This window comes from Henckelia pumila, chromosome 3, assembly GCF_033568475.1.
Source record: "Henckelia pumila isolate YLH828 chromosome 3, ASM3356847v2, whole genome shotgun sequence".
NCBI classification, from domain to species: domain Eukaryota; kingdom Viridiplantae; phylum Streptophyta; class Magnoliopsida; order Lamiales; family Gesneriaceae; genus Henckelia; species Henckelia pumila.
Window position 1 is genome coordinate 52,458,355 of NC_133122.1, and position 114,942 is coordinate 52,573,296.

Below are 114,942 nucleotides of genomic sequence, written 5' to 3' on the forward strand. Positions count from 1 at the left end.
TAAAATAATTATTTTTTGTTGAACTCGGTAAAATTAATTCTATAAATAAATTATAAAAAATTATAATATTTCGTTAAAAAGTTTTTTGAGCAAGAAAAAGAATTGTAGATTGAAAAGAAAGAAATTTTTAACAAATTTTGAGATAATTTTTTAATTTAATAGAAGGTGTAATCATTTATGCATTGTCATTTAAAAATTATAAGAGTCGTCGGTCAAACCCTAGTGGGATCCATTGCATTCGCAAGATTGATGAAATATTAATATAAAGATGGTATACATTTACATCAAACCCAATAGTCTAATTTTAATTTAAATACAAATGGTCTATATACTTTTATAAATTCCACATGTTCAAAATTTATTTTCCTTGATTAATAAATTAAAAATCAGAACAAATACATTTATATTTGTATGGACTCAACGCTAGAGTCATATAAAGTTCAAAGCGAGGAAAATTCAATAAGCATATTCATACTTTAGCTATAATTAAAACTCTTGAGAAAGATAGTGTGTGTTTGATTTTCTAGAAATAAAGAGCCCGATCATACAACAATTCAATAAAACATATTTAGATAGCATACCAAAAGTTAACAACGTTGAATTTTCATGTAATATAAAAATAAAATATATATAATAGTAAAGAAATTATTAAAACAAAACACTTTTTTAACTTTTTTTAAAAAAAAAATTGTATTCGTTTGTGCTGGATATAAAAACACAAAAATGACATGTGAACACAAAGAACAAGTAAATCGGAGATCCTAATAATATTTATATTTTACAATCTAAAATTAGTTTATTTAATAGATTCTCCCACACGTATCTATAACCCATTAGAATTATAAGTAAATCATATATATATATATATCTCTACATCACAAAGTCAAGAAGAAGATCAATCGATCCAAACTCCCAAATGGATGATAATTCCTCTAGCAGCGAAATCGTGGGAAAAGAAGAGGAATCGGTGGAGAAGATATTCGAGAGCAAAGAGGTTCCGCCATGGCAGAAGCAGCTGACCTTGAGAGCTTTCTTGGTGAGCTTTGTACTGAGTATTCTCTTCACTTTCATAGTGATGAAGCTGAATCTGACGACTGGCATCATCCCGTCGCTGAATGTGTCTGCGGGGCTTTTGGGCTTCTTCTTCTTGAAAATTTGGAGCAAGTTTATGGAGAAATCTGGGATTCTCAGGCAGCCATTTACGAGGCAGGAGAATACTGTCGTTCAGACATGTGTTGTGGCTTCCTCCGGCATAGCCTTCAGTGGTGCGTAATCATTTTTATTAATTATTTTATCATATTTTTATTTTTTACTTTTCTTTCTTGATTAATTATGATTAATGTCATACTAGTGAAAAATTATAGGTAGAGAGCTATTTAATTAATGATCGAATAAAATATAGACATGATTGTGTTTGATATATTTACACTCTGTGGAAAAAAAAAAAAAAAGGCTTTGTGGGACGATCAATGATTAAAGCGAATGCGTGTTCTAATTAAGTACTTTATTAAAAACAAAATCCTTTTCATTAGGAAAATAAATTTGGTGTATCCAAAAGAAAGTTGTCTATAATCTTTATTATGATTTTTGTTGTTTTAGATAACTACACAGACAATTAATATGCGAGTAGTCCTCTTTGCTTCTTTGGGACGGCAGCATATCTCGGTCTCTGTCTTGAGTATCCAAAACTAATATTTTTTTATATTTAATATTTTTACATGGATTAGATCGGATAAGCGATCTATATATGGTCCGCTTATAACGAGGTTTTGGGATCTTATGGCTATCAAGATTTAGTCAAAAAGAGAGAAACAAATGCTAGATTCTTTATATTAAAAAAAAAATTAGGATGTTGTGTGCATGTGTATTTTTTTTTTTTTTTGGCACATAGTGTTTGCATGTGTAACTCTTGCTAAAAAAAAATAGAAATGGAATTTAAAAAATTAAAAATCAAATATTGTTATATATATAGATGTAATATAATTGATTGATTTGATTGTAATAACCTTTTCTATACTAATCCTTCTACCCTATAAATAGAGGTGTTTAGTCCATATATTAAACACTCATATTCTTCTATTATATTCTCTCTTGTCTTTTATTCTCTCATCTTTCTCTACTAAATTTATAACACGTTATCAGCACGATTGCTCTAGCTTCAAGGTAGAACTCATAAATAATTTTCATTCGTAATCTTTGTGTAGATGCTCTCGATAAAGCACAATATGTAGCTTTCATATTGATGCTCTCGGAATAGCACAAATATTATTATTATTATTATTATTTTTTGCCAATAGTTTCAATGATCCGGTAGAAGCACAATATTAAAAGTTAATATTGATGCTCTCAAAGTATCTCATATTTTATGTTCATATTATGCTCCTAAAGAAGCATTAATTTTAATTTTATGTTGATGTTCTTGAAGTAACACAACATATTTTTATTGAAAATCTCGATAGATCTATGGATACAATATAAATATATAAGATTTTCAATATTCCTGAAAAATATTATCCAAAATCTTAAGTTTATCAATATTCCCGAAGAATATTGACTTTTATATACTTTTATGCTTGTGTCTTATATTGGGATATTATATTTATTTTATGCATTTATTTTTATTCGATATTAATTGATATTTGTTCATGTGAAGATTTATCATTCTTAGGAAAGTTAATAAATATGATTCTATAATTGTGATTAGATGCTTGTTAACATAATTATATATATATATTGCACGTATATATAATTATTTGTTAACTAATTTTATAACATTGTTCAATAAATTAGTAAATAACATAATTATTTATTTTGTATATTTTTCTACACGTATATATTCAATCTATTATATATATATATATATATATATATATAATTCGTTTGTTTGTTTTTTTTTTTTTTTAACAGTCGCAATGGCAAACATTACAAAACTTGAATTTGACGCTCTTGACATCAGTGGAAAAAACTATTTGTCATGGATTTTGGATGCTGAGGTTCATCTTGTTTCTAAGGATCTTGGAAACACAATAAAAGAAGAAAATAATGAATCCCCGCAGGATCTTGCAAAATCTCTTATTTTTCTTCGCCACCATCTCGATGATGGATTGAAAGCCGAGTATCTCACTGTGAAGAACCCACAAGAACTTTGGAAAAATCTTAAAGAAAGGTTTGACCATCAGAGGAGTGTAGTTCTCCCAAGAGCTCGTTATGAGTGGATCCATCTTCGCCTACAAGATTTCAAATCTGTAAGCGATTATAATTCCGCATTATTCAAGATTTGTTCAAAGCTCAAACTTTGTGGAGAAAATATTTCTGATCAAGATCTACTTGAAAAAACTTTCTCCACTTTTCATGCTTCAAATGTGCTCCTGCAGCAGCAATATCGTGAGCGTGGATTTAAAAAGTACTCTGAGCTTATTTCCTGTCTACTAGTTGATGAACAGAACAATGAATTACTATTGAAAAATCATCAATTACGCCCAACTGGCTCTATACCATTTCCTGAAGCAAATGAAATATCATTTCCTGAAGTGAATGCCAACTCAACTCAAAATCCCCATATTAGAAGAGGACGTGGGCGTGGTCATGAGCGTGGCCATGGTCAAAACAAAAATTACCAGCAACATGATGAAAAGAGACAGAAAACAAACCACCAGCAGTGGAAACCGAATAATGAAAAAGAAAAAGGGAGAAACATGAAAGAGTATGAAGATAAGTGTTTCAAATGCGGAACGGAAGGGCATTGGTCTCGTACCTGTCGTACTCCAATGCATCTTGTGGATCTCTACCAAAATTCGATCAAAGGAAAGGGAAAAATATAGACAAATTTTGCTGATGATGATGACCCTGTTGATATAACTCACTTGAATGTCTCTGATTTCTTTGCACAACCAGACGGGAATATTGATCATTTGATTGGAGGTGGTGTGCTAGAAAATATAGAGTGATCAAGTTCTGCCTTTAATGCTTTCGTGTCCCTAAGATTAGTGCTTTTGGATATCTATGTTTTTTTTTTCTATAATAGTCAGATTTATCTTTTTGGTATTGATTTTATTCAGTACAATTTTATTTTCAGTTGTAATGGTGGTTAATGTTTTGAAAACTTTATTTAATATAATTTTCTTCTTATGAATATTGAAGTTGTAACTTAATCTATTATGCATTTCTTTTAGATTTATGGGAGAATACCAAGACATATGTCTAGCCGATAGTGGTACAACTCACACCATCCTTCAAAGTAAAAGGTATTTTTTGGAAATAACATTAGCTGAAAATAATGTTATAACAATATCGGGTGCATCAAAAATTATTGAAGGTCATGGAAAGGCAAAAAATCATTCTGCCAAATGAGACAATTCTATATATTGAAAATGCACTCTACGCTAGCAAATTCAGTAGAAATTTGCTTAGCTTTAAAGATATCCGCAGAAATGGATATCATATTGAAACATTGAATGTAAACAAGGTTGAATACCTTTGTATTACATCTATGATATGTGGTAAAAAAACATATAAAAGAAAAATTACGTGCACTCTCTTCTGGGATATATTGCACAATAATAAAGGCAATTGAGGCAAATACAGTCACAAACAAGAAGTTTGTTGACAAGAAAACTTTCATATTATGGCACGACCAACTTGGTCACCCTGGGAGTTCAATGATGCGAAGAATAATAGATAATTCGCGTGGACATCCCTTAAAGAATCAAAAGGTTCTCCTAAATGGTGACTTTTCATGTGTGGCTTGTTCACAAGGTAAACTAATTATAAGGCCTTCTCCAACAAAGATTGATGTTGAAATTCCAACATTCTTGGAAAGAATTCATGGGGATATTTGAGGGTCTATACACCCATCATGTGGTCCATTTCGATACTTTATGGTATTGATTGATGCATCAACTAGGTGGTCACATGTTAGTTTGCTTGCAACTCGAAATATAGCTTTTGCAAAGCTACTTGGGCAAATGATTAAACTACGAGCTCAATTCCCTGACCACTCAATTAAGGCAATTCGCCTTGATAATGCTGCTGAATTTAAATCACAAGCATTTGATGACTTTTGTATGTCAATAGGGACTTCGATCGAGCATTCAGTAGCCCATGTCCATACACAAAATGGTTTTGCAGAATCTTTTATTAAGCGACTGCAATTAATTGCAAGACCGCTACTCATGAAAACAAAACTGCCATCTTCAGCCTGGGGTCATGCTATCATACACGATGCATCGTTAATTCGTGTAAGACCAACTAATTACCACCAATATTCACCATTGCAATTGCATATGGTCAAGAACCTGAAGTTTCTCACATTAGAGTATTTGGTTGTGCGGTACAATACCTATCCTACCTACACAACGAACCAAAATGAGTCCCCAACGTAGACTTGGAATTTATGTGGGGTATGAGTCACCGTCTATCATTAGATATTTGGAACCCTTAACAGGCGACTTGTTTAATGTAAGATTTGCAGATTGCCATTTTGATGAAACAAATTTTCCAACATTGGGTGGAGAAAAATTGTATCCTGAAGAACAACGAAAAATTTTTTGGAATGAGAAAACATTATCTCATTACGATCCCAGAAACAATCAATGTGAGCAAGAAGTTGAAAGAATCATTCACTTGCAAAGAATTGCAAATCAATTACCTGATGCCTTTGTTAATACAAAAAATGTAACAAAGTCACACATACAAGTAAAAAATACCCCAGTGAAGATCGATGTCCCTGCAGGACCATATAATACTTTACCCGCAAATGAATCTAAAATACGCCAGAAGCGTGGCCGACCGATTGGTTCAAAGGATACAGTACCCAGAAAAAGAAAGGTACAAGAAAAACAAGGTTTGAAAACTCTAGAAGAAGAAACCTTACATCAAAATGAAACAGATGTGGATAACGTGATCCATGAAGAATCACAACCACATGAAAATATATGGGATCGCAGAAATACGAACATCGATAATGTGTTCGCACTTAACATGGCTCTTGATATCATACAAGGTATTGATGATCCCGAACCACAATCTGTTAAAGATTGTCAACAAAGAAATGATTGGCCAAAATGGAAGGAAGCTATACAAGCTGAATTAGATTCTCTAGAAAAACGTAAAGTGTTTGGACCCGTAGTTTAAACACCCAAAAATGTAATCCCCGTAGGATACAAATGGGTGTTTGTGCGAAAAAGAAATGAAAATGGCGAAATTGTAAGATACAAAGCCAGACTTGTAGCCCAAGGTTTATCTCAAATACCTGAAATCGATTACGAGGAAACATATTCACCTGTGATGGATACCACCACTTTTCGATTCTTGATTAGTTTGGCTGTATCAGAAAATTTGAATATGCGACTTATGGTTGTGGTCACTGCATATTTATATGGTTTACTTGATAGCGACATATACATGAAAATCCCTGAAGGATTTAAACCATCAGAATCAAGTGATACAAATCCCAAGATCATGTTCTCAATTAAATTGCAAATATCGTTATATGATTAAAACAATCTGGGCGAATATGGTACAATCGCCTTAGCAAATATTTACTACAAGAAGGTTACACAAATAATGCTATTTGCCCATGCGTTTTTACAAAAAAGACGGATGAGGGTTTTGCAATCGTGGCAGTATATGTAGATGATCTAAATCTTATAGGAACTCCCGAAGAGCTCACTAAAACTGCCAATTATTTAAAAAGTAAATTTGAGATGAAAGATTTGGGAAAAACAAAGTTTTGTCTCGGATTGCAAATCGAACATTTATCAGAAGGAATATTTGTTCATCAATCTTCATACACAAAGAAAATATTAAAACGTTTTTACATGGACAAATCACATCCATTAGCATTACCAATGGTCGTACGATCACTTGACACTAATAAAGATCTTTTTCGTCCACTTGAAGATGGAGAAAATATCATTGGTCCTGAAGTACCATATCTTAGTGCAATTGGTGCATTGTCATACCTTGCAAATTGTGCTCGACCAGATATAGCATTTTCTGTCAACCTTCTAGCAAGATATAGTTCTTCTCCAACCCGAAGACATTGGAATGTTGTAAAACATATATTTCGTTACCTTCGTGGTACAACTGACATGGGATTATTTTATTCGAAAAAATCAAATTTCTCTTTAATAGGATATGCAGATGCAGTCTATCTTTCAGATCCGCATAAAGCCAAATCCCAAACGGGTTATGTGTTTACACGAGGGGACACCGCTATTTCATGGAAGTCAACAAAGCAAACTTTGACAGCTACATCATCAAATCACTCTGAAATCATTGCAATGCATGAAGCAAGTCGAGAATGCATATGGTTGAGATCTATAACTCAACATATTCAAGAATCATGCGGATTACCAACAACGAAAGATAGCCCGACGACTATTTTTGAAGATAATACTGCTTGCATTGCACAACTAAAAGGAGGGTATATCAAAGGCGATCGAACGAAACACATTTCACCAAAGTTTTTCTACACGCTCGAACTTCAACAAAAAGGTGATATTGATGTCCAACAAATCCGTTCAAGTGACAATGTAGCTGATTTATTCACAAAGGCATTACCGACATCAACATTCAAGAAATTGGTGCAAAAGATAGGGATGCATCAATTAAAAGATATTCGGTGATTGAAATCAGGGGGAGTATCAATTGTTGTACTCTTTTTCCTTCGTTCAGGTTTTTTCCACTAGGTTTTACTGACAAGATTTTAACGAGGCAACATTGGACTCTCTATCAATCATCTAAGGGGGAGTGTTATATATAGATGTAATATAGTTGATTGATTTGATTATAATTTACCTTTTCTACATTAATCTCTCTACCCTATAAATAGAGGTGTTTAGTCCATATATTAAACACTCATCTTCTTCTATTATATTCTCTCTTGTCTTTCATTCTCTCATCTTTCTCTACTAAATTTATAACAAATATAAATTTTTATAATTTTTAACAGTATGTTTTAAATACACTAAATATATAAATTATTAAAATTTGAATTTAAAATTCATTAAATATATAAAAAGTGAAAATTAAAAGTTGGCTTTTAAAAGAGATGTTTCGGATATTATTAATCTAATTGAAAATAGAGATATTAAAATTATTTAAAAAACATATCATGACTCTTCTAATATAAACCGAGTTCAACCTAGCACATGAGTATTACCTCAATGATAGATCTAATGTCTCGTGATTTGCAACGTCAATAATATATAATTAATTACGACTATGTGTAAAAATACGAGCTATTGGATACATGATTTGATTATTATCCATGTGCTAGGATCTCATTAACCAATATAAAAATAATAAAAGAGATTCCATCCACTCAAAATGACTTGACTTGGTTTGGGGGGGTTGTTTTATCATCAATTCATCATTAAATTCAATTTGGAATATTTCAGAAGAATACAATTAATCCGAATAATTGTGAAGCAGTACGTACTTGTAAGTTGCATTTGGTGATCACTGATCAATTGGCTTCCACAAAAAAAATAATAAATAAATTTCTCTGTACTAAAAATGTGTATAGGTAATAGGATCACGCCGAGGCCACATTATCAACTGAATTTTGGGGAAGCTGACATTGATTCAGACATAGCATAATCATTATATCATACATCATGCAGAATGTCCATTGGTTTGCATCTTCATGGAATAATAATGTAGTTATTAGATCAATCAAATTTGTACAGAAGGTTTTGGAAGCTATATATTTGGTATGAGTGAAGCAATTGCCAAAACATCTACTGAAGCTAATGACGCACAAAATATCAAGAACCCAGCCCTCACATGGATGATTGGATTCCTTTTTGTGGTTAGCTTTTTGGGACTCCTTTCTGTGGTGCCTCTCCGTAAGGTCTGTACATTCTCTCCGACTCCATACTTCCATCTATTTGTAGAGATGTTACTTGCCTTCACAGCTGCAACATGTCCAATGTCATTCGACAACAAACCGTGAGGGATTCTTCAAACTGAGACAAGTTTTTTGGGACAAACTCTTCTTAATTTCCAACTCAGAATCCGAATCTGTGTTTTAAACTGTTTTCAGATAATGATCATAGACTTCAGACTGATGTACCCGAGTGGGACGGCTACGGCTCACTTAATCAATAGCTTCCACACCCCTCAGGGAGCCAAGTTAGCAAAGTGAGTTCTCCTATACTCGTGCTATAAGTCCTTTTTCAGAAACAGTATATGAATGCATTCTAAATATATTATCCGCTGCTCGCCTCCAGGAAAAAAGTTAGAACCTTGGGGAAATTCTTCTCTTTCAGCTTCTTGTGGGGCTTCTTTCAATGGTTTTTCACTGCAGGAGATGGCTGCGGATTCGTTGAATTTCCAACCTTCGGTCTTAAAGCCTACCAAAACAAGTAAAAACAGCCAATATATGTTAACTAACTTCTTGTAGTTAACTTTGCAATCTTGTTATTCTTGGTAGTCTTATATTTGTCGATCAAACATCAGGTTCTTCTTCGATTTCTCAGCGACATATGTTGGTGTGGGTATGATATGCCCGTATCTGATCAATGTATCTTTACTAGTCGGAGCCATTCTCTCGTGGGGTATAATGTGGCCGCTCATAGAGAAGAGGAAAGGTGATTGGTACTCGGCAACGTTGTCCCCAAGTAGTCTCCATGGCATTCAAGGTTACCGGGTATATTAAGATACACTAAACCAAATCTTGAAACGTTTGGATGGCCTGTTTATAACCTTTCCTGATTCTTTGACAGGTCTTCATTGCCATAGCCATGATCCTAGGTGATGGCCTATACAACTTCATCAAGGTCCTAGGAAGCACTTTACTTGGGTTGTACCAACAATTCCGCAATAGAAATACAGGCTCAGGCCTCCCAATCGGTTCCAGTTCATCTCCTTCAAATACCCCTACAGTATCCTTATCCTATGACGATGAACGTCGGACCCGACTTTTCCTCAAGGACAAAATCCCGACATGGGTCGCCATTTCTGGATACACTGTACTAGCCATAATCTCTGCGGCAACTCTTCCGCATATTTTCCATCCACTCAAATGGTACTATATAGTTGTCATGTATATATTTGCACCAATACTGGCTTTTTGCAATGCGTACGGATGTGGACTCACCGATTGGTCTCTAGTATCGACCTATGGAAAGTTGGCCATATTCATTATTGGGGCATGGGCTGGATCCTCCCATGGGGGAGTTCTTGCCGGACTAGCTGCTTGTGGAGTCATGATGAATATAGTCTCCACTGCATCTGACCTCTCACAAGATTTTAAGACCGGATACATGACTCTAGCGTCTCCTCGGTCCATGTTTGTGAGCCAGGTGATTGGGACTGCTATTGGTTGTGTCGTTTCACCATGCGTGTTCTGGATATTCTACAAGGCGTTCCCCGATCTGGGTACCATTGGCTCACAATATCCGGCACCAAATGCGACTATCTTCCGTGGCATTGCTATCATGGGAGTCGAGGGGTTTTCATCTCTTCCGAAGCACTGTCTCACGCTATGCTACGTTTTCTTTATAGCAGCAGCCGCTATCAATGGGTTAAGAGACATAGTGGGGCCTAAATGGGCCAAGTTCATTCCTATCCCAATGGCTATGGCAATTCCTTTCTATCTTGGAGCATATTTCACCATTGATATGTGTGTGGGGAGCTTGATTCTTTTCGTCTGGGAAACTCTGGATAAGGCTAAGGCCGATGCGTTTGGACCGGCAGTGGCTTCAGGATTGATATGTGGAGATGGGATTTGGACATTGCCCAGTTCGATATTGGCTTTGGCTGGTATAAAGCCTCCTATTTGTATGAAGTTTCTGTCGAGAAAAACTAATGCAAGGGTCGACACTTTCTTGGGTAGTTAGTTTGCTATCTTGGGAGTTGTGAAAGGAAGCTGGTTGAATTAGTTCCCTATGCTTCGGCATCCATATATTTATTTTGTATCCACAGGTTTCCCCGGCAATTTCACGGTTTCATAAATATATATTTATAGTTGTACTACTACTAGATATTTAAGTTGTCCTACTATAAATGTAAATTTTATGTAGTGGTTTTTTGTGCACCAAAATTGCTAGGACGTGATAAAACCACGGTACAATGAAATGCGCAAATTGTGTTAAAGGTACAGATTTCTTGTGGGTGTACTTAATGGGTGCTAGCTATTCCGCCTATTTGATATACCAACACTCACAAGGTTCCAATTCATATATGACCAGATTGAAGTAATAGATCTTATCGTTCATATTTAGTTTCCAAAGCAAAATGGTCTCTCCAACATTGTCTTGAAAAGAGACCAATGACAGAAACCTCAAATGTTGAAATGTTGCAATATTAATACGAAAATACCTAAAGTTTGGAGTGTTAAAACCTTAGGGACCGAACTAGAAATGATATTCGTTAGCGCAAGAATACTTGGTACTTGAGAACGACACAAGTGAATTTTTTAACAGTTTCAGATTCAAGTTGCAGTTGTATGTGCAGTTGTATGTGTGGCTTTCTGAAAATGCTGGTTAGTTGTGGCTGAACGGTGCACTCCCAAACTGCATTTCTGAGATACGAGCATTAATGCTGTGGCACATCTTTTGACAAAATTGGAGTATAATGATCAATGAAAACCCTAGGATATAAAACACATACACACACACAGAGGGGAGTGAAGTTAAGTAATAACATTTGCCTCGGAAATATGCTTTTAAAAAAGATATGGGTAATAGTGTGTGTGAGAACATCCTGAAATGCAACACATTGCAGCAATGGGGATTTGTAAAGCAAAGAACAGAGCAGTGAAGAGCTGCAGAAAGAGTAAGAGATCATCAGATAACAACAATGAAATATACAATAGGTCTGCAATAAAAGGAGAACCAATGTTGATGGAGTTCTTACGAGAGCACAATAATGTCTCGGGAAGATTCAAAATTTCAAAATCAGTTTATGATTCGAACAAAAAATAAGATGGTTTGCATAAGATCTCGGCAAAAATTATCCAAAATGTGGACCTCAAGGGATCGATTGTCCTAAACTGTGCGAATCACCAACTTTAAGCTACTCAAATATAGAAAAAGGTGGGTTGAAACATCGAATCGGTGAATGATGATATGTGATCACACATTACAATCAAATCAAGTAAAGAGATCTCTCTTTGCCATTCGTGATTAATGGAATAACTTTCTTGATTTTGGAATCTCAACAAAGAGAGCAACTAATAAAAAATATAGCTACTGCTATTTGGGATATGTTGAACAAAGGTGTATCATATTACAATTTGGCTCCTCTCATATTGTTCTCCTATCATCTTTTTTTTTTTTTTTTTTTGTTGTTGCAAAGAATCATCCATACTTCAATAAAAAGACTAACTTGATCAGGAAAGTGAAATAAGTAGAGTCATAGTTACCTCTTGCGTCAACTCAGCACAAATGTTAAGCCACTGCTGAAATCATAACCTGCAAGAAACACGAGACATGTTCTCCCAGATTGATAACTCGTGCATTCCCAATTTCTTGCTAATTTCAGCACACAATTTTGCTCTCTGGTAATGTTTCGCAAAAGATTCAGCTTCTATATAACAAAATCAATTTCTTGCTAAGTTTGCTTCCTTTTATCACCGTGAAGCATTGTTCAATTCTTCCACTCCGGCCACTTTTCCAATTTCCACATTGTTTGACTGATGACCATCTTCATTCCATCCACGGCGCCCCCGAGCAACAAGATCAAGAAGTTTCCTTCGAATATCATAAACAGGGTTTGGCTCGATTAGGCATCCTCTCTCATATGCCTCCCTCAAGAAAACTGTGTGCCTTTTACCTTTGGTCGATAGATAGAAAATCCCGGGATGGTCAAGGAACAAATCCCTCATATTCAAATCAATTCCAAACCACTTCCTGAAATGGCTGATCTTCTCCACTTCCACCATCTTCTCCAAAGTCAAGCTCAAGAATTCATGCACAATTCCCACAGCCCTCTTTTCCATTTTCATCCGACTACTATTGGTAACTCTCTTCTGCATTTCTTGGACCCTCATTTCCTCATAAGGACCTATATAAGGCAATCTCTGCCATTCCTTAACTTTGGCCTTAAAATCCTTCTTCAATCGCATCCCGGGCGGAAACCCATGGTTGAAACTGTACTTCAACTCAGTCCTATCCAGACGACAGTCCTCTTTACAGCACTCCACAAGCCTCCAGTTCTCAACAGCAGGAACTAGACATTCATCAAGCACCTTATGCTCATTAAGCACCAAAACATGGGTGTTCGTCTCATTACCATCTTGAAGCGAAAAAAGGTCAGAATTTTTCGAAATGATGGAGTCCTCAAAGTCATCGGGGAGACCCAATTCCCTCCAGACCTTAAAAATCGCTCGAAGCGGCAGCCTTTTGGTCAATGACATGGAGAGAAGCTTAACCAACCGGGTGACAGCAAGCGGCATTGATTTATCGATGGAATCGGATTCCAGACGAACGAGGTGGAACGCAGCAGGCGTGAGAGTGCAGAAAGGTTGGAGCTTTGTGGGGTGATTGAAAATGCGGAAGATGCGGGGATATTTTCGGAGGAAAGCGGCAGGGCCGCGGTTGAGATGGAGGGTTTGGGAGAGACGGTGGAGGAAGTCGAGGGAGACGGAGGGTGGGGTAGAGTTTGAGGAGAGAATGAGGTCTTGTATGGAGACTACTTTGAGTAGATTCTTGTAATCGTCCATGAGCTTCTCGAAGGTGGGGTCTCGGTGTCTCGAGGCTACATACTGAGCTGAGGTGGTTTTGGCGCGGCAGAAGACGAGGAAATTGGCGGCGGTGGCGGTTTTGCGGCCGGACGTTCTGATGATTTGAGCGGCCATATTTTTGACCCATTACAAGAATCACTGCCGACCTTTATAAGTTATGAGAAACTAACCAAGTTTTTTTTTCCTTCGTTTTTTGAGAGGAACTAACCAAGATTTGTTAAGTTATTTGGAGGTTAATTTTATCGAGTCAAGTTCGAATTTAATTTCGAGTTTCATAATTTAATAGAATCGAGATTAAAGAAAAGGATATTCTGTTTGTGAGATTAAGAGGTTCGCGAGTTTGGCATAGTTCATTTAGATGACTCGTAGACTCGCTTGTAATTGTATTGTAAAATATTTGATAAAAGATTTTATGATAAGTAGAAATTTGAGATGTTTTTTTTTTTTACGGGAGAATTTTGAGATGTTAAATGATGTGATGCTTATTTTTGTGTGAGTTTAAAATTAATTTATAGATATGTCTTTTGATTGTTTGTTCGACCTCAGTTCTATCTTTAACGAGTTTGAATGAATTTAAATTTAAACTTAATTGTATGCTTGACGAACTCATTTAGCGAGCCCGCTTAACAAGTCTTCGAACTCCTTTAACGAGGCAAAATCAAATCAAAATTTGTTAAATATGACAAATAAACTATTAATGAACTAAGATGAGTCGAACTCGAGCCTTTATGAGTCGAGTTCAAACCTCATGACAATAGCTTGAGCTCGTGCCTACATTAACTATATATATATATATATATATATATTTAATTATATATATTTTAAATTAAATGACAGAAATAATAATTTCTAATGAAATGAAAGAAATAAAAAATATAAAAACTTTTGTGAGGCATCTGGATCAATTTTGGCCCCGTTTGATATAAAAAGTCAGGCCAAAAAAGTATATTTTTTTAAAAAAAGTATTTTTTTGGCTAATAAGGTGTTTGGATGACCAAATAAGTGCAAAAAGTTTGTTATTCAAACGTATCATTTATCATAATAAATATTTAACCAACTTTTTCGTGAGACATCTCAAGAGATGATCCTCTCAAGAGATATATCAAGAAAAATAATTTTAAAAAAAACAAACAAAGTTACCATTGTTGTGAAAAATAAAATTTATAAAACTCAAAAACTCAAAATATTATCAAACTCCACACTTTAAATTTATTCTCTCAAATTGTGTTTTTCTACACAAATGAAAAGACCTATTTATAGATCTCAATGGGAGATTAGTCCAAAAATTAAATCATCATCATCTATATCATCACACACTAATTTTCAAAATAATACAACTCAATTTTCAACAATTCTAATATACTATAATATATTTTCAACACTCCCCCTTATGATGATGATCGTCATATGATGATTGTCTTTATTACGTGTTTTATGCTGTCTCGTTAAAAACCTTACTAGGAAAAACCCAGTTGGATAAAAACCATAGCAAGAAAAAAAGAGTGCAGCCACGTAAACTTCCCCTCATGTTAATATGAGTGATTCTTCACATATTCCGTAGATTGCGCATCCCAATGTTGTATATATGCTTTCTGAATATCGTCGTGGGAAATGCCTTTGTGAAGAGATCCGATGAGTTCTCACTTGATTGAATGTAACAGATATCAATATCTTTATTCTTCTCAAGTTCTTGAGTGTAGGCAAAGAACTTTGGAGGGATATGTTTGGTTCTGTCACTTTTGATGTATCCTTCTTTCATTTGAGAAATACATGCAGCATTGTCTTCATACAACGTCACAGGCTTCTTGTCTACTGATAATCCACAAGAAGTTTGGATATGTTGTGTCATTGATTTTAACCACACACATTCATGACTTGCTTCATGTAATGCAATAATCTCGGCGTGATTTGATGAAGTTGTTACGAGTGTTTGTTTCTGTGAACGCCAAGAAATTGCGGTGCCTCCACGAGTAAATATATATCCGGTTTGGGAACGTGCCTTATGTGGATCAGATAAATATTCAGCATCAGCATAACCAATGATACTTTGATTGGTGTCTTTTGAGTACAAAAGTCCCAAATCTGTCGTTCCTCGTAGATAACGGAATATATGTTTAATTCCGTTTCAGTGCCTCTTTGTTGGATATGAACTGAATCTTGCCAATAAATTTACAGCAAAAGATATATCAGGTCTAGTGCAATTTGCAAGATACATAAGGGCACCAATGACACTTAGATATGGTACTTCTGGACCAAGAATAACTTCATCATCCTCACATGGACGGAATAGATCTTTTTCTATGTTTAATGATCTTACAACCATTGGAGTACTTAATGAATTTGATTTATCCATATTAAAACGTTTAAGGATCTTTTCTGTATAATTTGCCTGGTGAACAAAAATTCCACATTCTTTTTGTTCGATTTGCAAACCCAGACAGTACTTGGTTTTTCCAAGATCCTTCATTTCAAATTCTTCTTTCAAGTACATCATAACTTCTTGAATTTCTTTATTCGTTCCAATGATGTTTAAATCATCAACATATACAGCAATAATTACACATTCGGATGTTGTTTTCTTGATGAAAACACAATGGCATATTGGATCATTTACATATCCCTTTTTCATCAAGTGATCACTTAGCCGATTATACCACATTCGGCCTGATTGCTTCAACCCATATAATGATCTTTGCAATTTTACAGAATAAAATTCTCTGGGTTTTGAACTTTGTGCTTCAGGCATCTTAAATCCTTCAGGGATCTTCATGTATATATCACTATCAAGTGATCCGTATAAGTAAGCCGTAACAACATCCATCAGACACATTTCCAAATTTTCATACACTGCCAAACTAATCAAATATCGAAACGTAATTGCAATCATAACAGGAGAATACGTTTCTTCATAATCAATTCCAGGCCTTTGAGAAAAACCTTGTGCAACAAGTCTAGCTTTATATCTGACTATTTCATTTTTCTCATTTCGCTTTCGAATAAAAACCCATTTGTATCCAAAAGGTTTTACACCTTCAGGTGTGAGGTCTATAGGTCCAAAAACATTACGTTTATTCAGCGAATCCAATTCAACCTGGATGACATCTTTTCATTTGGCCCAATCATGACAAGTTTTACATTCACCAAAAGATTTTGGTTAATGATCCTCATTTTCATTTATGATGTCACAAGCCACATTATAAGAAAATATCTCATCAATATCTTCTATGTCTTTTCGATTCCATATTTTTCCAGTATTAATATAATTGATAGAGATTTCACGATTCTTGTCAGTTTGTGGTTCTGACAGAATATTTTCATCATCAGGTGTTTCTTCTGGAACACCATTTTCTATTTTATGATCATCGTGCTTCTCTATGCCTTTTCTTTTCCGAGGATTTTTATCCTTGGAACCGACTGACCTTCCACGCTTCAGGAGTTTAATGACATCATGAGTGTCTTCAATCTGTTTCTTTGGAATTTCAATTCGAGCTGGGGCATTTACAGCATGTATATATGATTTTGTCACCCCTTTTGTGTCTGCAAATGCATCTGGCATTTGATTTGCTATTCTTTGCAAATGTACAATTTGCTGTACATCTTTTTCACATTGTTGGTCCTTGGATCCAAATGTAACAATGATGGTACATACCATGTGATTTATTTTTCGATGTGTTTCTTTTCTCCTCCTAACATTGGGAATATTTCTTCATTAAAATGACAATCAGCAAAGCGTGCTGTAAACACATCGCCTGTCTGAGGCTCAAGATATCGAATGATTGATGGACTATCATAACCGATATAAATATCGATTTTTCTTTGAGAACCCATTTTTGATCGTTGAGGTGGTGCAATAGGCACATACACCATACATCCAAAAATTCTTAGATGAGAGATATTTGGTTCTTTACCAAATGCAAGTTGCAATGGGGAGAATTTATGATATGCACTTGGTCTGATGCGAATTAATGCCGCAGCATGTAAAATTGCATGTCCCCATATAGAAATAAGGAGTTTTGTTTTCATAATCATTGGTCTAGCAATCAGTTGTAGACGTTTAATCAATGATTCAGCTAATCCATTTTGCGTATGAACGTGAGCTACAGGATGTTCAATAGTGATTCCCATTGACATACAATAATCATTGAAAGTCTGGGATGTAAATTCTCCAGCATTATCAAGTCTTATTTTCTTGATTGTATAATCGGGAAATTGATTTCGCAATTTTATTATTTGAGCCATCAATCTTTCAAATGCCACATTCCGAGTTGACAATAAGCATACATGTGACCATCTGCTAGAGGCATCGATCAATACCATAAAGTATCGAAATGGTCCACATGATGGATGAATTGGCCCACAAATATCACCCTGAATACGTTCAAGAAATATGGGTGATTCAGTTTGGATTTTAGCTGGTGATGGTTTTATAATAAGTTTTCCAAGTGAACATGCTTTACATTGAAACTTATTATTCTGAAATATCTTCTGGTCTTTCAGTGGATGACCATGTGTATTTTCAATAATTCTTCGCATCATTGTTGAACCAGGATGTCCCAATCGATCATGCCAATTTGTTAATATTGATGAATTATCCATCACCATATTTGATTCAATTGAACTTATATGTGTATAATGCAATCCAGTATGGAGCATTGGTAGTTTCTCAACTACAAATTTCTTTCCTGACTTATATGTGGTAAGACACATATATTTCTGATTTCCATCAGTCATTGTCTCAGTATCATATCCATGAGAATATATGTCATTAAAACTCAACAAATTTTTTTTCGATCGTGGTTAATATAAAGCATTATTTATCAAAAATTTTGTACCATTAGGTAACAAAAATTTCGCTTTACCAAAGCCTTCAATCAAGTCTACAGGACCTGATATTGTATTCACCATTTTTTTTGTTGGTTTTAGTTCCAAGAAATATCTTTCATCTCGCAGAATAGTGTGCGTTGTACCGCTATCCGGTATGCAAATTTTCATGATATTATTTTCATGTTTGCTCATAGCATTTTCCATATCAAACTTCACAAAAATGTAATAAAGAAAAATTAAGTACAATACAAATGTAAAATATAACATGCTTTATAATACAAAAATGCATGAAAAATACAAATTTGTTACAATCTAGTCCCACCAATCTTTTAATCAATGTTTTCGAAATCATTCAAAAAATCTGTAGCACTGAAACTAGTTGAACCAATTAAATGGTCATTATTTTCAACAAAATTGGTCTCTTTTCCTTTCCCCTTTATCGATTCTTTATAGAGCTTACAAAGGTGCTCGGGGGCTCGACAAGTTCGTGACCAATGTCCCGGAGTGCCACATCTATAACAAACACTCTCGGTTATTTTTGAGTGATTTTCATTTTCACTCATGTTTTCATGCTGCCTTTTTAGTGGGTGGTGCGTGACGCTCTTTTGAGATGAGTTACTGAAATAACTATCTCGATTATTTTCATATCCACGACCGCGTCCACGACCACAGTCATTTCTACGTCCACGTCCACGCCCACGTCCTCGACCTCGTCCACGACCAAAATCTGGTCTATTCCTTTGATTTTGGTTTTCATTTTTCATTACGACATTTGCTTCAGGAAATGCCGTTGATCCAGTGGGTCGGGATTGATGATTTCTTACTAACAATTCGTTGTTCTTTTCCGCCACAAGAAGACATGCGATTAGTTCGGAATATCTCGAAAATCCACGCACTCTATACTGTTGTTGTAGAGTTATATTCGATGCGTGAAAAGTGAAAAATGTTTTCTCAAGTATTTCCATTTCTGTGACTTCAAGTCCACAGAATTTTAATTGCGAGACTATTCGATACATCGCAGAATTATAATCACTGACTTTTTTAAAGTCTTGGAATCTCAACGTATTCCATTTATCACGGGCGGTCGAGAGTATCACTTCCCTTATATGCTCAAATCTTTCTTTCAGCCATTTCCATAAAGTCATTGGGTCTTTTTCTGTGAGATACTCACATTTCAACCCTTTATCAAGATGTCGGCGCAAGAAAATCATAGTTTTTGCTTTATCTTGTGAGGTTGATATATTATTTTCTTTAATGTTTTCACTTAGACCCAATGACTCAAGATGCATCTCAACATCAAGAGTCCATGACATATAATTTTTTTCAGTGATATCGAGTGCAACGAATTCAAGCTTTGCCAAGTTTGACATGGTGGTACTAGAAAAATAACAATGCATTTTATTAGTTAATTTTCATTAATATGACAATACAAAATAATTGAAAAATAAAAATTACAAGTGCGTATACAAATAGATAAAAAGTATGTGGTGGAAAATCGCTGGTGAGTACAAGACTCGTGAGCATGATGATCATAATCGTTATGAAAAATAGCCTTATAAATGCCATCATCTCCATCTTTGAAAAATCGAGTAAAAATATTTTGAGAGAAAGAGTGAATTTTGGTGTGATTAAAAATAAGTTTGAGTGAACATATTTATAGGCCAAAAACTAGCCGTTTGTGACCGTTGAGGGTAAAAAAAATCGAGTATATGTTGAATAAAAATTCGTGATAATGATGCAATGCATATAATGATAATCATAATTAAATAATTATGTATATCATATCACATTATTATAAGGTCAGTGTCGTAGACAACCTTTTATATAATATTGTGAAATTATACCAATATAGTTAGTATAAAGTTAGGTATAGTATATCATATTATTATAAGATCGGTGTCATAGACAACTTTTTATATAATAACATGACATTATACAAATATGATTATAATGTTTAAAAACCTTAAAGGCTTTTATACTTGTCGTATTCCTTACCGGAAGTGTGGGATGTCGTCTTAACATCCTCCCAGGATTTATAACAAGTTTTGAAAAAAAACTTATTTTTTCATAGCATGATATTATATATTAATATATACACAATAAAAATATATAAACAGTAAAATAAAAATTCTTACTTGTTGAATATTTTTTACTTCTTCTTGTATTTTGGAGCGTCGGAAATTATAGAGAACCTTCGAGCGATCGTGCTGATAACGTGTTGTGAAAAGTAAAATTTATAAAACTCAAAAACTCAAAATATTCTCAAACTCCACACTTTAAATTTATTCTCTCAAATTGTGTTTTTCTACACAAATGAAGAGACCTATTTATAGATCTCAATGGAAAATTAGTCCAAAAATTAAATCATCATCATCTACATCATCACACACTAATTTTCAAAATAATATAATTCAACACACTAATTTTCAAAATAATACAATTCAATTTTAACAATAGGAGTCGGACACAAACCGGAGCAACCAAAAGGCGCGACTTCTGGGTCACTCCTGATTGAAAGCGGTCACTAAGCTTTCTCAATTGTTGATTGCCATGGTTTGGGGTATCGTTCCCGTTGACCCATTACTAGGTATCCCATTAACTCACATATGTTTTTGCTTGAGGAATTTTGTCGAACACTCGCCTTTGTTGAGTAGAAACAAGCAGCTAACTTTACCTTACGTACATCGACCATATCTCCTGGAAAGGAGGAAATTAAATAATCTCATATAAATGCTTTATAACCAGTGATTTGTACAGGGTAGTTGAAGTGGGTATTTTTTGTAGCCTCTTAGTTTTGTATTTTGTTGGTTGAATGTTTCTTAAGCGAATTTCAGTTTTTGCAATTAAATAGTTTTTTAAACAAAATACATTTTTTAAGTGTTAGAATTCTAATTATACTTCAACCTTACGGTATTTGGCAGGTGAAAATCAGTATCATATTTTCAGCAAAGGAACATACAAAGTGGGTCGAAAAGGTACCTTGCATCATGATTTTGGAAAGATTATATTTTTTAGGCCCTTGAATGAGTTACTTTGATTTCTTCATTCAGAATCATCACAGTTCTAAATGACACCAATCAGCCATTAACTATGTTTCTATACTGATTCTGCTGCCAAGAACCCCCTAAAATCTTTTTGAGGAGTTCTATTGAATAATGTAAGATGATTGAGTTTTGGCGAAGTTCTTTAAGAATTGTGGATTCTGTATTTATGTGCATATCGAAAACGGACTAGAGGGGAAAAACATATAAAAAGAATTGTCTGCTCTTCAGTCTACTTTTTTGTCTACAAATTAATTTCTCTCATGAGCATCTGCAGTTGTACTTGTTAAACTATTTTATAGGATGTGATATAATCATTGATAAAGACAAAGGAGTTTCAAGGATCCATGCAGAAATTATCATTGATGAAATGATCTGCATGGATCATTCACAGAAGAAAGCTTCAAAGATTTCCTCCAAAGTTCGGGTCAGAGACTGCTCCAAGTATGGAACCTTTATTAATAAGAATCTGGATTTGAAGAAAAATGTTCATGAATTTCCCAATAAAGAAGCATCACTGAAGGATGGGGACCTGGTTTCATTTGGAACTGGCAATGCAACCTATAGGTCCCAAGTTTCCAGATTTCATCATTTCCGCATTAATCAATTTTTTTTTTAGTTTAGCACTCTTCATCTTATCATCCTTGCTGCTTGGTCTAACTTTTATGAAAGTGGCATAACAATGTTATTTGTTGTTGATCATATGGCAGGTTTTCTTTTGTTCCCCTGATATTTTTCAAGTGCTCATCCAAGCCTTCAGAGATGAAACAGTTGGAAGAAAAGATATCATCGATTGGTCAGTGATTTTTTAATCACTTTATGTTCACTGAGAAGATTGCATTGAGTTGTATATAAATATTTTGAATGGGAATTATTATTATTATCTATAATGACTTGTGGTAATATTTTGTACATGGTTTGTGTCTTTCATCTCCATTAGTCCCAGTAAAGGTTCTGTTTTACATATTTTCTAAAGGTTTGAACTCTGATCCACAAAACTCAGTGAATTAATCCCGCACCCTACTGTTACTGAGAACACCATATGCTACACATAACTCAGCTTCCATTTAGCTGTCTGCTGCTATATTTGAATATTAAATTTCATGGAAAGCTAAATGTGATTATATAAGGAATCATGAATAAAGGGTATTTCTATGCCATGAAATGAATAAATGTTTTAAAAGGGACAAGAAAATAATTCCATCACAAGGGGAGGAGTGTGACTGGAGAACTTATCGACTTTTCAGTTTTACTTCACCATTGAGAAAGAGCATCAATAACTGCTGACTGTACTGAACATTTTTGGCCGAGTGATTTTGCCAGTTTCTTTTTCTCCTCGTATAATTATCATTTTAAAAATGACATGTTATTTGGCACCATTACCATGATAAACCACCACATTTGGGCTGTGTTGGGGTGGAAAAATTTTATTTGACAAAGGATTTGGAAGAAAATGCTATAATTGGGGATTGAAATGTCTAGCTAAAATTGATTCAAAATTAAAATTAAATGATATCATCGAATTTTTAAATTATCTTAACAATTTGAGTGGTTTACTGGTTTTAGAAATTTAAATCCACTAAATTCTTCTATCGAGTGCAGCCTAGGAGAATAATGTAATCATATGCAATTGTCTGACTGTCTTAATCATCATCTAAACCATCATGCTAGCCCAAATCAAGTAATTGAGGTATTCTTCATAAGTTATTATCTCCTCTCTGTCTCTTCTATGGTGATAATATTTTGAAATGTGTTATTAATAAATTCTTCATTTAGGTGCACGTATGAGTCAAAACTGGACTTTTCAATGCACCCATGTGGTAGTCGATGATTTTATCCCTGTCACACACCAGATTATTGATGCTGTAGTGGCCAAAAAAACCATTATCCAATCTAGTTGGATAGAGGTACAATCACATCCTCCCTAGAGTTGATGTGTCATTTGCATTTCAAAATTATTATCTTCTAATTGATGAGTTTTCCGTTCAGTTAATTGCAGGAAAAACTATTTGCACCGAAATACCAAGCTCCCTCTCGTATGCTTTTCGTTTACTTTCATTCCTGTGGGACCACTGACAATAACCATACTGTGGTTGAAGATACCTTTTAGGGAATCTAACACTTCCGTGGCCCAAATTTATCAGGTATTCTCCAAGTTTGATGTTAGAAGGGATACACGTCAAAGTTACGGACCCTCGATCTCGAGAACAATGTTTGAGAGGATACACTTTTCTGCTGGAGTCTTTACAGAAGGTGGCTGCTCTGGGCGCTTCATGATTGTTTTTTCTTCTCTCATGTATCAGTTGGTTTCCATTTTCTTTTATGTTTCCATCTAATGAAAGAAAACCGGCAACACATTCATATCATCAGATGAAGAAGTGTGCATATCACTAAGTACATTAGGAGTTACCGAGTGAAAGGCAGTGCATATATATATATGGAAATTTATATGCATATGGTGAGTGATATTCTAGTGTATCTCTCTCCTTTGACACATAATGCAAGGGCTGAGGAGCCTTTTCTCAAAACTTACTTCTAACTCTTGTTTTTTTTAAAATTCTGGGCTTGTCGTATGATTTTGAATTTGAGATTCATTTCAAATATATCGTGTCAATATGTTTGTGGAAACACAAATTCATATCATCTTCTTTTTCAATTTTAGAATTTTTCTCATAATTCTCATGGAAGGACAAGCCCCGCTGGCTTTTTGCGATTACATTACCACTGCCATATATATCAGAGTTGACTGCTGTTATTATAAATTCACCAAAGTGTCTTTTATTTCTTTTCTACCCGTCTCAGCTACAAACATTTATGTTTATTTTGTGTTCAACACTTCATTACCTTCCTATATTTTCTGTTTTTTTTTTAAAAGTATAAATTCAAGGAAAAGCTGCAGTTATTATTGGATGTGGGTGGTGCAGAAGTAGTCCTCATTGAAACTTTAGATGATATCAAGGTATACATCATTGTTTTATCTTTCTTCTTTATTGATCATCAGTAAACCATGTTAAGTAGGAGTAATTTAGAGTTATACGTTTTTCTCGCGGACCTGTATCTCTGCTGAATTAAGAAAGTGATCAAATATTCTACAAAATTACCTCCTATTTTTCGAAATCTTGCTCTCTTGGTTTGCATCATTTATTGAAAACTAGAAGGTGCAGTAGTCACCTATAACCTCAACTTAATTTATGGAACTCCACTATTTTCTTTGAGAACCTTAAGTACAAGTCCAGAGAAGTATTCTTTGTGTGTAAGTGGGTGTATCGTTCTAGAAAGACTAGTTGAATTTCCTATTCATTTACTCAAGTATATGTGTTCTTTGCAGAGTTTAGGAGAAAAAACTGGCCATGTGGTATGTGTATTTCCAACTGGATCCACAAACACCACGAGTTTTCGCAACTTAAGTTCTGTGACTAGTGTGAAAGAGTTGGAACTGATTTCAGCTGTTTTTTCTGGGCATCTTGACCCCTCTATGATTGTATCAGCTCCTGGTAAGTATTTTGCGCTACTAGAATGCTAATATTTCCTTGTAATAGAATGAAACTGTTTTGTTGTTTTGGAGCTGCAAAAGTTTACAATGGGTGTCAGAGTAACTTACCCAGCTTGTACCAAAAGATACATCCACATTTATGCCTGTTTTGAGTTCAACTAGGCATGCTGCGCTGTTTCAGCTTTAATGCTTCTGTTTTCTCAAGAAAGTTTTAGCTTTGAGGAACTTGACCTTACTCAACTACCAGCTGCTTTGTCTTAGCATCTTTTAAGCTCAGCAAGGCACTGTATCTTGGTGATATGATACACCTTTAGAAAGCATGCAAGGCTTTTATTGTGGTCACCTGGTCTTTCTTTTGTCAGCATAAGGACTTGAGCCTCTCTTCTAAAGAAGCTGATAAAGTTTCAGATTAACAAACCTATGAGAACATATCATAGAGTGTTATCATTTTTTTGGGGTCAAGCATGTCCATATTTTTTTATGTGAGACAACACTGTCGAGCTTCCTTGTCCTGATTTTTTTATGCGAGACAAAGCTTTGGGATAAGTTGAAGAAAAACATGATTTTCACATTTTGAATGAGCAACTTGAATTTCACGAGATGGAGAAAATTGTTTACTAATATAATTGTATTTATGCAGTGCTGGTCACATCTTCATGCTCCACAGATGAGACAGTTGTGGCAGATTCTGACGTAGACATGGAAACTGCCACATCTATCCGCAAATCCACTGTAGTCGATTTGATAGAGTCTGCTGATAATTCAAGCGAAGAAAAGATAGCAATTCACAAGGTGGAATTGGCTGAAAGTGATTGCCAAGAAGGGCTTGTCGTTCATACTGTAGAATCTTTTGGGCGTAACATTGGTCAGAATTCGATTGTGTCCAAATCCATTGACCATGAAAAACAAGGATTTATACCTTCCACTCGTGATATTGACCATCCTGATAGTTCTTACTCAACTGCTGCCAAGTCCAATACCGTTGCTGCCACCTTTTCAAGGAGTGAAAATGATGGTGATGCTTTGAGAATTGCTAAGAGTGAGAATCTTGATATTATATTTAGCCAAGATCTAATTGCTAGAGACTATACACTTCTATCTCGTCATTCCTCAACTGATGGTGTTGCGATAAACTTCAAACGCTTCAGGAAGGTATTGGAAACAAGTTTTAAGTTTAGAATACACTTTAGATTAATGTTCAATCCTTGTTTTTGTTAATCCATATTATTTTTGGCAGTTCCCAAACCGTAGCACATCTCTTTTATTTCTTCTTTTCCCACCCCTCCTTCCCCATATTATTTTTGCGCGCACTTCCACACATAGGTGCACACAAAAACTAATAGTACTTGATCTTTTGAACTGCAGTTCAATAGGTATGTCGAAAATAATTGGTTTCTCTTTCTTATATGGGTTGTCTGGAACTTGTTTTGGCTAGCATTCGTTGTATATATTTTAATTTATTTTTTGTTTGTTTGTATCATTGCGGCCTGAAATTTAGATGGATGTTCCATCGGGTAACAGCTTCAACAACCTCGTACCATTTGCGAAGTATCCATATCAGTATGCTTCATTTCCCTGTTTCCGTTCTGCCTCTCTAGTCCTGTCTAAAGTTAAGTTCTGAATACTAAGAACTTGCAATTTTTTTAGGGAGGCTGATTATGGGAACGAGGATGTGGCAGAATCTATAAAATTCGAGAAAAAGCGCAAACAGATGGAAGCTGTTGCTGAGGACTTGTTTAACTATGAAAAGGTGCGTGGCTTTCATAAAACATCATAAAATTTTACATGTGATAAATATTTACCATCTTCGATTGATATGTGCAGGGTAGAAAGCGGGGCGCAGCTGCTGCACTTCGTGGCGTTTTTACTCATAACTAATCGAGGTATTGTATGTTAGATATTTTTCATGTGCTGGAGATCTTTCATTTTGTGCTCTGATGAGGTTAGCTCTTGTGAATGAACAGAAAAATGATGAGATTGCTTACGATTGTGGAACATCTTGTAAATTAATTTTTTGAAGGCTTTTGCTGGCAAAGGAACTCTATGGCTCTTTGTATGAAACAAATGATGTAAATTTTGACTTTTGAGAGGAAAATTGTAAAAAACATCGATTGCAATCTGAAATTTGAGAATTTGTTGATTGAGTAAATTTCTTAAAATGTAAGTATTTGATTAGTCGACCTAAATCATATCATTTTGTTTATCCAATTTATACAAAACATGGACTTTTTTTACACCAATTAGGTACGTGTACGTGTGAGCAATTGACTTGGGCTGGCTTTCTTGTTCCATTGTGCTACTGATACATGTTGGGCTAATCAACATGTGAAATGCACACTTTTTCTTTGTTATTATGTGAATTTTAAGATTCTAATCTTAAAAAAGGAAAGGTAATAATAATAATAATAATAATAATAATAATAATAATAATAATAATAATAAAAAAAAAAAAAATGGCAGTCGGGCACACGCGATGCGTGTGTAAAATATATATATATATATAATTTAATATATGATGATCATACAAATTAAAAAAAAATTAGGTATGTATTTATATATAAAAAATGAATTAAAGTTGATGGTGAAATGAATAGGAGGAAAATCACAACCACAAGAGAACATTTCTCTCTCTTTTGCAGTTAGATTCTTATAAACCTGGGTTAATAAATCAGACCCAGGAATTAATGACATATTGAAAAATAATTAGAGGGTAAAATTGAAAAGAAAGTTAGTATTTTCACATCAAATTAAAGAAAGCAGTTTGTATATGCGCTATAACTATTATAAAATAGTAGAGATAATAATAATTATAATAATAATAATAATAATACATTTAATTTTCATATGTTTGTTGAAATAAACGATCTGCGAAACCTCATCCGTCAACTTATGCTGATATAACGTGCTTTCCTTCTTTTATTTAATTTCTCTACCGGCACTTTATTAAAATAGAATTTGTTTTTTTTCACGTAGCTTTTATAAGTATTAATTATTTGATTATCTTTGTGTGTCCATATTATATACCAAGAGACTAAAATATTTTAAATATGGTGTATGATGTATAGATTAGTTATTGTGTATACGCTTCTTATATTTAATCTTACATGGAGAGCCAATAGTTGCACCATAAAAAAGGTTGTCAACTATTAACATACATATATTAGCGTAGTTGGTAAAATGATATTGATAGAATTTTTTAGATATGTTAAGCATATTCGAATACACTCAAATATACTTTAACATGAAATTCGACCAACATTATTTTTCCCGAGTTTCTCATTATTTTGAAACTTCACTTGTTATCCATGCTCAAACAGTAGCTGCACTAAAACTAGGTACGAGTGAAGAAACGAAGAATATTCGAATTTGTTTTATATATATTATATATATTTGACTATGGAGATGAAACTTCCTACAATTGCAAGGACTTTTTATTTTTATAATTATAATTATAATTATAATAATGTAACATAATAATTTGGACTTATTCAACGGGTGCCTATGAATGCTAACGATATATGTATACAAGAAAAATCAAAGATGGCGACTCTTTACCCACCCGAGAATTGTTGAAAGTCAAGATAGTGTGGCTTTGTTAACTAAACCATTACATTACATATGATATGAGTCTATCTACGCGTCAAATAAATATAATCGTCGGCATGCATTTTAAATAAAAATAATTACACAAAATTTACGGTCACGGAATTTGTTCGAATCGACGAGTGTTTGATGTTCTAGTGCATATGCGATGTTTAAAAAAAAAAGGTTATTTCTGAAATATATATTAAAAAATTCGCAATTTTCCTATTAAATTATTTTGTTTCTAGCGTTATATATAGGTTTTCTTAAAAAGAAAAACAAAAATTTACTAGAATGATTATAGTCTCTTCAAATATATATATATATAACAGAGTGACATAGTATAATTGAATACGTGTGAAAATTGAAATTAATATTATTAATATTTTTTTAAAAAAAAATATATTTTATGTGAATACACACGACCCCCCACTCGGTTTCAAACTTTATATAAACCTTTGGAGTTTGCTTGCTCTAGCTAGTTCCCCTCTCAAATACAATGGCCGATCATCAAAGAGTTCATCCGCTCCAAGATTCCGATGCGGCGGCTCCGTCAAATAGAGCCACCGCGCCGCTGGTGGGCCGAGGGTCTTTTCGCTCCGACGGTGGTGATCCCGAGAGGCAATATCCGCCGCCTCTCCCCCGAACAGTCCCCTACTTTCCTTCAAAACCACCAAGAAGGAGGAGCAGTTGCTTCAAGAAGTGCCTTTGCTGGACCATATCCCTTCTGCTGATCCTTCTCATAATCCTTGGGATTTTGGCCGCAGTTATATTCTTTGTTTTCCAGCCAAAACTACCAAAATACTCTGCAGATTCCATGAGAGTGACCCAGTTTAATCTCACCAGCAGCAATAGCTTGTCTGCTTCGTTTAACCTCAACATCACCGCGACAAATCCCAACAAAAAGATAGGCATATACTACGTGGGTGGAAGCCATTTGAGTGTCTGGTATACAGGAACGAAGCTGTGCGAAGGTTCGCTGCCGGAGTTTTACCAGGGCCACCGCAACACCACCGTACTCAGCCTGACCCTGGCGGGGCAAACTGATAATGCGATGGGCTTGCTGCAGTCGTTGCAGGCTGCGCAGCAGAGTGGAAAAGTCCCTTTGAATCTTCGGGCTAAGGTTCCCGTGAGGCTGAAGCTTGGGAGATTGAAGCTCATGAAATTGAAGTTCTTGGTCAAGTGCAGAGGGGATGTTCACACTCTCGGAGAAGGTGAAGTTATCAGAATTAGAGATAGTAGTTGCAAATTCAGATTCAGACTTTAATATTTTATATTTTACCATTTGATTTTATTATTATACTGTATTTATCATACGTCTAATAATACTCGATTATTCGATCTCGAGGCTCTTTTTTATGTTCATAAAGTTATTTGTTCTTATGTTACAGTTTTATTGGCGAAATTTTGATACAATCTTGATATAATATTTGGGAACTAGTATTTCGTTACACATGATATTTCAAAAGTTACTTTATTTTCAAACTTGATAGTTCGAAAACAGTCTTTAAATGAGAGAGACGATTATTTTTTAAAAATGATCAGACAGTACAAATTGTTTGAACTAGGCTTTTTATGCAAAGAAACAATTGGTTGAAAATGATGATGAAGTTTTAACTAGAAAACGAAATGGTGAAAACTAAACAAATAAAGCGCAGAGTTGCAAGTTTGCAACCACCACCAAATAAACACAATGACATAAAACTTCACAATGAGCAGTGAATATACCACGTTTAGGTTGCAGCTGCTGCTGCTGCCTTTTGAGCTCCTCTTGATCCGATCCTTCCACGGCCAATCCCAGGCCGTTGATTATCAAACTCCCTCTTCTTCGAGCTTGTTCCTTTTCCAGAATCAGACGCGACATGCCTCGCTTCATGCTGTCTCTTAACGGACCTTGAAGATGCGCAACGATCAGTAGAGTCAACCGAATTAGGCTCCCAACTAGAAGGAGATATCCAGTTTTGCTGACCACCCATAAAGCTGTTGCTGCCCGAGGATTCTTGCTCATCAAATTCATCGACATCTACTGCACCTCTGCCTACTGTCACATATTTATGAAATGTAGGATCCATCAAGTCATCATTAACCATCACCTCAGATTCCATGAGAGGGCTCCCTCGTGAAATAGGCTTGTTGGTTTCATTGGTTTTACCGAATCGCTCGGACGCAGGATTTTTTTGTCGATCCTCAGAGAATGTACTGGAGAAGGTGGAACTGGTGGTGGAGTTGAGATCAGCAACTGCCTCAAGAATAGAGCAGGCTTTAGTCACACAGGGAGGGAGTGAAAAGGCCACTGGAGGGGCATTCTTTTGGTGGAAATTTTGGATGTCTTCGAGCAATAGTGAAGTGTAGGATGTTACAACAGGATTTGATAGCGTTTCGGGGTTGATGTCTAGTTCTCTGGATAAACGAGACGATCTGCTTCTAATCACCGATTGGAAAGGTTGATGACCTTCAGTTGCGGAAGAAATCACATTCACCTGTGTTTCGTTTTTGGTTTTGCAGTTTGAATTCGTTTGGTTGTCAGCATTTTGCTTCCGCTGAGGAGTCTGCGGGACGGATCGAGTCATAGAAATACATCACAACATATTTCTGAAGATTTTTGTTATGTTAATTGCAATGTTTATAGTTGTAAAAATCTATTCTTGCCCAAGTCCGTTTAAAGAAACTCGCTCAAGAGACACTGGTGCTTAATAATTACTGTGAAAAAGGTTACTAGGTAAATGCAAGGCAGTTTCAAACAACTTGGTACTAAAACAAAAGCTAACCTGCGGTATGATGTTGGTGTCAATCTCACCAAGAGGATTTCTCCTGTAAGGAGATATTTCCGCCTTCCTCGAATTGCTTCTGCTGAGTGGCAATGGCTGCTGGACTTGTCCGGTATTCACATTCTGATTCTCGTTTGAAGCCTTTGTTCTTGCAGGGGATTGAGTACGAGGAGATGATGCGGTTCTCGAAGCCACAGCCCCATCCCCACAAGCATTTCTCTTCACTTGGATCCTTTTAACGGCCATAGCTAAATCCGGCTCAGCAGCACATCCATTACCACTCTTATCAGTGGCGGGCACAGAGACCATCTTGGCCGGCTTGGAACCAGAAATGGCAGGGCATGAACTAGGCCCCCCGGTAGGAGCAGGAGATTCAGATCTCCGACCAGGAGACCGGCTCACCCGCCTTTCCCTCTCCCTACTTGGTGTCCTCCGCCGGCCACTAGGCTGACGGCTCCGGTTGCGGTGGTGGCGACGTCCCTCACTCCCCGGGCCTGCCACACCATCACGCTCATCTCCATCTACAGAAGCACCATTCCCCTCAAGCCCACCACTCTCGGTGTCAAAATCAAAACTTCTCTTCGATCCAGAGTACTTCTTCCCACAGCTTTCAGAGACGGACACCGCCTTCCCCGTGGAAGAGCTCCGACTGAGCCTGCCGCACTGTATCAAAATGGCGTCCAGTTCCTCCTTCGTACAACTGGAAGTCCTCACCCCTCCTCCTCCTCCAGCAATAATCTCAACTCCATTAGCGGAACCAGAATTGCCACTCACACTACGAGAATTCTCGCCCAATTCTTCACCTTTCTCTGCATCTCGCTTCCCTTCTACCTCACTCTGCAAAGATCTATCCTGGCTTTTCCTATGTTTGATGATGAATATTTCTTTCTTCACCGTTTCTTCTTCTGCCTTGCTCTTCTCAAACTGGGTATTAGATTTGACCCTTTCAGGTTGGTTTGAATGCGCAACAGAGGAAGAAGAAGATGATGAAACACAAACGCTTTTCTTGCTTAAACAACTACCCATTTTTACACAGATGGGTGGGGTGTAATACGACGATTTTTATTCACAAAAACAGAGAGTATGCAACAGATCGGGGATTAAACGGGTGGGAAAAAAAAAAGGGAGAAAAGGGGGTACAGTATTCAAGAAATCCATCGAATTCAACTTTTGTGGAGAGAGAGAGCGAATTCAAATTTTGACAGGGGGGTCCGAGCGGGGTAGCCGTTATATTTAAATTATGTCTTCTTTCTGTCCGAAAATTATTTAATTTAGGACCACACACTACTGCCCACGTGCCTCAGATTTATTTCTTTTTACCAGTGTTGTTTTTTTAAATCTTTGAAATTTGATAAATAGAAGCATTAATTACTATACAATTTTTATTAAAAGAAGTTTAAATTTTTTTTAAGAGTTAGTGGATGCCAATTAGATATGTTTTTCCTTAAAACTAGATGGGGTATCCCACAATATGTTGCAATCCATCATTAGACGAAATGAGATGAGACGATTGTTTTTTTATGCAGGTCTGGGAAAATACAAACTCAATTCACTTATATCAGGTGACGAGAGAAGCCAACAAACAAACTTATGTGTAATTTGGTAGGTTGCAACGAGCTAACCCGCAATCCGTCAAACTATATTAAATTATTATATTGTTCTTGGAACTTTGTTACCTTGTCTAGTTTTAGATATTTATCAAAGTAATAAATATATTAGGCATGTAAATATTTCAAGTCGGCTTGTATTATAAAAAATGGTGAACATCCTTAAACAGACGACATGAAGTTCGTTTTTAGATACATCAAAAGATACACTAGAAAGTATCAATATATTGCCACTTCTAAGAATGGAAATGAACGGACATTCATAAGTCATAATCTAGCTTCGTTTATTTTTATATAATTGACACAATACCACTGAATTATATTGCTCACAGAAGCAAAAAAGTTCCAACTACAGTATGAAACAAAACAATAGCACAAAATGCCACATACAGGAGTGGTATCATCTTTCCTCGAGCTGGTCCTCGATCATGCGGTGAGTAAATGCACGCCACACGAAATTGTGCAAATCATAAGCCCCAGCACAGCCAAATACCCGTATTTCCTGCGCATGGAAAAGTTATCAACTGTCATCATGGTTTTAAATGAGAAATACTTGTACAACAACGCACGAACGATACAACGAAGAGTAACTAATCATTGGCATCATAGTTCTCATAACCAAGGCATACAAGTGCCTTGGAGCCTTTAGAGGTTTCCATAAAGGATTGCACCTAGACGAGAACTGCACTTCTCTTCAAGACATAATGTGCCTCTAGTTGTGCACTTTCTATAATTAAGATTAGAGTGCATATACAAAAGTTAGGAACAAAGTGTGCTGCACAACCAACATGGATCTGTTATCTAGGCTTAAATAATATAAACTGACGAAGTTGAAGTCCAACACCGTAAGTTATCACCTAGAACTACTACTTAGCTTAGGCTGTTCCCTGTTCCAAAACAAAAATCAATCAGTTTATCATGATTCCTAAAAACTCATCAACCACAAGTCTATTTCTATCAATACTAGAGAAATGATTGGTCTTATTCATTGATCAGATTGTGAACAAATCGACTTATAGTATTATAAGAATATCATGCATGCACCACGTAAACATCATCACATACTAGTCAAGACAATACATGTGGAGCACCCTCCGGGATGAAGAGTCCACATGTCAAAGTAAGGAGTGTGTGACGTGCTGGAACAATGGGAAGAAGACTATGCAAGGCAAAAGCAAAATGGAAGGTGAAAGCTTGTGGGGTTCCTACGGCTTGGTGTTCCAAAGCGACGAGGGCATCGCCGGTTAGGTGGAGCAGAATATTCCGACCCGATTTCGACGCGCATCAAGCGGGGATTTTGCAAAAAAAAAAAAAAAGAAGTTGTCACAGAGGCTTGGTGTTCCAAAGCGACGAGGGCTTGGTGTTCCAAAGCGACGAGGGCATCGCCGGTTAGGTGGAGCAGAATATTCCGACCCGATTTCGACGCGCATCAAGCGGGGATTTTGCAAAAAAAAAAAAAAAGAAGTTGTCACAGAGGCTTGGTGACATCCGAAACACTTTTGAGTGTTCTAGCATTCCGTTGAAGGGAAAGGAATGTTCAAGAGAAGCACAGAAGAGGGGAGGATTTGAAGGTTCGTGCGGAAAGACTAAAAAATGGTGGAAAAAACTTGAACATTCTAAGATTACCGACCTATTGGAAAGTTCCCTATGTCCTCACCGGAAATACTCGTGTTGATACAATAGGGACCATCGTCAAATAAGAGACGGTACTTTCATGTTCGTTTTTTACTCAGTAAAACATGACGGAATTGCCAACAAAGATCCAATAGTTAAACATATCATAAATAATAGATTTATCTTTTGGAATACAATACCATCAATAATAAGTTCTAAAAACTAATCAAAGCGGTATGAATGAAAGAAACGAACCCAATTGAAAGACGTTTTTGTGGATCTCCTGTGGAATAGCCTTTGAAATAGTAAAAGCGAGAAACACTGTAAGCAACCCCGAGCGCTGCACAAATCACAGGATGTTTGATCCCTCCCAATATCAACAACATGAAAAACACTGGCATCATTTCCAAGGAATTCTGGTGTCCCCTCTACACCCAAAAAATTTTGATCCACATTATGAATCAACCGATATATTATCATCACATAAAGGACAACACTGCAATCATTGGCGCGTTCAAATACAAATGCAAGTTGCCCAAAAAGTTTTTTCACTTGGAAAAAATGCTCAGTTAGTCCAAACCAAAAGGAATGCTTGATATATTTTCTCGAATGTTTTCATTTCCAAAAACCATAAATAAACATGTTATATTTATTTGTTGAACTACAATCGAAATATATTTCAATCTGCTTTCACATTTCCTCAAAAACAATCATTATCTTAATTCAGTTTATCATTCCTAAGAATAATTTTACTATACCATATCCTTAACCTTAAACAAAAAATAATTTTTTAAAATTTTTAAAATAATAACATGAGACCTATGGTAGAAAATATGAACCAAACAAATATAACATGAAAACCTCACATATCCGATTCATGATATATTTTCTAGAAGTACCTGAACATAACCACATATTCCTGAGCTTTAAGTTCATTTCTATATGTACATACTTTGTTGTTCTTTATATCCATTAAAAAAATTATGTTCTGTAAAGGTTATAAAAAGTCAAACTTCAGCAATCCATGGTGATTAAAGTCCCAAGTTTGGAAAAATTACTCCATGATCGGAGGAGGTGATTCCTTCCGTATTCCCTCTTCTAAATGGTGAACATTCTAATTTTTATGACCAAATTGGATGGTGAAATCTAGAAATGATCCATGTAGTATAATCAAATAATAAATTCGACCATAAATGAAACAAATAAAAAGAAAAACCTGAACACAGTTAAAGATCTTAGCATCTTTGTTTTCAGCTTCTGTGGCATACATCGTAGGATAGAACACTTTATACCTGCAATCAAATTAACACAGTGAAACCCATAATTTCTGAAATTCAAGGAAAGGGCTTTCAATTAAATGCCTCAGACATCGTAATTAAATCGAGAAACAGTACTTCTTTCGGGCTCTGCCAACTTGGGAGGCCATCCAGAAATTGAGAAAAGAGTAGAGAACTACAACAAAAACCACATAGCCGTATTCTTTTGGCAGTAATTCAACTCCAGCCATGCTTTAACTCACGAAAGAAATCTCTAGAACTGGTTTCTTTTCTTTTCTTTTGTGTTTTTTTTTGGTGTATTGTAGTGAGATTTCTTAGAAAAGTGGTGGAGATTTTATAAACGGTGTTTCCAAGAAACAGCTTCTTCCCCAAGGCAGACTGCGATCGGGTCAAGATATTAATTGTCAATAATCAAATTATTAGACCACATACAATGGGCCTCGGCCCATATCATCCTCGCCCGCTCCAACAATGGAAGAAACCGCAGCCGGTGCGTTGATTCTGTGGGCTCGGTGAAGCCCATCATCATTATATTATATTTATAACTTTTAAAAAAATAATAATAATGAACCGATCAACGGGTCAGATTAATCTAGATAAATATTATTAAAAACTAAAAATAATTTAATTTTTTAAAAACAAAATTCAAATAATTGGAAAAAAAATTTCTAAAAGTATGTGTGTTTTTTAAATTCAATTATGTTGTTAGGTCAAACGCTTGCCGATTTATCAAAAGCTGATGTTAATGACACAACTCGAATCTTTTAAAACGCACAATAGCTTAAGTAACATGATTCGATCGATCTACCTAGCAGAGACAATTATTGCACCCCAATAATACTAATTATGTGCAATTTTTTTTAAAATTTACATGCAAAGTTATTAAACTAAATTAAAAAATAATATTTCAACGACATCTCTACAAACTCTCTCATATCGCTATAAAAACATACAAACCTATCATACGATCAAGTTATTAACTTCACATATGAATATGCTCTTATTAAAACTAACTAATGTGTGTGCAACCTAATAAATAAATTACATGCAATGTGTAGGGCAAATTCCTTTGTAATGACAATTAAACATTTTGAAACATAAATGTGTAGATAGGAGGAAATTGGAGATGCAATTTCTAAATCAATTTTTTTTTATTCCTCATAATTAAAAACATCATAATAATCCGTGTTTTCATAACCCAATCGATTCAATCGAACGACCGAGTATGAATACTATTATATTATAAAAAATAATAATTGATATATTGTAAATTTTAAATATTATATATATATATATATATATATATATAATATACCTTTAACAAAGTTTAAAATCTAAACAACGTACATATAATAAGAAGATAATATATATAATTTAAACACAAACTTACACTGTATATTAAAATTATATTTTTAACAATTCAAAACAAATAATCATATATATATATATATATATATATATATATAACTGGAAATAAAATTTTTAGATTTTAAATACAGTAAATATATAAAAAATAAGAAGTTTGTAAATAATCTTAATTATAAAAAATATTTTGTTAAGTGATTATAAAATATGAAGATAGTTTCTTAAGCGATTGATCATGGTAAATAAATGAGTAAGATAGTTTGTCGAACGAATTGTTATTTTATATTTATTTTTTAAATTATTTTTTAATAATTTGATAAATAAATAAGCATAATTTTATAAAAATAATTCAAATTTGAAAAAAAAAAAATAATTACAAGTGTTGGTGGTATTCAAATATTTGGGGAGAGGATTAATATACGATCTTCGGATGAGTACGGAGATGCAGATCAAAGTTAAATACTTGACGGTGATATGTATGAATATGAAGGTGAATACAATTAATAGAGATGAAAACTGAATTGTAAAATCCTACAAAAATCCGACTCACTTTTGTCACACAACAAGAGGTCTACGACTGGTAGTCAAGGTGTCGATGTATTATTGGAATAACATTATTATCTTTATGCATACATCATGCTTGGATAGTCAAATTTTTTTCTTAAACAATACTCCTGCTTATAAAAGTAAAAATTAAATTCGTGAAATCAGTTTTTTTTTTTTTTTTTTAGAATTCTGCAATCAGTTTTTTTTTTTTTTTGAAGTACTCTTGCATGGTCAGTTTTTTTATATTCAGAAAAGTGTATACTATGTCAAGTTAAGGTATATATAGAAAATTTCTAAATCAGATTTTTTTCCCTTGATTCCTGTAAGATAAAGCATCATAAAAACTATATAATGGATCCGTTTAGGTGGGATAATATCATAATACTGTTTCTTGTTTTTATATTTAATAATTATAATTATTGCATAACGATTTCCGAGCAAAAACTCAAAATTTTAAAAGTGACTATTGGGTTTGTGCCTTTGTGGGTAAGTAATATAAAGTCGAAAATGTTTTTTTTATTTTTTAAATAACTGAAATGCTCCTTTTTCTTTTCTTTTTTGTTTTTTGAAACTATCATTGAAATGTACATGGTATGAAAAAAGATGTACGTATATATAACGCATACAATACGATAAAAACATTCCATATACATGAAAGATTCAGAGAATCTTTTCGAATTCCTGGAAATGTTCATATTTAACAGAGGCTCATACTTGGATCTTTATATATATATATATACACACAAAGTACAGACTGTTTTTTTTAGAGTATAAGTACATATATATGTGTATATTAAATCTTCACCCTTTCAACTCCCCAACTTTGTAGCGTTTTTCTTGATACCGAGGACAGTGCTCACGAAGTATTTTTTTTCGTCGATTCTTCCATAGCCAGCATTTAGCTTACTAGCTAAGCGTCAACTACTCGCCTTTCTTGATTTTCCCTTGGTATCCTCCACTTCCATTTTTGCACATTATTTTTCTGTTCTCCCTCGACGAAAAAAGCTGTGAAATAAGTGGTTGTTTTCTCAGATATTTACGTTTTTTTTTTCTGGGAGGGACTAGAAGAAGAAGAAAAGGGAACATGACGAAGAATGCGATTAAGGAAAAGGAAGATAAAGGACAAGGGTTGATCGAGCTTGTTTTTTCTTGGTCAATAGCAGATATTATGAACAAAGATCTTTACAGGAATAAGGTTTCATGATCCCAACCTTATTTTTATAGATATTCATCCATGATTTGTTATTGTTTTTCAAGTACTCTGATTTTGAGGCATGTATGTTGTTTGATGACAAAGTTGTTTTTGTGTATTTCGTGGGGTGGAGCTCAAATATAGTGCACGAAATTTGATATTTCGTCCCAGTGCAGGGGATTTTGATTTTGTGGGATTCAAGATTCTTGCTATTGTTAATGATTTATAAATTCTTGGACAGGTTAATCGAATCCCGGAAACGTTCTTATCAGCAGATCACTACTTGAAGTCATTTGTGTATCCACTTATAGAAGAAACGCATGCAGATTTGCGCTCGAATTTTACGACTCTGAGTCGTGCACCAGCTTGTGAAGTTTTTGATGTCAAAAAACATAAAGATTTCAAACCTCCCAAGAAACTGTTTTATGAGTTGATATGGAAATCAGGTCCAGGATTGTATGAACCTGAGTTTGGAGATTTAATGGCCTTAACAGACGTAAAACCGAAATGTATCGATGACTTAAATAGGCCTAAAAGGTCATATCTTGTTGCTTTAGTTCAAGGCAAGAATGAAGATTCGGTTAAGATCCAAGTTGTATCTTCCAAACCTATATTTTTTGAGAAAGAAGTCGAGGAAAAGGGAAACAAGGAGGATAAACTTTTTATTGTTCATCTCACAAACTTGACGACAAACATGCGGATATGGAAAGCTTTACATGCTGACAGGCATGGAGGAAATATGAGCATGATCAACTCTGTGCTTAGAGTTGCTCCATCTGTAAGAATTTAGTAAATAATGTTCTTTTTTTAGGATGCTACAAAATATAATATATGCTGCTGAATTGTCGTTGCTTTTTTGGTATCTGGTACAGTTGATAGGAGATTGTGATATTTGTTCTTCGAACGGAGTAGGGCGAGGGTGCTCTCACTCTATCGACTCTATGGGACTTGGGGACTCCCAAAAGGCTGCTGTTTTGAATTGTGTTACCACCACAAAATGTCTGCATCAAAATACTGTTAAGCTGATATGGGGTCCCCCAGGAACTGGAAAAACTAAAACAATTTCTGTTTTAGTAGCTTCCCTTTTGAGGATGAAATGTAGGACATTGACTTGTGCTCCAACAAATGTTGCCGTTCTAGGGGTTGCAAAACGTTTGATGAGTTTGCTAAGCGGGACACTAAAATACGATACTTATGGACTGGGTGATATAGTTCTGTTCGGCAATAAGAAGAGAATGAATATTATTGATCAAGATGACCTTTATGATATATTTCTTGATCACCGTGTTTTCGTTCTAGCTAATTGTTTTGCGCCTCTCACGGGATGGAAAGGTAGTATAGAATCAATGATAGGCCTGCTTGAAGACCCCGAAGGCCAGTATGAACGATACCAAGCAAAAGAGATGGAGAAAGATAAGGATGGGTCCAATACTGATGAGGATCAGGAGGAGATTAATGAGGATGAAAATGAAATAAAGCATGAAATTTGGAATGAAACACCAAAAAAAAACTTCTGGAAGAAGTTAATCACTAGTGAGCTAAAGGAGACAGAGAAAAAATCAGAGGAAAAGAAGCTGCCTCATTCAAGTGGCCTACCCACGGGTGGTGAAAAGGAGGACGAAATGGACGGAACAGAAGGGGATGGTTTGTTGACATTTGAGGAATTTTTCGCGAAAAGATTCAACACTTTAAGATGGCAACTAGTGCATTGCATAATAGGGCTATACACCCATATGCCTACTTCATGTCTTCCAGTTGAATTAGTAAATGACATGAATAGTGTTCTTGATATGCTGTGAAAAATTCATAGTTTGCTGATTCATATTCAAGTCACCAGTGAAAGCAAAGTGATGCATGGGATCAGGCATGAGTGTCTGGTAGTAATGAAAAACCTAGCTGCAACTTTTTCGGTCCCAAATTTCTTTGAATATGGTGCAATTCGGAACTTTTGTTTACAAAATGCTTGTTTAGTTTTCTGCACTGCCTCAAGTTCAGCCAAATTGCACACAGAAGGGATGGCGCCGATTCAGCTGGTGATTATTGATGAAGCTGCACAGCTCAAAGAATGTGAATCCTCTATTCCCTTACTGCTACCCGGTCTCCGACATGCTATTCTTGTTGGGGATGAGAAACAACTTCCAGCAATGGTTCAAAGCAAGGTTTTGAAATCAAATTTTCCTTCTTTATTAAATATGTCGTCAGAAAGATTTCAGTTCTGTATGTAACACTTTTTTTTGGATATTTGGTAGATTTGCGAGAGAGCTGTGTTTGGAAGGAGTTTGTTCGAGAGACTTGTGATTTTGGGACAAGGCAAGCACCTTCTCAACGTGCAGTATAGGATGCATCCTTCTATTAGCTTGTTTCCAAATATGGAGTTCTATGACAAACAACTAATCGATGGAGGAAACGTCTTACAAAGATCTTATGCTCGGTCGTACCTCAAAGGAAACATGTTTGGCTCTTTCTCCTTCATAGATGTGAAAAATGGAAGGGAAACTTTTGATGATAAGCATAGCCGCAAAAATATGGTGGAGGTCTCCGTTTTGGCTGAGATTTTGTCCCAACTTTATAGGGGTATTCTTGATATTAACTCCCCATTTGTCTTCTTTTGTTATATACAGACACGAATCCTCACCAACTTTACTTCTCTTTTCATAGAATCAATTGCATCAAAGAAAAAAGTGCGTGTTGGTTGCATATCACCATACAAGGCTCAAGTTGCCGCGATTCAAAAAAGACTAGGAAACAGTTACAGCACGAATGCAGATGACGAATTTTCGGTCAATGTGAGATCTGTTGATGGTTTTCAGGGTGGCGAAGAAGACGTTATAATAATCTCCACTGTTCGGTGCAATGGGAATGGATCTGTGGGGTTTCTATCGAATTGCCAAAGAGCCAATGTAGCATTGACCCGAGCCAAGTAATATACACTCTACCAGAGCAAATAATTGGGTCTCACTCCTGTTTCCTGATCAAATGATACCATGTTTTTGCACACTTGCATTTACAGGTTCTGCCTCTGGGTATTAGGGAATGGTGCCACTTTGTTAAACAGTGGCTCTGTTTGGAAAAAGTTGGTCCTTGACGCCAAACGCCGCGGTTACTTTTACAATGCATATGATAACACGAGCTTGGCTCTTGCAATTAGCAATGCTTTGATTGAGCTTGGCCAGCTGAATTCACTATTTGATATGCATTCCGTTCTCTTCAAATCGTCGAAGTGGAAGGTACCTGCCATCAACATCTGTTAAAAGCTTTAACATTGACTAATCTTGAACTGATCATTGCAATAAACCTTTTGTTCGTCCCAGGTTCATTTCAGCGCTGAATTCCAAGATTCCATGAAAAAACTTCAGAATACAGGGATCCATGAAGAAATGGTCTCTCTGGTGGTGAAGCTGTCAAATGGCTGGCGCAAAACGAGCAAAGACAAAACTTTTGACGACATGGATGGAATTTCTTCACAGTTAATGCAGGTTTATCAAGTGAAGGGGCCATTAAAACTGATATGGACCATAGACATCATTCAGGAAAATCCAATGGCTACTCAAGTCATCAAAATATGGGATGTTATGCCACAAACCGAGATACCAAAACTGGCGAAGAAACTCGATCTTGTGATGGGAAACTACACTCTGAATCATATGAACCGTTGCCTCTGCAAGAGGGTTGAAGGGTGAGCAAGTTTCTTTCTTCCAATTTCTCCGCGAGGCAGGCCAAATGTTTCTGCTTGGGTACTTGTTTTGATGTTTATTTACGTGGTATTGATTCCAGGGAGTTTACGCATCCGATGACATGGCCTATGGATGCAGACTTTGGAAGCTCTACTGCAAATCATGATTTAGCCAACAGACTATCAAAGATAAATCTTAGGGAGCATTGAAGATTGAACATGGATGTTGATCTGTTCGATGATGCATCTCAATTGTTTTATTAAAATTATTGCTTCTTTTTCATGAATATTAAAGTGCAAGACTGACTTGTCCAAGAAAATATTGGCAGACAAAATTAAACTTATATCATTGGTTAAACTGTGCACCTAATCCATCAATTACTTGAACATCACCTATGGGATATGGATCTACATCAACATTCCACCATGATAATTAAAACTAACAATTGAATGTTACTTTTGTTTTGTTTTTTATTTATTATTGATGATGTCTTAACGTAGCAATTTCCAAAATTAACAGCAAATTAACATCTCATATCCTCTCTTCGATTGTAAATTTGTAATTGAGACGCGAGTTAATTACTTGAGGATTATATTTTAATTTCACTAATATTTCATGAAGTACTCTGGTTAATGTGAGAAAGATAGAGGCTCTCAAAATTATTCTTCGATCCAAATCAGGGTCAGTGTCAAACGATACACATTTAGAAATTAAAATGAAATTATATCGAGGATTTTAGTTTTTAAAATCAATGTCGAAAATAAATACTATACTCATCTCAGAGAGCCATGCTATGATTTTCAAATCGAACCCGATCGATTTAGCACAACCTCGGATTTGGTTATCTGATTTATTTTTATTTTAAATAAAAGTATTATCATTATAATTTTTTTAAAAATCAAAATTAATAATATTTTAGTATCTAGAAGCCGGATTGGATCTGTCATCAGGAGAGGAAATCTACTGAAACGCAACATCTCAGCAGAGTGTAATTTTACTTGCAGGATATAATTAGGCAGATGAATATTTAAATAATAATACTTCAAAACTCAAAATTGACATTTCAAAAATTGTTTTACAGTCACTAACATGTACCATAAATCAGGGCTCCTTTCCTTCCTGCGAGAGCATACCAACATTTGGATCCATAAAAGGTTGGGTTTCTTGAACAAAAGTAGTACAAATAACGTGTTTTCAAGTACAGGGACTTTTGTCTCAAACTCCACTCACCTATTAAGTAAAAGATGTGATGAATTTTTGGATCTTCGATTGTGCTCTCTCCTTCTCTTCCGGCCCATCGAGATCACCAATAAAATCATGATATTCCTGCGAATTTAGCCACAAAAAAATAAATATTGATAGCCACTTAGTGTTATTTGCCGAATATTAAATGGTTGTAGAACTTCAGCATGTCAATGGAAATGGTCAAAGTATAATTATGCATCAAGCAATAGCAGACCCAGAAAATGGGTTTTTTGTCGCAATGTTGCATGGAAGAGGAATATTCAAACCAATATGCTACTTCTAAGATTAAATGAAAAGCAGCTAATTAATACCTGAAGTATATCCTTGACATCCTTCCTAGTTAACTTCTGCTGCTTTAGTAACAATTCTATTCTTGCTCTCATCCCAGGGTGCCTATGAAAGGAGGACATCAATTAAACAGGAAAAAGGTCACAGGATCAACAAAGGAAGACGCAATTTGCACCATCTTGTTAGGCGGTAAGACTTACTCAGAAGTCCAAAGATGACCCAGGATAACAGCAATTAACTGCAGAAATCGATGGTCACACAACCACAGCAATTAAAAACAGAAAGTTTGATTGCTATTACAGTAAAGTGTGAGAAGAGACACCTGAAGTGTATAAAGTCCAGAGTCTAGCTTCTGGTTGTACTTCTCTTCCTCAGAAATCTGCCAGCACTATTAATGTTAGAATAGACTCAATGGCATGGTTTAATTGTGTTTAACTTATAAAAAAGTATATTGGATTAACCTCAAAATCATCCAGTACAAGCTTGTTAAGACGTTCAGTCTCCTCTTTCACTCTGTTGGAATATCTACAAAATTCAAAGAGAATAAAAGTGGTGAAAAAATAACACCAACCGCAGGGGTTCTCATCATAGTTATAAAATATGAATGGAGAAACTGAATTAGATTTCCACTTCTGAAGCCTGGGCACGTGGAATCACCGTGTATAGAGTTCCATGAGTCTGTCTACTTTTTCACACTCATTCTCAACAAATTTACTCAGCAATCTTTCCCTTCTGGAACCCCTTAGAATACCACCTGGTAAAGACAGAAAGTGGCATTGGCACATGAATGACATAAACAACTATTATAACTAATTAATTATCCTAAAAGACACACAAATTGCTTCTACCAAAAGCCAAAAAAATTTGTCAGAAGACTAGGACGCAGGTGAAACAGAAGCTAACAAAATAACTAATGTGTAATCAAGTTACTTCATTTAAAAATAAAGCATAATTATTTAAGGGAATGATTTCAAACATCTTCTGTTCCAATTCAGAGACCCACAAATTAAAAAAAAATAAAATAGGAAAGCGATAATAAACGCAATAGACACAAGGTTTTCATGCATATGAAACACAGTTTCCTGACACCAGCATTGAGGCAGAAGATATAGAACTGATTCCTGAAGGGACTTGCCTTACCAAATAGAGATGCAATCAACGAAATTAGACGCTCTTCCAGCTCTTCTTTGTATCGCCTTTTCTTGTTCTTCTTGTTCAAAGGTATCTAACAAGTAAAAGATTGCAATTTTAGAAACACGATTTGACTCTAGATGCAGAAAAGTGAATGATCGCTAAGTTATCTAACAATCTGTTGGTTTTCAAGTGTGTCAACTCAAATTCACTTGTGTAAGGCCATCACAGTTCAGTTTCTTGATCAATGAAATCAATCAAACGAGAAAATTTATATGAAAATTCATCCAGATGATCCACAAGAAGGGCTGCAATTACATCAATAATTGAATTTCTTTGGATCATAAAACTTTTATCATTAGTCCCCGCTACTGAAAGCTATCTTGGCATTGTTTTAGGTTCACCAAATTGGTTAGGAGATTCTCAAGTGTGGAAAAGGGAACTGAACTTGCCTTACCCATAAAAGCAGGGAAAGCAGTCTTTAGACCCATGACATCAATAAACCGCTCACAGGCAGGAGGATAATTCGTGAGGGAAAAATCCAGAGCTCTGATTGCTGACCCATAACACGATTTCTTCTGATTCATGATAATGATCATCAACTCCACTCCTTCTGCCTTAACGAATCTCTCCTTATTCTCCAATGGCATCAGCAAGCAACACAAACAATCAAACAAATTCTCGACCATCTCTTCCTCGTCCTCCATTTTAGGGTCCTTCGATTTATACATTGCAACAGCCTGCAATAATGTGTCCACCCCATTCATCCCTCCAAACCTCTTCTGATTAGCAACACTATTCTGCAAAAGAATGGCTAAAATTTCCGATGCATACTGCTTGTTACTATCAAATTCGCGAACTTTAATCCTCGCCTGAAGCCACTTCAACAACTTTGTCTTCTCACAAACTAACTCGGCAACAGAAGGCTTAACCTCAATAAGATTCTCGATGGTGGACAACGTACTATAGATAGCTGAAGATTCGTCCAAATCAGAGTCATTCAACCTAGCTAAATTCTGAACCAACAACTCGACCGCATTATTCTCAATCAACGCATCCACGAGCACCTGCGCCGGTTCGTCATTATCCTCGATAACGTCAGCATCCGTGAGGTCCTGCAAGAGGGTAACCGCATCAATGGCAATGTCTATATTGTCGTGGTTGAGTAGAGCAGTGATGGAATTGACGGTGCCGAGTGACACGAGGTCGGGGTAGAGTTCGGGTGCGGCAGCTAGAATTTTGAGCTTCTGGAGCTCGTCGTGCAGCTCGATTTCTGAGTCAGCGAATTTCTCGGGTTGGTCAGGGTACTTGAGGCGGGCTGCGGTGTTGGAATTGAGGCGGCGTTCGAAGGAGAGGGCGAATTTCTTGAGGGTTTTGAGATCGAGGGTTTCGACGGGGTTGTGCTGCTGGGCTTGCTCGAGGGCTTCGAGGAGGGAGAGATCAACGGCGTCAGCTGAAGGGAGTGGCGGAGGGGAAGCGGAGGAGCGTTTTCTCTTGGCTGGAAGCTCCATCGTAGTGATTCGGAGGAGTGAATAGCTTAGCTAAGTTAAGCCAAGCCCTAATTTGATTTGGTGATCGAACGGGGGAAACCGAACACGTCTTTATTTTGACTACATATGTGGTATATGCCCAGCAAAATAAATGGAAAGAGGTGACCCGATCTAATATTCGAGACTGGATTCTAGAAATCAGTTTTCCATTTTTTTTTTCCCACAAAATAATTCGACTTACATGTATTATGAAAAATGATTTTTTTTAAACTCAGATCATATAAAAAATTTGTTTCAAGAAATTGATTCATAATATGTGTCACGAGCAAAAAAATCATGTTGATTTGGTCAAAAGATGTTAGTTTTTTTCTTCAAGAAAACGTTTAACATTAGACTCAAAATTCTAGTATCAAAACATCACTCCAACAATAAAGAACCAAAACAAAGAAATATAACCTAACTTATATTTTTTTGAGAATATAACCTAATTTACATTACGGTAACTCAAAATTGAATATTTTTAGAAGACTAGAAAAAATGAGCAATTTTTTGTTCTTTTAAACAAGAGGATCGTTCAAAATTACGAAACTTAGATGAAGAATACTATTATAATGTAATAAAAAAATAAATAAGAAATGATAGTTAAAATAGTATTGAAATTGATCGTAAGATTATAATTTATTTGATTTGATTGATTAAATTTTATATAAAAATGTTAAATGATTATTTTGTCCTTTTAATAATAAATAAAATAAAAATTATATTATTTATAAGGAATAATATAGTAATTTGAATTCAATGATTTGATTGATGTGAGATAAATAATTAATAATTTGATTGATTTAAAATAAATAATTAATGTATAAATAAAAACATGATAATGAACAGAACGGTGTCTTATAGTCGTTTCTCAATGCTAGCAAATTGTTACACTGTTTCTGAATGATTTTTAAATATACTAGCATAATCATATAATAAAATAATATGATATATTCAATGCTATATGCTCTATATAAATTATATATTTTTATTTTTCAATAATTAATTTAATCATGATTTTTTTGAAAAAATATATACGAATAAATTCAAATTTACGTATATTAACTAAGGACAAGTTCGGAAAAAACGTCAGTGTTCTTCTTATAAGGAACTTAACTATTATATAAGGAATGATAAATTATTATTATTAACTAATTAATAAACATAAACTACACGCTACTTTTTCTCCTCCTTTTATGCAATAACACCCACGGTCGACAAAGCGCCGCCGCCTCCTTAAAATATAATATACCCAATTCAAATCACTTTGGACTTCCTAGCAAGCACCACGACGATATAGCACTCAAATAGGGAATATTACAAATTGACCCCTTAACTGTACCTAGAATTTTTTTTATCTCCCAAACACTTGATATTTTTATTTTATAAGCAAAGTATCCATCGGTTGCTATTTTCTTACTTGGCTCGTGCTACTGAAATGATAAAATCAATATTTTTAAATAAAATAATGATGCTTGATTATACTCTTTTGTAAAATATTGTAATATGGTTACGACTATTCTGAGTAAAATGCATTTTGTCCCTCGTACTAACATGCGTAATTAGTAAAAAAAAAATTATCTTTAAAAAACAATCATGTTTTTAAATATGTATCGTTAAAATAAAATATATTCGAGCAAAAGAAAATGAATTTGATTACCATTCATTGAATTAAAGAAAATAAAAAATGATTTTGAAATTTCGTAAAAGCTCAAGGACCAAAAAGAATTTTGTCACGCAAGTAGCAGAACACGAAATCCCCAGTTTGCCCCCAAAAACTAAAATAAAAGGAAAGGATTCATGCATATTCTTGATCCAACCGAAGCACGTCTCTCTCTCTCTCTCTCTAATTAACGTTCCATTTTGCGGCAGATTAATCAATCTATAAAGAAACTGAATTGAATCCAGAGGAAAAAGAGAGAGATTGTTAGGGTTTGAGACTGGTATCGATCTATGCAACCGAGGGAAATTCGATCGATTGGATTGACGGGGAATCGATATACGCTACGGAAAATCATCGTCGCGTCGAATCAAAGTTATTGTGAATGCTGTGATTATGATCTGTTTTGAGGATAAGCTGCTTTGTTCTTCCAACCTCAGCCGCTTCATTGCTGGCCTTATGCTGTTCCTTCTCTTCCATTCCTCCCAATTGATATCAAATTTTCCTGTTCCTATACAACCGTAATTTTTCGGAAATCGGATTAGATTTTGAACCTCCTTCGTTTTTAGTGTTCGATTGGAATTATTGAGTTTCGGAGGACTAGTGGTGATAAATTCAGTCGATTTTTGGATAATGGGGTTCGGCTATGGTGATGATTTGCTCACAGATGAGTTTCACGACGGTTAGTGTCTGATCTTTTTTAATTCTGGTTTGTATGGGTACTAGTGATTTTTTTATATGTTCGAAGTGTTGTTCACGTTGCCTTTAATTGGTGCTGATGACTGGGAATTGAAGGCTTAGGTAAAAGGTCTATCTTTACGATCCACTGTTAATTCTTGATATGTTATTTTCTTTTTTCAATCGCTAATGCTCTGCGGAAGGATTTTATGAGATAAGTATATTGTTCTGAAAGTTTTTCATGTTTGGTCCTCTGTTTTTCGAGTAATTTAGCTTTCTTGTATTGCAATTTTGGCCGAACCCGAACTGGTAATTGCGAAGTTGCGATTCATGTGGTCGGGACCACATTGTTGCTTTTAAATATCAAATTTAGAGCTGTCAACGTGGCCAGACATTTTTTTTTATATAATTCGGATGGATATTCTGTATGTTGTATTAAATGATTTGGTGGGTACTGAATGAATGATTGTTGATTAATGTTTTTGTATATCTTTTAAGTGCCTGTTGTTGCCTTTTGGGAAGAAGTGCCTGTCTACTTGCGTTCAAAATTATTCAAAAGTTGTTGATTAAAAAATATTTTTAACAAATTTAAAATGTACAATTGAGAGAGAAGAAATTCTTCCAATCACTCTTAGACAAAAAGACTAAATGACAACCCAATTTGGATGCCTAATATCGTCATGAACTTCTTACATAATTATTGATTTGTGCTGACGCTGAGTCATTGACCATCAACTGATTAATAAAGAAATTCTTCAAAAGTGTTGACTGTATAATAAAACTATTATAAAACCTTTCAATTATAGTGCTTGAGATTATATTATAACATAGTTATAATGGGTTTTTTTTGGGTAAGGAAAAGTTGAAAGATTTTTGTGGGAGATGTGAAAATATGGTTTGGAAAAATAGAATGACGATTATATAGTAAATTTTTGTTTTACTTTTAAGGATAGAAAACTCTTTTTGGAAATGGATCAGAACAAAGGCCAAAATTTTTTTGTTACACCATGCATTTCAATTCATTTCTCACCGATCCTTTGGTTCATGCATTGCCTGTGCCTCAGGTGGCATTCTTGTAGGTTTTGTATTTATTAAGTTGAAATGGCCAGTTTTGTATGCATGTTTCCCCCCCCCCCCCCCCCCCCCCATGATTTTAGTGGTTATCATACCATGCTTCCAACCCTCTCTATGACATAGTAGCCTGGGGTATGGGTTTTCAGTACGATCTGGCTGCCATGCAACTGTTTGGCTGTGATATTTTCTTCCTAAAATTAATGCTATGATTGTTAGCAGAGAGGAGTTAATGTGGTTCCAGTATCAAGAAGTGTAACCTATGCCTCTGGTACTAGTTTCTTCTGACTAGCAATCCGATCCATTTTTATCTTGTGATTAGGTTCATATGCTGCTTATGTTGAGACACAGCAAAGTCCACTGCCTTCAGTCATTGTTATTGGTGGGGGTATATCAGGGATTGCTGCAGCGCGCATGCTTCACAATGCATGTATTAAGGTATATTATCAAAGTTATGCGTAAAGATATCTTCCTTTAACAATGGACCATTCGATTTTTTCGTAGCTTTCTCTATTCACGTGGAACCAATCTTTATTCTAGGTGACATTGCTGGAGTCACAAGATAGAATTGGCGGGCGTATTCGCACTGATTACTCATTTGGTTACCCTATTGACATGGGTGCTTCCTGGCAAGTGAAAGTTTTAGTTTCTAATAATTTTTTTCCCCTAAAGATTAAGAATTCTTCCCCTAAATGGCAACATATTTGTTGATTCTCTTGCCTATGTGTTTACCTCTTTTACATTCATGTTGAGACCCTACCTGTTTCCAAGGAAAATGATAGGAAAAAGGTGAAAAAGAAATAAAAGGTTGTCCGATCATCGATGTAATGCATTTTAAATTCCAAAGTAAAACCCTTCATCAATTGTCCAGATTTCCCTTCAGTAAAAACCTTTCTTATGCATGTCATAAAGATAAATGTGATAGTTATAGAGAATGTTTCGTTTCCATGATGCTAACAGTTGTATGTTTCATTAAAATTATGCCAATAAGCCATTCATTTATGCTATACCTGAGGACATGACCTTAGCTTGTGTTAAATTTATTTTTAAAAAATTTGAAACTTTAAAAACTCTGCACTCGTTGGGGTACAAAATTACTGGTTAATAAAGCCATTCCTTTTGTGAGTGTAGCCAGGAAAAAAAAGGAGAATGGGATCTTAAACTTATAAAAATGCATACCTAGCAAGGCCAAATATATATAATATAATTTTACCTGGTATTTAATTGTGTCAGGGCTTTGCATTTTGCTAATTATTATAATTATAATATTTTTTGAGTTGTTTCTACTTTTGCTCAAACTATACTTAGGTTACATGGAGTCTGCAATGAGAATCCTCTGTCCCCAATTATACGCCGTTTGGGCCTTAAATTGTATCGGACAAGTGGCGAGGACTCAATTCTTTATGACCACGATTTGGAAAGGTATGAAGTTGGTCTACATATTTACAACTAAATATAAATATAAATATAACTGCTTATTCATGTAGAACATTTATAACTATCGCTGAAAACTTGAAATTACTCTTGCCTTGTCAAACATATTTGATTTAATAAGTAACTTGAGACGCTGTTAATTTGACAAATGCATTTGATTATTCCAATTATTGCATCTGTGAACACTATTTTTTTTTTCTTCTCTTTTTTCTTCGTCCTTTTTTTTTTTTTTTCATTTGGCAGAGATGAATTGATTCTACAATCTTCTTTTTACTTTTGCACAAGTAGTATGCTGTTTCTCAATGCTTCTTTTGAGAATTATTCATAATTTCTGTGTTACAGTTTCCTAGTAATGGCTTTGATTTGTGATTTGTTCCCTTTAGTTATGCACTCTTTGATGGGAATGGTCATCAAGTTCCCCGAAATACAGTTATTGAAGTTGGAGACACATTCAAGAAAATCCTTGAGGAGGTAGAGTCTTCAACTTTTAAATTTTTATTCACTTACTGACTGATTTCTGTAAGGAACAAGCATACTCAATATATTTTTTTGTGAATTCTAGACCGATAAAGTGAGGAAAGAACAGAGCAATGACATGTCCGTTAGGCAAGCCATATCAATCGTGTTGGATAGGCATCCAGAGTTCAGGTACATCTTATAGTTAGATAAAACTTATTTTCTCTTCAGATTAATCTTCAAGACGCAGAATGAGTGCTCAACAGTGTAACTTGTATGCCATTAGACTAGAAGGCCTTGCACATGAAGTATTGCAATGGTACATATGTAGAATGGAGGCTTGGTTTGCTGCAGATGCAGATATGATATCTTTGAAAGCCTGGGATCAGGTAAGTTTATATTCTCCTTTTATTTCAATCTTATCATGCCTTTTAATTTGTTCCATTTGGTTTGTTCAAAGTGATTGTGTTTCTGCAGAAGGTGGTTATGCATATGTGCTGTTTGTCTTGTTACTGTCAAACCAAATTCCTTTATTTTAGACACATTTATTATGACCTACAGTTTTCACCAAATTCCTGTATTTTAGACACATTTATGTTGTCGCTAATGTCACACCTTTATTTTGCGACCAGATATTTTTTATGATTTTGATCACTCTTTAAAAAAAATTTAATTCGGAAGGTAATGTTTCTGTAAAAAGTATGCTCAGAAACCTCAGTACATATCTTTGTTACGTAGGAGTGACTGATCTGTTAGGTTGAATGGACTTGTCCAGATCAAGGGTGACTACCATCTGTTTCACTGCAGTTTGCTTATGTGTTTGTTTCTATTCTGCTTCAGGAGGAAGTACTTTCTGGTGGTCATGGGCTTATGGTTCAAGGATACGACCCAGTGGTAAAAGTCCTGTCAAGAGATATTGATATACGCCTAAATCACCGGTATGTTTGCTCTTAAACTGAATGGTGTAGAGTCAGTCAGAAGTAAGCTCCTATTTGTTAATGGCATTATTACTATCTAAAACTGCTTGATTGAGCATGAAATACCTTTACTATTCAGGTAGCAAGGAGCTAAATTATGATGGTCTAACTGTGTCTATGTAGATAAAAGTGCAAGCTAACATTTTTAACGTAAAATTGTGCCTGTATTTTCTTTGGTGCCTTTTTATTTTTTGAGAGCGAAACTGAAAAGGAAGATGCATGATTACAAATTTACCATATACATCAAATTGGGTCAATCTTTTCTAGCTAAATTGTTTGTGTAAGTAAGAGGGTGGTGCTGCATGGTGAAGGATAGCATGGTTTGGCATCGCTCATCACTCAACATTTATTTTGCATATGCAAGCTTTTAGGTTTTAGCAAGTTTTGTTTAACCCAAATTGTGCCAGGAAAAGCTTTTGCTGTTTTCTGGTTACTCTGGTTGAGTTGAAAAGATAATTTAAATTTTATCCATTTTCTTGTAGTATTTTAGCTAAGATTCACATTTTGTTAAGGTCTATTTCATTTCATTCATCTGCTGTTTTCTTTTCTTGTTTCTTTTGATCTTTGTGTTCATGTTTTTAATCATGAAATACAGGGTTAAAAGGATCATCAATGGGTATAATAAGGTTGTGGTTACCATTGAAGACGGAAGAAACTTTGTTGCGGATGCTGCAATAATCACTGTGCCTCTTGGGATTCTAAAATCCAACTTAATTGAGTTTGAGCCTAAGCTGCCTGAGTGGAAACTCTCTGCAATAGCAGATCTTGGAATAGGAAATGAGAATAAGATTGCATTACGTTTTGACCATGTGTTTTGGCCGAATGTGGAATTCTTGGGCGTTGTTGCACCGACTTCTTATTCCTGTGGTTATTTTCTCAATCTTCACAAGGCAACTGGTCACCCCGTCCTTGTCTTTATGGCAGCTGGAGCTCTCGCATTTGACCTGGAGAAATTGTCAGATGAGGCTGCAGCAGATTTAGTAATGTTACAGCTGAAGCGCATGTTTCCCGATGCAACTGAACCTGTAAGATTATCGATTTACTAATTATCTGGTCACATCATTTAGCACGTGTTTCATAGCTATGGGGTTTTCTTTGCTGTATGTAATTATATTCTATATATTTCGTTTCCCTCGTAAATAAAATCGGTTCCAGATGAAGTTGGCATAACTATAACCCTTCACCTTACTATAGCTAGCTGCCTATGATGGATGACCAGTACTACTTCTGGTAGGCTTCTCTCCTTATTTCTCATGAGGCCCTAGAGGAACATGTTTTGTTGATCAGGCGCCTCATGCCACATGGTTAAGCTAGAGAGATATGTTTCGATAATTCGATATGCGCTGGTGAAGAGTTTGACACAGATTTCTTTTTATAAAAAGAGTGGACAAAAGCCATCGAGATGGGGACAAGATACTTTTATATTGAATTATCTTGCCTATTTAAAAAGGCATAACTATAACCCTTCACCTTACTATAGCTAGCTGCCTATATGACCACAACCTCAAAGTTTTATGTTATGCTTGCAAAACGGGAGGACCCGAGAGAATTGAAATTTGTCATTTCCATTTGAATACATTGAATAGAATTTGGTAGATACCTTTTGTTACATGCATGATACAATGCCATTGCTATTTCTTTATATTAATTGAGACTAGTTGCTCCATGTTCTTTGACATTGCTATTTATTTGCTCGTCCTGTCACAGGTCCAGTATCTTGTATCACGCTGGGGAACAGATCCCAATACTCTAGGATGTTACTCTTATGACGCAGTTGGGAATTCGGAAGATATATATGATCGTCTTCGTGCAACAGTTGGAAATCTTTTCTTTGGAGGCGAAGCGGTGAGTATGGATCATCAAGGTTCAGTACATGGGGCGTATTCTGCAGGGATTATGGCTGCTGAATTTTGTCAAAGGCATCTAATGGAGAGGCTTGGTGGTTTAGAAAGAGTCCCCCTTGTCGCCTTCTCGGAGGAGGAAAGTGTCGAAGCCACTAGTCCGCTCCTCATCTCAAGATTATGAGCTTTTTATTCCAAAGTAAATCATAATAAACATGTAATGAATTGCATAACTGGGACGAATATGTTAAAAGTAAACCGCTTTTGTGCTTTAAATGGTTGTTTTTTGGACAAACTGGAAAAACGTACTTTCTGTTGGTGTGTGGCAAATGGACGTTCAAAGCTCATTCCTAACCATGTTCTATTTGATTAAGGTGCAAAAGTTCAAGATCAAATGATGATTATATTTGCAATGGATATTCAATCTATATCTTTTGTTTTCCTAAAACATTGGCAAATGAGGTTGTTCATGTGTTGTCTGATTTTGCCGATCGAATCATTCCACCGTCTTCTGTAATTCCGAATGTAATCTCTTTTCTTTTTTTTTCTTCTTCTTTTTTTTTCATGTGAAAACCTGCAACTGTTACCTTATGATGCGCATTGGATAAATCCTCGAACTAACTCAATAATAGTTTGCACTGAGTAAATCCTCGGAGTAATGCAATAATAGTCTGCAAACTACGCTAGCGGGTAAACTATACTAAGCTAGCGGGTAAACTACACTAAGCAAGCTCAGTATGACAATTCAACTGTATGACAATTCAACTTAATGTATACTTACGTTTTATTCAACTATATGACAATTCAACTTAATGTATACTTACGTTTTATTCGAAAAGGAAAACAAAAGAGGATGATTATATTTGGAGATGTTATGATAGTAGAGACATATTTTGGGGAAATGAGAAATGAAATAAATTATAGTGTTTGCTTTTAACTTTGTGGGTAAAATTTTCCCTTAGCAGTAAAAAATAAACAAGGCATATATATATAAAGTTTTGCTATGTTGTCCACCTATACGATGCTCATCTAATGTGTTCATCATGAGGTGACACTGGATGCACGATGGGTGGACAATATAGCAAAATTGTATATATATATATATATATATATATTTTTTGATATGTTGTCCACTCATCGTACCCAAACTCGATCCATCAACATTTGAAATTTAGGAAGAAGCCAAATCGCGGGTGGACATCATTTACTTTATGAGAAAGATATAGGCCAAGAATATTAAATTTTAAATTAAAATCTTATAAGTTATAAATAGAAATATTAGGAGGTCAATAAGTGAGTTTTTGTAAAAGGGTATGACGAATTTATGTTCGTGAGAATGATCGATCATGTTTATATGTACAATGAAAAGTAATATTTTTAACATAAAAAATAATACTTTTCAATAAGTCGGATTCAATAAAAAAAATTTCACAAAATTGACTCATAAAACTGAACAAGTTTTTGTGATAATTATTATCATCATTATTTTTTAAAAAAACAAATAGCTTTCATGAAGAAAAAAAAAAGCGCGGTCCATATTACAATAATAGACAAGAATAATGGAATCGATACTTCAAAACCAAATCAAGATGGTCTTGCAAACGTTTATGTTCTAATATATGTGTTCTGTTTGATTAGCACTTGGAGGACAAAAATTAACCGAAAGTTAGGCTTGCAAGTGGAGCTTCCAAAGCAAAAGGAGAAGGTTTAGAAAGATTTTGAGTGAGTTGTGATAATGATTCAATCCAACTCAACTCAAATAATAACTTAAATCTAATCTCTAATTAAACCGAAAGTTTAGGCTTGCAAACTATACCACACAACCCAACCTTGCCTTACAAAAGTACTCCTAAGTCCTAACTAACATATAGATTAATAATTCATCCGTCTCAAACATTGAGATGTCATATATTATTAAATGCACTATCTATATTTTATACTGACATCATTATTAAATAAATATAAAATACAAAATTCATTTTTGAAATGTGCTTTATGTGAAAACACGAATAGAGAAATATATATATGCATGTTTGATGGAAGCAGGATTGTGTTATATTGTGGTATGTACATAATATGTATATATATAATTTTCATTAAAATGAAATTTCCCAGTAGATAATGATGTTGGTCTACCTTTGAAAAGAAGATAGTAATATATTACTTTCTCATGGGAAACTTGTAGGAAGCGAAGGGAAATTATTAAAATGGAGAATCTTAACTAAGTCTTCAAATGAATTTCCTGGAAGTTTTTTTTTCTCTGTGACCGGAAAATCTATATTAGATTTTGTGGTTTATTCATAGCGAATGAACATAAAAACTCCTATCTCACATTTTCATTGATTAAATTTGTGAGACCGTCCTGTTCATGTAAAAATATATATGTCCCTACGTATTTGTTTGCTTACATTCATAAACTGTTCAAAATAACTCATATTCTTAGTAAAGATGTAAAAGTTTATAATTACAAGCTCTAAAAACTAGCAAACTATTTAAGATTAGCTTAACCCAACGGGCTCTATAAAATAATTAGGATTTCATTTAAACAAGTACCCCATATATGAGTTCAGTTTGGTATGGTTGATGAGATAAATAATATATAAATAAGTAATGTAATGTAATGTAATAAAAAAAATAAGAAATGATAGTGAATATATTATTTGATTTGATTGATATATTATTGTTTATTTGATGTGATTGATTAAATTTTATATGAAAATAATAAATTACTTTTTTATCCTTTTAACAATAAAAAATATAAATAATATTATTTATAAGGGGTAATATAGTAATGTAAATTCAATGATTTGATTGATGTAAGATAAATAATTAATGATTTGATTGATGTAAAATTGTAATTAATGGATGAATAAATAATATGATGAGAAGAACACATGATTAAACATGATAATTTTATACATTGTTTACTTAGTGAGATTAATTATATATAGATAAATAATATTAAAACTATTAAACTAATTTTATAGGATATTGAATAATTATGCATAAACATTCACATGTTTACTTTAATAGATCAATTTTGTGATTGATACTATGATTAAATGACGAGTTACAATTTTGTCATTTGTGTATAATATATAATCTTATTTTTAGTTTTTATTTGTAAAATTGAGATTGTGATTTTTATTGAAAAATTTAAATTATTATTAATACACATATAAATTATTTTAATTGACCAAAACTATTGAGTATAAATATTATTTATTTTTTAAAAAAATTAATAAATTGAGTTAAAAAAAATTCCCCATGAATAATCATAAATTCTAATGAAATGTATTAATCATATATTAAATTATTATAATTTTTTTTATTTATATAATTTTTAAATGGACCTTTCGTATATTTAAATTAAATGAAATGTATTAATATATCTTAAAGTATTTGAAATTTATATACATGTTATATAATTTTTTAAATGAGATTTTCATATATTATTTTTTTGGAAAGTATTAAGGATATTAGTGTAATTTTTTTCAATTAGAAACATGATGATTATTTATCACACCATTTATTTGTGATAAATCATCAAGGTTTAAATTTTAAATTAGTAGCTATGAATGAGCTTTATGAGTTAATACGGGTCCTAAACATGTGATTGCTTACGATTATTAATATAATTCTATACTTATCATAGCAAGTAAACACAACAATAGATGATTAATAATGGTACCAAACGGAGCCTATTAACCACTATCAATCAATTTATTAATCGTTTAGTTATCTCATTTTCTACCAAACGGTTAAGTGAAAAAATTTAAAGTATGTGTTTGGAGTTTGGACTATATTTTTGTAAAATTATTTTGAATTTTTTTTTTAAAAAAAGTTCTCTAGATATAGTTTTACAGAATAATTGGTAAATGTTTTTACATGTTGTTACTGTTAGATCTAAAAGTTTAAGATCGCCTAGCATATGGATTTTTTAAATTATATAGTTATATAAACTATTTAAATTGAATTTAAAAACTTATTTTATTTTATTTATTTATTTTTTTGAAGCTATTTTATTTATTTATTTTAAAATACTGCGTATTCAAATCATTTTACAGCATACTTGTCAGAATAAATTATATAGTTTTTTTCAATTAAAATTTAAAATTTTAATTCAAATCGTAACCAAAATTATTAGAAACTGGACTAGGAATTTTAATTTCCAAGTTCCAAACTATTTTGTTCTGCTTTCACCTTTATTTAGAATTGAAAATTGTAGCGACTTCTCTGGACAGGCAATAGTTTGGTGTGATCCCGTGGATACGATAATTTGTCTAACTTTATAAAAATCTCTTTATCTAATTTATTTGTTCCATTTGAATTTAAGTACAATAAAAATATAATAAAATAAAATATGTTTTGCAATTTTTTTTGCTGCAAGTTGAGTGATTAAAAATTTCTTATTTAATATATAAAGAGATATATCATATATACGACATGTTTAGACCCTTAGAAAATTAACATATTATTATTTTATTATTATTATTACTACTTAAATATGTGAATGCATGTGAAGTGAAGAATAAAGCAAACTTTATATACTACTTAAATATGTGAATGCATGTGAAGTGAAGAATAAATCAAACTAACCTATGAGGTGAAGCTTGTACAAAAAATAGTCCCATCAAATAGGTGAAGGACATGACTCTATATAACAATGAAATAATATTTTTTTTCAAAATATCAAAGTAGGAAAAGAGATTGAAACTCAAAAAAATAGTCATGCAATGCGTATTATAAATTAAACTATTGATAAATCATTGTAGAATTATAAAAATCCAAAACAAAAATCCATATTATTAAAATGACAAATTCCATCCAATACTATCAAGATGATAAAAAGAGCACAAAAGATAAAAATGAATATGAGGAAGACATCATTGGAAAAATGAGATATATATTATATATCAAAGATATCACGAATATAACAAACACACTCAATATCAATAATTGAGGCTTACAAAAAGTAACTGAAATTCGAAAATCATTCGGTGAAAAGATTTTTGTATCAATTTGAGGTGGTTTCATGTAAATTTTATTAGTTATTTCAAAAGAAATTTCCGGAAACTATTAATACAAGTTTAATGAAATCATATTTGTATCAATAGATACATCATTTTAAATTTATTTGAAAACATGATATCCAAATTTGAATCAAGATGCCTAAAAAAACATTATTAAATTACTTTTGTTTCAGAAGACCATTAATATATATGCAATGCATGCATGTGTACAATTTAATTATGTTATCGTAAAAAAATTCGTAGTGTAATAAAAATAGGTAGATGGGTGCTACTTCTCGCAGTCTTATTTTGGTTACCATAAACATAACAAATTAAATAACATTATGTACGTCATATTTGTTTTATTTTTTCATTTTCATTATTTGTTCAATTATTTTAGGTATGAGAAATTATCTCTAATTACATAACCAACAATGTTTATATATCTATACTATTGACACCGTTTAGTTTGAGGTATGTTATAAATAATATATAGATAAGTAGTATAATATAATAAAAAATAAATAAGAAATGATAGTTAAAATTGTATTGAATTTGATTGATAGATTATGGTTTATTTGATTTGATTGATTAAATTTTATATAAAAATGTTAAATGATTATTTTGTCCTTTTAACAATAAATAAAATAAAAATTATATTATTTATAAGGGGTAATATAATAATTTGAATTCAATGATTTGATTGATGTTAGATAAATAATTAATGATTTGATTGATGTAAAATAAATAGTTAATATATAGATAAATAATATGATGAGAAGAAGATGAGATGTGATAAGTTATACATATATTAGTAATACCGTGAATAGAACGGTAAAGTTGAGGGGTTGGTACGTTGGTATGACCAACCCCTTAATTTATTTGTCTTTTAGTATATATTTAATTACCAAAATGTTATTTTATTTTGACTTTCTATAGATATTTATTTATAATAATGTCATTGTTTTATTTCAGTGTTTATTATTTTTATTTTTATTTTCAATTTAAAAAAATGAACATCATGCAACGACTTTGGTATGTTTGGTATGACCTACTTATGTTTTTTTGCCCTTTAATGACTATGTAATTACAAAAATGTCACTTTCATTGTATTTTTTTTGGTCATTTTATGGATATGTATTTACAAAAATGTCATTTTTTTTTATTTCATTATTTATTTTTTTTTTTTTATTGTCAGTTAAAAAATGGACGATAAAAGGCACACATCGCGTGTGTCCGGGTACTAGTACTATATTAAATATGAAAGATACTTTGGTACGTTGGTATGACTTTCCTCATGTTTCTTGTTCTTTGATGACTATGTAATTACAAAAATGTCATTTTTACTGTATTTTTTGGCTTTTTTTATGAATATTTATTTACAAAAATGTCATTTTTTTATTCACTATTTATTATTATTTTTATTATTATTAGTTAAAAATGGAAAAATTAAGTTACGCAACGCGTGCGTTCGAATATTAATATCTATAAATAATTTGTCTATGAGACAAAAGAAGATACCATCTTTTTTTTCTTTTTCAAAATTGTCCTTTTATGGTATATATATTACACTTTTTATTTTTACTATTATTATTATTATTATTATTATTATTATTATTATTATTATTATTATTATTATTATTTCAGCATTTCAAATCGCAATTTAGACTCTCAGTAATTTTTATAACTACAATAATTTTTCTATTTAAATATAAATCAGACTAAATATTATACAAACATGCAACACATGTGTCGATACATTAATATCACTACAAGAAATTTGGTAATAAACTACACTAGAAAGACTACGGTTTTTAATAAAACCGTAGTATTTTTACATTTAACTACGGTTTTTACAGAAACCGTAGTTAATGGGCGTTTTTTTAAAATATACCTCTACAGTTTTGTAAAAACCGTTGTTGTTTGTGTTCTACAACTACGGTTTTAAAAACCGTAGTCTATGAGCGTGCTTTTTTTTATAAATAGACTACGGTTATTTTGAACCGTAGTCTATGAGCGTGTTTTTTTTATAAATAGACTACGGTTTTTTTGTACCGTAGTCTATGAGCTTATTTTTTTATAAATAGACTACGATTATTTTGTACCGTAGTCTATAAGCATTTTTTTACCGTAGTCTATGAGCATTTTTTTAATAAATAGACTACAGTTATTGGTACTGTAGTCTATGGGACTTTTTTATTTTTACAAGGCAGCTTATTTTGCAGGGCTTTTTTTACAAAGCGGGCTTGAAATTTTTGCAGATCGATGGAAATCACAGATCGATACTCGTAATGCCCTAATCGCATTTATCATCTTCTTTCTCCTCTCCCTCTTCTTTCTCCTATCCCTTTGCTGTAATCGATTCTAAGTTTCAGTCCTTTTCTTAAATCGATTACAGCGCTTTTGATTCTAAGTTTCTCCCCCTTCGTTGTAATCGATTCTAAGAATTAATCGGGTCGAACTTCTTTCTCAGTCATTTTCCATCGCTTTTCGATTTTAAGTTTCTGCTGCCATTTGGAAATCCCATCGAAGAATCTGTAGTTGAGGTTTTAAGGTGAAAAAGGTATTGTTGCATTCTCTGTTTTAAACATAAACGTTATTTTGATTTATAATTTAGTGTATGGTTTCTCTCTTGGCCCTCCAAGTTTTTGTGGTTGTGTTGATAAATGAAAATCATACTCAACCTTCTTAATTTCTTGGTGTTCGATATTTCATGATTGAGAATGAAAATCATACTCAACCTTCTTGGTTTATGATAATCGCACTTGATTTTATTTATTTATTTTAAAAAAGTAAAGTTATCGTAGTTAGCAATTTTAATATGATGTTAGTTTGATAATGTGAATTTATTTACATGTTTTGAAGATACAATACTATAAAACAAATGCTGGCAGTTCAATATTTTGTGAACGGACCCGGTTCATCTGTGATTTCCATCTTATTTTTCACCAAAATGACTCTACCTTGATTCTCCAAGTTTTTATGGTTGTGTTGATAAAGGAGTTTATGGACACACCGTTTGTGCCTTGGAAGTGCATTGTATGCCAATTTTGGAATCTTTTTTATTGTGGGTTTATAGAACACCGTTTGTGGGTGGATTCTAAAACCAAAATGTTAAAAATAAAATAAAAATGAAAATTAACACCTTGATTCAGGATTTGTTCTAGTTATTTAGCTTAGTTCATATGCCTTTTGCTCATGTATAGTGGCAGGGAATGGGGTTCTGCTGAGACATGCCAGTCACGAGGAGTGGACTCCTCGAACTTGATTATGGCCATGCTTGACCTTTTACATAATATTTCGAATTTATAATGTAATGAGCATTGATTCAATTATTCAACTGTCGTTAAAACATTTTTATTCAATCTTCTTTACATAATACAGTGTTCAATATCCTTATTTACATTTGATATTGAATTATGGATTATAAAGATTGATAATTTTCAAGTCTAGATAAGAGTATAAAAATCATTTATATTTATATTTTCGAACTTTATACGTCAGTATTGTTGGTTTAACGAATATGTTTCAGATATTTCATTGACATGAACATGATTTCCTCAGTACATTGCCTGATGACAGATTAAGAAAATGTCTTTTTGTAGGTTGTGATATCAGGTCAGTTCAAAGGCGAAGTTAGGTTCTGGTAATGATCAACACATATGATTTGATGCTAATAGTACTTGAAAAGGAAAATTTTCCAGCTCATTGTGGATAATTCACCACGACATCTAATGTTATATAACTTCCGTTTTTATGATGTCAATCATTTTTTCTTGAACCTATTCCTATGTTCATTTATGCATTCCGAAATATATGCCCTTTACATCTAAAAGAGCCTATCATTGTTCAAATTCAGCTACCTAGTCAAGAAACCTCTCATCAACTGAAAAACACTTAATAACTGGTACTACGACACATGATAATGATTGGAATATGTAGTTCCACAAACTTTTTCTTCCCTACTCTCTTCTGTTGAGTTGAAATTATAGTAATTTACATCTGTTTCTCTATTGTTACCTTTAATGTAAATCAATTTAAATAATTCAGGCCAACAAAATGGTCCTGGTCCTGGGGAAGAATGTAACTGGGGAAATTATGCTAGAGGAGCTCTTTATACTTTACAGAAGAGTGGCAAAAATGTTAAATGGGTATATATTTTTCCCTTTATTCGTACACATTTGATTCAGGATTTTGACTATAGATTAATTTTACTGAACGATGGAAAGATCTTGGTGCACTAGAGATGAGCACGATGTTAATCCACTCATTCTGATTTTGCTTTATTGGGTAATCACTTTTCTCAACGAATAATATCAGAGTTGTAGTGAACCATATATGTCATCTTTGTGCTGGTGAATGAGTTGAAATGTCTATATTCAATTTAACTCAACCTCAGTTCTTCTGTATTTTAAAGAGCTCATCATTTATTTTTGTAACACATCAATGCGTTATTTCATGTTGTTTGTATAGCTGTATTGTTATCTCTCAGTACAGGACTCTCTCTCTTATGATTTTACAGGGTATTGGATTTATTTATGGTGCTGAGGGGCTAGACATTTCAGGGCTTAGCTCTTTTGCAGCTGTTAGCATGCTTCTCTTTTTTGGCCGACCGCCTACATGATCATTCAGCTTACCTAATTAGTTTGTTGACTTATTTGTTGTCGTGACAGAGTTGTAAGGCTTTGGTTAAAATTAATTTAGTATCTCTATTGGATTACGTGCTTCTCAGGTTGGTGTGGCATATCTGCTGGCTTTTGAAAGTTCAAATAACCTTAAAGTTGATCCAGAAGAAAATATTGAATATGATAGGTATGGTTGTTTGATGTAGACATTGTAACTTTCCTACCTTTATTAAGCCAGTGAGGATTATGGATATGGTGGTAATCCTTCTAGAAAATAGAGGAAACAACTATTTTTGTTTCTCAGTTTAAATAATTTTCATGCATGCAGGCTGATTGAAAATGAATATCTGGGATCGAAAAATGGCATAATCAATCAGTCAGCCATACTGCTTTCAAGTTATGGATGTTTAACTTGTATGAACTGCAAGGTGAGAGTTTCAACGTGGTTGATTATATTTGCATTTTCTGATTTTCATTGTCCTATCATTAGTTGCATGCTCTGTTCTCTGCAACTGGCGATAACACAAACTTTTAGGTGAATAGAAACTTTTTTCTAATTCCTGTTTTCTTGTGCAGAACAAAGAACACAAAATCGTACATGCTCTAGAAATGAATAGTCAATGTAACATTGGGATGAACAAGAAACTCAAGATTTTACTGGCATTTTCAGGCTTAAAGCAGGCATTGACAACTAATCCTGGATACAATCAACGATTAGAAGAATGTTAAGAAGCTACATGAATTCTCCTTCAATAAGATCCTTGATCATCCATGGCTCTTAGGTAACAGGGACACTGGTTAGTTTATGTTAGGCTTCTTCTTACATCAGAAGCTAATATGTACTATATGAAGACTATCTTTTGGGTATTTCAAAGGTTTTGCATGCGTACCAACAAGATGGATCTGAACAGAGAAGGCAAGAAATTACTGGTTATTTCCTTACTGAAATCATACTCGCATTGAAAGAGGTACCACCCAATATTTTTCTGAATGGCCACTTCATACCAAGATTTTGTTGATATCTAAAAATTATCTATATCAATGCTAGTTTCTGAAATCAACCTTATCTTTTCCAAAACTATCTATATCAATGCTAGTTTTCCGTTTATCTTGTGTATGATTAGCTATTTACTTGTTAGTTTCTTACGCCCTGTCAACATAGGCCTATTATTGTGTCTTGTAAAGGCCACATGAATTCAGAAGTTATTTTCTTGCTCGTTCTAAATACTTAATCATACTAGAAGAACTTGATTATCACTTCACTGCAGTGCAAATATTTTCCAAATATTCTATGATTCTTATAGGTATAATGCACAAACCTTGAGGTAGGTGATACCTTTTGATTTTTATAGGAGTTATGCTTCTCAGATGAGGGTCTGAATATTTTTTGCCTCTGGTTGCCATATTCTATATACATATTGTCTTGAGAGCATACTAAGAACAGTTTCTAATCCAACCCTTCCTGTAGCTCCAGAAATATTTGCTTGCACTGTTGGGAAGAAGCGAAGAAAGGCTAAATATTATCTTGATGACACTGCTGATGTTGTGAAACTGCTTCGGGGGCTTGCCAGTTTTTCTAATCCAAAGCCTTGATAGCATAGTGAGCGCTTCCAGGTCGAGTTTGATAATGGCTTTTTATAAAGTTTGGTTCTTCAAATTGACTCCTGCTTCTGTGAATTGGTTTTGCCGGCCGAAAAAGGTGAGACATAATCTTAACTTGAAATAGGATGTGAATGATAGGTTGATTTGGACTTTAAAGAAGGCCTATTCTAGGATTTTGTAATAATCAAAACAATGGAAAGTGAATACAGCAAAGCCAAATTATATTCAAGTTATACTGTAAGCTGTTCATATTTTCATATATTAGTTTCAGTCAAATTTGCTACAATGCATTTTTGAATGCTTTAAGTACCTTGCGTTGTCTTCCTATGATTTTGTTTCTGGAATAGTTTAGAGACAATATGCTTTTAGTATGATACTTTTTAGGATTGGTTTAGGCTTCCTGTTTCATCCACCGACTAACTTAGTACTTTTTCCAAATTGGAATATTGGTTTCTGAATTTCCTTTTCATCATTTATTGTTATGTAGTTTTAAGCCTAAAAAATTAAGCATAAGATTGAATTATGATTCAATTTTGTGGCCCAGGAAAAATAATTTTTTCTGTCAAACTTGACTTGAAGTAATTTCAAATGTATCAGAGCTCTGAGTCATTTTCGTTGTGTATATATAGGACTTGTAAGTATGTGAATCGGCCAGAATAGTCTGGACTGAACACCTTTGTTTGAACTCCATCAAAATTCTGTCTGACTATATTTTTGGTTGATAAAACAGGAAAACTGACAGCCCTGGATGGTGAATAGATTCAAGTTATGTTCGATCCGTCAGAACTCAAAGTTGGAGGATGGGAATTCAAATATGGTGGTGAGAGTGATGAGTTAGGCTTGGAAATGGTTCCGGAGGTGCTCTCTTTCGCCTTTGAAAGATGCTAACCGTTCCCATGAAACCATAGAGATTCAAATTTTAATTTTTAAATTTTTAGTCATTGTGATACTAAAATATTTTATAATAAATTTTATTTTTGAATTTTGTGCACTTTATAAATATTGAATAATTGTATATTAATTTTTTATTAATTTTTTTTTATTTTTAGTTGACAAAAGACAAGTGTGAAAAAACGTTGTCTATTGTATGTTTAAAACCGTAGTCTTTTACGACAAAAGTCTACGGTTTAAAACCGTAGTCTATGACCGCATTTTTAACTACATAGCGTTTAACATCGGTTTTACAACTCCAATTAACTACGTTTTTTCACCGTAGTCTTTTACGACATAGGACTACGGTTTAAAACCATAGTCTTTTACGACAGAAGACTACGGTTTAAAATCGTAGTCTATGACCGCACTTTTAACTACATAATGTTTAACATCGATTTTATAACTTCAATTAACTACGTTTTTTCACCGTAATCTTTCAATGTTTTTGTTGTAGTGTATATACAAATTTTTTTAAAAATATTATATAAATACGCAATACATAGCCGATAGATTAATATATATAAAAGGAACGCAAACTAAATATGGTAGGCTCTGTCTGGTATATGGGTCTTTCGGGCAAAGGAAAATCATGTAGTGCATTATCGCGAAATGTAACAAACATTTCGTGGGAGACAGTTTGTATGATCAAAATTAATTGTCTAATTTTTCATTCATTTCCTCCACAAAATATATCTCCTTGTCACACGTACGTGTACGGTCTATATATCTACTACTCATCTAATTCGTTCTCAAATATGAAATAGATTTTCCTAAAAACAAAACAAAATATAATATACTTTGACTTTTGCTCATATACACAAAGAATTAAATAATCTGAATATTCTATGTTAACCAGAAGAAAAACTCATTATTCAATTTTTTGTACGAGATGAGAACAAACATATATGATTCATCAATTTATTTATTTATTTATTATTTTTATTTTCAAGGTGTTCATCCCAATATCACGTAAATAGATTGATAATTTTCTCCGGATGTAATATAAAATAACCGAATTAATCCCATAGGTGATGGGGGAAATTTTTAGCTGCTTTCCGGGATAATGTCTGAAGGACAATCCAACGGCCGGAGCATTGTGCGCATCACATGGCCATTGGATCTCACAGACCGGATAGCGTAGAATTTCCCGGTGATGGGACGGTGTATAATTTGTAAGCTGTAGCAAACAGTAAAATACGATATGTGTCATGTCATGCAAATAAACTTTTTCTTTTTTTCAAGTGCAAATATATAGGACTTCAAATAACGACAACACTTAGAAATGGAAGCAATTATTATTTGCACCAGAAATTTCTGTCAGTTTGCTTTGAAATTCCAAAATTTCATTGTTTAGTGATTCACGTTGGTGGTGGAATATATATATTATATATACAACAGTACTTCGTATGAAATCTATAAAGCCATGATCATTCAAAAAAATAAAAATATATTGCAAATCCAAAAATACCAATATAAGTTTCGATAGAAAAAATTTAAACACAAAAACTATTCAAATAAGTTAAATGAATAGCATTTGCGTAAGAATTAACAGTAGCTAGAAAGTCGTTGCATAATATATTTTAGTGGTCACGATATGTGTACAAAATACATGACAGGTGTGATGAATTAATATGAATATAATGGCCTGCACAAATATATAATTTTAGTGGTAGCTATTTATTATGTGTGTGATAATAAAACATAATCAAATGGCTGTTACTTAAGTCTTAACCCATCTTGCATGTATAGCGAAAAAAACTTTCGGATCATCTTCAGTGTATAGCAGCGTGTTGTGTATCATAGGAGCATTTGATCCAACGGTGGTGTAGCGTATAGTATCATGTCGTGCATTGTAAAATATCTAAATTTGTTGATGATAATGATACAATTCAAATCAAATATTTTAAATTGTACCACAATTCAGAACATCAAATCTCTTTCTATTTTATTACACCCGAATCATTGATAATAACGACTTTAGCGTATGGTACTACGAACAACAACCACCACAACAGAGAAAGAATTTTTTTTCAAAGAAGATGGACAAAAAAAATCATCTATAAGTTATTTATTAAGACTAGTTAGCAGTTTTCACATTGATTATATTGATCAACAAAATCAACGCGCGTGTGTGGTCGCTACTACAGTCTATAACATCTGTGTACATGGGCGGAGCCACCCCAAAGGCTGGGTGGGCTCCAACCCGGTCTTAATTTTGTTTTGGTATTAGTAGTAATATATATGAAATTGTTTAGGCCTAAAAATGATCATAGCATAGATTAAATTTTTATTCATACCAAGATTTGTTCAATTTTATTTTCTAAAATATATTTATGTAGATTTAGTCCAGCTTATTTTCTGAAATATATTTGTTATCTTTCATCTATAAAATTGTTTTTGAAAGAAAATAAAAGCAAATGAAGCACATCTCTTTCTTTATGTAATTTTTTTATTCAGGTTACTTCTCATTCCCTCCAAAATTTTAAATTTTAACTGGATTTGTGTGTTTTTTTAAATTATATTTTTTTTAATCGCTTGATTTCATTTGTGTGAACTTGTCGGTTTCTTAAAAAGAATTGTAACGTGACTTTCTGATAATTTTTTTAATTATTTTGTTTAGTTTCTATAATTTTCTATGAAAATTTTACATTTTCCTTATTTAAAATGTAAATAATGTGTTTTTGAGTAATTCACTTGTACTGTTTATTAATATTAATTGTTTCATTTATAAAATGGAAATAGAAACTTTTGCATTTTAAAGTTCATTCACTTCTTTTATCAGAAATAAGGTGTTTTTGAGTGGTTGGGTGTAAATTTTTTTATGATGTGTTTTATTACTTGAAACATATATATACATTTTTTTTGCATCATTGTAAAGATATAGATTTAATTACATAAGAAGAAAATTTATATATTATATATGAAAAACTTATATTTTCTTACAACTATCGAGATTTTTCTTAGTCAGCTTATGTGAAACATTATATTTTAAATATTTATATTTTTCATGTCATCAGTATGTAATTTTATAGTTATCATTAAATGTTTTGCAAATGTTTATTGATTATAAATTAGTGTTATATTGTATTTAAATTTTAAATATTTATTTTACATCATTTAATTTTTTTAACGGGATCAATCAATCTAGGGTTAAATTTTTTTTTCTGACTACACCGTTGTCTATGTAATTATGTATCTAAGATATCTTTTGGTGTGAAGGATAACACATTGATTGATTAATAATCATTGTTTTGTTCAATGCTTGGATCAAGTTCTTCCAATGATTACTGTCATGCAACATTATCTAATTCAAATATATTGATTTAAAATCTTTATATTATTAATTCATCTTCATCCAATCCATGAACCAAACAACGTCTAAAATTATAGTACAATATATGAATGTGGGTGTCACTTCACATGTCTGTAATTTTAACAAATGGATCATGAATTAGTATAAAGTTTGTTGTCTCCAAGTTTTTTTTTTAAAAAAATAAATAAAATAATTTGATGGTTAGGTGTGGACGTGAGATGATACGCGGGAGCTTATAAACTTAATTAAAACCTCATCCCGATTATCTACTACTTAATTAATTAGTGGCATGCATATCTCTGAGTTTGGATATTGATTCGGTTTTGGAAGTTAAGTGTGAACAATCTACTTTTTGGACACAGTGTGGGGTAATTAATTTAATTTATTGAATGTTCTGTCTTTTTATATATATAAAAAAACAAGAAACACAAAATTAAAGATGAGTAAGCACACTCACTCATGTAACACATGAACTAGTACTAGATCAGTCCAAAAGTTTAATGACAAGATGTAATTTGGAGACAAATTATGATAAATAATGTGATTAATCTAGCTAAGATAGGTAATTACTTTATATTATATATGTTAATTTTGATGGTACACACACATTAATATTAATATTCCCATAGATCCTTGTAGAAATTTTCGGGGGAAAAAATGAAATTATTGGAGGGGGGCGGGGTGTGGAATATTTATTAATTAAAGGAAAAAGATAAGAGGACCAAGTGATGAAAGAAATAAAGAAAGAAGTGGAGAGGTCAAGCAGCAGCCCACCAAAATGTGAATGCCATGTATTTAATTGGTCAAAAAGTCTTGTTTTAGAAAACAAAAATTAAAGTTTACCGAAACAAGTGTGTAAAAGCGTAGCAATTTCCCAACAAAATCTATGGACTGGTAATTACATTTTCCTCATCGAGACTTCACACACATATACATTGTTTTCCAACAAAATCTATTGACCGCTTTTGAAAATATAAAACTGTCTTAAATTTATTTTAAAAAAAGGGTTCTTAACTTCGATTAAAGTTTCAAAACTAATGTTCGTAAATTCATTGTAAATGCAACGTAATTCTTAAAGCACACACCCTCAGATTACACCCCAAGTGAGCCTATAAATATTGCTCTACCAGTGGTCACATTAAACGTATAACCTCCCAACTTCTATATATAATATATACACTCCACCACCTTGTGTTGGTATCTCAACCCATCTGGTCTCTCAATGGATAGACTTCCTAAATGTGATGCCAATTATGTTCCTCTTACCCCCTTAACTTTCTTGAAGAGGGCTGCCATGGTTTATTCGAGCCGAACGTCGATAATATACTACGACGTCACGTTTACGTGGCTTCAAACTTATAAGAGGTGTTGCCGCCTTGCTTCCGCCCTCCGGTCCTTTAACATTGTCAAAAATGATGTGGTAAGTCCATAATAACTTGTTTATACGTCACTCGCATGTTAAACAACGTATGCTGTTACATGTTAGATTATTTTTTTTAGACATTAATATTTATATGTTCTTTGTTTTTTTTTGCTGCAGGTCTCAGTTCTGGCGCCAAACATCCCGGCAATGTATGAAATGCACTTCGCAGTGCCAATGGCAGGCGCGGTTCTGAACACGATCAACACGAGGCTCGACGCCAAAAACATCGCTACTATCCTTCGACATTCTGAAGCCAAGATTCTCTTCGTGGACTACCAGTATGTGCCTCTAGCACGCGATGCGTTGCGTCTTCTGATGGCGAATGTGCCGAGCAATAAGATGCCATTCGTCGTTGTCATAGACGACTTAGCCGCTACGACGGGGATTCGTTTAGGCGAGCTGGAATACGAGCAGCTCGTGTGTCAGGGGAATCCGGGGTATATTCCAGGGGAAATCATCCAAGAGTGGGATCCGATTGCTTTGAATTACACATCCGGCACCACGTCGGAGCCGAAAGGCGTGGTGTATAGCCACAGGGGAGCTTATTTGAGCACACTGAGCCTGATTTTGGGATGGGAAATGAAGACCGAGCCTGTTTATCTATGGTCCCTGCCAATGTTCCACTGCAACGGCTGGACTTTCACGTGGGGTGTGGCGGCCCGAGGCGGTACCAATGTTTGTATTCGCAACACGACGGCTCGGGAAATGTACGAAAGCATCCATCGTTACAATGTCACGCACATGTGCTGCGCGCCTATAGTGTTCAATATTCTATTAGAAGCCGAGCCACACGAGCAGAGGCCTGCTGTAACCAAGAAAGTGGAGATTTTAACAGGCGGCGCACCCCCACCGGCAGCGCTCCTGGAAAGGATCGAAGGACTCGGGTTCCACGTGACGCACGCCTACGGCCTGACGGAGGCGACGGGGCCTGCACTGGTTTGCGAGTGGAAGAAAGAGTGGAACGAATTTCCAGGGGAGGAGCAGGCGAAGCTGAAAGCGAGACAGGGGATCTGCACTCTGACTCTGGCGGATGTGGACGTGAAAGATTGTGATTCCATGGCGAGCGTTCCCCGGGATGGGAAAACAATGGGGGAAATCGTGCTGAGAGGGAGCAGCATAATGAAAGGGTATTTGAAAGACGAGATGGGCACAAGAAAAACTTTCAGAAACGGATGGTTTTGGACCGGTGATGTCGGGGTCGTACATCCCGACGGGTATGTAGAAATCAAGGACAGGTCCAAGGATGTGATCATCTCCGGCGGGGAGAATATAAGCAGCGTGGAGGTGGAGGCGGCGCTTTACAAGCACGCCGACGTGGTGGAGGCGGCGGTGGTGGCGATGCCTCATCCCAAGTGGGGTGAAAGTCCATGCGCATTCGTTGTCATGAGAAACAGAGGAGGCTCTGTTGTTACCGAAATGGATATTATTGATCACTGCCGCAAGAACATGCCGGGATACATGGTGCCGAAGAAGGTGCATTTCATGGCGGACTTGCCGAAAACATCGACGGGGAAAGTTCAGAAATTTGAGCTGAGGGCAATGACCAAAAATTTTGTAGTTTCAGATCACACTGGATCAAGAAAGGCGCCCACTGCTGATTCTGCAAAGAACAAGATCAGGGAGACCCCATCGATATACTATGATCATCATGATCAAACTCAACATCAGCAGCATCACAATATTCTTGCTGTTTCTCGTCTCTGATCGATCGATCATATAAACATTTTTTTATTCCGACTAGCTAGTACGTATGCAGTTGATATTAATCTAAGGTTTATATATAATATGTGTGATGCATGATTATGATAAGTTATTATTACTATATAATATTTAACGTGTAAGGGCTAGCTTTCAAATGTTGTTCATTATATAGATGCAAGTGGTGCATTATTCTATTTGTTTTGGATCAGCTGATTGTATTGGAGAAAATCGAACTTCTTAATTTAATTACTTGTTATAGATTTAATATACAAAGAGATAGAGCTTTAGGGTAATTATACAAAGATATAGAAAACCGATGACACCATTAACAAATGAGGTCGTATTTTGGTCCATCGAGAATTCTAAGATTAATCTGAAATACAGTTGAAAGTGTTATCCTGAAAAACATAACTAACAAGATATTATTTCAAGACATTATGTAGTGTATATTTATTGTTTGCTTTTATCAAACTCCTTTAGATTATACATCACTTTGTGAATTGATATTCAGTTTTTATATAAATAGGATATTTCATGTTTATATAAAATTTATCGAAAATATCATCAATATTATCTATCTTCTATGTTTCGTTTTCTGATGCAATACACGTAAAATTTTTCATATACATACGTAGTAAGTTTACTTGATTAGAAAATCTTGTCAAATTTTTTTTTTACGTTTGAGAAGATGTTTATGTGAATATCATGAAACATTTAATGCATTGTATATTGACCGGATGCAACATTTTATAAGATATAATAGCGGTCCGTGGACATCTTGCAACACTCGTAAGGTATAGACTTATCCTCATACCCCTAGTGTGACAACACCTTTTATCATAGGTATGGGTAAGATATTTGTCCAAGGTGTTTCTCTAAATCTCATAATTTATTTGTCTCTTTTGAGCCTAGGTCTTGGGATCTCTCGTCAAATAGGTTAGGTATCCACTCCAAGATTTAATATTGGGGGATTTTTATCCCATTATCCTTTATAGAAATTCATTTGATCTCGGTATATCTTTCATTAGTGGAACCACGAGATTCTCCTTTGATTTCACATAATCGATGTAGATAATGTTATTATAGATCAATTGTCGTATGATATTATTTGTACGACATATATGTCGAGACTTATCATTATACATGCTATTTTGTACCCTTAAAATTGCAGATTGACTATAGCAATGAATTATTATTGAGGTCACTGGCATATCCTGCAAGGGATTTCTTCTATAAAATTTTGAAGTCATTCTATTTATTCTCTTGCTTTATCCAAAGCAATAAATTCCGATTACATTGTGGATCGAGCAATACAAGTTTTCTTGGAAGATTTTCATGATATGACATCACCACAATGATAAATACGTAACTACTTGTTGATTTTGAATCCCTTGTGTCCGATATCCAATTTGCGTCACCATAACCTTCTAGCACCGCAGGATATCTCATATAGTATAATTCATATTTCAAAGTGTATCTTAGATATCTAAGTACCCTTATCAATGTCTTCCAATGGTCATTACTAGGATACTAAGAGAATTTCTGTATACCGTAAATTTTGGTATAATCGATATGCTATTTATACGTGCCGAAAATTTCGATATACCGAGAACTTCAATACAATATCGATATAACATTTTATTATATCATAATTTTCAGTACGATATACGTTTTTCGATACGATACTACCATTATACATATTACTCAATATATCGATCCATTTTCCACTCAAATTCCAAATATCATAATCACATTCTTTTTGTCGTGTCATTAAAGTTCTCCACAATCGATGGATGTAAAGGATTCGTACTTTAGTTCTACATTATCTAATTGCCATCTATATTTTATCGGACTGTTTTAGAGTATTTTGGAAGATATATATATATGGATGGTATTATTATATTTGGGGAGCTAGATGGTCTTGTTATTATCAAATCAAATTATATGTAAATCGGTGATTTTTTTTTCTTGTATGTAATCAGGAATCAAGAGATATTTTCAAATTTAATATGGTACATTTTAATTTTAATTTTATAATAATGTATAAAATTTAAATAATTTTATTTAGGGTAGTGTTATTTACACTCCACTATTTGTTAAACACACTCCACATTTAAGTTTTGTGCTCAATATTGACAATGATACCCTTAATTGATTATATTTATTTTTGGTAAAATTTGTTACAAAACACATAGTTAAATTTGTAATTGTTTTTCAAATTATAGAAAGATACCCAGATAAATATTAAAAATTAACTTATACTTTTTTTATCTTAATTTAGGCTTGATTTCCCATTTTTAAATCTTTTCGTTACATGTATTCTTAATTTTATTATCATAACTAGCTTCAAAAAAATAATATGACACAAAATATTGGTAGATCGTAAACTCATAAAAAAATGTAGAATATTGGCTCACAAAACATTTTAATTTACCAAAAACTTATTAAAATTTAAAACTTAGAAAAATACAAATTATGTTGCAATTTGAGATTAAAAATAATACTGTATGTATATTATTTTTAATAATATTTAATAAATCTATCAAGTGATTATCAACATTATATTTATAGCATAATTTATTATTTTAACTCTATCAATTTTATGTAAATAAATAATAATTATTTAATCAAATTATATATATATATATATATTTTAATGAAGAGTGTTATTTGAAAAATATTTCAATTATAACTTTTATCAATAATATATTATTTTATATTTTATTAGCAATATATTGAGCCCGTTTGGATTTTGTAGACATTTTTTAAAATAAGTGCTTTTAAAAGCTACAATTTATGGCTTTTAAAAAAGCTCTAATTTTGACTTAAAAAGTGCTTATTTGGTCAACCAAACACCTTGTTAATTGAAAAGCACTTAAAAAAATGCTTTTTTGGCCTAGCTTTTGAAACCAAACGGGGCCATTATTTATAAGATATTACGATTATAACATATTAAAACATTAGAATCTAAGCAACATTACTTGTTTCAAATATTCATAAATAAATAAAATAACATGTTAATTATTTTTTTAAAAAAACAATAATTAGTTAAGTGAATCATTCTTTTAATTTTTTTCATGAGTTTTTCTTTTTTTGACGATTTTGTCATGAGTTTTTATTTATTTAAGGATATATATACAAATTACACGATATTTTTGAATTGTTAATATTTTAGGTAACTTAGTTTAGACAAAAATTGAAAATGAAGTTTATTTAACAAAAAATGGAGTGTGAATAACACTCCCCTTTTATTTATTACATGAGTAGATATGTTGCGAAACGCACATATCCATATCAATGAGATATGTCGATCAAGTCCATATTTGAATAAAAATTAATATTTTATAATACAAATTAATAATTTTCATAGCCGAGTCGAATAAGAGATTTTTTCTCACAAAATTGACTCATAACACTATCTTAAAAGAGTTTTGTTTTATTTCATTATATCAATAATTTTAAATCATTATTCAAATGATTTATAAGACCGTCTTATAATTTTTCCTATTGCATATTGCATGTTATTTTATTATATGCATAGATTGAATAAAACGAGTGGGCTATAATCTTGTAGTTATAAGTCATTAATTTTCCGGCTCAGTGGTTCAGTTGAGTTCGATGATTAATGGACAGAATAAAACCGGCAGCACGAGTAGCCGTGCAAGTTAAAAATGGAAAATAAGATTAATTGTGGGAATGAAAGCACAAAAGATAATATGATATTGATGCATCGGCCACTTCATGACTCTTATCTTCGTACACCATGTAAACATGCACCACCAGATTTTAGTGATTTGAATCACAATGCACTACATCATGCATGTTGATTTCAATGGGCCAGTTTCAATCAATTTTGTGGATGAAAATTAATTACCCGGGAGATATATATTAGCTTCTAATAAACTATTTTATCATGCACGCAACTTTGTTTTTGTTTAATTTGTTTATTTATTTTTATGTTTATTTTAACATAATCTTTTGTGAGTGAAAGTAATATTTTTTTAATAAATATAATCGAGTTGGAATCTCACGTTGCAAATTTGTGTATATTTCATCAAGCAAGTTATCTTATAACGAAGAGTATTGTGGATATAAGAGAGACAAAAGTTGGTCTCTGACCGATTATTGATTTTTCCGTTTAGTTTGCTGTAAAGATTTAGTTTGCTAATTATCATGTTGTCTTGTCAATTGTCATATTAAATTTGACTCCTGCCCATTTTGATAAAATTCTAAAATCTATAACATATAAATGCTGATATTATTACGCCACGCGACAAATTACAAAACTATTTATACTTCAGGAATTAATTATAAAACTTGACGGAAGAAAAATGTATATACACTCAACAAACTCGTGAATTGTGGCGTGGTATATACATGTGATTGAGTGATTGAATGTGGGCTTTCTGTATGTACAATTATGCATCATGAAGGAAAAGAAATCACGCACCAAATCAATGGTGTAGCTACATGATTGGCCTGTAAAGCATAATAACAGAAGCTAGCCTGCGAACATAATATCAGTGAAGACATAAACTGTGGTTTGAATTAAAAAAGAACTACGTCAAAATTAAGGAGACAGATTTAAAGTTAAGGAGCATTTTTTTTTATTCCTAACATGTTAGTTCAGCTTAAATTCAACGATTTGATTGAGTGGGGGAAAAAAAAAAGAGCTTAAGTTCAATTACTTGTTAAAGAGATTATGATTTGCTCACATACAAAAGTTTTATATGACTTCAAGTGAGATTTATGTTTCCCATGAGTAATTTAACGATCATGTTGTATTATGTTTTTGCTATGTATCACAATCTTGACTTGAACAAATAATTCTAAAAGGAATATGAGCAAGAAAAATAACGTTTAGTTAAAGGTCAATCATTCGAAAGGAACAACATGGGAAAAGATGCTTATGCTTTGCATGTTTTGGATTCACAAAGAAAAATGACCTTTAAAATTCGTTCACAATCATCAGACTTTCGTGTGCAACACAATAAGCCTTTATTTTTGCCACAACTACACTTTGTGTGCGAACTTGAATACATGAAAATAGTTTTGGGATAATCTCGTAACTAATTATAGTTAATTAGGATGAGAAGGAAGTTTCATGCAAACTAGAATCTAACATTGATTTTACGATACATACGAAAAACGGAAAAATGTATTTACATTTTTAAGAACTGTATCTGTATTTTCTATTTAGTTACGTGAGACTCTTTATAAGAGGGTGGTTCATCATATTTTTTTTTTCAAACAAACCATCCAGAACAAACAAACACAATATAAGCATGATCCCTAAAACAACAAAATTAAATATTAAAAGTACAAAAATAAATATATAATGCAATTTATTATTATATACTAGCAAAAGATGCACACACGATGTGTGTGTAAAATAATACCAACATTATGAAAGAAATAATATATAGATTATACGAATAATTTTGAATTTGAAGTTTTCGGTCTATCTGATTTTGAAATTATAAACTATACATGGAACATGGAGATTGGGAGCTCTTAGAAACCGTTGACTCCTTTAAACCGGGTTCTGTCACTCCTAAATAATTTCATGACGGTGTCATTCAGGCGGACAAAATCAATTTATGCAGGGGCCAGATTCTTTATAAAATACTAAAAATAGTAAAGATATGAGATAATGAAAACATTTGATACTCCGTAGAGATCATATATAAACAGAGTTATTTGCATCAATCACCCCTGTGAAATATTGAAAATGCACACTTCTCCCTTGTGAAATTTTAATAAGCATCTTCAACCCTGACCTTTTAAAAAATTAGCGCACTCGCCCCTTCAGATTGAGTGCTTGTTGCGCACGCGCCCCTCATTCGACTTGACAAAGATTTTGATATTTTTTTTGCACCAAATACCCTGTGAAATATTAAAAATGCATATTTGACCCATTTGAAAATAATTTTTAAATCTATTCAGCTCATAATACATAATTTTTATTAAAATATAATTATAAAATATTTATCAAATATTTTTCGTTTTATTAATATATTTTTAATTTTAAATTTATTATGATTATATAAATGTTTTCTAAAAAATATTATTATTTTATCTTGTTATTATTATTTTATTAAACTTCTTCTTGTTTCCTACTTTTCCATTAAAAATACATTCATAAACAAGATTTAAATATATAAAAATACCAAAATATGATATCAAAATGATAAGTGAATGATAAGTACCAAATATTTTTAATTTTATTTATTTTTAATTTTTATTTTTAATTTATTTATTTTAAAAAAAATATTACTTTATCTCGTTATCATTATTTTATCAAATAATTTCGTGTTTTTAACTTCTTCATTAGACATGATTCATAAATAAGAATTTAAATATCTAAAAATATCAAAATATTGAACCAAATTATAAGTTCATGAATGTTACTTTTTTGATTTAGAATTATATAAGTATGTTATTTTTTTATTATTTATTACAAATTGTGCAATGCATATTCTCGAAAAATTTAAATTTTGGTTCAATAATATATAGTTCTAAATCAAAAAAATAATATGTTTGAACTTATCAGTTTAGTTCAATATTTGATACTTGAAATTATTTAAATACTTGTTTATGAATGCTTCAATTGAAAAGTTGGAAATACGAAGTGAATTTAATAAAATAATGATAACATGATAAAGTAATAATATTTTTTAAAAAATAATTAATTAATGATAATACATTTAAAATAAAAATAAAAATTAATAAAACAAAAAATGTTTTCTAAATATTTATAATTGTATTTTATTAAAAATTGTGTATTATGGGTTGAATAGATTTAAAAATTATTTTCATAGGGGTCAAATATGAATTTTTAATATTTCACAGGGGTATTTGGTGCAAAAAAAAGTATCAAAATCTTTGTCCAGTCGCATGAAGGGCGTGTGCACAACAATCACTCATCTGAAGGGACGAGTGTGCTAATTTTTTAAAAGGTTAGAGTTTAAGATGCCTATTAAAATTTCACAGGAAAGAAGTGTGCATTTTCAATATTTCACAGGGATAGTTGATGCAAATAACTCTATATAAACACCACGCCGTGGGAGAAACATTTAAAAAAAACTTGGCTCAATTATCAAAATATTAGTTAGTTGTATTTTTGTTCTCACTATTTCATAATTTACATCAACATTTGAAATCAAGGTTTTAAAAATTGTGAAGCGTGTCAAAGCGTAGGAGTCAAACTTCAAGTTCTATAAGCTTAAGCGCGCTTACTACGATATGCTTAAGCGTAAAAAAACGTTTTTAATTTAAACTATAATTTTATTCATCTCAATTTATTTCATCATTCATTTCATCTCTCGTGTCATCGAACATAAACTAAATTAATTTATCTAATTTAAAACATTAGTTGTAAAATCCTTCGATATGTACTGCATTCACATCATCACTACACTTAACCATACAATATTGTACATTTCTAACATTGCTAACAATCACTCACTAATAAAATCACTAATTTATGATCCATTTTTGTCTTATTAAGCAATTTTTGTTTTAAAAAAATTACATTTAAACATATTTAACGACTTTGACAAGATCAACCTACGTCTGACCGCTTTTTACCGCTTTTGGCCGAAGCGAAGCATTTTGAAAAAGCTTTAAGTTTAAACGAGATTAAGCGAGACTTGATCAAACTTTTTAAAACACTGTTTGAAATGTATTGATCTTGCCGGCCTTGATCATACCCGACAAGCCAATGCCAGTATAATTCCTATGAATCGCAACTTCTCTGCAATGACACCCATCAATATCCACGGTTCAATCTCCTGTCATCTCTCAATCCGTCCGTAGCACCCGATCAACATTGTCCACTCAATTCAGATCTCATCAGGCACACTGTTAGGCTATTGGTTTCTTGGCCATAAGAATTAGATAAAAACACCTAAAATTAATATAGGAAGAACAAACTTGAACAACCCAGAGATAAACCTCTGTACATAAACCCTAGCCAAAGCTAGTACTTCCCTAGCCAAAATGCTAGTTACAACCTTCAAAAGATAACAACCGAATGCCTAACAAACTACACTCCCCACATTTTATTGCTCTCTCTCAAGCGTCTAGATATTTCTATGGGCTTGAGTCTCTTGGGCCTAAGTCCAATATATATTAAAGCCCATACAGTCTAGATACTTCTATGGGCTTGAGTCTCTTGGGCCTAAGTCCAATATATATTAAAGCCCATACACATATAGTCCCTAACACACACATACTTGACAAAAAAGAAAATGTATTTTCCCTGTCCTGGTGCAGAAGCTGTAGCTATTGCTTTTGTCGACGAAGAAATTCTTTCATTTCTGTGAAGATATCTGCTTTTACCACTAGGCGCATGTTCATCGAGTTCTCCCAAAGCAAACCACCATATTCCCGAGCAAAGTCACAAGCAGCCTCATACACATCCTTGCATCAACATGATAAATAATGATAATGAGACCATTCAAAGCTAAAGTATGGTATTGTGCTGAGTATCAGTTCGGTTCTCATTCATACCTTGGATGGAAATTCATCGTAAAGATGTGCAGGGGTCATCTCCACTCTGTTCAAATCTGATTCCCACAGCCTAATCTGGTTGAGCAAAGGTGTGGCAGGCAGGGGTGGGGAAAGAAGGAAATCATTATTGCTTAACATCCTTTCAAGAAACATTTATTATCCAAAAAATCATCAGACATGACAAAATAGAAATCGAATTGTTCTGCCAATGAAACAACTTAAGTTTTTAAAACCATATAATTGCCCAAACATCATCTTTTAGTAGTTCTGCTATAAGGTGCAGAAAAGATATTGGTCAATGCCCAAAGAGTTAAATTGGCATATCGATTCAAGATGTGGGATTTGGGCAGCTATATAGTTAACACACTTCAAGCATGTTCTCTTTTCTTTTTTCTTCTTTTACGAAATGATCGTTAACGAGAGAGCACAAAACAAAAGATGATTGAAAACCTGATCAGTAACATTTTCTGGTACGGAAGGGATTCTCTCAGCAACTCGGGGATGAGCATTCTGTTGAAGAAAAGATACTATCTGCATACACATATTAAAATAACATTGAACTATCCATATGTTATCATCTGGAAACACAGATAGGAAACCTTGCAGTTGCATGTGTTTCGACTTTCGATCAAGAGAATATGTGGTTAATAAACAAATGAAAATTTTCAGACAACCAAATGATTGCTCATATACACACTATACAAAACCACAGCTACTATACAATGTCATTCTTGCCTGCTCTGCTGTAATACCATGTTGAAATGCTTTATACAAGCTTTCTTTGGTAATTGCACAAACGATGAGGTTTGGTAGCTGGTACTCAACCCTGTAATCTCAGCAGAAGTTGTCATTCTTTGATTGACAAATAGCACATTCCGGAATAAATACATTGGGGTACAATAGAGTATAAATACCACATTTTGGTGTTAATTTTAGGGGGAAAAATAGAATTCATCTTAGCAATCAGCTCGTGTAGATTATCTAGTTGATCGATATTTTAATAATATGTGAGAGTGTTTAAAATGTTAAAATATATTGCATTATATTAGGGATTTGAAATATAAGCATTGGTTATATTTGGAGATCTGAAAATAAGTTTTCACAAAAGAAAATGTAAATGGATAGTAGTGTTGCTTTTTTTTTATAAAAAAAGATGGGAAATTGCTTCAAAACATAAAAACAATCATAGCCTATGTTTTCGCCACCTTTAAAACATCTCAAGTGGCTCAAAATTTTGACACTGTTCAAAAAGTGTTAACCACTTAAGCTTCTGGTAAAATATTAGATCAAAAATACATGCAGTCCCCTTCAATAGACAAACCAAGCTTAAGGAAGAAAATGATGAGACACCTTGAGAAGAGGCGCAAGATCTCACAATGCAATTTGGATGACGAATATGCATACATCCGAAAGTTTGTTTCCACCACCACAAATCCCTGATGAAAGCAAACCCATTAAAAATTATCAGACAACTTTTCATTATTACAAGACATTTCCTAGTACAACCTAACTAAATAAAATAATATGACACCAATAAAATGGAATCAACTGGCTTGAAAAGTTTGCCAACAGAATCAAGATTACTTGTCTTATAGAGATGAGCAGTAGGTTCTTCAATACCTGTTTTCTTGAAGTTGAATCTGCTAAGCTAATGGAGAGATTGGTTGCTAATTTAGTGGGAACAAACCAACTGTCTTTCCTCCCCTGAACATGCACTATCAATATGGTTTAGTGCAGGATGAAGGCAGAAGGAACAACAAAACATGTAGCAAACAGCATATCTGACCTGTTGGAGCTTGACCAGTCCCAAATCCACAAGATCCTTTATTATGTTCCGTTGTATATCCGTCAGTGTGTTTAAGTTGTATGCCTACAAAAAGAGAGTATTTAATCGCATAGTAAGAGTTCATCTATTTCATGCTAGTTTTCATTTATCTCCGCAGTGGGTGGAATAGTCCCTGATCATTCTAAATACAAAAGTTGAAGAAAATTATGTGAAGGATCAAAAGAACAACATAACAGATGTTTCATGCATGACAAACTCATAAAAAATGAAAAGATGCATGAAATTCATTTTATTCCACCTATTATTTCAGCATAAAAAAATCTAATACCTCTCCAGTATTGTGAAAGCTGAGCTCCAGGAGGAATGATATAAGATCTGCTGTATCCACACCTCGCTCCTACAAAAAGGAAAATTTGAATCGATTTTTAAGGAAAAATGACAGACAGACAGACAACCACTAAATATACCATATATAATAATAGAAACTTCATCTGATGGATATATGCAAAGTATAAGGTTGTATATAATTTACACGTTTTTTGGTAGCTTAATCTGATGGATTATAAGCAAAGTATATGGTCATATATAATTTACACGTTTTTTGGTAAATAAACGTATTCTTAATGTAAAACTGCGAAAAGTGCCACACAACCATGTTAACTGGAAACGGAATAAAAAGATTAAATGTAGCTGAAATCTAATATTTTTGTTAGTGAAAATGTACTAGATTACATCCAATTAAAGGTGGAGTTGAAGTTGTCGTAAGTTCGAAGGGTCACCACTCACCATCGAATACAGTTTCAAGTAACCAATCAACGATGTTTAGACGAGAAGCAGACCAAGAGATAAAAATTAAGCAAAGGACAGAGAATCTAAGCATATAATACCTCAGAGTTACTGATATATTCTCTGACAATGTACCAAAGTTGTGCATTTGTATCCATCAGCTGATCAAGGTAAGTGTTAGCATTTTTAACCTTCACTCAGAAGCTAATAGTTACTTAATTACACTCGTACCAGAAACTGAAAGCCACTCTCTGTCAATCTGGGTGGCTCCTTGTCATCTCTGAAAGTAAAAGTTTCATGTAACTATCACACCTTCATAAAAAATAGTGTGTATTGGGTGCAGAAACTACTTTTGAGTCAGAAGACCACGCTGGAACACTTTCATCATGGAAGAGCTGATGTTCGTTGATTTTTCAGCTTCATTTGAGTTCATAAGGTGCAGCAAGAAACACTGATTTGTCACAGTTTGTTAGTTGTAAGAAGAGTGGCCAAACTATAGAAGGTACACAGCATCGTAACCATCACTGAAACCAAATAACTTTGCCTTATTTTGTACATGGGGTTACCCATTCTCTTGGTGCTTGGTTGAGTAATTTGAAATACTAAAATAGCACCAATAATATAAAATGGTGGAGTTGACAATATGGATAAAATTTTGAGGTAGATTGCCTTGTACTGTGGTATTTTAGTAAAAAACTTATGCATGACAGCAGAGACAACCATAGAAGCCTAAATAAAGATCACACCTCCCATTGTCGAAGAGCATATGCATCTAAGTCCTCTAAGCTAGGGAGCCTCACTGCGATGTTTGAAGGCATTGGTTCTCTTGGTAAAACTCCACTGCAGTATACAAAATATTGGTTATTGATTAGTTCAGATAATTTATGGAATGTACTAGACAAAAAAGTATAGATCATATGTGAATCTAATGCGTACCCATGCAATATGTGCTTCTGGAGGTTAAGCTGAAATGTTGGATTGAATTTATAGGTTGCTTCTTTTTTCCTGCCGCAGTCCCACAAGAAGAATTGAACGAAGGTTATTTGTAAACTAAGATTTTGCTGTTTTCTTGGCAAAAGGGGCAATTTTATACATCATGGACTTTCAAGTGCGAACTACAGACCTCCAGCCCATCAAAGGAATATCCTTGTAGATATAAATTAGATGAGTTTGCTTTTGTACTTCATAGCATTATATCTTTTCGATTTGATTGCCTAGCTTTGCTAGGGACAAGCAAGTTTCCTTGTTGAGAGATCTAATACCTCGAGAGGACATCTTCCTTTTATTCCCTATCCAATAATTCCATATTATATTTTTGTTCCTGAATAAAAAAGATTTCACCTTTCAATCTTCTTGCTATGTATTCATGTGCCTAGTAGTGGTCATAGTAATTTAGTCCACCTTGCCGGATTAAGCACTCCAACGATCTTGACAGTCACATGTCTAGAGGCAAAGGCAGAGCTCTTTGAAAAAATGGTGATGAGCAGGAGTATTGTAAGCAACATTGTCCTGCTAGTGTAAATATTTCATATGGGGGTGACATGTTGTTTGGGCCTCTCAAATTAGATATCAAAACTAAATGCCTATTTCAATAAATAGTGAATGGGAAACAACTCAAGTACTCTAAACTACACAGCAAGTTCCATTTTGCTAGAATGTGGTCAATACCCATTTTTTTGAACCAATTCACTTCTACATACTTGTAGTCACTGGTCTCAATTAAACTAAGATATAAAAAATGAGGGCAAACTTTTCCTGCATTTATTCACACGAGGAAAGGTGAATATGAGACAAAAAGAGTTAAATATCAGGGGAAAAAAAAGGTATCATTACGTAGATTCTTCATGTGATTATCCAATTTAATCATGAACATTCACAACTAGAGAACTAATGTCTCACTTTTCCAAAAAAAGAAAAAATCAGCAACTCCAAATGGGTGGAGGAAGAGGGCACATCAGCAGGAGATATTCAACTCATTTAGCATTTCTCACAAACAAGCTATTGTTCGTTAGTTGCTCGGAAAGCATCACAACAATCTTTCTCACTTGCGTCAATAATTTTAGATATAAGTTTGACCATAACCCAAGACATAGGTGAGCAAACAACAGATGATTTCTCGGAGATAAAGGAGCAATCATAGAAATACGAAAAGGCTTGAAATAGGAATTTCTCACATCCAGGTTCCACTAGTCAATTCAATATCGTGGAGTGAACTAGTTGAATAGCCTAACAAAAACACTTTTTACAGAAACAATAACAACAATGCTAAGAACTAAGTGAACCAGTGGACGCATAAATTATGCAACTAGTAATTACATGAAACAGAAAATGAGGACCAGAACAGGTGTGCAAACCTGTCAAGAGTTTCAGTCAAGACTCTCAGCTGAATCAATTTATCTATGGCTACTTTGTGCTTTGAGACCCCATCAGCAAGCACCCATTCTTGTAACAACTTGGCTGACACTGGTGCGTCAATGTACAACAGCTGCAGCACGTATTTCTTTGACAATGGAGGCAAAGATCTGAACACAACACAAGATGAGTGAATACAAAAAAGAAACAAAAAAAATTCGATTTTCACTCTGCTGCCTATGGTAGTCTTAGGAAAGGAAAATTCCGTTCCTGTCCAAGGTGGGTCATAAGTCGTCTATAACATACCCTTCCACTAAGTATTGCAGAGCATTCAGACACACCGAAAGGGAAGAACATTTACACCAGAAAGTTGATTAAAGGTATTACCTGAGAATGGCCTCGCATATGAAGGAATTCTCATAAAGCCTGTCAAGTTTGATCGCCGGCAACGATGCCACCATGTCCATAAAGTTTTTAGCCACGATTTTCACTTGCGGCATCTTCGTCTGACCTTTGTAGAATGATTTCTAGGTCAATGAATAACTCCAATCCAAAATGCGTATGAATTGCCCCTTTCCCGGTTAAAAAATCGAGGATTTTCAAAAACAGAATAAAAAAATTCAATTTTTGATTCCTCAACAAACCAAAAACGACTCAGCGGTGGAATTTTATTTTTATGCAAGGTGTTTCCTCGGATTTTCGGGCTCTGCGATCTAACATTGGAGAAGGAATTTGTGTTCGTGCAAGTGATGACTTTGATGGATAATAAGTATCGACAGCCAATCAACTATTGAATGTGATGAATATTGAATGTGATGAATTGTGCGTTCAATAGTTAAGTGTCACCACCTCATGGTGGGCACACGGTGGGTGGGCAGGATAGCAAAACTATATATATATTTTCTCATGGTGGGCACATTAGATGGGCACGGTGGGTGGGCAGGATAGCAAAACTATATATATATATATATATATATATTTCAAGTGTCCACCTAACATGTCCACCAATGATGTGGCACTATTCTATTGGATGTGATAAAAATATGATAAATTGTAAGTTCAATAGAATAGTGTCACATCATTGGTGGTCATGAGAGGTGGGCATTTGAAAGAAACTATATATATATATATATATATATATATATGTAACGTCCCGTTTTTCTCTTAATTGATGTTATTTGAGATAATCAGTGATTTCAGAATTCGAGATCGGATTTTTTATTAATCAGGGACATTTTTGCAATTTTCGAAAATTTCAGGGATTAAAATGCAAATAGGGGATTTGTTATATTATCTACTTTGACTTAATCTCTTTGAATCACTTATTCATCTCCTCCAACTCGTTTTCAGCCATGGAAGGCGTGAGAAAGCTTTTCAAGCTTTTGTGATTTTATTTCTAGCTCAATCCGTCCGGTAGAATTGATTTCTGATTTGATACCTGCGATCACAGCGACGAGTGCTCCGTTTGGAAGTAAGTTTATCTTAATTCTGAGAAGTTTGAATTTATTGATGTTGTCAGAATTTGTTTTTATTCGGAGAGGATGATTATGAGTTAACAGTGATCGTATATCTAAGACGGTTCGAAGATCTAACGACGATCGGAATTGATATGAATTTTCTTGTGAATTTCGAAAATCTGAATTTTGAGATGTGTTGTTATTGAGTTGGGTTTCATGTTTGAGGATTGGAATGAGTTTGTTGAGTTGTTATTTTGCTGTCTGCATTTCCGGTTTGCTCAGTTTTCAGCCGTTATGCCGTCAGTTTGAAGTTTGATTGTCGTTTTGATCCTTTGAGTTTTACCGAGTTTGATATGAGTTTTGATATCGATTTTGATCACTATAACTTCTTCTGATAGATTGAATTGAAGTTCTTGGAGATTGTGAGCCTTGCTTTTGTGATCAGTTTGGAAGAGAATCGATTGATGAACTTATTTGATTGAATTGAGTTTATATTGATTGAGAAATTGTTACTTTCAGATTTCAGGAAGTGAACGACAAAGAAGAGGTATAAGACGACTTTGTAATGGAATATGACGATTAACTCGAATCAGGATTGACTCGAGTGTCCTAGAAGGAATCACATATTGCATTTTTGATTTTTTATTTGATTATATGATTGAATTTATATTGAGTGCATTAGATTTCATTTGCATTCATATTGAGCCTTGATTTGTTCAATTTGAATTAGACGATCTAGGGATTGTGGTTGAGTAGCTTGGTAGGCAATTTACTACTTTGTCGAGTAGCTCACTATAATGCTCTTGAGTCTAGAGGTTTAAAGCATGCCATGTCCACCTCGAGAGGGGAGTCGGTGTGATTGTGGATGTTTTAGCCTCGGGATCCCAAACCGAAGAAAGAAATAATAGAAAAAATTCATTGATTATCTGAGTCTGATAATCCAGAAGTTTAAAGACATGCATATCATTTTAATTACAGTATTGGATTGAATTATTTGATTATATGAGAATTGAATTAATTATGAATTGATATGTTTATTTGATTGTATGTCAGTCTCTTGTACTGGGAATATTATTCTCACCGGATTTTCTGGCTATTGTCTTTGTTTGTATGTGTACTTGGCAACAGGTGGGGCAGGAACGAATCAAAGACAACATGACTAGAGGATTGAGAGAATAGAGTGAGGCTTGGATGTTAGGAGTCACTATGTAATTGAACTCCTTTTTGTATTGAATAAGTCCGAACTAGATGGACCTTATTATGCATGCTTTATTTTGGTGAGATTTGTATAACACATACATATATGTTGTATCTTGTTGAATGGGATTTTGATGTTGTTATTGTGAATTGAATGGAGTTGAACTAAGAACAGAAAACCAGAATTTTCTGGGCAGAGCGTCTCGCTCGATCGGCAGCTTCTTACCGATCGAGCGAGCACCTTGTGAGCGAGGCAGTGTTTGCAAAAATTTGTGCCCGCTCGATCGGTAAGATTTTACCGATCGAGCGGGGGTCCTGAATTTTGGACAGTGATTTGGATTATTTTGGCCCGCTCGATCGGTAAGATTTTACCGATCGAGCGAGCACCCATTTTTTTAAAAAAAAAAAAAAATTCTTTGTCTTTCTTTAATCCTATTCTTTTAATTGAGTTGATTAATTTAATTACCCTGAGATTGCATGATTAGAATCTAGGCCTCACATTAAGTGGTATCAGAGCATAAGATCTTGGACAGGAATTAGAAGAGAGCGGGGTAGATCGAGTCCGCTTGTTTTGAATTCTCGCATGTGTTTGAGTTATTTAATTGATTTATTAAATACATTGCGAGCATGCTTTATTGATTGAGAATTAATTGAATTACATGATTGTGTGATTTAAATTATAAAGCATGAATTGACTGAGATATGAACTGTAATCATTCATTGAATCCGAGTTCCATCTTTTGGCTTGAATAAGAAGATCAGAGGTTATGAGAAACTGGAATTGTGAGATTGAGATATCTGTTTCCCTAATCCCTTTTGTTCTAGATGGGTACTCGAAGAAGATTGAACATGAATACTCCACCGGGTTTTGCTACGACTGAAACTCCGCCAGTAGTGACTCCTCAGAATAACCAGGGCGATACAGTTGAGAATCAGATGGATGCCACAGCTACCCCTATGGAAACCTTACTGAAGAAATTTCAGTCTTTCCGACCACCGATCTTGAGAGGTACGGAGAATCCCATGGATTGCGAGGGTTGGCTGGATGATATAGATGAACTTTTTGATTCTCTAGACTACTCCGATGACCGTCGAGTTAGATTGGTTGTTCACCAACTGCACGGGAGTGGCTAAGAAATGGTGGATCTCAACTAAGAAGTCCATGGAGAACCGAGGTACTCTTATAAACTGGATTCTATTTAAGGCTGAGTTTTATAAACGATTCTTCCCAGTTTCTTACCGAAAAGAGAAAAATGCCGAATTCGCAAATTTGAACAAGGAAATCTGAGTATCGAAGATTATGTGAACAAATTTGACAGTCTTTTGAGTTTTGCTCCACACATTTCTGGCGATGATGAAGCAAAAGCTGATCACTTCATTAACGGTTTGAATCCTGATATCTTTACCTTGGTCAATACCGGGAGGCCTAATAATTTCGCAGATGCTATGGATCATGCCAAAGGTGCAGAAGCCGGATTGATAAGGCAGAGAGGGAATCAGTATGCACCTCAGCATCAACAGAGACAGTTTCAGGCCCAACAGCCCCAGTATCAGAATCAACCACCGAGGACTGAAGGTGGTAACAGTGGAGGTAATAAGAAGAATTACTTCCATCCCAAGGGAAAGCAGTTTAAGAACTCAGGAAGCAGTTCTTCAAGTTCGGATGGCTCGAAACAAAACAGTTACAGCCAAGGTTCAAGTTCCTCTGGTACTTCTTGTAACAAGTGTGGAGGTCGTCACCCCAGTGACCAGTGTAGAGGAATATTTGGGAATTGCTACATTTGCCAGCAGACGGGGCATTATGCTAGACTTTGTCCTCAGCGGGGTTCTGAGCAAGCGCAGGGCGGAAATGCTTCTAGACAGTCATCTCAGCCTCAGAGGCAATTGAACGCAGTTCACTCTTTTCAGCCTCAACAACAGAATCGTCAAGGAGGCAACCAGAATGTGAACCAACCTCCTAGACAGCAGGCAAGAGTGTATGCTCTGACTGAGGATCAGGCTCAGGCTGCACCTGATGATATGATTGCAGGTAATTGTACGATCTTTGATTATCCTGCTATTATTTTGATAGATACAGGTGCTTCTCACTCTTTCATTTCTGAGAAATTTGTGTCGATGCATGCCTTGCCTTTTGAGCCTTTACCTGCTGTAGTTTCTGTTACTTCACCGTTGGGTGGAGGAATTGTTTCGAGGAGTTTTGTTAGGAATTGTGAATTGAGTTTTGAAGGGAATTTGATCGAGTTCGAATGTGTTGTACTTAGTTTGTCTGACTTTGATTGCATAGTTGACATAGATGTCTTGACTAAGTACAGGGCTACAGTAGATTGTTTTCAGAAGATAGTCCGTTTCAGACCAGAGATATCAGAGGAGTGGAGATTCTTTGGTAAGGGTTCTCGTTCCAAAATTCCTTTGATATACGTTTTATCTATGACTAGATTGTTACAGCGAGGAGCCGAAGAATTTCTTGTTTATGCGATCGATATTCTGAAGTCTAGTCCTGAGCTGAACGATATACCAGTGGTTAGGGAATTTCCTGATGTTTTCTCAGATGAGATTCCGGGGTTACCACCTGTTCGTGAGATTGAATTTGGCATTGAACTGACGTCAGGTACTCAGCCGATTTCAAAAGCTCCGTACCGAATGGCCCCAATCGAATTGAAAGAACTGAAGGAGAAATTGGAAGATTTGATTGCCAAGGGATACATTAGACCGAGTGTGTCGCCTTGGGGTGCTCCTGTCTTGTTTGTTAGAAATAAAGATGGCTCTATGCATCTCTGCATTGACTACCGCCAACTGAATCAGGCGACAGTTAAGAACATATATCATTTACCTCGTATCGATGATCTTTTTGATCAATTGCAGGGTTCGTGTATTTATTCGAAGATAGATTTGAGATCGGGATATCATCAACTGAGAGTTCGTGAAGAAGATTTCCATAAGACTGTGTTTCGAACGAGGTATGGCTACTTTGAGTTTTTTGTCATGCCGTTCGGTTTGACTAACGCCCCAGCAGTATTTATGGGGTTAATGAACCGAATCTTTCAGCGTTTTCTTGATGAGTTTGTGATTATTTTCATTGACGATATCTTGATCTATTCTAAGACCCGTACAGAGCATGCAGAGCATTTGAGACTTGTTTTGCAGATTTTGAGGACCAAGCAGTTATTTGCCAAGCTTTTGAAGTGTGAGTTTTGGCTCGACAGAGTTGTCTTTTTGGGGCACATTATTTCAGGAGATGGGATTGCTGTTGATCCTAGAAAGATAGAAGCAGTGATGAACTGGCGCAGGCCGACTTCAGTGCCAGAAATCCGCAGTTTTATGGGTTTAGCAGGTTACTATCGCAGATTTATCCAGGGTTTTTCTTCTATTGCGAAGCCGATCACCCAGCTGACTCAGAAGAACGCACCTTTCGTTTGGACTGAAGAGTGTGAGGCCAGTTTTGTTGAGTTGAAGAAGAGATTGACTAGTGCTCCGATACTTTCTATTTTATCTGGTTCTGGAGGTTTCACAGTGTATTGCGATGCTTCTCATCTTGGCCTCGGATGTATTCTTATGCAGAGGAAGCACGTGATAGCTTATGCGTCGAGGCAGTTGAAACCGCACGAGACTCGCTATCCAGTTCATGATCTTGAACTTGCTGCTATTGTTTTTGCCTTGAAGATTTGGCGTCACTACTTGTACGGTGAGTCTTTTGAGATCTTTTCGGATCATAAGAGTCTTAAATACTTATTTTCACAGGCTGAGTTGAATATGAGGCAGAGGAGATGGTTAGATTTATTGAAGGACTTCGACTGCGAGATTAAGTATTACCCGGGGAATTCGAATGCAGCAGCCAATGCTTTGAGTCGCAAGCTTTGTTCTTTATCTCTTTCGACGATCGGTGTTTCTCGGTTGATCGATGACTGTTGCACTTCTGGGTTGGAGTTTGAGTCAGATGGAAATCCGATAAGAGTTTGTGCGATTCAGGCCGAGCCAGAGTTGTTTGTGTCGATCAGAGAAGCACAGAAATCAGATGAGAGTATTCAGAAGTCGATAGAGAAAGTGAGATCAGGACACCAGTCTGAATTTCAGGTCAGGGATGATGTTTTGTTTATGAATAACCGTATTGTTGTGCCTGATATTTCTGAGTTGAGGCAGCGTTTATTGAGAGAGGCGCATTGCAGTCGGTTCAGTATTCATCCAGGAGGCCGGAAGATGTATAACGACTTGAAAGGTCAGTTTTGGTGGAAGAAGTTGAAGAATGATGTTGCGAAGTTTGTATCCTGTTGTTTGAACTGTCAGCTAGTGAAAGCTGAGAGGAAGAGGCCGGGAGGTCTTCTGTACAGTCTGTCTATTCCGGAATGGAAATGGGATCACATTTTGATGGACTTTGTTACGAAACTACCCCGATCTGTTCGAGGATGCAATGCCATTTGGATAGTGATTGACCGGTTGACGAAGTCTGCTTGTTTCATTCCGTATCGGATGACTTACCGTCACGATCAGATGGCAGAATTGTATGTTAGAGAGGTTGTCAGATTGCACGGTGTGCCGAGATCCATTGTTTTTGACCGAGATCCACGGTTTACTTCTCACTTCTGGCACAGCCTACAAGAGGCTCTGGGTACTAGGTTGCACCTAAGTACAGCGTATCATCCTCAGACGGATGGACAGTCTGAGAGGACGATTCAGACTCTGGAGGATATGTTGCGAGCAGTGGTGCTTGACTTTGGCACTACTTGGCAAGATTCATTAACTCTCGTTGAGTTTTCGTACAACAACAGCTTTTAGGCAAGTATAGGAATGACACCTTTCGAAGCGTTGTACGGAAAGAAGTGCAGATCTTCTCTGTACTGGGATGAGATGTCTGAGTCCCCAGACTTGGGACCAGATATGATCCGGGATATGGCTGAGCAGGTGAAGACTATTCGATTGAGAATGAAGACTGCTCAGGACCGACAAGCGAAGTATGCGAATATCCGTCGCAGACCTCTATCTTTCGATCAGGGAGATCGTGTATTCTTGAAGATTTCTCCGTTTAGAGGTACTGTTAGATTTGGGAAGAGAGGGAAGTTGTCACCGAGATTCATCGGTCCGTATGAAGTTCTACATAAGATAGGCGATCTAGCCTACCGTCTAGCACTTCCTTCTTCTTTATCTGGTATTCACGACGTTTTTCACGTCTCGATGTTGAGGAAATACCATCCCGATCCTTCTCATGTACTTCAGCCTGACGAAGCCGAACTTGATGAAACTCTGAGTTATTTCGAGAGACCGATTCAGATCCTTGACAGAAAGGAGAAACAGCTCAGAACCAAATCGATACCTTTGGTGAAAGTTCAGTGGAGTCGTCACGGAGTCGAAGAAGCGACTTGGGAGACAGAATCTGACATGAGACAGAGATTTCCTTATTTATTCATCTGATGTGAGTTCTTAATTCTGTTCTTGAATTCTTAATTATCTTCTTATGAGTTGATATCGTGATTTCGAGGACGAAATCTTTTCTTAGATGGAGAGAATTGTAACGCCCCGTTTTTATCTTAATTGATGTTATTTGAGATAATAAGTGATTTCAGAATTTGAGATCGTACTTTTTATTAATCAGGGACCTTTTTGCAATTTTCGGAAATTTCAGGGACTAAAATGCAAATAGGGGATTTGTTATATTATCTACTTTGACTTAGTCTCTTTGAATAACTTTTTCATCTCCTCCAACTCGTTTTCAGCCATGGAAGGCGTGAGAATGCTTTTCAAGCTTTTGTGATTTTATTTCTAGCTCAATCCGTCCGGTAGAATTGATTTTTGATTTGATACCTGCGATCACAGCGACGAGTGCTCCGTTTAGAAGTAAGTTTATCTTAATTCTGAGAAGTTTGAATTTATTGATGTTGTCAGAATTTGTTTTTATTCGGAGAGGATGCTTATGAGTTAGCAGTGATCGTATATCTAAGACGGTTCGAAGATCTAACGACGATCGGAATTGATATGAATTTTCTTGTGAATTTCGAAAATCTGAATTTTGAGATGTGTTGTTATTGAGTTGGGTTTGATGTTTGAGGATTGGAATGAGTTTGTTGAGTTGTTATTTTGCTGTCTGCATTTTCGGTTTGCTCAGTTTTCAGCCGTTATGCCGTCAGTTTGAAGTTTGATTGTCGTTTTGATCCTTTGAGTTTTACCGAGTTTGATATGAGTTTTGATATCGATTTTGATCACTATAACTTCTTCTGATAGATTGAATTGAAGTTCTTGGAGATTGTGAGCCTTGCTTTTGTGATCAGTTTGGAAGAGTTGAGCCGGTATAGTATCGATGTCCTTATATATCGATTGATGAACTTATTTGATTGAATTGAGTTTATATTGATTGAGTAATTGTTACTTTTAGATTTCAGGAAGTGAACGACAAAGAAGAGGTATAAGACGACTTTGTAATGAAATAGGACGGTTAACTCGAATCAGGATTGACTCGAGTGTCCTAGAAGGAATCACATATTGCATGTTTGATTTCTTATTTGATTATATGATTGAATTTATATTGAGTGCATTAGATTTCATTTGCATTCATATTGAGCCTTGATTTGTTCAATTTGAATTAGACGATCTAGGGATTGTGGTTGAGTAGCTTGGTAGGCGATTTACTACCTTGTCGAGTAGCTCACTATAATGCTCTTGAGTCTAGAGGTTTAAAGCATGTCATGTCCACCTCGAGAGGGGAGTCGGTGTGATTGTGGATGTTTTAGCCTCGGGATCCCAAACCGAAGAAATAAAGAATAGAAAAAATTCATTGATTATCTGAGTCTGATAATCCAGAAGTTTAAAGACATGCATATCATTTTAATTACAGTATTGGATTGAATTATTTGATTATATGAGAATTGAATTCATTATGAATTGATATGTTTATTTGATTGTATGTCAGTCTCTTTTACTGGGAATATTATTCTCATCGGATGTTCCGGCTGTTGTCTTTGTTTGTATGTGTACTTGGCAACAGGTGGGGCAGGAACGAATCAGAGACAACATGGCTAGAGGATTGAGAGAATAGAGTGAGGCTTGGATGTTAGGAGTCACTATGTAATTGAACTCCTTTTTGTATTGAATAAGTCCGAACTAGATGGACCTTATTATGCATGCTTTATTTTGGTGAGATTTGTATAACACATACATATATGTTGTATCTTGTTGAATGAGATTTTGATGTTGTTATTGTGAATTGAATGGAGTTGAACTAAGAACAGAAAACTAGAATTTTCTGGGCAGAGCGTCTTGCTCGATCGGCAGCTTCTTACCGATCGAGCGAGCACCTTGTGAGCGAGGCAGTGTTTGCAAAAATTTGTGCCCGCTCGATCGGTAAGATTTTACCGATCGAGCGAGGGTCCTGAATTTTGGACAGTGAGTTGGATTATTTTGGCCCGCTCGATCGGTAAGATTTTACCGATCTAGCGAGCACCCATTTTTTTTTTTAAAAAAAATTTCTTTGTCTTTCTTTAATCCTATTCTTTTAATTGAGTTGATTAATTTAATTACCCTGAGATTGCATGATTAGAATCTAGGCCTCACATATATATAGTTCTTTTATGGTGCCCAACTCCATGCCCACCATGTACAATATGTGAGTTGACCAACACAATTGATGAGTTGACTTATCACATATTGTACATGGTGGGCATGGAATTGGGCATAAAAGTTGGGCACCATAATATATATATAACATTATATAATGAAATAAATAAAAAATAATTAAAAATATTTTTTTTATATATTTGTGAGATCAATGTATTTTTCATTAATCCCGCAAGAACAAACTCTGATACAAAAATTCACATAATATGAATCACATTTAATTGCAAAAATTTTGAAACAAATATTCGACGATTTAAAAAATAAAAAACAGTTACCTTTATTGTACATGGTGGGCATGGAATTGGGCATAAAAGTTGGGCACCATAAAATATATATATATATATATATATATATATATATATATATATATATATATATATATATATAACATTATATAATGAAATAAATAAAAAATAATTAAAAATAATTTTTTTATATATTTGTGAGATCAATGTATTTTTCATTAATCCCGCAAGAACAAACTCTGATACAAAAATTCACATAATATGAATCACATTTAATTGCAAAAATTTTGAAACAAATATTCGACGATTTAAAAAATAAAAAACAGTTACCTTTAGATAAGTATTTATATTTTTTAATTTGATTTCTTGTAAAATCATCAATTTTTGAATGTATCAAACCACTTAAAATTATAATAACTATTCTAAAAAACTGAAAAATAATATATATTGTAGTATGTCATAGATATATTAATTAGATTAATTTAACTGTTTCAATTTTAATTTCATAGAACGTGCAGTTTTAGTTGTTAAATCTGTAATTAAATATGAAATATTAATGTTTTAACATTTATTCGTTGATATTACATTTATGCATATTTTGTTCAAAATTTCATAATAAATTTAATCACTACTTAGTTTGAAATTGTATTAAAAAACCGAGTATTGTAATTTATCTAAATATAATATAAATGTAAATAAAAAATTACATATTATTTTAATTTTTAATCTGCATGTTAAATATTTTCTTTGCAGTGATTAAAATTTTAATTTTAGCATCTAAATATTCAAAAACTTTGAAATAGTTGTTTTTAACTTTTACATATTTTAATATAAAACTACATATTTAATTTTTATTTTAAATTTCATTATAAGAAATTAAGTTTTTTTTCAAAATTTTAATAAAATTTTATAATGATATGAATCAAAAATTATTTTTTTTGTTTTATTATGTATATATATTTTAAATTTTTTAATAATCAATAATTACATATTACTAAGTTTGCCCCCCTCACGTAAAAATCCTAACTGAGTATCGATATAAATCAAATTTATCTATTTTTAAAATAAGATATTATTTGGTCAAAAAAATAAGATATTATTATTTACCATATTTATTAGTGTACCGACATTCTCTAAAATAAAAAACTAAATAGAATAGAGATAAAGTTTTAATATTTAAGTGTATACAGTATATCTACATAAAAAATAAGTTTTTTATTTATATGAAATAGAAAATTATGGCACATCTTCAATCTTCAAAACATAAAAATTCTTTGTGATTTCTCTAGTCAATTCCATTAATGATATCATTAGAGTTTTTGTAAATATGTTTGGACAAACTTATACGACAAACTCATCCGAAAAATTGTTGGCAGAAGAAATCAAACTTATGTAGCATTGCCCTCTCTATATCTATCAACCCGGACACCTCTTGAAGGTCACGAGAACATTTTTTTTATTTGTATGATTTGAGAGACATGGACATAAGTTTTCTTTTCTCTTTTTTCTCTTTTTTCTTGTTTTAGAAAAGAATTCCTTCCCAGTTCTAGGGCCATATAAAGAGGTAGAGATGTATCAATTTTGGGGTGTCCGAAACATTGGCTACATGATTCCAAAATTTTGAGTATACAGTCATAAAATGAACAACAGAACCTCCAAATCTCTACCTGAGTTAAAACAATATTCCCAAATTTTTTTTCTTTTCTTACAAAAAATAAAAATATCATTGCATTACATCTTAGATGTACAAATTATACGTGGTTTCTTTAAGTATATAACTCAGTATTCAAGAAAGTTAATATGTTAAAATTCATGCTTTTACAACAGGAGATGAGGTTCTTGATGATGGTGGAACAAGAGACTTTGCATATGCGATTGGCAAAGCCATAATCTTCTTTGGTTTGCTAACATAGGCCCTCCTCGTGAAATTGTTGTAGTCATTTGCTTCTATCTCGTCCAATATTTGTCGGTAAAGCAGCAACGACGCCCACACCTGCACCAGACGAAACCGACTTAAGAGAGCTGAAGATTAATTTACATGGCAATGTCATACCAATGTTTTGTGACTCAAAGGGAACTTGTTTCATGTTAAAGCTTTAGTTTTGAAAAAGTAACATTATGCTTACAGGCCATCTGCTAGCTGAGCTGAGCTGTGTGACTCCTTTTTCTGCATCATCGAAGAATTTTCTTGCCCTCGCAATTTGCTTTTTCATAAAAGTTCGCCATTTGTCTGTTACCTCCCCGGTGAATATGTCCTCATCCGAAAGCCCGGCTTGTGCTAACTCATCCTGAGGTAAATAGACCCTTCCCCTTCTTGCACTTCAAGCAATCAAGAAGAAGACAACAATGTTAGTATTCATCAGAATTGTGTTTCATGACATCCCAAGAGCTATGTCTTTTGAATTTTGATCGACGTGCCATATAGAACAGCAGGGACAATTATTACCCCAGAATGCATTGTCAAAGATGAAGAATCTAATTCAAATAATAGCTCATTATGCCAGCACACCAATTTCTTCCAAGTGAAGAAAAAATGAGCCAAAAAAGACTTACTTCCAACAAATGCTTCAAAAAATGTTGATATTTTCTAAGTTTTGATCAATATAGACTTACTCTTCTCCAACATCCCGGAGTATGTTTGTCAACTGATTTGCAAGTCCTAGAGCCAAAGCCGCATTATAGACACTTTCTGTGGTTGCCTGTGATTCAGGTGCGATTCCCATAACTGGCACACTCATCAATCCAACGGTACCAGCTACATAATAACAGTATAGATACAACTCATCAAAGTTTGCATATCTTGACTTCCAAAGATCCATCCTCATTCCTTCAATCATGTCTCTGAATGGCTGAAAAATACATATGACGAATCGTATATAATAATTACCGTATGAAAACAGACACTTGTCACCCGCTGTCAATTTCTTTAAAAGATACAGTTAAATCAGCTGTTCAGTTTAGCATCAGCCTCCCACACACGTTCATATCAAAATGTTACATTTATTTGTGCAGTTTGAACTTTCCTTACGAAAAGCCCACAAGTTATGCAAAAAACTAGTCTAATACAATAATTTGACTGCAGTCTGCAAGTAACTTTGACATTAAAGAAAAATGGAAAACAAGTTTTTATTTATGCCATCAACTAAAGTAGTCTCCCTTGCGCGAATTCTGCATTATTATTTTTTTAAAATTAAATCACGAGTTGGCATAGAAGTGCAGGAGGATATCGAGTTTTAACCTGAATGTCGACAGGAAACTTGCAAACGGTATCAGATAAAGCAGCATCAAGCATGTCAAATGGACGCCCTCTAAAGATATCATCCAACCTGGACTCCCACCTATCTAAGGCTGTAGGGGTTATATGCGATGCATTTGGACCGTCAACAAGTTCATCTGTTCTCCGACACCAAACTGTTCAAAGGACATATGATAAAAAGAATCGTGAGTCTCACACGTTGAAGTCTTATCACTCTGAATTATGATTTATTTTCTTTCTTTCAACAATCTGTTTTATCTGTTTTCAAGTTGAAATCAAAATTCAGGTTGTTACTCATAACATTCATCCTCTCAAATTATTCTTCAGAAATCATAATCATTTTTGTTTAATATAAAAGAACATGCATCCTTAGTTAGTTACTCATAAATTTAACCGTGCCAGACTGTCCGTTGTCACGCAATCACAAGAACCTAACGCGTTGCAAAAAACTGCATCCAATGGGTATAACACACTTATAAATCTTAGTACAACTAAGTTGCTTCAAACATCCTTCAAACATACTCACTAAAATATCTAATTTGATACCCAATCTATTCAAATAACTCAACCGTTAACGTTAATATGATTACAAAAAACTCAACTGATAAAGCTCCGTGTCTGTTTTTATTTATTTTATTTTATCTTTTAAACAAGGATCTGAAGACATCGTGCATTTAAAAATTATACTACCATTTTATCCAAACTGACTTAAAGATTTGTTGGTCTGGGCAATAACATCAACCTAGGTTAGCACTTAGCAGTAACACAGTAACAAGAGACATTCTTTGAAATGCTGATTTCGGTTTGGGAGCTGGGAATAAATACTAAATAAAAAATCATCAAAGAATCAATCCTTACAAGGTGAAAGTAATGGCTAACAGGTTTCTTGAAATCAAGAAATGATTTAATTTCAAGATCTTCTTATACATGAAGTTCACGAAAATCAATATATCGAATGTTGTTAAAAAGTAGCACTTTGCAAACTAAGATTGGATTCATCTTTCAATACTTCTTATAGAAGATAAGATCTATGCACCAATAAACCCTTACCATATATTGCCCAGATTGCTTTTCTCCTCTCAGGTGTCATGAGCAAGGTTCCTGAAAAAATTTCCCCCAAAAAGAATCAGAAATCAATTTTTTTACTCCTAGTGAAAATTATATTTTTATGCTAACCAGATACTTAATAGCCAGTACTAACCCAAATAAAACGTCTTGGCATACTCAGCACACACCTCACCACATCGATCATAAGCTTCACTCAAGACGCTAAGAGATCCTGGAAGAACAATATCTGGTCTTACCTCTATGCTCTCCGTTGACTGCAGCTGTCTCTTAACCAATGCCGCCTGTTTCAAAACCACATCATAAACCTTTTGCTCGGATGATAAGGTGATACCTCCTGCTGGACTAGCCACCATACTCGAAGTCACAGAGAGTCTACTTTCATTCCCCAAACCGGAATTCCCCAGGCATGAATGCCTAAAACCAGTGCTAGTAAAGCTAAAGCTCCGCTTATTCTTTTGGCCCTTATCGAGCCTGCCATTCACAATCAAATTTCTATACTGCGGAAATGACCTAAACGAATCAAGAATTCGACTTCCTTCACGAACAGGCTCCAAGAATCCAGTGCTATTTGAGATATCAGAAACGGGAGAAACCACCCATAACAAAACAACAGACATTATGTACTAATGATTTGTCGTTGGACTAAACAATTCAAGTTGTTGTCCTTGAAATCTTTATTGTATCTCCTTAATAATAAAACTGGCGAATAACCACAAACTTTCAACTTTTAACCAATTCCCACTTCACTAATGAAAGAATGCAAAACCGGACAATAAAAACCAACTTAAAATTCAAGTAGGGCCTTGGTTCTCGCACAGCAACAGAACCACTTTAAAGGGCCTCTGCAAAATTAGAAAACCACAAAATGGCACAAGATGTTAAGCAAACACATAGCTATTCCACAAAATAACCAAAACCTACCAAAAGCACAAAGATAGAACTCATTACCCTTCAAGAAACTGTTCGACTTAAATAAACTCAGCGGAACTTTTCACGGTTATTATTTGAATAATGGGTTCAACTCGACATGATTAAAATAACCTCAACCTTTTGCTGCCACCAAAGTTGAGGCTATCTTGAATCTTCATATACCAAAGATCCAAACTTTTTTATAATACCAAACTAATAAGCAGATAGACGGAATGCAATATATTTGTCAACGAAAATAAACATTTAACAAAGAAAACCAACCTTAGTTGAATTCTGAGGAATCAACATCACTAGAAAGCAAATAAACAATGGCCAACCAAAGACATCACACTCCAGCACCACACATGGATGCTCTTTACCCTTCCAGAAATTCCACGAAGCACCAATTTGTCATTTAGTTCTCTTTTTATGCTTAGCTGTAGTTTTTTTCGACTTTTTAAAATTTTCTGGGAGTTTTCACATTTTACTTGTCTCTATTTTTAATGCATTAATGGGTTCCTTTTTTCGTTGTGTGGCTGGATTGGATTCATCGTCACTCGTTACTGTGGATCTTTGGTAAATCCTACAGTCAAAGTTGATTCAAGCGGGGTAAAAGGAAGAAACTTTATTAAATGGGGCCAACTCTATATAGTGACCCGTTTGGTTTGATTCCAAGATTCGGGTATTTCCTTATTCTTGGATTCAAGAGAAAGACGCGCAGGCATTGATCATCACATATTCTAGCCTTCTAGGTTTGGTTCAACCTATTATCCTGAGTTTATTATTCTCATATTGGTAAATCAAATGATCACAACTAGAGTGAAATTTATTTTTAAAGTGAGCTTAATCATGGATCGGGTATATTTAGAACCAACACAAAAAATAAAGATTTTATTGGTCAATTTTATGATATGTATAATTTATTTGGATCATTCATAGAAAAAAATTACATTTTTGTACCATGATTATTATTTTTTATTATAAATATCTATAAGATTGACTCATATCATGAGAGATTTACTCTTGGACCAATTATTAGTATTGAATAGGTAACGAGAGACTTACTCTTGGACCAATTATGAGTATTGAATATGTAGTATTACAATACTCTTACACTAGGATCTTATTTAACATATTTTTTATTTGTTTCTTTTTAAAAATATAAATTTGATTTGTTGAGGCTCTCATTTCCTAGATTTTCGAGGATAAATGAGATGTTATCAAAAAGTAGTATTTTAAGAATTTATCCAATGGTAGTAAATATTTATCAATACACGCGGTTTTATTGATTAATTAAAATCATACACCTATTATTAAATAAATATATTCCACCCTATCTTTAGAGTAGCTTGAAATTTCAAATACTTGCAAGTTGCAAACAAACATGACCTAGCACACTTCGAAATAAGAACGCCCCAAAGATCCCACCATTCAACGTGCAGTGTATTACCAAATGTAGCGTGTAGGTTGAGCGTGTGGATTACACGCGCAATTCAGTCACCCAATGAGTGAAAGATAACCTTATCACCATGAAATTCCTAGTGGTGGGATTGTATACGTGTCATTTTTTAAGTGGCTTATTCAATAATAATCATTTTCTTTTTAATCATACAAATAACTTTTTCATTTTTTTAAAAAAATATAAATTGTGGGTGGACCGGTGGAGGTGGGTGTGTGGTCCCGCCGGTTTGGACACCGTAAATTATTAAAATTGGTTTAATTAATACATAATTAAGTTAAATTAAATTATTTTAATTTATTTTAAATCCAATATTATTGTTAAATTAAAAAATACACATTTTATTTTTCAATATTATTTTATTCATTACAATTGTAAATATAAATTTTATATTTATTTTGTATTATAATAGAGATATAGTATTTATTATATAAAAAGTTATAATTATTAATTAATACAGGCATAAACACACACATATGTATATATAACTGATAAATAATATATTAAAAATATTTATAAATACATAATAAAATTATTTTTTTTCTTTATCTATGTTTTAATGTTATCATTTATATATTAATAAAATGAGTATAAATTAATTTCGAATCCTTAAACTTCAAAATCTGAACGTTGATTATTTCTATCCATTCCAGTTATATAGCATATGCAAAGAACCTGCTGGACACAACCAAGCTGCATGCATGTCCTCGTATAGCTGGGAATTTTGGTAAATATATATATATATATATATATATATATATATATATATATATATAGAGTTTTTTTATGGTGCCCAACTCATATGTCCAACTCCATGTCCACCATGTACAATATGTGAGTTGACCAACACAATTGATTAGTTGACTTATCACATATTGTACATGGAGTTGGGCATATAAAGTTGGGCACCATAAAAGAACTTTATATATATATATATATAATAATAATAATAATAATAAAGAAAAAATTTAATATATATAATTCGTATTAGTTCATATTATTTTTGGTCACTGAAATATTTATAATTGCTTTCTTGTAGAGCAGGTAAAATTAATGTGTATTATGATATAGTCGTTTTTAATTTAAAATCCCTTGCTCGTTGTTGGGATCGGTTCAGAGGGTAGAGGGGGGGTGAATACACTCTGAAACTTTTCTTCTTCTTCTTCAAAATGATCAAGTGAGGTTTAGTTCACTTAATCTGTTTTCTCAACTTCTAAAACGGTTTGAACAACTTAAATAGTGCGGAAATAGTTCAGAGGTTTTAGTGATGCAAAGTTTATAATGCAATGTATGAGCAGAATGTAAGATAAATAGCAGTAAAGACTAAGGCACGATTTATGGAAGTTCGAAGGCTTAATCCTTCTACGTCTCCCCTTCTTCCACTTAGGAAGGAATTCACTAGAAGACTTTGGTTATTACAACGTCTTGTAATACACCCACTTCAGACTTAGGACTTATCCAATGCCTAATCCGAAACTCCTAGATTTACACAGATAAGATTTTCAGTTCTTATCAGACTGGTGGAAGCTTTCAGAGTAGCTTCAATTCTCTTCAACAATGAGTATAGTTGAGTTGAGCTTCTCAAACTGCAGAGCGGTCGAGAGGCTTGAAAACCCTAGGATGATCCTTGACGATCAGATATGTGAACTGTAGGCGAGGGTTTATTTGAGCAGCAAATGAATGATCTTGTAAGTGTGCTCAAGTATATCAGATGAGGACTTCTGATATTATTCAAGTGATTGAGTTGATTGAGATTTTTCTGAATTGCTTGTCTCTCTTTGTTGTCTACCCTTTTTTTTTGTTGTTTCACTTCTTGAGCAATCTTCCCTTTATATAGGTCAATCATCAACGTCTTTATTTTGAACGTTCTGATGCTGCATTGAATGCACATTTAATGCTCATAAATGCATTGATGATTCTGCATGAAGATCGTACACTGCAGACAACTTCCAGGGTCCAAAACTGGAATAAACGGTCGAATGCTTTATCTGTAGTCATTCTGTGTTTTTTCCATTTTGGTGCAACCTGTTGTCTCGATTGCAGGAGTCAACATATCTTCTGACACGCCGGTTCTGCTTTTAATAAAAGATCTTGCAAAGAACATCTTGTCACAGGTACTTGTCTTGAGATATCCTGATAAGCAGTTGACATTCTACCTGTAGAGATATTTGTCCTCTGCTGGTTTGAATAACCAGTCGATAAGCTTGTGACTTCAACCGGTCGAGAGACAAAGGCGGTTGACAAGCTTCCGGTAGAAGTTGTAGTAGATTCCTGAAATACAATGGTTGGCAGCACATTCCTATACAATGAGTTGTTGTTTGTTATCACCAAAATATCGGATTCAACAATTTCCCCCTTTTTGGTGATGACAAAACTTAAGTGCTCCAAGAACAATATGAAAGCATTAAAATGAACTTCATTGAGAGAATGAATTTCATTAAGTACAATAAGCATTTTTATTACACCTACAGAAAAAAATAAGATGCAGCTGCGATAAGTAAAGAAGAGATAAGTTGTTCATCTTTTGAACCAACTGGCTCCTCCTGACCTATCGCCTTCTCTTCTTCTTCTGTCGGCTTCTTCTTTTCTTCTGGACTCTTCTTCACGTCTTCTTGCCTCTGCTGCTCTACGTTGCTCTTCTTCCCCCTTTTTGGCATCACCTTGGTTGAGTCGAAGGATGACCTCAGTGAGTTGAGTGCCAAGGCAGGCTTGCATAGTGTCTATTTTTGCATCGATTTGAGCAAGTAGAGTGGCTTGCATAGTGTCCATCCGATCATTCAACTGCTTATGAAGGCGGTTTTCGGATCGGATAACTTGTTCGGAGACGGTAGAGAGCGTGTTGATTTGAGTGCGATGATGATTAGTGATCTCTGTGGACAGACGAGCAAGGTCTCGAGACACGGTCTCGAAATGCCGAATCATCGTCTGGCGTGAATTATCGACCGATAAGGATGAGTTTGTTATGTCTTGAGAGAAGGACCTAACCGTTTGCATGAGCTCATGAAGCCGATTTATCAAGGTATGATCTAGAGCTGCGGCCATGGCTTCAATTAAAGAATCATCAGTCTGAAGCATTTGCCCTTCTGGGTCATTTCTTGGTGAAACCGGGCTAGACTCACGATGATGTGGTGCGGGTGAACTGGCTGGAGAGCTACCCGATGGACCTTCCAATAATGGTACAGTTGGAGATGTAATAGTTTCGACTGCAGCCAATATGGTTGGTGGAGTACCAGGATCAGCACTTGGTTCATCCATAATGAGATCTTCCATAAACTTTTCAGTAGATGGAGACGGTTGAAGTGCTGGATCAGCATCAGTCACTTGCTGTTCTGGAGATGCAGGTGATACAATAGTGCTTGATATCTCCGTTGGGGGCACTGTTGCTTCACTACTGCAAGGAGCCTCTGTCACAGAGGTGACAGGTATCTCTTGTGCAACCACTTCTAAAACATCTTGTGAATGACCGGGAGAAGTGTGAGCGGTCGTCACTGGAGAGGAGTGAGCAATCACAACTGCTTCCGGTTGAGTAACTGCTTGGACTGCGGTTGAGGAGGGGTCGACCGATGAAGATGCTGCCACACTCGATCTTAGAGCAGATGATTGAAAGAGGTCAGCAGTGATGAGATCGGTCAGAATCCCATCTGAAGAAGGGAGAGCATAGACGTCTTCTTCACCCTGATCTTGAGTGAGAAAGGTTTTCATCATCACTTGTGCTTCCAGCACATAAGCTTGTAAACAGGCTGCTGAAGCTGGTGTTTTGACATTGTTGAGAGCTTGGAAGTGCTGAAGTAGTTGAGTGATTTGACGTAGACTATCCTGTAGTCCAGTCAAAATCACAAAGTCATCGGCAGCGGTAGGACTCTTGGATTTGAAATTCTTGACACGCTCATTAATTAGCAGAGATAGCAGGCTTCCTCGAAGCTTCAAGTCTATGAGATGTCTTCTTCCCAGAGCCTCCACGATGTCTTCAGTATCAGCAAATAGAAGCATCTTCTGCTCAATGACGTTTAGAGATTTCCATTTAGGAAATATTTGAGCGAGTGTCAAGTGAGTGCGGGAGTGATGCCATCTGTCAAAACGTTGTAGATGACGCTTGACAGTACGGAGCACGTGAGAGATGATCACATTGAGTTCTATCGTAGCTGCTGGTTGAGCCTTGGGTGTGTAGATCATCACACCTTTCCCTTTGTCTTTGGGATCAGCTAGAGTGACCTCAGGAGCTGATGAGGCACCTTCCCGGATTATCACACCCTTTGTAGGACGAGGAGCAGTAGAAGCAACAACGGTAGTAGTCTCGACCGTTGGCAGGGTAGGAGCAAGTCCAGAAAGAAACTTTAGCTTCTTGTGCTGCCTCTTCTTCTCGCCTGCAGGCGTGGATGACACAGCTGCTTTGGAGACCGAAGGGGATGACTTGCTGAAAGCTTGAATCAGTGGAACATTCTCACGTGATTCATCTTCAGAGTCAGATTCGATGATCAGTTGACGCTTGGCAGACTGTATGGACTGGTTTGGCCACGACCGGAACCGTTGAAAGCGGTTGAGGGATAGCAATAACCTTTGCGGTTGAGGGCAAGGTGTCGACCGCAGTCTCTTTCTTGTTCAGGAATTTGAGAATCGTAGACTTGTTGAGCCATTTGGTGGGATGCAGAGGCTCAGTCTTGGAAAAGTCCACTCCAAGGACGCCCAAGATGTGGCAGATTTGCAAAGCAAATCCCTCGGATTGCCCTTTGCCCCTGATCATTTCACATAGAATATTGAACAGAATGTCTGACCAGTTTATGTTGATCTTGGAGGCAATACAAGCCATGTATTGAAATTTCTCCAGCGTCACCTTGTCGTAAGATCCAGCCTTGGCCAGAAGATTCTTGGCCACGATATTAGTCAGTAGCCTGAATGGAGCTTTGAGAGATGTCTTCTGGGCCGGCAGTTTGATCGGAGCATCAGTAGTTGAGAACTCCTTCAACCAATAAGAGCAGTTACCATCTGGAAGATCCGTGCATTTTGTCAAACCCCTGGAGGGCAGATCAAATGTGCTGGCGAAGAACTTCTGATTGAAGGAGTAGACCTCTGTCTTGATCAAGAATTTGATAGTCCCATGCTCGATTTGAGCGGTTGCGAAGAACTCCTTCAAAACAGGCAAATCGCAGATGGAGCTGCATTCCAGAAATTTCTTCAGTCCAGAGGCTTCAAGCATGGTGAAGACCTCAGATATTCCTGCGTTGTTTGCCTTAACAACGGAATCAAAGTTGATTGCGAGGCAAGTCTTCTGGATCGACATGATAGCTGTAGATAAGAACTCGAGCAGAGAGTAAGCAAAATCTAGAGAGTAATTCGATGATGCGTTTAATACAATATGAAAGCTTTTAGCAAAGGTGAAAGATTGATATACGAGTGTAAAGAAGTATATATAGGAACCTATGGGCCATAGGGTGACGTCATGAAAAGTATTTTTGAAATTCAAAAAGTTTTGAAGAGCATAATCACGGCGCCCAATTAATGTCATTTGGTTCAAAGCACCAAGCTGCTAGTACGAAGCCTGTCAGAGACTAGTTAAAGGCGGATGATATGCCAATATTTATGGCAACGTAACAGCTAATCTATTAATGTCATATTGACAATCATTCCCCCTAAACACATGCATACTAACTTAAATCTACTAAGCCAAGAATATTTCGAAAATATGAAAACTTAGCGTCCGGTAGAGGCTTGGTGAATATGTCTGCTGCTTGCTGATCGGTAGAGATGTATTCCAGCCTGATTTCCTTCTTTAAGACATGATCTCGGATAAAGTGATGCCTGACATCAATGTGCTTTGTCCTAGAGTGCATCACTGGATTGTGAGTGATGGCTATGGCACTTGTATTGTCACAGTAGATTGGAGCTTCACTCGACCGAATCCCATAATCATTAAGCTGCTGTTGAATCCAGAGTATTTGAGCACAACAGCTGCCAGCAGCAAGGTATTCTGCTTCGGCGGTCGAGGTAGCAATTGATGTCTGCTTCTTACTTGACCACGAAATTAGTCTATCTCTAAGGAATTGACATGTGCCACTTGTACTTTTGCGATCAATTCTACAACCTGCATAATCTGCATCTGAATAGCCAATAAGATTGAGATTTGAATCTTTGGGATACCAAAGACCCACATTAGTAGTTCCTTTAATATATTTAAGTATTCGTTTGGTAGCAATGAAATGAGATTGCTTAGGTGCAGCTTGAAATCTTGCACATAAACAAACTGAATACATGATATCCGGTCGACTGGCAGTCAAATAGAGCAGTGAACCAATAAGGTCTCGATACATGGTTACCTCGACCGGAATTCCCCCTTCATCTTTATCAAGCTTAATTGATGTACTCATGGGGGTAGATACAGTTGAGCATTGTTCCATTCCAAACTTCTTTACCAATTCCTTGGCATACTTGGACTGATTGATGAATATTCCAGTTTCAAGTTGCTTCACTTGAAGTCCAAGAAAGAAGTTTAGCTCGCCCATCATGCTCATTTCAAACTTCTCCTGGTGGTTGTTCAACGTACACCTCTTCTTGAAGTAGACCATTGAGGAATGCAGACTTCACATCCATTTGATAAACTTTAAAATTCTTGAAGGCTGCATAAGCAAGAAAGATGCGGATTGCTTCTAGTCTTGCAACTGGCGCGAAGGATTCCTCAAAGTCTATGCCTTCTTCTTGTCTGAATCCTTGAGCAACAAGTCGAGCTTTGTTACGCACAACAGTGCCATGTTCATCGAGCTTGTTACGAAACACCCATCTAGTTCCAATCACATTTTGATTTTTCGGTCGAGGAACTAGATGCCAAACATTGTTGCGGGTGAATTGATTCAACTCTTCTTGCATAGCTTCAATCCAGCTGGCATCTGATAGAGCTTCATCTATTTTCTTGGGCTCTACCTGAGATATGAAAGCTGCATGCAAGAATTCATTAATCATTTGACCACGTGTTTTTCGAGGAGCAGAAGGGTCACCTATGACCAACCCAGGTGGATGATCTTTGTTCCACCTAAAATAATTCCCTAAAGGGTTGTCATCAATTGGTTGATGAACGTCCTCGTTTACTGGATCATCATTGGCTGGAGGATTGTTATCAACCGGTGGATCCACTTCTGGCCTTGTTTGATCACACCCGGTAGAGGGAACTGGATCATCCTTCTTTGGAGGATATAGATCACTATCACTCTCTTCCTGTAGATTTGTGTTTTCCAGTCTATGACTCAGATCATTTATGCTCCCTTGAGTTTGTTCTGTACAAAGAGTAGATTCATCAAAAACAACATGAATGGTTTCCTCGACCGTTAGTGATCTTTGATTGAACACTCGATAAGCTCTGCTAACGGCTGAGTAACCAATAAAAGTTCCTTCGTCTGCTTTGGCATCGAAGGCTGTCAAATGGTTTTTGCCATTGTTGTGGATAAAGCATTTGCACCCAAAAATTTTGAAGTATGAAATATCAGGTTTTGTGCCATTCCAGATCTCATATGGAGTTTTGTTAAATCGTTTATTAATCATAGATCTGTTTTGAGTATAGCAAGCTGTGTTAACTGCTTCTGCCCAAAGCCTTTGAGAAACATTTGAATCAGCAATCATAGTTCTGGCTGCTTCTTTTAAAGTACGGTTCCTTCTTTCAGCCACCCCATTTTGCTGTGGGGATCTAGCAGCTGACAACTCATGCTTGATTCCCTGATCATCTAGATAAGTCATAAGAGTGGTGTTTAAAAATTCAGTCCCTCTATCACTCCTGATTCTATCTATCACAGTAGATTGTTCATTTTGCAAGCGTTTAAAAAGCTTAATCAGGTGAGGTGCAGTTTGATCTTTTGAAGAGAGAAAGATGACCCAAGTAAATCGAGAAAAGTCATCTATAACAACAAGAGCATATCTCATTCCCCCTATGCTTCTTACTGGTATAGGACCAAATAGGTCCATGTGAAGTAAGTCTAAACATTTGGAAGAAGACATACACCCTTTATTTTTAAAGGTTGCTCTCACCTGCTTTACTAGTTGACAAGCAGGACAAACTTTGTCTTTTATAAAATCTCCTTCGGGCAGACCAGAAACCAAATCATGCTTCCTCAAGTTAAAAATGGACTTAAAATTTAGATGATTTAACCGCTTATGCCACAACCAATGTTTATCATGATGAGCAGTAAGACAAGTAGGTGAAGAAATATGTGAGCAAGACCAGTTTACCTTGTAGGTGTTTAGGTCTCGTACACCGGTCATAAGAGTCTCACCTTTGTCATTTTTTATGAGGCAAGTGTGTTTGTGAAACTCGACCGAATGATCATTGCCACATAGTTGACTAATACTTATCAAATTATAGCATAGTTTGTCAACAAGTAACACATCTTTAATAATGATGTTACCATGGATAATCTTACCCTTACCCACGGTTTTACCTTTGGAGTTGTCTCCAAAGCTGATCTTTGGTCCTTTGCACAACACCACTTCTGTTAGAAGTTCTGGATTCCCTGTCATGTGTCGTGAGCAACCGCTATCTAAATACCAGGTAGTGTCCTTGATAGAAGTGGTTTTCGCCCGTTTGGACTTTTAGTACCTGCAAAGAGTGAAGAACTTTTGGTACCCATATCTAGTAGGGTCCAGGTCGGATTAGCCCTTTCGGGACCCACACCTGGAACACCCTTACAGGTTTGCCCGTGTGTGTGTCCAGAAATCTGTGCGGTCGATAGGCAGTAAATGTGTGTGCTTGTGAGGTTGCTGTGTGCTGCTTGCCTTTTTGATTTTCATCAGTTAGCCTGTACCTCTTTTGAACTGGCCTGCAATTAAAGTACTGGTAAGGCTTCTCCTTTGACCATCTTTTCTTAGAGTAGTTAGACTCATTCCATGGACTTTTGAAATTAGATTGGTTTCCCTTTCTTCTTTCATTAGGTTTTGGTTTGATCCAAGTTCCTCTTTGATTAGAGGTCTGGGGATCCACATATCCCAGCCCTCTATGCTTAGAGCTTCGTTCGTTAGATACTTTCTGATTTTTGTCAAAGCTGCACTTATCGTGTTCATATATCGTGCTGGACCTGACAAATCTTATTTTGTTAAGATTGCCTTTGTCCAGGCTTGACTGAATACAGGATTCCATAGACTGTTCATTTGTTCCAAACCCTAGACTGGTTTTATCATGTACCGGTCTTTGGATTTCTTGAATCTTGTCAATGGTTACAGAAGATTTATTCCAAGCCTTAATGGTTTCAAGTAGTTTTTTATTCTCAATCAAGGTAGCTTGGAATACTCTTTTCAAGGTGTCGTTCTCAGTAGCCAGCAGACTTAGCTTGACCTTAAGACCATCAAGCTCTTTTTGCTGCATGTAGCTTGATTTGCTTGACTTATCTTTTAGGTCAGCTCTTTCTGCCTTTACTTCCTCGAACTCCTTGGATAATGCTTTGTATTCATTAGCCATTTCGTGTAAAGCAGTAACTAAATCACTGTGAGTAAATTCAGGTGAGCCAAAGTCAAATACCTCCTCAGCTTCTTCTTCGATGTCGGCCATAAGGCATTCCACTTTTTCATCATCGCTGTCATCTGAAGAGCTTCCGGTATTGGAGTTGTCAGAGTCAGACTCAGCCCACTTGCTTTTGCTTTCGTCTGCTACTAGAACCCTTTGGTCTCTTCCTTTTCTAAACGTCCTTTTATCCTCCTTACCCCTTCTTCTTTCGGAGAATTGCTTCTGATCATTGTTCTTAGGCTTGGTGCAGTCTGCAATGAAGTGGCCTGACTTGCCACAGTTAAAACAAGTAGGACCATCCTTTGTATGGTCCGATTTATGATAATTTTTAAATTTAGAATTGTTTTTACGCATAAATCTACCAAATTTCTTGACAAAGAGTGTCATGGCTTCATTGCTGATTTGCTCAGCTGATCTCTTTGGAGCTTCCTCGACCGGTGGACATATCACGGTTGAGGTTAAGGCCTTGGTTGGTTGAGAAGTAGATGGTTCATCTTCTGTTCTCATGTTGAGCTCGAACTCGTAGGCTTTGAGATCTGCAAAGAGATCATGCAGTTCAACCTTGCTTAAGTCTTTTGACTCTCTCATGGCCACTGTCTTGATCTCCCATTCTTTGGGTAAAGCTCTCATAACCTTCACAGCAATTTCACGGTTAGTATAAGTTTTACCTAAAGCAATAAGATCACAGATGATACTACTGAACCGTTCATCAAATTCAGCCATGGTTTCCCCTGGCTTCATTTTGGCGTTGTCATATTTTTGAATGGCCAAAGTGAGCTTGTTTTCCTTTGTCTGGTCATTCCCTTCACATAGTTGAGTGAGCTTCTCCCAAATCTCCTTTGCTGTGGAACATGACTTGATTTTGCTGAACATATTCTTATCCAGTGTTTTGTATAGGATGTCCCGGGCCACATTGTCAAGATTGGCCTTCTTTTTGTCCTCAGTGGTCCACTCAGCTCTTGGTTTCTCAATCATTTGTCCTGCACCATCGGCTAGAGCTGGGTTGACCTTCATAATTTTGATAGGACCGTCTGTTATGACATATAGCATGTCATCATCCTGTGCTGCAAGATGTGCCTGCATGCGAATTTTCCAATCATCATACTCTTCTTTAGAAAACATAGGAATTCTGTTGAAAGAAGTCATGATTTTAAAACTTCAGATCAGCAGTTGAGAAAGGAACCCGCTCTGATACCACTTGTTGGGATCGGTTCAGAGGGTAGAGGGGGGGGGGGGGGTGAATA

General features: G+C 34.6%; 13 protein-coding genes and 1 long non-coding RNA gene across 29 annotated transcripts; 8 read left to right on the forward strand and 6 right to left on the reverse strand.

Moving 5' to 3' along the window:
* Positions 1 to 760: 760 nt before the first annotated feature.
* On the forward strand, positions 761 to 11,398 carry LOC140891921 (probable metal-nicotianamine transporter YSL7). 3 transcript variants are annotated; one of them, XM_073300617.1, is made up of 6 exons: positions 761 to 1,265; positions 8,697 to 8,857; positions 9,050 to 9,147; positions 9,237 to 9,371; positions 9,466 to 9,655; positions 9,732 to 11,363. In XM_073300617.1, exons 1-6 carry the CDS (start codon positions 917 to 919, stop codon positions 10,845 to 10,847), a joined length of 2,049 nt encoding a protein of 682 aa, XP_073156718.1. In that variant the 5' UTR covers positions 761 to 916; the 3' UTR covers positions 10,848 to 11,363. The 3 variants fall into 3 exon arrangements, with proteins under 3 accessions (XP_073156718.1, XP_073156717.1, XP_073156719.1); XM_073300616.1 differs by having other exon boundaries at positions 8,694 to 8,857; positions 9,732 to 11,362; XM_073300618.1 differs by lacking the exons at positions 761 to 1,265; positions 8,697 to 8,857; positions 9,050 to 9,147; positions 9,237 to 9,371 and having other exon boundaries at positions 9,504 to 9,647; positions 9,732 to 11,398.
* A 72-nt stretch (positions 11,399 to 11,470) lies between these two features.
* On the reverse strand, positions 11,471 to 13,822 carry LOC140891923 (protein ROOT PRIMORDIUM DEFECTIVE 1). 2 transcript variants are annotated; one of them, XM_073300620.1, is made up of 2 exons: positions 12,374 to 13,822; positions 11,471 to 11,561 (listed from the first exon to the last, which is right to left on the reverse strand). In XM_073300620.1, the coding sequence occupies exon 1, from the start codon at positions 13,805 to 13,807 to the stop codon at positions 12,581 to 12,583; it is 1,227 nt and encodes a 408-aa protein (XP_073156721.1). In that variant the 5' UTR covers positions 13,808 to 13,822; the 3' UTR covers positions 11,471 to 11,561; positions 12,374 to 12,580. The 2 variants fall into 2 exon arrangements, with proteins under 2 accessions (XP_073156721.1, XP_073156720.1); XM_073300619.1 differs by having other exon boundaries at positions 11,471 to 11,773.
* A 7,117-nt stretch (positions 13,823 to 20,939) lies between these two features.
* Positions 20,940 to 26,934, forward strand: LOC140887347 (nibrin homolog). Of its 4 annotated transcripts, none has more exons than XM_073294548.1 (13): positions 20,940 to 21,104; positions 21,439 to 21,492; positions 21,861 to 22,125; positions 22,269 to 22,354; positions 23,335 to 23,465; positions 23,548 to 23,594; positions 23,703 to 23,811; positions 24,434 to 24,517; positions 24,887 to 25,052; positions 25,692 to 26,203; positions 26,550 to 26,611; positions 26,699 to 26,801; positions 26,876 to 26,934. In XM_073294548.1, exons 1-13 carry the CDS (start codon positions 21,068 to 21,070, stop codon positions 26,927 to 26,929), a joined length of 1,710 nt encoding a protein of 569 aa, XP_073150649.1. In that variant the 5' UTR covers positions 20,940 to 21,067; the 3' UTR covers positions 26,930 to 26,934. The 4 variants fall into 4 exon arrangements, with proteins under 4 accessions (XP_073150649.1, XP_073150651.1, XP_073150652.1 ...); XM_073294550.1 differs by having other exon boundaries at positions 20,966 to 21,104; positions 21,402 to 21,492; XM_073294551.1 differs by having other exon boundaries at positions 21,072 to 21,104; positions 21,836 to 22,125.
* Positions 26,935 to 29,106: 2,172 nt separating this feature from the next.
* LOC140887835 (NDR1/HIN1-like protein 6) lies at positions 29,107 to 29,974 on the forward strand. Its single transcript, XM_073295345.1, has one exon. The coding sequence runs from the start codon at positions 29,133 to 29,135 to the stop codon at positions 29,898 to 29,900; it is 768 nt and encodes a 255-aa protein (XP_073151446.1). The 5' UTR covers positions 29,107 to 29,132; the 3' UTR covers positions 29,901 to 29,974.
* A 145-nt stretch (positions 29,975 to 30,119) lies between these two features.
* Positions 30,120 to 32,670, reverse strand: LOC140887834 (uncharacterized protein At1g65710). The gene is made up of 2 exons (XM_073295344.1): positions 31,402 to 32,670; positions 30,120 to 31,182 (listed from the first exon to the last, which is right to left on the reverse strand). Exons 1-2 carry the CDS (start codon positions 32,425 to 32,427, stop codon positions 30,367 to 30,369), a joined length of 1,842 nt encoding a protein of 613 aa, XP_073151445.1. The 5' UTR covers positions 32,428 to 32,670; the 3' UTR covers positions 30,120 to 30,366.
* Positions 32,671 to 33,213: 543 nt separating this feature from the next.
* On the reverse strand, positions 33,214 to 36,246 carry LOC140890873 (uncharacterized). The gene is made up of 4 exons (XM_073299006.1): positions 36,017 to 36,246; positions 35,839 to 35,914; positions 34,878 to 35,050; positions 33,214 to 33,510 (listed from the first exon to the last, which is right to left on the reverse strand). Exons 1-4 carry the CDS (start codon positions 36,127 to 36,129, stop codon positions 33,435 to 33,437), a joined length of 438 nt encoding a protein of 145 aa, XP_073155107.1. The 5' UTR covers positions 36,130 to 36,246; the 3' UTR covers positions 33,214 to 33,434.
* A 2,388-nt stretch (positions 36,247 to 38,634) lies between these two features.
* LOC140888724 (uncharacterized) lies at positions 38,635 to 42,949 on the forward strand. The gene is made up of 9 exons (XM_073296421.1): positions 38,635 to 39,005; positions 39,244 to 39,780; positions 39,875 to 40,783; positions 40,826 to 41,161; positions 41,252 to 41,576; positions 41,661 to 41,922; positions 42,013 to 42,229; positions 42,314 to 42,678; positions 42,777 to 42,949. The coding sequence occupies exons 1-9, from the start codon at positions 38,895 to 38,897 to the stop codon at positions 42,883 to 42,885; spliced, it is 3,171 nt and encodes a 1,056-aa protein (XP_073152522.1). The 5' UTR covers positions 38,635 to 38,894; the 3' UTR covers positions 42,886 to 42,949.
* A 753-nt stretch (positions 42,950 to 43,702) lies between these two features.
* Positions 43,703 to 46,964, reverse strand: LOC140892099 (uncharacterized). Its single transcript, XM_073300846.1, has 8 exons — positions 45,793 to 46,964; positions 45,350 to 45,434; positions 44,867 to 44,963; positions 44,671 to 44,734; positions 44,532 to 44,588; positions 44,410 to 44,447; positions 44,233 to 44,314; positions 43,703 to 44,002 (listed from the first exon to the last, which is right to left on the reverse strand). The coding sequence occupies exons 1-8, from the start codon at positions 46,849 to 46,851 to the stop codon at positions 43,910 to 43,912; spliced, it is 1,575 nt and encodes a 524-aa protein (XP_073156947.1). The 5' UTR covers positions 46,852 to 46,964; the 3' UTR covers positions 43,703 to 43,909.
* Positions 46,965 to 48,689: 1,725 nt separating this feature from the next.
* LOC140892100 (probable polyamine oxidase 4) lies at positions 48,690 to 55,281 on the forward strand. The gene is made up of 10 exons (XM_073300847.1): positions 48,690 to 49,211; positions 50,601 to 50,716; positions 50,819 to 50,907; positions 51,587 to 51,700; positions 52,096 to 52,183; positions 52,275 to 52,360; positions 52,455 to 52,557; positions 53,009 to 53,106; positions 53,741 to 54,170; positions 54,853 to 55,281. The coding sequence occupies exons 1-10, from the start codon at positions 49,163 to 49,165 to the stop codon at positions 55,168 to 55,170; spliced, it is 1,491 nt and encodes a 496-aa protein (XP_073156948.1). The 5' UTR covers positions 48,690 to 49,162; the 3' UTR covers positions 55,171 to 55,281.
* A 6,936-nt stretch (positions 55,282 to 62,217) lies between these two features.
* Positions 62,218 to 67,273, forward strand: LOC140887397 (uncharacterized). 9 transcript variants are annotated; one of them, XR_012151815.1, is made up of 10 exons: positions 62,218 to 62,561; positions 63,604 to 63,644; positions 64,049 to 64,149; positions 64,521 to 64,642; positions 64,731 to 64,810; positions 64,952 to 65,051; positions 65,200 to 65,405; positions 65,499 to 65,591; positions 66,092 to 66,322; positions 66,956 to 67,273. It is a non-coding gene; the product is annotated as an uncharacterized lncRNA (long non-coding RNA). The 9 variants fall into 9 exon arrangements; XR_012151816.1 differs by having other exon boundaries at positions 64,521 to 64,583; XR_012151813.1 differs by having other exon boundaries at positions 64,521 to 64,810; positions 65,476 to 65,591.
* Positions 67,274 to 71,535: 4,262 nt separating this feature from the next.
* On the forward strand, positions 71,536 to 73,766 carry LOC140891658 (trans-cinnamate:CoA ligase, peroxisomal-like). The gene is made up of 2 exons (XM_073300257.1): positions 71,536 to 71,891; positions 72,012 to 73,766. The coding sequence occupies exons 1-2, from the start codon at positions 71,694 to 71,696 to the stop codon at positions 73,596 to 73,598; spliced, it is 1,785 nt and encodes a 594-aa protein (XP_073156358.1). The 5' UTR covers positions 71,536 to 71,693; the 3' UTR covers positions 73,599 to 73,766.
* Positions 73,767 to 81,491: 7,725 nt separating this feature from the next.
* LOC140889029 (general transcription and DNA repair factor IIH subunit TFB2) lies at positions 81,492 to 87,786 on the reverse strand. The gene is made up of 15 exons (XM_073296725.1): positions 87,421 to 87,786; positions 87,036 to 87,203; positions 85,618 to 85,686; positions 85,428 to 85,521; positions 85,032 to 85,132; positions 84,913 to 84,961; positions 84,783 to 84,842; positions 84,224 to 84,292; positions 83,896 to 83,979; positions 83,730 to 83,813; positions 83,460 to 83,545; positions 82,845 to 82,935; positions 82,560 to 82,640; positions 82,110 to 82,184; positions 81,492 to 82,019 (listed from the first exon to the last, which is right to left on the reverse strand). Exons 1-15 carry the CDS (start codon positions 87,531 to 87,533, stop codon positions 81,882 to 81,884), a joined length of 1,362 nt encoding a protein of 453 aa, XP_073152826.1. The 5' UTR covers positions 87,534 to 87,786; the 3' UTR covers positions 81,492 to 81,881.
* Positions 87,787 to 90,512: 2,726 nt separating this feature from the next.
* Positions 90,513 to 96,082, forward strand: LOC140888725 (uncharacterized). Its single transcript, XM_073296423.1, has 8 exons — positions 90,513 to 90,805; positions 90,920 to 91,186; positions 91,274 to 91,663; positions 92,000 to 92,070; positions 92,236 to 92,295; positions 92,800 to 92,984; positions 93,969 to 94,117; positions 96,049 to 96,082. The coding sequence occupies exons 1-8, from the start codon at positions 90,513 to 90,515 to the stop codon at positions 96,080 to 96,082; spliced, it is 1,449 nt and encodes a 482-aa protein (XP_073152524.1).
* Positions 96,083 to 99,214: 3,132 nt separating this feature from the next.
* On the reverse strand, positions 99,215 to 103,206 carry LOC140887307 (phytoene synthase 2, chloroplastic). 2 transcript variants are annotated; one of them, XM_073294473.1, is made up of 7 exons: positions 103,047 to 103,206; positions 101,989 to 102,697; positions 101,838 to 101,888; positions 100,770 to 100,942; positions 100,145 to 100,380; positions 99,658 to 99,850; positions 99,215 to 99,524 (listed from the first exon to the last, which is right to left on the reverse strand). In XM_073294473.1, exons 2-7 carry the CDS (start codon positions 102,470 to 102,472, stop codon positions 99,342 to 99,344), a joined length of 1,320 nt encoding a protein of 439 aa, XP_073150574.1. In that variant the 5' UTR covers positions 102,473 to 102,697; positions 103,047 to 103,206; the 3' UTR covers positions 99,215 to 99,341. The 2 variants fall into 2 exon arrangements, with proteins under 2 accessions (XP_073150574.1, XP_073150573.1); XM_073294472.1 differs by lacking the exon at positions 103,047 to 103,206 and adding an exon at positions 102,804 to 103,036.
* Between the last annotated feature and the right edge of the window lie 11,736 nt (positions 103,207 to 114,942).

What these genes read in the sequence shown, in the direction of transcription:
- LOC140891658 (XM_073300257.1), top strand. Translation starts at nt 71,694, where the DNA reads ATGGATAGACTTCCTAAATGTGATGCCAATTATGTTCCTCTTACCCCC. An exon ending in ACATTGTCAAAAATGATGTG is followed by an intron (nt 71,892 to 72,011) that starts GTAAGTCCATAA and finishes TTTTTGCTGCAG; the next exon opens with GTCTCAGTTCTGGCGCCAAA.
- LOC140892100 (XM_073300847.1), top strand. Translation starts at nt 49,163, where the DNA reads ATGGGGTTCGGCTATGGTGATGATTTGCTCACAGATGAGTTTCACGAC. An exon ending in TATGACCACGATTTGGAAAG is followed by an intron (nt 51,701 to 52,095) that starts GTATGAAGTTGG and finishes TGTTCCCTTTAG; the next exon opens with TTATGCACTCTTTGATGGGA. An exon ending in GATATACGCCTAAATCACCG is followed by an intron (nt 53,107 to 53,740) that starts GTATGTTTGCTC and finishes CATGAAATACAG; the next exon opens with GGTTAAAAGGATCATCAATG.
- LOC140891921 (XM_073300616.1), top strand. Translation starts at nt 917, where the DNA reads ATGGATGATAATTCCTCTAGCAGCGAAATCGTGGGAAAAGAAGAGGAA. An exon ending in CTCCGGCATAGCCTTCAGTG is followed by an intron (nt 1,266 to 8,693) that starts GTGCGTAATCAT and finishes AAATTTGTACAG; the next exon opens with AAGGTTTTGGAAGCTATATA. An exon ending in CTTAAAGCCTACCAAAACAA is followed by an intron (nt 9,372 to 9,465) that starts GTAAAAACAGCC and finishes ATCAAACATCAG; the next exon opens with GTTCTTCTTCGATTTCTCAG.
- LOC140887347 (XM_073294548.1), top strand. Translation starts at nt 21,068, where the DNA reads ATGGTTTGGGGTATCGTTCCCGTTGACCCATTACTAG. An exon ending in TATGATTGTATCAGCTCCTG is followed by an intron (nt 25,053 to 25,691) that starts GTAAGTATTTTG and finishes GTATTTATGCAG; the next exon opens with TGCTGGTCACATCTTCATGC. An exon ending in TTTGCGAAGTATCCATATCA is followed by an intron (nt 26,612 to 26,698) that starts GTATGCTTCATT and finishes CAATTTTTTTAG; the next exon opens with GGAGGCTGATTATGGGAACG.
- LOC140892099 (XM_073300846.1), bottom strand. Translation starts at nt 46,851, where the DNA reads ATGGAGCTTCCAGCCAAGAGAAAACGCTCCTCCGCTTCCCCTCCGCCA. An exon ending in GGTCATCTTTGGACTTCTGA is followed by an intron (nt 44,315 to 44,409) that starts GTAAGTCTTACC and finishes CTCCTTTCATAG; the next exon opens with GCACCCTGGGATGAGAGCAA. An exon ending in ATGTCAAGGATATACTTCAG is followed by an intron (nt 44,003 to 44,232) that starts GTATTAATTAGC and finishes CTAAATTCGCAG; the next exon opens with GAATATCATGATTTTATTGG.
- LOC140891923 (XM_073300620.1), bottom strand. Translation starts at nt 13,807, where the DNA reads ATGGCCGCTCAAATCATCAGAACGTCCGGCCGCAAAACCGCCACCGCC.
- LOC140887835 (XM_073295345.1), top strand. Translation starts at nt 29,133, where the DNA reads ATGGCCGATCATCAAAGAGTTCATCCGCTCCAAGATTCCGATGCGGCG.
- LOC140890873 (XM_073299006.1), bottom strand. Translation starts at nt 36,129, where the DNA reads ATGGCTGGAGTTGAATTACTGCCAAAAGAATACGGCTATGTGGTTTTT. An exon ending in GTTGGCAGAGCCCGAAAGAA is followed by an intron (nt 35,915 to 36,016) that starts GTACTGTTTCTC and finishes ATTTGATTGCAG; the next exon opens with GTATAAAGTGTTCTATCCTA. An exon ending in CAAAAACGTCTTTCAATTGG is followed by an intron (nt 33,511 to 34,877) that starts GTTCGTTTCTTT and finishes TTCCATGCGCAG; the next exon opens with GAAATACGGGTATTTGGCTG.
- LOC140887834 (XM_073295344.1), bottom strand. Translation starts at nt 32,427, where the DNA reads ATGGGTAGTTGTTTAAGCAAGAAAAGCGTTTGTGTTTCATCATCTTCT. An exon ending in ACACCAACATCATACCGCAG is followed by an intron (nt 31,183 to 31,401) that starts GTTAGCTTTTGT and finishes TCCGTCCCGCAG; the next exon opens with ACTCCTCAGCGGAAGCAAAA.
- LOC140888724 (XM_073296421.1), top strand. Translation starts at nt 38,895, where the DNA reads ATGACGAAGAATGCGATTAAGGAAAAGGAAGATAAAGGACAAGGGTTG. An exon ending in TAGTAAATGACATGAATAGT is followed by an intron (nt 40,784 to 40,825) that starts GTTCTTGATATG and finishes TTGCTGATTCAT; the next exon opens with ATTCAAGTCACCAGTGAAAG. An exon ending in CTCTGCAAGAGGGTTGAAGG is followed by an intron (nt 42,679 to 42,776) that starts GTGAGCAAGTTT and finishes TATTGATTCCAG; the next exon opens with GGAGTTTACGCATCCGATGA.
- LOC140887307 (XM_073294473.1), bottom strand. Translation starts at nt 102,472, where the DNA reads ATGTCTGTTGTTTTGTTATGGGTGGTTTCTCCCGTTTCTGATATCTCA. An exon ending in AGCAATCTGGGCAATATATG is followed by an intron (nt 100,943 to 101,837) that starts GTAAGGGTTTAT and finishes TCCTTTGAACAG; the next exon opens with TTTGGTGTCGGAGAACAGAT. An exon ending in CTCCGGGATGTTGGAGAAGA is followed by an intron (nt 99,851 to 100,144) that starts GTAAGTCTATAT and finishes GATTGCTTGAAG; the next exon opens with TGCAAGAAGGGGAAGGGTCT.
- LOC140889029 (XM_073296725.1), bottom strand. Translation starts at nt 87,533, where the DNA reads ATGCCGCAAGTGAAAATCGTGGCTAAAAACTTTATGGACATGGTGGCA. An exon ending in AATATATCAGTAACTCTGAG is followed by an intron (nt 84,293 to 84,782) that starts GTATTATATGCT and finishes TCCTTTTTGTAG; the next exon opens with GAGCGAGGTGTGGATACAGC. An exon ending in GACTGGTCAAGCTCCAACAG is followed by an intron (nt 83,814 to 83,895) that starts GTCAGATATGCT and finishes GTGCATGTTCAG; the next exon opens with GGGAGGAAAGACAGTTGGTT.
- LOC140888725 (XM_073296423.1), top strand. Translation starts at nt 90,513, where the DNA reads ATGGGTACTCGAAGAAGATTGAACATGAATACTCCACCGGGTTTTGCT. An exon ending in AGAGGAGTGGAGATTCTTTG is followed by an intron (nt 92,071 to 92,235) that starts GTAAGGGTTCTC and finishes ATGTTTTCTCAG; the next exon opens with ATGAGATTCCGGGGTTACCA. An exon ending in ACTGGCGCAGGCCGACTTCA is followed by an intron (nt 92,985 to 93,968) that starts GTGCCAGAAATC and finishes TTGAACTGTCAG; the next exon opens with CTAGTGAAAGCTGAGAGGAA.